The sequence below is a fragment of the Varroa destructor genome, unplaced genomic scaffold (assembly GCF_002443255.2).
Source record: "Varroa destructor unplaced genomic scaffold, Vdes_3.0 BEIS01000001.1, whole genome shotgun sequence".
Taxonomy (NCBI): domain Eukaryota; kingdom Metazoa; phylum Arthropoda; class Arachnida; order Mesostigmata; family Varroidae; genus Varroa; species Varroa destructor.
Genome location: NW_019211454.1, coordinates 44,146,908 through 44,261,767, shown reverse-complemented (window position 1 = coordinate 44,261,767; position 114,860 = coordinate 44,146,908). Strand labels below are relative to the sequence as shown.

The window sequence follows — 114,860 nt, the reverse complement described above, 5'->3', positions numbered from 1 at the left end:
GTACTATGTTGACTATGAACAACTCCGTAGGGACGGATGCAATCTCTCTCATATAAGCCAAAGAATACTCGCCATTCGTGTCCGTTTTTTCCGAGCTCTGTGAGCTTCTACATCACGGCAAGATTGGATATTGGATTACGTTGAACTTAGTGAGAGTTTGTTAAGACCGTTCGTGGCCGGCCGCTACTATAGGAACTATAGGAGTCCTGACATCAAGCTTGCACTCTATCTATTGCAGAGGTGAATTTTATATCAAATATTATCACTAAAATAGTCTAGTTAATAAAAGCAAACAATGAAGTTACTATAGTTAACTGAGCATGCAATAGATCTCGTGAGAGCTGCGCACACAGAATTTCTGGAAGAATTATTAAGATGTGCACGTCAGAGTTTAATCAAGATGTAATAAACGTGTTGTCACCTATTGAGAATTAAAATTCGGAGCCAGTCAGGACCGTCAACTGTAGCATTCAACCCAGGCCAAGACTCTATTGCCACATTGGCGACTGATGCAGATCTGGAATGTTTTGCCGGTGATAAATTATACTGAACGAGGTTCTAACATTGACCTCATAATAAGAAATCGAAAATTGATATGCAATGATATGGCCTTGGTCCTACCGAAATTGTCTCTGCCGGTAAGATACAAGCTCGACTATTTACAAGTTGAACACCTTTTAGCCTGACTGAAATTTATCAGTGATATTGCCATGAGAGCTCCCTGTCAACACGGCAAACACTATATCCCGTACTAATCCGGTTGATCCTAAGGCTACCTTTACTTAGAATAATCAGGTTAAGGCTAAGCTCGCGTGGCTTTCGTACCGTGTAACTATATATACGCTCGCTTAACTTTATACATCAAACAGAATCGCAACGATAAACTAATTGATAGATTCTATCCATTATCGATAGATATTACAGTACCTTTTGACCACACTGCAGCTAGTTTTATTATAGATACAGACAGCGAAATTATAATTCTTTTTACATACAGTATAGTACCTATATAGTAAAAACACGCTAGAAATGCAACTACGAACACCCGCAATGCATTTCCTATGGAATATGCTTCTATTCAGTCAATTGTAGGGCAAAGATGGGGCATCTTTCGAAAGTGTCCGTTTTCGACTCAATCTTCCCCTCGGTGAGAGACTGACTGAGTTGTTTCCCTCTTGTCGATAGGCCAGCTGCGTTGACCTATTATGCCTTCCGGTGGGGATCAGCTCATTCCGTTTATTCATTGATTATGACTGATGCAGAAGGAAATGCGAGAAGATATATGGTAAATGTAATGTAAAAATCAAATCAATACTTTAAGCAACTAGAACGCTTCGCTTTTTTGACATCGTGTGATACAGAGAGATGACGCCTACCTATAAATCGTACTCCTACATATTTATTTACACTGGTTTAAGTGTTTAATTTTTTATACAATAAAGCACCCCAGTCCGAAAAATCTATTATTATATAGTCTGGTTTCGCATTTGCTGAACATACACAACAAAATTCCAAATTTCAACTCGACCTCAAAACATGTATGCTAACCTGACAAAATGAAAATTGTTTGTTTGTCGTGAGAATGATTGTTTTACCGTCATTATTAGGAAAATCACTTCACTGAGTGACAGCTTACAAGGTCACTTAAAATTTAAAAAAAAAATAATAGATTTAAATCGTAGCTATCCTTTATTAACATAGCATATAAGAAGCTGTCTGTTTCTTGGTGCGGATGTTTGCTGATCTGATCTAAGGACATCGTAAAGTTCGTCTTCTCTGCTGTTTAGATCTGTGGAATCCGTGTATTTTTGCGTGCCTCGGCCTTCTGAAAATCGTCGCTGTGGTGCTAACATAGCCAGACGCCAACGAAGTTTCGCCACGGCCATCGGTCGGCCGGTCGGTCAGGCAGCTAGCTTTTATAACATACTCTGATCATCACCACCATTTTTATTTCCCGTCCGAAAGCACCTCCATATGGGCTTTGCCTTGGCGGCTACGCAATGCATTGACTTTCAGCTTCCCTATGATCTATCTGCTGGTCTAATCACTGCTAAATATAGCGGGTATGACGGCAGATCAGCTTCGGGGGTTCGCTTAATTTTGTCAGCATCGCATCGGCCCCGCAAATGTTCGGATGCTCGATTGCGGTGAGGCTTCCGAAGCCATTTTCCATTTCGTTTGGCGACTTTTTCTCTCCACACGACCCCCGGCGTCGTCGAGCCTTGTATTACTTCTTGTATCCGCAGATTCTGCGGAGATGTAATTTTGCGCGAGTGTGTATCTACCACTAAGCTATTAGAGACCACCTGCACAGTTCGCGGCACTGAGACTGGCGGCGGCAACAATGGCAGATATTTCGAATAGGCTTGGTACAGCTTTATGTCATTGCTTCCATTGGCCGCCTCCGCGACGCTGGCTAGTATCTCTTTGGGCTTTTTGTTCCTGGATGTTTGCAGGGGTTCGTACAAGTGCCTGGTCGAAGTTATTCGAAATTAGTTTATGTATATCGAAGTCTTCTAGTTCCTAAACGAGATTTGGCTAATATCTCACCGGGGTGAACAAGTGGATATGATCAAACGCGCGTAGGATTAATTTATCGAAGGGTTTTGCTTAGCGAGAAGTCGATAAAGGTACACGGATTCCACCCAATCATCCCAAGCTTGACCCAGGACTATGCTTAATAATGATTCCTTTCAAAATCTGCTACTGTTATTGATTTCATGACCAGTGACACCAGCGTGGCTTCCGTTGAGCAGCTGGCTAGTTTATTCGTTTCGTGAAATTTACCGTTCCCATTAAACCTGAGTACGAGATGTAAAAACAGTGCTAATATTATCTAATATATCACCAATTACAAAAACACCCTGACCGAAAATTTCATCGTGCGTTGGTAATTAATAAGCGACAAAAAACCATACTGATGTCGATTTGCAGCTGGAACCTAGCCACTACATTGCACTACCGTTTATGCGTGACAGTCGCTACATACATATAAGCAGCAAACAAACACACACAGACGAACGCAGGAGTAAGAAAGCTAATATCTATCAATAGTTTGAAACAGAAGCGTTCTCAATTAAAGGACGTTGCGGAATGGTTTAGGGGGTATTCGGGGGATCAGCTTCGGAGGTTCGCTTTGCTCTTTGGTCTGCCGAATGACGATGCGGTTTATTCGATCAGATTGACCCAGCCACGAAAGCTTTCTTGACTTTTTTTTTTTGTTGAAGTCGTTTTAGCATTGGACACTGAATCTGCTCTATGACGTTGACACTTGGTCCTTTAAAACGCGAATTAGACCGGCGACATCGGACTATTCAATCCTAGCCTTCTGATCGTTCTTCTTCAGATGTCTATTTCCCGAGGATGTTTGTCTCGCGTAACAACATAATCATAGCTATCCAGACGAGGTTTATTCGAGGAGTATCTCCCATAGCTTGTTTCTGTTTTGCTTTTCTATTAGTATGTTGTTTTTAGCCGACTTTATTACTGACGCTTATATAAGGATCTTATTATCCCTTTGCCTGTTCTTCGGGAAGGCATTCTCCTTTTTCTGAAATTTTCATCACTATGCTATACTACTTACTCATCTTATAAAATCAATTCAGTCTTTTGCTGATCAAAACTCATTAAAGGCTTGGACCTACCTGAAATTAGCGATACACTCAGACGGAAGAACAAGACAGAGTCGAAATCGTCAGTTTCCAACTTCAACATTTGGTACTGATTCGTCAACCTTGTTAATCACGAGAGAACTGTAACGTGCGGGACAAATAATCCGCAACGCTATCAATAAAGTGATGCTAAGTCTAGAATATTAGGTGCTAACAGGTAGTATAGAGCGTAGATAATTCATTCGCTGAAAAAGCAGTTTTTGCTTAACGGCGCATATAAGTCCTGATCATTTTAATGAACAGCCGAGCAACATGAATCGGTCTCAATTGTCATAGATGCACTGAAAATGATACTACAACTTATGTATGTTGCCAAGTAAGTACTACATGCCAATATTCATACTACTGGTTCAACTTTTTCCTAACTCGGTTTTCCCTCTCGTACGAAGTACTGGACGTCGCGTATGCATAAGTACGTAAAAGTCTGAATATAGGGTTATGCAAAGTTATGGCCGATGACTTTGATGCTACAGGTGGATCAGTGCAGACCTCTCTATCTACGCGATAGATAGGCGTCTAGCGTATGGGTACACGTGCATTGGTCGTCCTACCGAACAGTTGGATTTCCATTGACATTCCCATGGGTAAGACAACCGCCGTACCCCCGTTTTCGGAACAACAGATTAACGAGGAGCAGAAGATGCGCTGCTACTGCTGAGTCCGCTACAGCCTTCGTGCCTACTACAGACGCTCTGCTGGTAAACCCGCCTCACCTGTCACACGGAGACTATATGCGTCCTCTCTTCTACTCTGTTGCTCACCTACCACGTTAGGCTGGCGTTTGTTTGTCGCGTTTTGTCAGGTGAGCCAGGCGAGACAGCAGTGCCGCGCCTGACGCTTCGGTAACAAAATCGTTCTATATGGTATGTCCTACTTGTTATTTTGTTGTCACTCGATTGCGATATCGATGTTACTTTATGGGAATATTATCTGCTGTAGTTAACTGGGCAGCTGACGAGATCCATATCGTGTACGTGAAAAAAGAATAACTGCAGACGTAGATGTTGGCTGGAAAACGACGAATATCGGCCCGACATGAAAACTCTGTAGCAATGCAGTCGTAGTCATTTGCCAATTTTCAGTATCTACCACACTGCGGACATGTAATAGAAGTGAAGGAATCTTAGACCTGACGGCTGTGCTCCACCATATTGGTGATAGCCGCACGATGCGACGCTATACAATTATGTTGATTGACGGCTTGACAACGGGAGCTCACTCCTCTGCACACTCCTTCACTCTATCCTGCATTGTTGTCCTACTATTGACATTGAGATTTACCTACTTCTAGGTAGGGTAATCTCGTCTGTTTGGTCAACTTGGTATTGCATCACATAGTACAGCAAGCTGGGCAGTAAAGGTTCAAGCGTCCGATGGCTACCGGCCGCGTCGACTACGACACAAGACTTATTTTCATTTACCGACGCTTTGGTAGGCCCGGTTCCCTTTTAGAGCGTCTTTAGGCTTTATGGAAGCATACGATAAGGTAGGGGGGAGGGGATGACGACGCCGACGGCGGCACCGGCGGTGACGATACAGGCGACCTGATGAAGGCTATCGTAGGCGTCTGCTGCTACTGTTGGTAAGGGCGGAGAGGGCAGAAAGCGACTGACGTCGAAGGAACCCACTGCGCTAGGCTGACAAGTTGTTCAAAAAATGTAGCACGCGTCGTGCGCACATGGCTCGTTCAGCCAGTATACACGGAACATGCGTAACAATGAAGGCCCATCAGAGGCTGCAGTAGCTGTTTACGAACGTGCAAGTCATTGTAGCACTAAGCGGAACGATCAGGTTAGGGCCGGTTAGCGGCGAGTACAAAGCCTATTCGTCTAGGGTTGCATCTTTCTACGTGTTTGTTGTGCACCGCTGCCAAAGCAGATGCCTCTATTTCTACAGAACAACGAACGCTGAATGCTCGTCTCTTTGAAGACTACGGTGTCTGTAGCTTCTCTAGCGATTGCCTGCGGACACGGCGAGCAGGCGGGTCTTGGCTTGATCGGCCTCGTGTTCCTTCAGGCATGTTCGCCGTAGATGGGTATCTTCGAGCATATCTGAACGCTGCCTAGTGTCTTTTCGTTTCAGCGAGTCGCCGATTTTCGATCTTGCCTGATTTTCATGGTCAGGCTGGTTTCATTCATTCATTCATTCCTGAAGACATGTTGTCTACTTGCCAACCGCTTAAGGACTAACCAGTCAAGTTGGACAAACGGCTTAGCTCGACTTCTCTAGCAGGTGCTGTCCTATTCTGAGTGGTACTGGCATTAGAGAAGCGCCGTTTGGGGAAGCGCAGCTGAAACAGGCAAATCTTCCTCTAAACATGTCCCATTTGCTGCCTGTCGGGTGGACGAAGGTAATGTATCGCTACCTCTGAGTGAGTCATCTTCACACACGCACGCAGCACATAAATCTAGCACAGGCTCTTAATGTGGTAGTCGTTAAATCTGCTGCCAATAAGCAAAAAATAAACAAAACGTGGTGTTAAGAAACGGCACGACTACAATGGTCAAATAGGCTCAGAGGGCCTGTTTCGCATCGCCTTTGTAAAAGCTCTTCTGCGCCTTCCTTACAGCAGGACATGCTAATCTGTAGTAGTTAATGTAACGTGTTTTTTTTGGGTAATCACGCACAGTTAGCCAGTAAACTGATATGGTAGATGAAAGCGTTACGGTTGATGTACATTTATGTGGCCGCACGGTCGCTTCATTGTGTTACTACATATCAAGCAACAATTATAAATTACACCGAGTGAAAATGACAAAGAGCCGAAGGTTTGACATAGATTGATGTTATCAATGAGTTGAATAATGGTAAGGAAGTCTTCGATGAACACGACTACTAACACTTTTTTTGGAATACATCCCAGTAAGCAGAGAATTAAAGTTACAGTTAGAAGTACAAATAGGAACAGAAAAATAGAACGGTTTCAGCTCACTTATAGCGGTACTGACATGGAAAAAGGATTGCATAAAAGACGCAGCTATTGATTTTTTGCTTATGAAGATACTTCCCTCGAGTGTTGGAATAATAACGACCCGTATACTTGATGCAATAGTTACATTGGGGCATGTACGATGCGCAAAAGCGGAAGTCTTCTTATAGTTTTCTATCTATCTGATATCCTTGAGTGCGCTTTAGCTGGTTCTACGGAAAACAAGTTACATACGTCGGCTGAACACAACATACTTGGCCTTTTTGTACACTAGATAGGGAAATTAAAAAAGGTCTTTTTTTCTTTATAAAAATAGGCCAATTATCAATAAAACAAAAAAACCAATAATCGGAACGGTCGAACATGCACTTACACAGCCGAGGCATAATTCGCAAAATTCTAATATTAATGTGGTTCACCCAGCTTTCGTAGCTCCTTTTCATGAAAATGTTTAATTCGTTACTTAATATCAGTGTTCCACCAACAGCTCCCAAAGCCACATTAATTTCAATTTTCTAGTCTAGCAATCCACCTATCTAAGAATCAGATCTTTATAATAACTTCATTTAAATATAGTAAATATCCGGTCCAGCGTATAATTACGGAGGCTATGGGGCAGGAGTAAGTGAAACACAAACGTTAGGTAACACCAAGTCGTCTATTCCATACTAGACGTTCATGCATTTTTGAGCTGTTATGGTTGGTAAATGTAAATTTGCCTGAATACACCCGAGTAGTTTGTTCTTACCTGTATGGCTGGTGTTGCTAACACATTTTTATTCTACCATAACTAATTCGATCCGACAAACAGCTCATACTATGTCGCGCCCGTATCCTGCACGCTTTGCAGTTTGTGAGCGGAAAAGCTTACTAGCGAAACGAGTCGGCCTTGTCCTCAGCACTTACTTTCCCTCGTTTGTTGATTCATGTAAAGGGTTGGCCTTGCTGCAGATTCTCGAATGACGTTCGATAGTTAAACACCGGGTCAATAGACCCGATTATCTTTGCTATAGCTACATGGCCACGTAGCCGTTTCCCTGTGCTGTTTTTTTTCGCAGTAACAAGCAGATGATGGAAACAGCAGACAGTTGATTGAGGGACGAAGCGTGCCTAGAGCAAAACCACTGCTGTTGGGTTTGGAAGAGGGAAATTATTTCTACAGCGCTTTTTCTAGCAAGGCACAGAATTTTCCAGCGGCTACCGTTTGCTATAACCGTTTCGCTATCGATTACGATATTTATTACTTATCGATTACTCTATTTCTATTAGCTAATTGATGATGTTGTCGTTGGCAGCTGTTGTGCCCCCCGTAAGCTACCGGTGATGTTTACTATTATATATATATATATATAACTAGGTGACCATCTCGGAGGGAACCTCCGGTCTGATGGCGTTCCCGGCATTCTAACTAGATTCAGCTACGCGTTAGTGTAAGCAGATAAACAATACGAGATTTACATCAATATCTGAATGCAGATACATTATTAAAGGTGCATATACAGACATATCTACTTTTGAATAATACATATATTGCCATAGGAATCGAGTAAACACGTAATGCTATCCTTGCCATTAAGTATAATACACGGACAGTCAGGCAAAGACGGTCGTAGGGAACGATGGCGTTCAAGTGGACGTCACGGCAATGGAAAGGTGATTCCTATGTCTGCATGTGGACGTTACATTCATTTCTTTACGTTTTGCGCTGCATGTACGTAAACTTACAGAAGCGTATTGCAAAAGTTCGTCTATCTTTCTTTATGCCGGTAACATGTATTGACAAAAAGACAACCTGTTCACTATGCCAATCCGTCGAAGAACTTAACTTTCAGCTCCTCTAAAATTTCGTTTTCTCTGTCCATTTCTGTTGTCTCTTAAAGGTTTATAGGGCTACTATAAAGAAAAAGGTCGAACAGTTTTTTTCTACGCTATGCCTGAGGCGCTCCTTGGTTTTTCAACGATGGCAATTGGGCAACGAATAACATCCAATTATATGGGCGGCGTCAAGCGCCATCTCGCCCTTCTTTTTTGACAATTGTCACGGCTATCCACGCATGTTTAGTTGGCGTTAATAGAGTTTTTCTGCCGTGCTCCTATGTTATCTATAAGGTAAATTATGAAATTACAACTTCGGATACCTTCCGCAGTTTTCTTATAGCTGAGGTATTTTCTTTTCGACTTGTTCCTTGCTACATGTGAAATAGAGCACTGTAACCTTTCTCCACAAAAATAAGGTCCCGATCCTTGTTTATCAATATAACCACAAGAGTAGCAGTTTCATTTAAACAGCTCGTCATCTCCTCTTACTGTCCCTAGGTAACTTTTAACAACTTCTAGGTCCAGGTAATTGTTCCGTTCCTAACCGAGCCTCCATTTCTATTTCAATTTCTCCTGACACGCGAGTGATCTTCTCTATTCCAAGTTTTTTGCTTTTCCCCTTCGAATTCAAATGTTTATCTATTAATCGATTTTTGCTCGTCCCTTTCATATTCTTCTGTGCAGGGATTCGGAGACGGGCTATGGCTTCAACATGAAGCAACACTAAGTTTTGTGACTGTGATCTGTGTATCCATAGACATTAACTGCTGGTCTCTGCGAATATATATAGTTTTTGAAGGGCACGGAACTGGTTTATCTATGTGAACTTATCTATGCGATTATTGTACACCTTCTATAATTGTTTCATCTGAACGTGCAAATGTCTAGCCACATGTAGAGGAATTATTCCAATTCTGTTTCTCTTCGCAGAACACAGGACCCGCTACAAAAAATAATGAAGAGATGCGCAAAGCCTCAGGCGTCCTTTTCATGTACACAGAACAGATGTAGCTCTTTATAGATTTAAATAGCTATATAGTGTGGTCTAAAACATTCGAAGATGGTCATGTTTTGCTGTTGTTATCTGCCGTACTCTGAGGCACATTAAAGTTGGTGGTGACGGATCCTAGCCTGCATCCAGTGCTTTCACCATCACATTGCTACATAAATCGCGCAGTCATCTTTGTCGCTTTCGCATCTGTTTGTGTTCAGTACTTAGGGAGTGTAGTACTGTTGTAAGGCTATATAGACACTCTGTACATTTTACATACATGCATGCACATCCCGACGATACGGGCAGTAGCACGCAGCACGATAATCCACAGGGGTGGCTTGGCCGTTGTTGCGTCGGTTGTCATGGCGTAGATCGTAATGCACATAGGTAGACGGCCACAGTAGCGTTAGCCCCAGCATGTATCTGTCAGACCAACAGCTCCGCCTTACGTTCACAGCAGCCATATCAGCAACACTCTTATTCCGCTTATGCGTTACGGCTTGGACACATTCCGTTTGCTCGACTCATCTGTAAACTTGGAGAAGCGGCTGCTGCCGCTGCTGTCCTTACTGCTGCGGATGATGATGGCGGCGACAACCGTGACGTTGACGTTGCCGGTGTGGTAACGTAGATAGTGCCGCCACCTTTTCATCTTCGGATAGTGCTGATGCGGTAACAGCGAGGTTTATTTGAATTGGCAACAATCATTTTGCTGGAACGCGCAGTCAATAGAGGTCGTCGTGGTATGACCTTAGCGTTTGACATCGTTGACTACCTGGTTTGTATGATGTCCAGCTGTAAGATAGCTATCTCTTCGTGAGCTTGATCGCCGTGAAGAGATAAACGATGTGATACCTGCAAAGAGCAACTTCCGTATGCGAGCCACCTGTCTTAACTGCTGAAACCCCCGACCTGCCAAACCGGCCGGGGTGACAGGTAAAAAAAAGCTACGTATCACTTAGCTACTTTTGACTTACGGATCCAACTGATAGCTTTCTGATGAGCTGTTCGTTAAGCATCATCAAAAATAGGAATCACTTAACATAATTGATTTTATGAATAGTGAAACGTAAAAATGATAAATGGGCATGATGTAAAATTAATATATGTTGTGTTTCGTCGCTTTCGTTTAGAATACTGCCTTTCAATGAAAGATCTCTTTATAAAAACCACGCATTTACAATGTTCAGGCCGTTAAACAGACAATGGTGAAGAGAGTCCCGAGGGACAGCAGATCGTCGTGGTTTCAAAAATCTATACGTCTCGTACCAGGAGTGTCTTATTTTTTATTATTTGAAAGCGACACTGTATAAGCTTCATCAAATGATCGTAAAATAGATCTGGACGTTTTGGATAATGTTAGCTTCCGGGTTCAGTAACATATAAAAAAAATCCACGGCTTTTCAGTGAGCGACCGGGGGCCGGAAGCGGGGGGAGGGGTGACTGGTCGGATTCTGAAAAAGATGTTTCCATAGCTATACCGCCGCGGGAACGATGTTTCCGCAGCCAACATTCAGCTGTCAGATCAATCGGTAAGCATTGCACTAGTAAGCAGGACAGAAGTGCGGCGATATAACGTTTGAAGATGGGGCTCCTAATTAAATATCCAAACGAAAATCGAGCTCTCATAGACAGAAGCTCAGGACATCTCCGATTGCATGGCCTTCAAGATCAGCGCTGAACAAAGGCCTTGATCACGGCTTCTATTATATATACGTATGACAAATGTATTTTCGCTTCCTAAACGTTCCTCAACGAAGTGCCTTTTCTGGCTGTTGTTACATTTATGTACGACTGTTGCTAATCTAGTTGCTGTTCTATTGCTATTAAACTCCTATTACTTTTTTATTTATGTGACTAACTTGTAATTTAACATGTTGGAGTTAAGCCACTTTCGGTATTTATTTTGTAGCGTAATATTATTTGTAACGTATTCATTTTCTAAATTATTTGGTGACCGCTTTCGACACCACTTGCGCCGGTCAATCGACGTTTCCATCAACCGCCAAAAGGATTTTTTCGTCTTAAGTCTAAAACGTATTAAAGTAAAATAAATTAAACGTAAAATAACGTACGTATTATGCCAGTAAATAATAAAAAATAGATATCAATGATGAGCTCGGAAAGATGATTCTACAATGGGAAAGTACGTCCGCTAGCGTAGTTAGATTTTGATCTAGGTGGAAGTAAAATGTATACTTATCGATATTCGGTGGGCTATACTTCTACATAAAATATAAATAAAAGTAGATACATTGGCGGAGAATATGAAATCATATCACATTAAAATCCTATATAATACATACGAATCGCTTAAAGCTTTTAGCTTTGTCAATAGTTATCGTTCGTAGCGAACTTAACACCATCTGTAAGCTCTTGATACTTAAACAATAAACACTATATATACATATATATCCTAAGAATTGACGACCGACCTAAACCATTAACTATAAGCTCTGGGCGCTTCAGCTTAGCCCTCAGTTTCTTTTATGACTGTACACTCTTACGGCTCTGTTCACGCTTACGGGCGTTTAACAACTCCTTTAAGTACTATAAACACCTAACATAGTTAAGACAAGGCCCAGGAGGCAGTGACCAGAAATTTTACCAGAATTCTCGCAGCAGTCGCGCGCCTAACGCGTGTTGCTAAATACTGGCGAGTTCTGCCAGGCATGTAGTTGACTAGCCCAAATAAAACAATATTTTCAGCCCTTTGTAATCGATAACCGCTTGGCCGACGGATGTCTTCATTTGCCTTCTCGTAACTAATTACTGTTTGCCCCAATCACACCAATGTCTGTCACACCTGTCAGCTTGACCTGTTTTATTCGAGCTTGTTGTTCGTTACAATATCGAGCTCTCTCTATATCCATACCTACGTCCATACACACACACACACATGTAGATATACCAATTTATCTACCACTGCTGCCAGTAAATCTAGAACAGTTTGTGTGAAAACTTCAGAAAGCGTGGTGGGTGCCAAATCTGATATTCCTCCTCATTCGCGGTCTCTGTCCCTTTGCAACTTTAGTGATCTGATTCCTTTACTATATCTTACTAGTCTCACAAAGCTACTTGATCGCCTTCTCTACGCTTGCTGTTCATGTCATTCACTTTGCAACCATTAAACTAGTGGCTACTGGCAGAGCAGCACGAATGGTAGTAGGCAAACGCGCCTTTTTTGGGTGTTGATACAGCGATGACTCCTAGAGCTTTTTAGACCTGCGGGCCTACTATATAGACAACGGGGAGAGAACGCAGGAAGAAGTGTGGTCGTCAGCACGCAACGTGATGTGAACTTGCAAGGCCAAGAAGGGGTCCCGTCGCTGCATCTGGGTCTAAAATGGGCCCGGTTATGTTTTTTTTTTAGTTTTACTTGTACCTGTTCGGCAGGAGCAGCAACGGTGGTTCAGCGTTGGTCAATGGCAGCAGTCGCTTCTATGAACACGGCGACGCTCTAAATAGACAATGGCCAAGCACCATCTTCCTGGCGACGGACAATTGCAGTTTCCAGAGCTCGATTTTGCTCTGTCACAAGCAAATAATGCCAATTGCTGACATCTATCTACCTAAGTGTAACAATTCGCTACAAATGTTACGGGGTATTTGTAGTGGTGTCTTGCTTGACGGGGCTTCATCGAAGTTGTTGTTTCTGTTGGCGCTATAAGAACTTCGCCCTTGCCATTCCTATGGGCGTTGTTTCGAAATACCGCGACGGCAGCCTCATATAGTAAACTGTGTTAATATAAGCCTCTATAGTAATTAGTTACTATCTGGTTGGACTTGTATTAGTAACTATGTGTCCTTAATTTCAGCTTACGATGTAGAACATAACAGGCCGCGAGCCGTGACAGCTTCGTGGGTGGTTAACCCTAGGAACACATTGTGATCTTCGAACCGGGGCGTAAACAGACTTCGTATCGTGCTGGGAGCCAGTCGTCATCTGATAAAATGTCCAACGGCGACACTAGACGCAAAACCCAAGGACATTTCAATAGGAGGAAGGAATTATTATTGCGACCTGATAATGGCATTAAATCGTAACGGTGACCGTAGCAGAGTTACAAGCTTAATTGGATATCGACAATTACCATGGTAGAATATTGTATTGAACTAACAGGAATCGATGAGATAATGTGATCAGTATGGCGCGGCTGTAATTCTGACATTGAGCTGTGACACCGAATAAACTCTAGAGGTGGTCAGGGTTGCCATACGAGACGATGATACAGATAGCGCCTAATGCAGGCCTACAGGGTAGTAGACCTGCCGCCGCTATAACTGGTTGATTTAATATAATTTCATTTACATTATTATAATCTCTCTTTCACACAGCTCATATGCCTCAATTTACGTTATAATCTATTATTGTTATTTTGCGAAAAAGATGATCAACATACAAAAGTAGCGACATATGTCGAAGTGTAGGCGATATTATTAACTCTTCAATTTTGAGCAGTCTAATTAAGATATTAGCTATCGTGAACTTTATGGCATACACATCTCACTTGTACAGTCGAACGAACGGGGCCAGAATATTCGATGAAAATCTGGTTAACCCAGCCCGTGGTAAACTTGTTCCGATCCCAGATTTGGATTGCGTTTGGAAGCCATCAACCGTCTGAGGATGTTACAGCGGATGATCTCGTGTGTACTCACAGAAATCGACAGATCCCGTGAGATGAGGCTACTCTGGGGCCTCTTGCCGAACAATAGAGATATTTTTGATATTGATAAATAACTCATATGTGTGGGATATTTCCGTTATTCGACCTACAGTATATCATGGTTCTTAACCATTGACTATTGACTCTTATGCAAAAACAAGTTTGTGAATCTATGTTCGATCCACGATAACGATGCCATGTTTTTGTAACCCACAAATGCTGTGTAGAAAAGGCAGGCATAGGTGCTTGACCCACAGTTAGACTTGAGCGCCTCACAGTGTTTGAGAAACGTTGGTCAATTAAGGAACAAAGCAATGCTTCCCTTTCATGTAGAAAAAAAAACAATTCTAACAAATAATGAAATAGAGAAATTATTTTTAAAAAATGCACACATTGCGGCACAGGTCTAATATTGCAGCGTGTTCCAAACTGTAAAGATAATCAAGCTAGATTAACGCCGGTTTACGGATTTGACACGTACAACCGCGTTTCCAGGGCTAATTTAGTGCCGTCTATGCCATATGTTTAACGGGCTCAATGTCGATCGAAAGTTCCCCTTTAGTTCCCAAAGTTTATTAATTTGGGTGTTGACAATTCCTATCAAATACGACCTATAGAAAAGACACTCCAACGTAGCGAGTAATGCACTCTCTTTATAGAGGCCATCTTTTTAACTAACTGCTTAGTTACTTGAAAAACCATTCCAGCTATTAGAAAAATGTATCGTATGGAATTTAAGTTTTGCGTGGCAATATAGGAACTTTTGTTCTCTCGATTCAAAATTAAAAGAGTAGCCAATTGTAAGAATGGCGGGCCTGTATTAAAATCTGTAAGTCTAAATTGTTTGAAAGTTTCTGTGTCGCAGGGGCTTTCCTTGTCTTCTTTCGCAGTCTGTCGTAAATTTACCCTGTATTGTCTCATTCTTTCTGTATGTCGTTTTCCTTTCCAGCAGAGGAGGCTCCTTCTCGGCTTAACCTACTCACGCAGCGGTGATACTCTGTATCCTCTCGATGTCATTTCATAGGCGTTCGCATACACACACACACATATATAAAGATTTTTTACAAGAAAAGCTGCTATCGCTATAGCTTGGCCAAGAAACTTGCCTAAAAAAGGAAATAATGTTATAAAGATATTGCTCAGACTATGCTACATGCCCCCGTATTTTGTTCACTGCGTCTGATGATGATGTCGCTGACCGTAATACTGATAGCGCACTAGAAGAAGTGGGAACGTCACTACAAAATGACCGTTTCGGTATCACTATTTTGATAGGTTGTCATGAGAAAGAGGGAGACAAAAAGAGTAAAACATTGGCAGCGAAGACGGTTCCAGTATGGCGTAGGCGCGGTTCACTTTCTTCAAAAGAATCTATCGGGTACATATACAAGGAGCGTTTGTCGACCCACAAAGAGAATAATCGCAAAGATACATTGAAAGCAAGGTTGAGCTGGAATTGCATTATAGAGAGAAGAACGGAACAACCACGAACGCCTGATAAGGTTGCAAGCAAGAAGAACACAAAGAAAATTATTAAAAAACTTAACAAAGTTAAAATACGTTGTGTGAAAGTGTCGTATAAAAAGTTTTCTGCACTCGTATATAATTCATATCATTGGGGATATATATCGTTTCTTCCGAGCATGTATCCAAATAAAATCATATAATTCGTTTAATTAACTTTGTTCCGATATTTTAGAGATCTCATCTCTGACAATCGTGTTTAGCTAACATGGTCATCATTCGTCACGGTTACGGCTTCATTTTGGGACCCAAACTACCTAGAGGTCAGTTTCAAAGTACTCTTTCTTTAATCCGTAATTGCACACAAGGCTATCTTGTGTACATGAACTGGGTGCGACCCTAAACCAAGATAGATTCGAAAAGTTCTCACGGAAATTTTCGGATCCATCGTCGATTTTCGGAAGGCTGATAGTTGGTCAAACATCTCTATAAGCCGAAAAGACAAACAGGGAAGCTTTTTGAATGACATAATCGGCAATAAATGCCTATCTCCTCTCTAAAACGCTAATTTGTATCGTAAATATTTTGGTGAGGTTTTGAGTGATTTGAACCTAAACCCGTTATCGAGAGGCTTTTAGAAAAGGAAGTTTTTGTCCATCGCGGAAAGGTTAACTAGTAGCTGATCGCTCCTCAAATAATCAAAATGACGTACTATTTTTCGCCATGAAGTTTGTTGCCTCGTCTCAGAATGATCTGGCTTTCGTCTGGTCTAGGAATAGCGCATGCGCACATATTCATTATGGCAACTAGCCCGCGAAATCTTTTCCCAATTTAAACGTACCGTCCTGAACATATATCATATCAGATGGTACGATTGTTTTAGTGCAATAGAATCTGAAATAAATATACGACGACCTATATTTTTTTATGGTCTGCAAAACCTACCTATCTTGAAAAACGGTTGCGGTAATGTGCGCGCCGTCAGGCCGCATTTTACAGATGACAGACCTAATTTTATTAAGTTGGTCGAAAGATTAGAATGTTCATCTTTTCCATTACTTTTTCATTTTCTGCTGTTCGTTTAGAGGCGTAGAGGTAGAGGCCATTCGAAAGCACTCTATCGTTTTCATGAACACCAGCTGTGGTTTCGGTACATAGTAAACCTTCTAGTTCAGGATCCAAAGATGGATGTTGCAGATAAAAAAAAACAGCGGATTTTTGACATCTATTTTTTATCGTCTTTTTTCAAGCTACCGAACCAACGTGCCGTTGTTGTGCACGATATCGATCGCGTATATGAAAGAACTATTCAAATGTAATTAGCTAAAATTCAATAATCGGGTCGGTCTCAGATCTGAGAGGTGCATCTCACTTTGGTCGGCCATACAAGATTGATACCAGATCACAAATGGAAGGACTTTTGAAGCTGCTTCTGAAAAGTTTGAATTGAAGAGTGAAAATCATAGCAGAAATATATTTGACAATGGAAAAGCTTTCGAAACTGGCTAGCTAAAATTCTCAATACCAAACCTAAAAACTTATGGTGAATTTGAATTAATAAACACCTTGCAAGATCATTTATTTTTAGCTTTCGAGAAACTTTTTTGCAAACTAATATAAAAAAAACTAGCGTATGCTCTGATCAACTACCGGTGTCAACCATGTTTTTCAATAGCATCTTGAAAAAATACCTAAATATAAAGTTGATATTCGAACGTTAGTATAGAGCTATCGTGACCTCCCAAATTGTCGCTTTAACATACGAGGTAAAACGATGATTTTCCTGCATTATTAAAGCGAGCATATTCGAAATAATTAACCGAAATTCTAAAACCTGATTAATTACCTGTGCAGTACGGTAGGTAGGTAGGTAGGTAGGTAGCTAGGTAGATCGTTAGATGGATAATTTTCGCAAATGAAAAACATTTTGTAAATCTACCGGCTATTTTAACCCTATTGCTTGTATATACAGTTTGAGGAATATAATGATTCCCTCTGAAATTGTTAAGGTTTTCTTAGAGTTTTTCCGCTGATTATGCTGCTACCATTTTTAGATCCTTTGCATAAATCCATGGTAAAACGATACCAGTCGTTTTTGAGGCAACTCTTTCTCGTTCCATTGTTCCATTTCGAAGTCATTCGAAGTCTTTTGAGGTCTACGTAACTGTACAACTTTTATTTATTCGACTCGAACACATATAAACAACGATAATGTACAATATAATAGAGCATAGTTACGTTTCTGAAATACCGTTAGGTTGTTCAAGTTCCGAAATCACTCAGGGGCTAGCAACGAAAACGCCGAGCTAGCAAAAAAAGCACAAAATTAACCTTAAGCTATCGGACGTTGAGCTTTAGGAAAGGTCACACCTTGTCACCTTGCATTGCATATTCTCTATTCTCTATTCAACCCGACAAGGCAGCAGGTTCGTTTCTCCCAAAGCATCTTCCTAGCGTTCACGCTACAAGTCATTCACTGCAGCTATCTAGTTGATGACCTGCTATCGCGCAACCAAGCAGAAAAGGCCCGCAGGGTTGTTGCAGGCCAGGCTAACTGAGCTCGCGCACTGATCCGATGGAAAAATTACGATAATCAAGATGTCTAATCAGTAACAGAGAGTACCCATGCTCACTGCGATTCGGATTCTGTCAAATGGAAAATCATAGAGGTTCGCTAGGCGACCATACCGCGTTCATCTTTCGTGATCAAAATTTTTCAGTATATATTGTAGTTAGTTTAAAAATATTGACACGTATGGGTATTAATATTTACACTAGACACTGTCAAAGAGAACGATCATTCGGTTCGAATGGTCTACGTCCTGATGGCTACGCTGATTGATATGTTTCCACCGAATGCGCCACCTTCGAGCTTCCGTATTGCTCGGAGGACATGAGGGATAAGCTGTTTCGACTCATCTCTATGGCCTCGGCCGCAGAAGTCGCGAAAAAGAAATTTACAATTGATCATGCCGATCGCAAACGGACAATTTGTAGTAGTAATTTAGCGCCTTAAATCTGCTGTATGTCAAAAAACGCAGGCAGAAATTGGCCATTTTGTATGCCTAATTTCAGTGTTACATGCAAAAAATGTACTACCGAAGTTCGACAAATGAGCCTTAGCTAGAAAATTGAGTCGAAATCTTTCGAAAGACTTTGTACATAGGGTTTATTGACTATGCAATTTCTATAGATGGAACGGCATCAGTAAAAAATATATGAAGCTAAATTTTATTTTGGCACACACTTTGTGCTTTAGTTAGAACGGCCAACGGTTATCTCGTACTCTAAATTTTAGCCATATGAATTAGATCATTATTTCCTGGTTGAGAGAGAGGGATCATATGTACCAAGACAGATGTTTACATTGATCTTCATTCAAATAAAACATGTAATTGAATTGCGCCTCATTTGCGGCCCTTAAAATTCTCCCGTAATTTTCTTCATCTAGAACAAAATTTTGCACTTAAAACTGTTCTGGAATCCATGGAAATGTGCGCTAGTACCCAACAATATCACGGGACACCTAAATCAACACTTCGGTTTCTTATACCGCTTAAGTTAATTAATGGACTACCGTTGTTTTTCCAAGTAGGTAATGCTCTAAGCATTCTACTCGTTGTTCGCATGTTACTAAAAGGTGGTATACGGAAACGTGGTATAACATACTGCACCCGGATGTCGTCGATGCAGCTTTGGCCTAACTGGGAGAAATAATATCTTTATAAGCTATTTTTTCTGGAAATTACGTCTTTATGAATCGGATTTAATTGTGCTACCGCTAGCTGGTATTATCAACAGCAATTATAATTGTGACCAAGTATAAAAACTAAAAAGAGATTCTGAAAGTTGATTCCTGCGCGTCTGATTACTTTGTCAACCAGCATAACAAAACGTGTCTCAGTAGACTTACGACGAACCGAAGTTCTGATCCCCTACTCTCCCGGAATTATATTCAGTTAAAATAATCAATCCTTGCTCGAATCAGGATGGGACGTCGTTAAGCTTCTAGGCGTTACAATAGAAACTTTGAATCAAGAAATGTACGAATATCTCTTTTTCTAACCCCATCAGGCATCGCCCCAGATCGCTCGAAGGTCGAGATTAGTTAGAAAGGCATACACAAGTACAAAAGTGTGACATATTAATTGATGTCTGGGGATCGATGTGAACTCTTGGTCATCCTTAGAGGCTGCTTGTTACGATGCAGCATCCCCGTTATCTTTCGGAACGGGTTTTTCAGCGGAGTACTAATGAACCTTTAGCTTTGCAGCGTGAGGATAAACAAGCAGCTCTCTATGCCTTCGCGTTGCAAGTACAAAATTACTGATAATGGAAATAGCGTACAAAAATAGATCTAGTCTTTTATATTCTGCTCACAAAAACTTACACATATCTTAAGATTTTTCACACTGAGGTTACAAGTTACAGTCGACAAGCTTAACTTCTGTATCGCACATGTTCTCAAATGGCCAGAGAATTCGTTCCTACTCGATTGAGCTTCTTCAGCAGAACATTCTTGCTTTCTGGTCCACTGCCCGCTTAACCTTTAAGGCGGACTTTCATCTCACAAAAGCTTCTAGTAACTTACTGGGCATAACGTATATGTTAAAATGGCGTATCCATACAGCTGACCATAATCGTCGCACGCTAATAATATTTACGACGAATGTATCCAGTCATTGTCTTATGAAGTAAATTAATTATATGACCCTCAGGGAATAGGAATTATCTGTATTATTATGGTGACTAAGTTAACCTGCAGAAGTTCTAAATGAAGAAAAGGTCGGGCGAAATCCTAGTCGGGCCAGGACCTAAAAATGAACAAAATGTTCGCTACAGCCTCTAACCTTGAATGCTGCAGTTGGTTCCCCAGCACCAAGGATCTTCAAAACAAAATGATCACGGATTTGTTTCGTGTAACTACAGTTTGTTTTGTAACATTAAAATCACTTGCCTTTATATTTATAGTATAAATATATGGCGATTGTGAGCGATTTGTCTCGAAAAATATTCATTTCCTTGTCGGCTAGTATCTTTAATGAATGCAGCTTTGCTACAATTACTAATATGGTAGCAAGTTGTGTTTTCGGTCGCCCAGTTATTGGAAGTGTTAAAACGCCTCTATGGGAAGATAACGTACGACGAGAAAGCTCATACTAGGGAGGGCCGAAGATATCCGTCCATACGGAGGTCCTAATAGGCTAACAAGTGGGGGCTTACAACCAAAACGAATGCTGGTCTTCTACCTTTACTCCATCTGTAATATGCAATGCTTGATACAACCGTGCAATTGATTCGCTGCAAATCATATTGGCTCTAGATATAGATAGACAGACTTTTGTAGAGCGGATGCCCGAGCGCAAATTTATCATTTTCCTTTAACTCTGTCCAATCTATAATCTCATATGACCTCAGTAAACTGGAAAAGTACCAGCATCATCAGTGGATTTACTTACGGGTAAAATAATAACTTTCTAAAATAGTTCTAGTTCTATCTTTGCGACCATTTTATAATGTCTAGACATTCGCTTCCCGTAAGCTTTTACGTGTTCTATTCAATTTCATTGGGTACGGTGTCACCGTATATGGGCATTTTTATTTGTTTCCTAAGCTAATCTAGGAAACCTATGGGAATATAGGGTTCTATAAACGTTTGAAAATAAACAGAGACACATTGGTTTTTAATTTTTTTTTTTAATTTTAGTATGAATAAATTTCAGATGCTTACGGACTAGAGATCTAGTGCAACTCGCATAATCCGACTTCTTTTAACCACGCTTCAAAAGGTGAAGCTATATGGAATAGCTAATTTTCTCTTCCATCTTATCGAAACATTGTTAAAAAATCGACCGACGAGGTTTCACTGCTGGAGTTTCGTCTGTACTAAAGTTACGTTTGCAGAGGCAAACTAAAAACAAGTTACTTTTTATAGGAATCATTGCACTGAGCTATATAACATGACCACCAGGAGGGCTGGCTATATAGGCCAGCGGGTTTGGGTACAAATGACGCTGGGTGCTGTCGACACGAACTATGAACGGGGAAATCAAAATATTTAAGTGGCTTAGGAGCACAGCAGAGGTTAGTAGGAATGCGTATATGTGTGTACGACCACAAATCATTCAGCAAAAATTAGCGTGTCGCATATAGTTGCTTTTGAAGGAAACTTTGAGGACTTCAATGGCATCACGCGTATTATCACGGACAAAATAGCGTTGTCGATAGATACTGCGGATAGTCACGATCACAAATGGGAAATGATCATGGATAATTAACTATACGCGAATCGTGCACCGCTACGGTAGTCGTACAGACTTCAGTGCAGTAAAGTTGATTTTGGAGGACGGCGTACGCACTATTACCGGTTCTTCTTTTTTCTCGAACAAAGTGCGACTCGTAAAAAACTTCTTGGACCGTTTAAAGGCCGACTTCACACAGCGCCGTAAAACTTTATGGAGGACTATAGTGAACGAATCATCGTCTTTGAGCTGCTCAACTTAACAGCAAACGATTATAAAGCATCGGCTTTTTTAGCCCTAATCGCAATCCTTTCCAGGAAAAAAAACGGATTACGTTAAGCGAAGCAACGCACAACAACACTATAATCGATAATATATTTATATACGTAGCAGGCTTGATGTTAATAACTAACGTCCATTTCGGAGATATGTTAAGGATAAAAGACGCGTATAAGTAATCTTTAAAGGTCGTTTGTGTAGATTCCCACGCTATGGTTTTAAACAGGTCCATAGATAAGAGGTGGCTTACGTGCTTCATTTAAGCGGATCTTCGCGTCCTTGTTACGCATGTGGTGCTTCAAGCCATCTTGTATTAGCTTAACTTTCGCTAGGGAAAAACTTATATCTTAAAATTTAATCTTTTGGGCCTGTGCGAGTCCTGATAGTCAGAACAAAACGCTTCAAATGGAGTGTTGAAAAGTTGCACAGGAAAAGGTTATATATATATGTGAAAGCTATTTTCAAGCTTGTTAGCAAAAAAAAAATTCCCCATGGTAAAAAACGAGTCGTGCGGCAGCATCAAAAACATCTATTAACAACAGCGCTGACGTGGGGCAGGTACGTATACCCACTTAATAGCAGTAGACTTGTAAATGGTCGTGGATAACTTCGCTGTGGGCTTACGAAAAATAGATTTTCATCGCATTTGTAGCACAGCTGTTATGCATTGCCAAGTATCTGTTCCTTGTCTACGTCCCAATGCTGATGGGTAACAACGTCGACATTGACAGGAACAATGACAACGCACTACGTCAGTATAACAATCTGTACGTATATGGAGGTACGACTGTCGCTGTCGGGCGTGCGGTAGGACGCTCAACAATAGTCTAGTCTAGCTTTCGAAAGATTCACCAGTAGCCGTGTCCTGAAACAAACACGGGAGTAATTACAACTCCACACTCTGCGTGAGCAACGATGTGAATTTAATTGTGCATATTTGTCCGTAATCCTTTATAAGGCGCACGCGCCGGTCACTCGCGAGCTCAGCCCAACGTTAACGCCCCGGTCGACACAGGGGCACAATAGATGTCGTCCCCAGAAATAGAGAAAATGATAAAGTTGGGAAATTAAGTAGTAATCGATACATAGTAGCAGGTATAAATGTTTTGTACAAGGCAAGCTAACTTCAAGCCTGCTCTCACGATTCATTAAGAACTGTATTTGTACAGCATTCTTCATTGAACGAGGATACACCCCACAAAGCTTCTTCTAGTGTATTCTATACGGTGGCACGGGAGATATTCGTGCTACTTTGCAAGCATAATTGAGGTTTTCAGTTAGATAGCCGATTTGTATTTCTCAAACATTTGATTGCCATGGCAGAGCTAAGGGTCAACTTTCTCTATTTGAGAACATCAATTCTTAGCTTCATTACATAGATAGCATGATATTTAATGTGCGCCGTGTAGCAGCGTCGCCATATCTTAATGAACTCATTCTTCAGGGTTAAGTCTAGATGTCCTATCCTCGAGGACCTGCTCAATACGCGCGTTAGTAAGGACAATGATATCAATTCAATTCGAAATCTCTGCTATACGTACCGCATCCTATTGCCTTCCTAGTAAGTCAATGCTATGCGACGCTTTTCGCTAATCCGTCTTTAAAAGAGCGCGATAGAGATGTTGGCCATGAGATCGCAGATCGCTTACTTTAAGTATCTCAAAGCAATTCGACTCCTTCTCGCCATTACGAGCCATGAAAGTTGAGCCTTCCCAGAGCTTCTGGCTAGTACCCTTTGCACTTTGAGACGGTATACCTAAGCAAAAAACCAGACGTCCAGAAACTGAAAGCAGTAAGATCATAAAAAGCCAGGGTTTCGTGAGTTAGCGAATAAGTACATTATTCAGTTTAAAAAATATTTCCACACTATATTTTTTCCAACGAAGGGGTTTATGCGGAGCTGACAACACAAATCTCATTGACTACTTGTCTCGGTAAGTTTCAAAGATAACTTCATTTCTCGGCAAATATTTATCTATTGTTGGACACGAGGCAGTAGACAGTCGAATCTATGTCTCCATTGCCTTTTTTGTACTTCCAATCCATTCGATCTTGAGTCGTCTGACACTAATATATTTGTGTGTTTCAAATCTCCTGCAATGACTTTTTTTTTATTTCACCTCGCGTCTTCTGTTTGTCGTCACAATACGATGCTTTTTTCTTTTTCTTTTGTTTATTTAGAATATGATAATTTTTGCATACTAAGGGTATTATGGAGCCAGAGGAGGATTCCAGCTGTCCGAGGTACGTACGTGTATGCATTATGCCTTTCGCTATTATTATCGTGATTAGTCCTGCGTTGCAGCATACTAAACGATCATCGGGTAATCTAGATCATTTTGTCTGCATCGTATCGATTACGACAATTAGATCGATCAGTATGTCGGATTTACTGATTTTAAGTGATTTTTTCAACCTCTCTTCTCTGAAGACACATGCTATGTAATAATACCACGAGAGCGGGGATTATGAATATCGGTACGAGAACAAACGACTCGTTTATTGGTTTTGTCATCAGTGCTATGAGGCGAGCCGTCATAGAATGATCGAGGTGATAACTAATGCGTATTAGCAGAAATCGTAAATTTTCGTACGTCGCTGTAGTTGGTGTTTTTGCTCTGTTGCAAACCCCACAGTATCTCAGCAATTCACTATGTTAATCTCTGGGTATTTATTAGTCTATCTATTTATTTTCGCTCTTATCTATTTCTGATGTTCGCTTACGCATCTTGCGTCATATTATCGGGCGTAACACCCCACAATACAACTGCAAGCAAACGGAGTTTCGTTTGCTTTCGGGGTCCGCCCCACACAACCGGGGCAACAAGCAAGACAACCGGGAGCCGCAGCAACAAAGGGGGTCGATTTTTCACTTCTAATTGAAATATTGGGGAGTTTATGATCATTGCCAGAACTGAATGAGCTGTGACAATAAAAAAAAAAAAATGAATATATTATACTAAGCGTCTTAGGAATTGAAGAATTAAAAACTATGTCACTTGACTTCTTTCCAATACTAGGCTTTATGGGTGATTAACAATTTGATCTTCACTAAGTAGTAAACAACAAATCATGATCAGCCTAGAGTCTCTGACAGTCTTCGAAATAAAGACAATGACTCTATAAAATAGAAGAAAAATATTGTACAAGATAGCATTCCAACATTTTTGTTTTCCAAGAGTAAGTTTTTTACCAACATGAGTGAAAGGTAGAAACATTGTCATACGAATACCAGGCCTACGATCAGGCCGTATGGACAGAATCAACAGCTAAAGTTGCATGCTATATGTAAGAGCATTCTCGCTGATGCCGAACGAGACGTATTTATCAGCGTTTATCTGCAACACGCCGTGAACAAATCTAATTACGTGTTGTTTTCCTTTGCTTCGGGGTTTAACAAAACCACATCAGTGAGCGTCACGTCTTATTTGCACAGGTCTTTTTTACATTATTCTTAGTACAGTAAACCATTGGACATTACCTGCCAACTAGCATAACTCTGTGCTGGCAACATGCGACGTAGTCCCAACGTCATCCCTTGTCAATTCAATGACGGAAGCCAAGCTAATAGGACATGTCCTAATTAGTCTATAAGAATCTCGATGGCTTAGCTTATTGAGCATTAGACGCGTTCATTATTGGCGCCGTGCCGGCAAAAGGTTTAACCGTAACAAAATGATTTCATTAAAGACCTACCAAGAGTAAAAGCGTGTCGTACATACGCACCATTATGCGTTAATGCTTTTTTGGAGACCTCGACACATAGGGTCATAGAGCTAACTGCTCCGTTGTGGAATAACGCTTTCTTTGGAGACGATTAGTTGACTCAGCTATCGCGTTTGGCGTTGGCGGTTTTATCATAGCGAAAGTAAAATTTGTCCTCCTCAATTCTGTCTGTTTTTTCCTCCAGTTACCATCGATCGGTTAAGGGTCACTGGTGCGGGTGCAACGACGGGCTCTGTAATGTATGCTTGCCCTTGTCCGCTGGCAGAGGAAATTTTCTGTCGTTCAATATCTAACTTACAATAACGGGAAAAGGTAAAACGTATGCTAGCCAGTGGTAAGAACTGGACTATAGCTAATTCAATGACATAATCATTCGTCGAAATCTTGTCAAAAATATGTAAATTTTCTGCATGGCAGTATTAAAATTTGATCGGGAGCGTGGTACACCTATATTCCCGGGGACGGAGACGCGGAAGCACGGCCTAAGTCGGGCAGTACATAGGTCGTACAGGTACAAAAATATAGGCCTCTTCTAAACAAATAAGTTAGTACAGGTGCTGCTGCTGCTGCTTCGGTTGTTAGCCTAACTTCGAATCCACTTTCCCTATGCACAGACTCCTATTAGACTATCCATTTTTGATCGGTTATGTGTTGTGTCTTGACAGATGAATTGAACACCCTAAGTGATCATTTCAGCGCTCCTCCGTTACAGGGCCTTCAGCCTGGTCGTCACCGAAGTGCTTCGCTCCGAATATTTACCACGATAAGGAGCAGTGTGTTATCGTCGTCCCGTCGTGCACTTCCTTCAACTAAATCCCAGGGAAAAACCTGCTGAGGTGCCCTATCATTATTAACAGCGACTGGCATTGCGGAACGTGCTTGAACACTAGTCGCGAGGCTACAGTGTCTTGGATTGCGTACGAACAGCGCAGCACTCGTGATGATTCGGACAGAAGAAGGCACCAACCGCCTTCGATGCCTTCACTTGAACAAGTTTGGGAAACTGGGCAGGGGAAGTGACAGATCGTATTCAGCCTGTAGCCCAGGAAGACTAAAGCTTTTTTCTGCCTTTTCTCAGCATAAAATTTCAATAATCCGATCAATATTAATTTCACTTCATTACTTTGGCTATTTCGATTGCCCTGTCGCCTCTTCTGGCGCTGACTGGCTTCGTGCTTGATGACCTCACCAAAGCGTTGTTGCTACGTTTCAAATTGTTTGTCTGTTGGTGGGACCATAGCTGACCCTACCAACAGACGCGCATAAAGAACGCTGCGAAATATTACAGATTCATTACGAAATTACCACTCATGGGCATCTGCGTTGGAACAGTTATAGAGAACTGTTAGTTTAACTAATGTCGCCTGATCTGCTTGTGACCGTGACGTAAAGTAAGTAGAGCTTCTCATTGAGACTTTTAAATATACTTTCCTATAGTAATGCATTTAGCTTGAGCGAATTTCAAATAGAGTTAACGTTTTTAACTCGCGCATGCACGATAGTTACAAATGGTTAGGACGGACGGTATACACAAATATGTTTGCCACAAATAGAACGCTACGAAAAAATAAGATCGTCTAACTAATACATTACGTTTACGATTTATATGTTATATTTTCCCCTTAGAACTGTACTTAGCGTATGCGTACTGGCTCCTCAATCTGCGCCTACTTGTTTTTTTGCTTCCAAAATTGGTCCTTTTCGAACCATTCAGTTTGGCCATTTGCGCCCTGGCCTTTAATATGATTACAGGAGCTGCTTGATGGCGTTCGTTGGTTCTTTAAGAAAGATTCGGTTTGACACATCATTAAGAAGATTTGAAAAATGATTGCAGGCAGACGCGACGCTTGCAAACCCCTGGCTTACTAAAGTTTTTCCAATGTGCTAAGTTAACTTCCGTTCACCACATTAGTCAATGCATTAAAAAGTATGCTATGAACGTACTAGAGTAATTATTGCTATATCTTTTTTTCCAAAAGCACACACTGTTACAGTTAACGTTCAAGAGTTAGATATAGCCAATAAAAGTGTCTTTGGATTGCTTGTAAAACGTTGTTGTACTTTTTTTTTTTTTTAATCTTCCTTATACTTCCTTCGCTTGGTGGCTCTGTACGGCTTTCTATCGGCGAGATTAGACAGGTTTATACGTCCAGTGCCGCCGTATAAATTAATTTTCATTTTATACTACTCGAAATTAGTAAACAAGAACCATTTTCGTATCAATGACGACGCAGTTCTATTTCTAGATATCGATACATACAGATAGCTTGTGCTCGTAGTTAAAAATCTCATTGTACCTTTACGGTATAGGGTGAAACGTTTTTCGCGTTTCGGTTAGTTACACACGTGAGTTGTTCTCAGTTTAGCTATTTTGGTTTACCAGCGCCAGGCGGCAACGTTCACTTAGTTCTAGTCCCTGGGTAGCCACTCCGTGTTTGCCATCCGTCTCTTCTGCTACTGCTGTAATGGCGTCTTTTTTTTAGTTTGATATTTGTACCTCTGCGACGACAGCTGCCCTGTAAATGCTATCTACAACGCGCTAGCGGATAACACGCAATTTTTCTACCAACAGCCAAAAATATATCATCGTTTGATCTTTTGGTCGACCTTTGTTGTCAACTTGTTCCGAAAGCCGCCGAGCACCTCTCTACCCAGATGACCTTTACTACTTACCGATAGGCTCTTCCGTGCGGCATCGGCTCTTAACTACCTGTATCCGTTCCTATTCAGTTTTCGTGTCAGGTCTACTATAAAAACGAGCTTGTCTTTCTATGGCTGTGTTTATAAGATTTAGGGTTGACCTAAAACTTCGATGTATGCCTTGCTCATTTTGGCGAACCATTGTTAAGTTTTTTCGGTTCCTGCCTTTTTTTTCTTAAGCCTCCACATAATAACGATAGTGTAGGCTCCAAGCGCGAGATGAATCCTAGACTAGGCATACTTTTTTTTAATTAAAAGACCAATTTCAAATGGAAGACACAAAATTTCTGTGGAATCTAAAGTTGCTTTTACCTCGCCTCGTGTTAGCATTTTCTTACCCATCAACGACATTTCGTATTAGCTATTTGAATGTTTTACAAAGCAAAAGCTTCATAAGTCGACGATCCCCGTGCGCACATAGGACATCCAGTTCTAAATGATTTCATCAGCAGAGGAATTCAGAGGTGTACATACCCTTCGTACATCGGTGCATCAATGTTCTCATAGTGCTACTATATTTCCTCGTGTTCGAGGTCGCTACATTCACACATAAGTCAGATAAGCGTTTCTTGCAAAAACCAACCATGTTACTAAGCTTAATTATACATTAGTAATTAGTTCACTTTCGCTGCCATTGCACGACGTTGATCATTTCCTTGTACGCTGCCATCGCTAGCAGTTGCGTCAGAACTAGGACTGCATTAGAGGCCGAAATCGAACTTCTGTAACTTATCGTCCAATGCAACTTGGGAACTTTGGATTTGTTGTAGAGGTTGGCCTACCGCTCCAGTCTGTCGTTATCGTTTATTGATCACTCGCATTTTTTAGTAGGTTTTTCTCGTCCAATAGTAGCACGGTCTGCCTGTTGCCTTACTGATAACGTTGGCAGGCAGGCAGGCAGGCAGCGTACTACTGATTCTGTTCCTCTCGTCTGGATTCCTTGGACTATTTCTCTTCCTCGAGAAAAAATGATGCAAGCGCTCGTTGCTGCGACGGTTCGATCGACCAACGAAGTCAACCTACAAGTCGACGGCCCAGCAACACAGTTGATTGCATGGCTTGAAAATTCACGACTATATACGCTGGCGTCTTTCTCGTTTTTTCTGTGGCTGATCCAAAACTCCATCTATTTTTCGAAGGCCCAGATAAATATTTCACAAGCCGTGTATTCGTAAGCAGCGAATGTGTGTTCACATGTTGCGCGCCTATCTGTATGCGCAAGACAGAACGTGGCCGTCTTCTCCAGGTTGCCGCACCATAGAAAAGAAGAGAAAGGAGGGAGTGGGCGAACAAAAAAACAGAATCCCTACCGGGTGTTTTTTGCACACGTACCCGAACAAGGAAAAAAGCTATTCTAAAAAATGTAGGCACCAGCCCACAGCCAGCATGTGACCGACAGCGAGAAAAGGCCTTCCGTCGTGATCTCGGCTTACAACGTGAGCCGGTAAAGGTCCTCTTCAGGCTGTTGATTAATGTTTTTTGAGAGACTTGCCAGTTCAAAGTTTAGCGGGAATTCACCAACACAGGTTGCATTGGCAACAACAACAAAAATAGGTTGGTCTAGTGCTTTGGTACTCTACTAGCTAGGGAGATAAAGAGGGACATTTTGACTCATGAGCGTAGTTAGCTGTAGTTACGTAGCGTAATTTCGATGCTTTTCTATGATTAAGTAGCAAAAGTTTCGCCACCTAATACGTAGTAATGTATTGAGCAGCATACAGAGCAGTTATGGATTAAATTTTTCGCATTTATTAACGAAACAAGGTGTAAAAGTATAATTTATAAACTAATGCAAGGCGTATCCAGCTATAGAGTTAGATTTCTCTCCTGTTTTGGGCTATGTATCTTACTCATGGTCTATCCCGCTGCATGATTCGTCTCACCTGATAGATTTCTTACCGCTGGTAGTAAACGCTTCGACATCTTTTTTGCTTCAATGAATGATATTGTTTGTTATTTAATTTTAAGTATTTTGGTATCATAGCCAGTAGTCTCGTCTAGATATATCCAGCGTACAATTGGGATTACATAAGCTGTTCCCTTGAGTAGGTTATTTTGGGGCCTTGTACGTACGTGCTGCATAATTCATACAAGTTCTATTTTTTGCTTTTTTTGCTTCTGTTGTGATTTTAGAGGTATTTAGGTATTTGTACTAGGTAGATGGTAAATGTGCACGCTTCCGGAACGACAGCAAAGACGCCCACGAGTTAGAAGTAATACCTCGCGATTTGTACCCGGCATGTACGACTGAACAGCAATAGAAGATCGTATATAAACAATGGGTTCCAAAATTTTACTGCCAAACAAAAAAAATTGATCCATTGTACAAGAGGATTGTTGAAAATGATATTCGTGTAATTGAAGTGTGTAACATAATGTTAATATTACCGATAGCTATACGGTTTCAAGCATCGTTTTTTCTGTGTTTACTCGATTCAAGCCGGTGAGTACCACCATATAATTTGTTATTATGTGCTGTTTCTAAAAAATTGCAAAGCGGTAGAGTTTGACAATTCCGATCAGAAGAACGCCTTGTCCTATTTTACAGGAAAACAGTACTGGCAACGTTGAACTCGAAATAGCTAAAGGTGACAATGAAGAAGGCATTGTCCTAAATATAAAGTTACCTTTTCGAAAAAAAATGTTTTTAATTCTATCCTAACTATCTTATAATTTTGACCAATGTGATAGCCGATGACAATATGACGATTCGAAAGGCACTAACGCGCTAAGAGTTTCCCATGCCCTTTATTCGAAGCAAACATGTCAGCGCTTAGAGGATTTAGGCCAGACAATGCAGCTTTAGATCTGGTCTGCCCCAGACTCTCGAGATGGAACTACCGTGGAGGAGTTTGTTCCGAGCAGTCGCATTTCATTATTACGAGCAACGCCCAAATAGAGTGGGTAATTCATTAATAAATATTACTTCTACCGACTGCCGCTTTGTGTAGTAGGTTTTCTGGAGACCCTATAACGCGTCTGGCGCTACTGCTCGGCCAAGTCTTTTCGCCGTTCAACTATTACCAGCAACAAAGACCTTGGCTAAACATAATTACTTCCACAGCCCCGATCTACTTTAAGATAGGTTGAAGCTTTCGATCCGCAACTGCACTCGTGATGGATTACTAGTACAATGAAGACAGGTGATCCAGAAAAAATAGCGTTTAAAAGAGGTTTCCTGCAAGGGATCTACGTGGGAACATAAATGAAACGTTTCCAGGCGTAAAACATTTAGAGAGACAATTTAGCACAGTTGTGACGTAGGTAGCATTCGCTTTCGGCTTTTTTTTTTTTGGCATCCATGTACTACAGAAGAGACGGGTGTTTCTGCCCCAGCGTTGACCACTAACGTTGTTCGCATAACTGTACAACGCGATACATTGCAAGCGTCGATGAATAGCAACTCCTGCTGAAACAAGCTGGCTACATGGCAAGGCGCAATGTTTTGTCTAAGGCTTCACAGTGGCTAAAGGTGCAACAGCGTTCGTTGCAGGACAAGCCGTCCATATTTAGGCCGTACGTTACGATGTGATTATAATTACTCGGGCTAGCCGTAAACATTGATACTGGTTGAAAGAACAATTAGTCTCGTCTTCGAACCAGCAGCTGCAATAACCCTATTCAGCCGAAGCCATAAAAGTGCGTTGGTTCAACTATATAGTTGAATATCGTTATCTTCTACATAGATAGTTACGAACGGACAGCATTGTGCTATGCTATCAGCCAGGACCAATAGTAAACCATTCATTCTAACAAAATGCTATTTTTAATCTGCGCAGCCTTTTGCAGAACGTGTTGAATTTGCCTTGTACTCAATAGGTGGCCTGGTGTGATTCGCAAATGGTCCTGATACTTTTAGCTACGGTAACTGTTACCGCATCGCTTGCCGACGACTTTCTACGCTGTTGTGCCTTCTTGACGACAAGCTATTTTGACTAGCTTTCTGCATGAAATCAATACGATGTCTGCTGTGGCCACTCTGTGTTCTAGTATGTGGGATCGGTCGCTTTCATCTACTTTCGAACTAAATGGTTGTTAGAAAACCGGCAAGAAGCCGTTACAAAGATACTGTACTTGGAGTGTTGTCGAGAGTGAGCGACCCTTTTTTTGATCAACAGCGGCAACATTTAAGAACCTTTTGACACACTTGCAGGTCTAGAATCGCATATACCTTAAAATACTCAAACTTTGAACTTACTTTGTAGTTTTGACTCATGTTTAAGCACACTTTTCCCTGAGATATAGAACATCGTTTGCCTATTCCCAAATATGCTTTCTTTTATAAATCTCGAAAACGCTTACTGCTAGTCGGATATGCATAAAAATTACTTCAGCTTGAAGTAGGATTACGGTAACATGTGTGTAAGGCATATATGATATGTTGTGGACCGAGAAAGCCTGACCAACGACTGTCTGTTGCTATATTTGCACTAGTAAATTATGTACGACAGGTACGATTAAACAAAAGAAATGCCAAAGACAAACAAAAGAAAGGCCAATCCACCTCAGCTTATGTCATGAGTAAGCTAATAAACAGCAAACACGTACCTTATCGGATAAGCAGAAATACCCGCAAAACCGTTTGCTTTGCTGAATCATAATTTAGGAGACGGGGGTCTAGCTTCTTGTTTCGTTGCTCGATCACATGGAAAGTTTAAATGTAGATCGATATTGGATTGGATCATTGGCTTTTTAAGGTAAGACTCAAACTCTCCAATGTATTTTCTATCGATTTTTCTTACTGACACCATCTAAACTCCTACATAATATGTCTAACCTTCAGCACCTGATAATTCATTCCATATGTACGTGTTTATATGTGGAAGCCCCAGTTCTGTTCTGGCTGGCATGGATTTGCCTCCATTGATGTATATCGCGCGCGAATATAAACTTGTCACTTAGGCACATGACGACTTAAGATTGGCTAATGCGTTGCTGATAGGTCATATCTTCCGCCGAATAGCTCCATTCGAAAACATAATTTGGGATTCATTTCATGGGCAAAGGCAACTTCGTCGTCGCTGTTGTCGTCGGATAAAGGCAGATGTTGATACTCAGAGAACATTTTGATCCGTAAATACGATATACCTGGCATACGACTACCTCGGCAGCTAATCTAAACACTCCACAGTTCCCAGTTAAGAGCTATTCTTTGCTAGCACTTTGGTCCTGATCGATAACATAGTGTTTACCTGATTTCCTATACATTAATGGAAGTCCGCATTTGCCAGGCAACAAGTTTGATATGGTTATTTGCCTATAGTGTACGAACGTCCCAACAAATTTCCCAAGTAGCTAATAAATAAGCTACTTCTTCTACACGCACTAAATTCCTTCATCTGTCGCATTCTCTTCCTCCGCAACTCGAATAGTACCTAGGCAGAGTGACATATTGGCCTGCGTCAGAATCATCACCAACAGCGCAGGGCATAAGACTCAAAACAGTACGGAATCGTCCAGGGCTAACGTCCTAACACGCTTTTTGAAATAGTAATCGTGCCATAACTTGTGGCAGCTGGCCTTTGTGCATAGCGTACATATTGTTTATGTGTAGTCAGCGCTCCGCCGATCTTTTTCTTTTGTAAGTGAAAATAATCCGCTGTTTAAATAATCTCTTATCAATGGGACAGCAGGTCGGTATTGTCGTATAAACTATAACTTCTGTATTTCTACCCCCATCTATTGTGCCATTGGCTGGATTACTCCCTGCTTTGCCCTAACGCTGTGGTCGATATGAGCGTAAATGAGACGGAGGTACAGAGACCTGACCGGCAATTTGGTGCGCATCGTGCGTAGCGTACTTGTTAAATAAATACGTTTTTATGTTGTATATATACATTGCTGGATACCTCACCATGTCAGTTCCGGCATCCGCAACAAACTCAGTCTGGTCAAACCACGCTGGTATAGCTTCGGTGGCCAATTTAAATCGAGTAAACGTACGCTCTAAATGCCACACGAACCGACGCTAATCCCCCTGTTCGTCTATCATTTAGTTTTAGTAGCAATATCACGCACGATATTTTTTCACGCACATAACCAGCCGGTATCTTGCCGCAGACCAAAAGCTACATCATGCGACTATCACTATGTGTGGGCCACTCCCAGGCGTTTGATTAAGTATTTGGTACGCAAGCTACTGCCATTAAGCACGCTGGTACGATACGAACAACGTGGACACGCTTCTCGTAACAAACAGCTGAAACCTGTTTAGACATCGCCAACGTTTTGTCGTCCAATGAAAAAGTTTGCTCACGTGACTATAATGCGGAACAGCTACGTCTACTCAGATCCAAATCACTCGGCTGATAGACGGAATCGTAAGGTGTGCTTGTGGTCACCGACACGCCTTTACCCGCCGGCGGAAATTACTACTGAGAGCCTATTACCATCGAATGGCAGCAGCTCGTGGGTGACAAGAGAGTGTCACTCAACGCATTCGGAACTATTCTAAATTGGGCATTGTGTGCCAAATGAAACATTCGTTTGCGTGGCGCGCTGTTGGCCAGCGTGAAAAAGGCCATCTGATAAGCAGACGATATAGATTGAAAGATTTGCTAAGATCATAGCCCAAAACGAGATCCTGAAATGGACTGCGGTTACGCTATCGTCTGAGCATCACCAGTGACAGTAGCAGTTTGTGTGGCGGGGGCGGACGATCCGTCGGTTAGCTGAATGGCTAGTTAGTTGGCCATAGCGGGCTGGGAAGCCGAAACAAACGAAATGCTACAAAATGTCTAAAACTGCGACTCCGACCGCTCCACTGGTCAGTGGATGCTTGAACGACAAAGGAGGCGACTATTCATACAGAGCTTTATATATATATATAGTAGATATAAACATTATACCAGAATATGAACTGAGATATGCGCGACGCTGGTAATCTCCCTCACGCGGAGTAGTATTAGAAGGCAGCAGAACGAGCAGCAAGTTAAATAGTGGTATCGTTGCGCTGTAGTAGTCTTTGTAAAGATTTGTGAAATACAAGGTCGCCGACCGGTTGTCTTTCCAAGCCCCCATTGAGAATCGGCTCACAAGAGACACCATGTGGATTCGCTTCATATGCAGACGGCACAACTGAGCCTGCCCTATATGAGTCAATGAAATGTCCAGGAAATCTTCGCCGTGCTCAATGAAAACTGTTTCATATATTGAAACAAAGGCGGCGCGTATAATACTCATTCATATATTTGGGTGCGCCTGGTTTCGTTCTGTCCTTTTATGCGCCACGGACGATTGCTTGATTATCACATAGGGAAACTCTTAGCAATTCAGTCATGAGGTAACACTTTCAATTTAAGCCATTGTGATTTCCTCAACATAACAACATACAAAATGCATGAATCTACGTTTTACCTTCCGTTCGCTTTCCTCACTAATGTAACCTTAAATACAAAACGAACATTTTAGGCACAATTTTAAGTACAGCCAAGGCCCTTAGACGCTAAATGACACGTCTGCAGGTGTCAGTTTGAGGAATGATGAAGGCGTGCAGCGTGTTCTACACTGGCTGAACTGTTCTATTACGTCAGTTTTAAACGGACGTTCAATTTACCACCTAGGTCAACCTATTCCGGACTGACCTAATTGTACTCATACAGTGAGGGTAGGCCGCCGGATGCGCTTATACGGGCAAAGATCAGTGAAGGCAGCAAACGGCCTTCGATCACGTGGTTGTGTGTGCAGGTCGTCCACTATTGTTTAATTTGAGCTGCGTAATCAGGCCTTCGTCCCTCGGTTTAACCCTTTGCTTTTACACGTTACGGTACGTTCCACAAGCAATGTATTTTATAGATTCTATTTTATTCAAATAAAACTGATGATACTGTTACTATCATAACATTCATTAATTTCACCAGGTTATATAATCAATAAGGGTCCAAAATTTACAATTTATGCCTACGTAGTAGGTAACCGTTGTTCAAACAAAGGTTGATAAAAGCATTGGATCTAACTAAGTTTCTGTACTGTCGTTATCGTATTTGCAATGGGTACGGCTGTTGTTGAATTAGCTGAAGCCGATTTCAGCGGTTACTCGTAACAGAGATGCCATACGCACAGAGACGTACACCGCGCCTGCAGTTGGTCGCTACGTCTGCTTACCACATCTTTAAACATTCATATCGAGACGTGGGCTATACATTCAGGTTGAAACGAGTCTACCGCGCTGAACCGCTGTCGGCGGACGTTATGTGTCCAGATAGAGTGACCAGGGAAGACGACTCTCGCGACGGCGACACCAATGCCCACGTCAGACCATCCAAGCCAATGATTATTGTTTCAACTCAACGACTATATATAAACAAGGATCCCAGCCGCTTGAGCGCCTCCCATCCATTCTGTCTGTCCCTCGCGTAGCCGCGGTAGTCTCACTCTTTTTTCTGCTTTAGCATAACTTAGATGCGACTTTGTTTGATTTCCGCGTTTTCATCCATCGCATCGACCAATCCACGGTCAAACATCAACATTGTTCGAAGCTATTCTGCTTACCCTATTAGCATAAACGCCATCCTCATCAGCGGCAGAAAACACAAAAAAAAAGTTCACATGTCGACGCGTTACAACGCTGATTCGTTGTGATTCTGGAAGCCAGCAATAACATACTATTGACATTTGCTGTCCTGATTGGTCGTGTGACGCAAACACAAACTCCTATCGCACCACAACACGTTACAACAACAACAACAACAACAATGTCCGCAGCAACAAGAACAACAGCGGCAAGCTAACCAGAAAAGGGAGAGGGACAAATAAGCTTTCGTGAGAACGATAGCGAGACGAATTGGGAAGCATCAAAAATGAACAAGTTCAAAACCTTACGACCAGAAATGGCGTCAGACGTAGGCGGCGTTGTTTTACACACGCAAGAGGAACTGCTAAATATTTAAGGCAGGACATTATATCGTCGAATGAACGAATAACAAAAGTTATTATAGTTTAGTAGTTGGATATTTCGAGTTCGAGACGTTATTTCGAAGAATGGATCGGTCCAGAAACGAAACAAACCGTACACCGAGTTTCTTCAGGCCGAGGCCACTTCAACCGCCCTAAGGTTTAGTAAACAAACACGTTACTACTACTACTACTACTACTACTACTACTATTATTATCTGCTTCACTACTGACGCTGCTCGCATTGCTACCTTCTCTGCCTTCGTCGTTTGGCACTTCATTTTCTTCATGGCTGTAGTCGCCATCGTCGTTATTCCTGGTCACTTCCTGTTGCCTATGGTCGTTGATTATTTGAAATTCCAATCATTTCTATTGCCGCTGCTGTTTCACTTCTGCTTAATGTTTGTTTGTGCTTTTGCCCCCTTTTCTTGTTCGCTCTTTTTTGCATGGCTTCTTCCTTCCATCGCGTGATTATTGCTTCTCCGCTGTTGTTGTACCAGCGTTGCCACTTACCTGTTTCTTACCAGCTGCGAGCGTCGTAAGCACCAGCTTTGTCAGCCGAGCAGTTGTTCCTCCACGACCACAGTTAGCAGCGGCCATATCATTGCTTCAGGGCATTGGTAGCTTTATAAAATACTACGAAGAATAACTATCAGCTTCTCAACTATCATGAAATCACTAGCCTCTCTCGCTAGAAGGGGCAGCATGGGTAACAACAGCAGCATCAGCACACGGAGGACGTCGCGCGCTCGGCTGGTTATCAGTTCGAGCGCCTTTATGTATATACACAGAGCAAGAAACGTATTTTGATGCAAAGGCACGTTTTTTTTTCTGTGGGCTCTAGCCGCTATCATTGCTTCTGTTAAGTCCATGACATATTTGTCGTTTCAACGCTCCTCGTTCGTCCTCGTCTTGACCAGTTTCACTGCCATAATTATCATCACCATAAGAAGACAGCCTCGCTCAACAAAAATCGAATGTGGCGTTTGACGGCGACAATCAGTGACAACCACACGTAACAAAGCAACAGTTGACGGCGCTGCAGTAATGTGGCCTGCGCAGGATGCGACCACGCAGACGTGATGGCAGCTCGTCGCAGTGAAGTCGTTCGGGTCCTGTAATATGTGTGTATTAGAAACAAACAAAAACTAACAGATCTGGCGATTTGTTGGCGTAAGGGACACACGGATCTGATAAGTGGACGTGTGTATTATTCAACTAATGTCAGCTCGGTTAGCATAATATAAACCGGATCGATGACAACAGCAACAACTACAGAAACAACAAGAGACCAACCTTGTTCAAACTGTGACAGGTGATGACAACTCGATAACGAGCCTAACACAGCGGACAATTGGTTTTTATTAGTCGACGGAAAACTTATGATATCGCATGAAACTGCAGTTAGAGAGTTAAGCATGTTTGGGTGGACGACGGGTCGACGTCTATACACATGGGGAAGGTGATGAAATGTCCGTTCCTAGAAGAAGCACCATATATAGCATTAAATACTTCACACAGCGACATCACTATATAATACAATAAATACATATATGGTCGTAGTAGACCGCTCCACGGCCATCATATGACCGCATGATAGTACAGCAGAAACGTGATTGCGTGCCAAACATAGAGACGTAAGATAGGATGGTCTAGGTGCGAAACTGGACGTCGACACACTTCATTTCGGTGCGGACAGGGGTTAAGCATTTGAAATAATGTTCAGCAGCCTTATCACATGTACTTCAAACATTCATTTTTATACCGCCAATATTTGGCTTGTAACCAAATTTTAGGGGACGTCAAATGTTTCCCCTGAAAAATTGAGAGCTGCCTCCGCCTTCTGCATCTTCTATTTGTCCTAAATCTAAGGCTAGGTGAGATAAATCGGAGTATTCATTCATTTGCAATAATAATATCAAATAAATGTAGTAATTTCAATTCTATTCTACGCGCAGCACAGCCTTGACAATGAATCTCCATTAAGTTAAATTTTCTACAAGAAGCATGCGAGGCCCTTACGAAACACCAAACAACACAACAGGCCAGAGAGCGAAGTTGGTCACTTTAATTATACTCGAATAGTTTCAAAAGTATACGTTAATTCCAATTCAACGACAAGGTGCAGTCTGTTTTTAGCGCAATGAATACATCATATCGGAACTTGGAAGAATTAAGCTACAGTACAAAAGAAAGGACGACCAATCACGCGGTCTTCCTCGCCGACAATATGGAAAGGCTCCATTTCTGAACTGTCGAAAATAATCATAGGTTCCTACTATCGATATAGACAGAACTTGAAAAGTAAAAGTGCTACTCGGTAGATTACATGTGTGTAGCATTAACGTTTGAGATGTTAACGCCTCCAAGTTACTCTGAGTGCATTTTACTTTTCCATATGCGAACAACTTTGGCGTAATTCTTCTACATCTTCTACATCCAATGAAATCAAATGTAGTAACTGTCAATTGCGCGGGAAGTTGTTGACATACTCTGTAGGTAACAACCTGAACATTACCTGTTTGGTAGAATGCAACGCTTAGTCAGCATCGTTTCAATTCGAAGCAGTCGCGAAACGTACCCTAGAGTGTCGTATGGTAGTCTCTGAGAGCGCCCTCGCGTCTGCCTGATGTTCTCAATACGAAACCTTCCATTTGCCAAATTTCTTCAAAATATCCTGCGGCCGTGTGCGGCAGTCGATTTTGTTGCTCTTCCACAAGTTGGTGCCTAGTTCTACGTTGGCCTTATTTTCGGCAAGCTCTTGTAGCACCCGCGCAAGCGATAGAAAAACTTCTGCGGTAAGCCGCTGAAATCACAGTGTCACGCATTGCGTCATAACACTTTCAGAACCTTTTGGCCTATTTAAATGTACCGCCCCCGGGAAAGATTATTGCAACAAGGCACGCATATATAACATAGACCCATTAATTTTCGCTGCTAAGCGTGATAGACCATCACCGACGACGAAACAGACATTGAACGTGGTCGGCTACCGAAAACGATTTCGTAACGATGTACGACTGGTATTTATTCATCTTAGAAGTAACTGAAATATAATTCGACAAAACATTACTGTAGATACCTAATTACATCAGCTGGGCACCTTAAACGATGGCCAAATAATAACGATAACGTACGAACTAAGACGATCGACAACGATTCCGGATACGATTTAAGAGAGAGCGGACTTTGGTGTCTAGTAAGTGCAGACGTAAACGACTCGTAATAGGTTCATTTATGTGATACAGATAATTACGGTTATCGAGCATGAATTGTCTCCCGTTATATTTTTTGTAGAGTTAGCTCGCTTCATTCTCCCTGCGTGTGACTTAATCAAATGACTCTATTTAGGGGGCTAATGCCTGGTCGACTTTGCTCCGTCGCTAACCGCTCGGTGTTACTTCGCGTGAGGGATATGATATTGGCATACGGATAAGCTTACCTAAGGACCTAGACAGGCCGACTTGTAAACTACCTAGATTAGAAGTTACTTTTATTGTATTGCATTTTTTTTTTCTTTCATACCTATGCTAACGAACAGGACTCATTAACTATTTCATGTAGTCATCCGTGCCCCGGCTTACAAGATTTTTAGGACTAAATACAGATTCGAGCCTTTGAGACATCTTTCGTTGGAACGCGTTGCAATCCCCCACATATTCAATCGCAAGCAGTCGAGGAGATAAAAAGGTCAGAGAGTGACGCTGCCTTTAAGCCCTTACTTCTAGGTCATCGTTGAATTTACTAGGGGTTTAGGACATGCTATCCACAAAGTACGTACCATCTCGCGTTTTCGCTTCTTCGCCTTTCAGGACAATCTAAGATCCATAGAAAAATCTATATAAATAATGTAAGATAATCACATGGAAGTATTCCATACGCATAACGTTCCGATCGCAAAAATTACTTACATCAAACCACATGGAGAGACTTTAATATAAAAGAACATATGTGCAATAATGAAAAAGGATGTACGTTTGCAACTTACAATATGTGGAAATATTTTCCTTAAATTAATGCCACTTTGTCTATCTCAAGCAAATGGCGTTAATAACAACTGCAATCCCGGAGAAGCTCTTCTTCGTTATACGAAGTACTGGAGTGTCGAGGAGCGGCAAGGTCACCCCTAACGCCTGCGTCGGACCAATAATTTTCTGCTGCGTTAGCTATTTAGAATGAGTAATTATTTTAACAAGAATATCAATGAAAGATTCTATTGATTCTGCTGAATGGGACAACAAGCTTCAGAATCTTTAACACCCGTAAAATATAATATGTGCGGTTTTCTCTCGAAAAATCTGGATCTTCAGTAGGTGGGCTCATTGAGGTGTTAGCATTTATCATGTACGAGAAAGTTTCGATCAACGGGATACTGCATAGGACTTATGATTTTAATATGCCTATGGGGCCTATATGGCACTAAGGGCCACTGGCCAAATCTAGTTAACGAAAATTTCACAAGCAGACTATTGATTTAGTGCTATGCGAACGCTAGACTTGTGGTTAATCGATGACGGGAGAAGAGTGCTCTGCTCGGAGGCAGGAGGTCCTCTTGAAGTAGTAATGCACATCTACATTCAGGAAATGCTCCTTTTCATGTGGGACTCATCCCGTTCCGTCCATTTGAAGCCGTTCCCTCTGTTGCTTGGCTAATCGAATATTTGCCTTGTGCGGTGTGTGAGCTACTGCTGCTGATTGTCAGATACGATTTTTCCATCAATCCGTCTTCGGGTGGAAGTGCGTCTATATTTTAGCCTGAAAGAGTTATGTTACATCGACCTGGGACAGACCTGCTCAACGGGAGCACTAGAGGCATATAGATATTGATGTTGGGTAGAAGGATCGGTAAAAGCCGGACAATGTTTAAAATACACGAGGCATTGTATTTTCTGTGGATAGGTTTCTTATGCGAAGGTACCTACTTAACGGTGAATTACGGTACGCTAAGATGATACAAGATCAAGGGTAATGGAGCACAGAGCTCAGGTCACTAACCTTAACTAAGTTGCTAATGGACGCAGGGTGACTCGAAGTAGTGAAGCCGATCGACGCAAGGGTGACATCAATGTAGCTCGTTACATACATCAACCGAACGCCATGCATTTAGAAAGCGTCACATTGTTCACCATTGTTACAACTTGTTTGACGATTGTGTCTTTATTTAGAGACGGAAGTTGGAATCTGTTGGCGCGCGACGGATTCGGGCGTCCGAAACGACTATGACGTTGACCGTCAGTGAATTTCGATACATGTTACATTTCTAATATGGTTATTCATTTTTATTCAAAAAAATAGTCATCTCCTGATCTTTGTAGGATACTCCCGCGTGTATCAGATATTTTATAAACAACATTATTGCTTCACAGTTCTTCCGTTCCCGTTCACACTTGACTTTCTCTTCGCTGTACCAGTTGGCGAGGCGAATACATTCCCGGAAGGCAACATCCTCAAGCTCCAGGCCAAGTTCACTAGGCTTTTCTAGGCTGAGTCTTTTTTTGTCATAGTTAAGGTCAAAGGAAGCCCGTAGACCGAACGGAATGGCAGTAATTTGTAGGCTATAAACTCCAACTGACAACCCTTTATCACTACATTGCGACTTTATAAATGAGCTGCACATTGCTGCCAGCAGTATAGCCATAGGACAATTGAAATAAACAACAAACACTTTTGGTTTAAAAATTTAATAACACTGAGGATTACACTGGAAATAGCTGTTTAAAAGGAGTTAAAAACATAGTTTTATGAAGTAAATCACCTTCCTATAAACCGAGCGTTATACAGTAGCGTTCGAGACATAACAACGACGGCCTACCGTCGTTGTGTTAACTTTTGTCTACTTATAACAATAATGCCTAGAAATAACAAAACCGTTCTTACAAACATTTGCACGACTTTTTCAATGAATTTGAAAATGTTTTAGAGATTTGTGCCGATCTAGCCATATTTCGTCGCACCATGGTATGCCCTGTTGGGGCACTCGGATCGATGATATCGATACCGGTTTGCTCTGGCACGCGAACTCAAGCAATGTAAGTTCTACGTCTAATTACGACTTAAACTGATCAACCATCTTACCTGTTCCTTTCATTTGACCGCCTTGAGAAAGCTCTGGCACAACGATAGGATATCGTACGTTCGCGGTTTCGCTTGTTACCTGTTTGAATGCGTAACACCGCTCATACTAAATGTCTCTCATCTTGTCCTTCACCTAAAGCTGAAAAGCACAGCCTCTCAATGTAGAATCTGTGTAGGACAGCTAAAGGCGTTTATGATGCTTACTTACCGGTATTGACTGAGTCTGCTGGCTGGCGATCGGAACCGTTTCCGTCACGACTGGTGAAGGCAAGCCTTTCTGTGCCGTGACGTGCTGGATAAGCCCATACTTATGCGCATACACGGGATGCACAAGCAAAATGTAGGTGGCAGCGGGTCGCTTTTATAGGCCCAATACGCCAGAAAGGCCCGCGGTTTCCGTTCTGTTCAAAGACCCTTACTATAGACGCTAACGTAAACAGTATCACTCGAAGGAATAAGCAACGACTATCCACCGTTTTAAGCATGTTCATCATTAGTTGACCATCCCAATGAATTTATCGCGTCGATAGAGAAAATTCAAAACACGACACATACAAAACACAAACACACATGTATGTATGTATGTATGTATGTGTGTGTGTGTGTGTGTATATACGGGGACAGCATTTCTAAGTCATATATTTTCCCTTGCGCCGACCGACCATTTTCCCTTAGCTGGTCTTTCTCATGCTAAGGAAGCTTGATTCAGAACAGGTTGTACATTTGTCTGAGTTATGATAATGGTAACGCAATATCTTCAGAACAGATATCCGATTAGACGTGTGAGCCCTCTGTAACGTGCAACGCATACTACAACCCTTGTCTTTTCCTTGTTGCGGATAACGAATACCCAACATCGCCGAGTTAATTCCCTGTAGAAGCGGTTGCATTTTATTGTATACCGCTGTGCCTCTCGAATGGCGCTGCCATCAGCGATAAGTGAATCACCTTGACGGTTGTAAGACGGACCGCTGACTACGGTGATAATGATGATCAGTAAGAGAGGTAAATTTATAACTTTAAAGCCACAGCTTTTAGATAGTGCAGTGGAAATGTATTTGCCTATCATATTTAAGGGTGCGCCGTAGTCTTGGTTTGGATACGAGCGTAGATACACTTCGTTTCGTGCCGCAAGACACCAGCCGTCTGAAGCGACGCATAGTGGCGTAAATAGGCGACGCCGAACTCGAAAACATATATTTCAACCGAGCAAATCTGCAATAATTTGCTCCGAAAATGTTCCGAGGAACTCTTCAATTAAACGAAAAGAAAAAGTTTTGCTGCATCTCATGAGTCCTTACGACAGAAGGGCAATTATTCTGATCGAATTCCCGACAGTATCATCTGCGTACCCAAATTATCTTGCATATCTTCTCGTTGACGTGTTCGGACCGCTCAAGCTATTACAAGCTCAAATCATCTATAATTAACATGTAGCCATTTTAATACTTCAACTAATGTGCCAGGGTAACGTGATCTAGGCTTCAATGACCAATTTCGTACCTGCCTTTTGTCTACAATATGCCGGCTTCCACTAAACATACATTTCGGCAAACAGATGAGGTTTTTTCATCCATGAGTTGATCGAAACAACTTTACGCGTACGAACGGAACGTATCCAGTGTATGTTGGATGCTTCAGCAAATTTTTTCAAAAAATCTGTATCTGTGATTAATATTTGTGTGTTATACACAGAAAACTAAACGGTCGCCCAGCTGCCTTCAAGCCGAGTCGCTAAGTGGACAGTACACTATCAACTGTTCCCGCATGTTCTCAATGATGTACTTGGCAGAAAATTATGTTGCATCAGTGAATAAATACACTTTGCTGCAATATATAAGGAGCCGAGTGGGGATTTCATGATGTAGAAATTTTAAGTCCATGTTGGGAGGGGGCAGTCTTTAACTGGTTGAACATTTTTATACGAAGAGAAACTACCGGTTGCTGTGTGAATTCAGCTTTCTAGGTTAACCATCTTCAGGTCAGCTGTTCTAAAATGATCGATGCTACTGATACTGGACGATCAGCCTTCAGCCACCGAAGTACCTTAAATTTTGGTTCGTACGTCCCATTCGTCAATATATATTTTAATCGGATTACATACTGAGTAGATCTACAAAAACTTGATGACAAATGATCGAAACGTGACAGCGATACGCCGTAGTACAACTAGGGCACCTCAGATCGAAAAAAATAACCTCTCCTAGGCGATCCTGTGTAGCATATGGAACGATGAGTCAATGTAATGTTTTTGTCCTCATTAGACAACTACTTAACGAGATTTTATCTCCTATCGACCTGCCACTAGATACACTGTGAATCACTCACATAGCCATACACCGCATGCCCTGCCCTTAGTATCTACAGTTTATTTGCGTCTGTTCAGGTATTTTAACCGATATATAGCCAAGACTCGCCAAGTATCAAATGACTTTTGCCCCACCCTATATATATGCCAATTGTTTTACTTACTTCACTGTTTTGGCCTGACAAGTTTGTGTTCCTCTGCTGGTGGCGCTAGGACAGCGAGACTGGGCGGCCACACAGCTGAAAGAATGAGTGGTCGGCGGCGCTCGTAAGGCTGCCTGAGCCGCAGTGGCGATACTAACAAACAGAAAAGCGCAATGTGTTTCCATGATGGCGGCGGCCGCGGCAATGGTTACCAAGGAGGAGAGTGAAAGCTTTAAAGAAAAGCAAGTGTTCTCATTCGCTTATCGGGTCTCCTGTCTACGATCCCCTTTTGACGCCTCTGCTTGGCATCGTCGTCAGTCCCTCGGCCCTCTCTGATTTTGACACAATTCAATACAAAGATTACATAACATGCGTTTCGCCAAAAAGCGGCCCTGGTTCTTTCATATAGTTTTGCTGCGATTTCAAAAGTAGCCTGTCTTTGGTCTAAAGCCGAATGTCTGTTGAGAACACCTCTTATTGCTCTGCCCGCTTTACTTAATTTTGAAATGATTATATAATATATGCAGTGTACATTGAAATGAATGAGTGGAAGTATGTGTAACCGCGTCCTGGATGTGAGCACTGACTCCGATTATGATTAGTAGAAAATTGGTTGGTAAACAGAGGTGTGCGTGTCCTATTAATGGTAGCCACAAGACGATTTTTGGCCTTTGCAATAAAAAAGGAAACGATGCTATTCATGGAGTCCTTGTGACGAATGCGTGTGCCAAGCTATGCTCCATGCTGTATAGGTTAGATGGCCTTTTAGCCCATTCTTGACTTACTTATCGTTGTTGTTCTTAATTAAATTTTGCCAGAAGTGAGTAAACAAACCAAACTGCTGTCGAAAGGCATGTCGAATTGAGAAGGCTTTTCTGGCATACCCTTTTACAATGATGGTCTTCCTAGACTAACTTTTGTACTTGCTAGTAATAATAAAGCTACTAAAAAATTAATTCATCTTAGTCGTTATTGGTATTAGTATCGTCTAACTGTTAAATTAAAGCCTCATGCGATTTAACTTAGCTGAAAATGGCCGTTGACTCCGACTAGGAATGAACATCCCTAAGACTGTATTTGAGATACGCACCCGTAGTATCGTAGATAGATACTGTATTATCATGCGCTATTGTTTCATTATTCTTGATAGTGACACAGTTATAATCGCCGTTGTTGCTGGTGCTCTAGGGGTGTTAGCTACGTTGTAGCAATTAAGCCCAGCATCGTTATCTACCCTAACCGACCCAAAATAAAAATAGCGGGTAGCCAGGTTTAGCCAGGTGGCAACAAGTATGACGTGTTGCCGATTCTCCACGAACTCGAAACCGCTAACATCCGGCGAGTCTCCATCAAATACAAGCCATTCCGCTTCAAAGTTCTCTCCTCCAATGAACGTCTCCTAGTATTTTATTAAAGCTATTCATTCGAACCTTCTCTCTTACTTATTTACATCCAGACACTCTGCCACCGTGTCAATGGCTGGTTGTCGCCGTTGTAATCGCTTTCGAACCGAAGAAAATTGTCTGTCGGCCTCTGCTGGCTTTTGAATCCTTACGGTTTGTTCTGTTGTTACTGCTTTCCTGTGATTGCATTGCCTAAGTTTGAATTGCCGATATCGCTGTTACTGTTGCTATGGCACATACACATAAGTCTACCTAGTGGTTCTCTGTTGGTCTTGGTTCGTCTGTCTACTCGACCTACCAGACCTGTCTCTGTCGGTTAATGGTGCCTGGCTTGGTAACTGACTCATGTTTACCCGTTTGCTAACAACGACCATAGCTACGTTCTGCAATGGAACTAGCAGTGATAATGAGCGCAAGCGACTCTGGCGGCAGCAACAGCGTCACCAGCGGCGAGACTGTGCGGACCGTTGTTGTCGTCGTGGCCGTCAGCTACGCTAATGTTAAACCTACGGTGGTAAAATAAGGCGACCGGCGGCGGTTTTATTACTGATGATGATTGGGGCAATGGTAGCTACTACCACTGCTACTGCGGCTGGCGCCGCGGCGGCGCCGCCGCCGCGGCGGCGACGACGGCCCGGTAATGGTGGCGCTGCGATCGCTCGGGCCCTTTCCCGCGGCGGGCTCACAGTCGAGTCAGTCTTCAGTCAGTCGGTCGTGTTTACGCTGGCCACGCTGGTACTACTCACGCCTTTCTCGCACGGCACGCAAAACTCATGCGCACACACTCTCAAACTCTTACACAAACTACGACAACGACGTCGACGACGACGACGACGACGACGACGACAACTACTACTACTACTACTACTACTAGTTCTCAGCTACTTACTACCTGGCCAGTTGTATACATGCACAGAAAAAGAAGTCGGGTCGCTGGCCGGCAGCGGCAGTTCAAGCTGAAGCTATACAGCTAAGGAGCCAGTCTATGTAAAGAAACGAGCACCCATTGGCGGCTTTCGTTGTCTTTCCGTTTTCCTGCCTGCGTCGCTAACCCGGCCAACCATCGAGTAGATAACCAAGAAACGCAAGCGACGCCGATTACGCTGTAGTAGCTACGAGGAATAGAAGGCAGGAGGTGTTCGAGCGGATCAACGAACAAATTGTGCCTAGTCCCATGTTGCCCCGCTGTCCGTGCGTACGTTAAAAGGCGACAGCGGTAACGGTAACAACAGCCGATGAACGAAAAGCCGAGCGAGCGTCGACGAAGGCAGCTGCAGCGGCGACTGCAGCGACGCTGGGATTTTCAAGTAGTTGTTGTAGTACTTCTGCTTCTACCAGGCGATCGAGAGGTGACTGAGTGAGCGAGCGAGCGAGCGAGCGAGCGAGTGATGCTACGCAGGCTATGTAACAAAACAAAAGTTATACGAGATGTGCCCACGTAGCCCGAAGAGGTAACTGCCACTGAAGTGAGTTGAGAGAAGCAGTCTGAGGACCTTTTAGGACGACCACGCTCAGTGATACGATATCGTGCCTGTGCCTCGCATACACATCCAGATACAGACACGCACACATTGATAGAATAGAGGTCGAGGTATACACATATCTTTGTTACGAGTCCACGATCGTGGCGGGAGCAGCGAGTGGTGCTTATGCCGCTATTCGATCCCTTCGATAGTTTCTATTAACGTGAAGTTGATAGACGAACACATACCCAACAAAGTTGACTGGCCCATGTGTGAAACAGCAGCGACAAGAACAACAGCAACAGTGTTTGAGAATATGTCGTAACCGGGAAAGGCGCTCTTGCGCTAAGTAAGACCGGTCTTATTCGACATTTATTGCCTTCTTCGCCGACTGTTTCACTGCTCAGTCCCATCTGCTCGAAGCAACAAACGGCACCAGTTAATTATCATGTTCAGTTAATTGTTTTACTTAAACTTTTTCGGTGTTTAGATCGCCATTGCTTTATTGGTGACAATGTGATTCCAGCCATGGTAGTGATTGGGTGCGGATGTGAGGGTTACGCGAGTCTCGTCCTTAGTCACTTTTAGTGTGGGTAGCTGATGCAAGTTGCGAAATGGGCGGTTAAGTCTCAATCGGTTGGCGACTGTTCGGGGGTGGTGTCGTGCCGATACGACAGCGTAGCGTAGGCTACTCACGATAGAGGAGTCTGGGATAGGAAGGAAGAGGAGTATTTCGAGGTCGAGCTGAGTAGCGTCGCGTACAACAGCAACAAGTTATTATCGAAGTGCAACAGGTTAAGCAAACAAATGAAGGATCGTGTCGTGTGCGATTCGGAGTAGTGACCAAATGAGTCCACCTCTGCGGGATACATTAGGCTATTCTAACGATCATTATACGACGATCAAATTCATATCTTCGCCAATATTAATGCTACCGTTATGCAAGATTGTACTGGGCTGGCTATGCCTTTCCTCTTCAGTAGCCATTCGCTTGTCACTGGCTTACCACATCATGTCCTTTATTAATCCGTTCTACTGCTGCCGCCGCCATTGATGATTTTTGTGATAATGGCAATGGTAGCGACAAGATACATTGCGGCCGTCGCATAGTGTATCGTGTCACTGGTACAGAACCACTGCTGTTCTTGGCGCGTGCTGCTCACTGCCTTTGACACTGCTGTGGTCTTTGGCCGTTTCTTGTTCGCTCGTTCTATGCAGCACGACGACGACGACGACGATAAGGCCACGCACGCAGCAGCAGCAGCAGCTGCAGCCAACAATGGGCAGCGATGAGCATTAGTATGTGCTGCCGTGAACTCGGCGGAGGCGAAAACCAAGAACTATCGTTATCGCTACCGCCATCCCCGCAACGCTAGCGGCAGACGGGCAGGCAAAAGCTACGGCCGCTCTACTTGCCTTGGCTGGCTGGCTGGCTGGCTGGCTGGCTGGCCGACCGACTCCCTGGCTCTCTGATTAGTCGAAAGCGAAGCTTTTTTTGGTGGTCTTTAGTGCTACCACTAGTATACGTATAATCTGTATTTACGTGGTAGCTCTACCAACGCTATGATCGTTCTAGTGTTACTTCATTCAGTTAAAGTTTAGCTTAGCTTGATCGGACGGTCCGCTAGTCTATGCTGTTGCTGGTTTCGCCCATTTATAATACGATATCGATTAGCTCTGTATAATAGCAATGACAGCAAGATATAGAACAGCGAGCGAAACACAAATAACAAAAAGAAGAAGAAGCTACAGACCGATGCTGCTGTTTCATTTCAGTGTGAAAACTATTCGAATCCTACGTACGGTAAGTGACGTTGTTAAGCATTACTCAAGACGACTGATGGGCCTTTTTGTATCGAAACGTAATGTTCCTATATGCGCCTAGCCTATTCCACGCGTCCCTAAGGACTTCGTCGCCAGACGCGGCCGGTGCTGTAATTTTAAACTGAAATACTGTAGTTATCGATGCTGCTGACATTGATGTCGCTGCCGCCTCGAACACCAAGAACCTCCGGCGGTAATAGTGGGGCTTTTCTTTGAGGGGCTTAACCTTCAGCGGGTTAACTAAGTGATGGACTGCCGACTCGCGTCTGAGAAGCACGATCACCGTTGCCAGTGTTCCATTGCCTGAACCGTCAGCTCGAGCCACCATCGACAACTCGCGCATGCTGGCGAGCTCTTATTTCAGTGCGGCTGCTGACTGGGATCGTGTCCACGAACGTTAGCCGTAACCACGCTACATGCGTACACACACAGAAACACAATTGCAGCAAACGAGTTTGCGGCCGAGGCCGTTGTCTGCGTGTGGGAACAGTGAGCAGCGCCACCAGATACGCGCGTCCGCTCCACCCATATGGCTTCCAACCTCCTACAGGGCTTAACTCGTAATGGGCCGGGTCGCTAGCAGGCGCCTATAGGCAGGGTGAACGAACAGCCACAACACGCGGGCGTCCCTAGCAAACCACGGTTCAGGCGAGGTGTCGACTGTCAAGACGCCAGGGATTCGGGTAGCGTTCTTAACCGATATCTGCAGCAGCAGTAGACACTATCAGATACTATGGGCCTAGCACACCACACGACGTAAGCCGTGGTTAACGGCCAAACGCTACCTGCTCTAATTGCTTATAGTATAGCTGGCGTTGCGGCACGCGTGTTCTGTACGAATATATCCCGTTCGCGTCGGGCAGACAAAGGGCGTACAAACATAGAAAAATAGACACAGCCACAGACAGACCAATGGGTAAAGGTGAGTGACTTAATTTCATATTGTTCACTTTGCAATGTCGCTATATTTCAGCATAGCGAGTAGTGCACTCGACAACTGTTAGAAGCAGCTCGACGTCACCATCAATTATTTGCGCTCAATGGTCTTTGGTGGCTGACGCAACTATATCGGCCACCCGAGATCGACTTGGCACCATTAAATCATCATTCAAGTGGCCGCAGTTGACATTGTGCGACAAAGTAATACCTATAGCTGATTGGCTGGCGGGCTGGCTGGCCATCTTTTAAAAGTAATTAGTGTGATTGTGACAAGGCTGAGCGGTGCTGGTAAACGCCTCTATCTAATGAACTTCCTGCTCTATCGGCCTGCGTACCGCACGCAGTATGCACGCAGTTTGCACGCATTTCCTTTCATCTAGACGTCTCAAATATTCGTTAGGGTCCGCGCGGGTATCTCCTGAAAGATTAATACCAATAGAATCATAGATTCTGTTACTGCTGCAACGATCACTGGAACAAACGAGGATTGCACTACTGTTAATGGGCAGGACCAACAGTTGAGCCAACGACGTTCACTCACGCTTTCTACTATTCCGGTGTATGCGTGTTGCGCGTCAAAGATTTGAAAATCATTATCAGTCACAGTGATCCGAAGGAGAAGAACGGCGAATAGAGGGTCATCAGTCGATGTGTTTGGCAATGTCCTGCTATCAACGGTTAAATTAGAATTGTTACTCAATTCAAAAGAGTGAGATCGATTAAAATTCGACCTGAGTTGCTATGCCATTAGTAATCGTTCAGTGTGGACATTGCGGAAGTGGCTGGAGAAAAATGTTCTAGATGAAAGTCCAACGACTGAACTCTGCAAGGTGGGCTGAGCGCGTGCAAGAAGCGACATACGAAAAACCCGCTCAGTATAAAAAGAAAAGCCATGCACTCCACTGATGCTGGCTGAATGAATTGAGTAACACAGTTCGGGAAAATATCGCGGGAAATGGGAGCTGGTTAACTGAAAGGTGTCATCAAGGGGGCGATGTCCAATAACAGCGCACAAGTTCATCATCCGAGTCGAGATACACTACAGAGGAGTGAGATAATGTGACTAAATATTTCCCTTGTCTTCTTCTAGCAACTTTGACAATCGTGTTGATATAATTGCGTAGTGATATGATCACAAACCGAAGCGCCAACTGGATCTCAGTGGCCACACTTGTTGAGTATCGTCAGCGAAACAAGGATCAGCTGCAGGTTCAAGACGTTTGTCTGCATCGATCATCACTTCTGTTGGTGTCATTTGTTTTCATACCGTCTTTGCCATTACCATTTTCTTCATTTAGCCCATATGAAACAGACAGAAACCGGCAGTGTGACCAATCAACACGCACAAACAATAGGCGTTCGCGTTTTGTGGATGGCATCGTCATCGACAACCCGATTCTAACAACTATCGGACATTTATCCCTGGGCTACTCTCTTCGACGTATACCGATCCGGCGCAATCATACTGTAAGCACTAGTGCCCGGCATGTCCAACCCAGCTCCGGAGCGCCCGGAGTCCACCATCAACGTTGTGGACGACGACGACAGGCCGGAGACCTCTTCAGCCAGTAACGGAACCGGAGCTAATTATCTAGGCGCATTTCATACCGCTGCTGCAATGAGTCCACCAATCGCACCGGCTCTCCAGCATAAATTGGGCTGGCCGCTTACGTTCCCCGGGCCATACGGAAATGCACCGGCCAGTCTCAAGCCAACCAATGACATTGCAAACCGTTTTCAACTGCTCAATCGAGCCTTTCCTCCGAACTTGGTCGACAATCAACAAGCTCTGTTTCGAGCGATGGCCCACGCGCAAGGCCAGATAGGATATGGGTCCGTTCCTTTCGTGCAACACACTGAGCCGTTAGCAAAAGCTTTCGACGTACCCTTTAGGGCACCTGTTTTCGACGCCACTGCCGCTGCCGTCGGACGCCAGTTCGTCGACAGTCTTGGTCAGGCGAGACCTTTGGTGGTTGATCGAACAGTACCTGTATCTTCAATCGAACCTGCCACCTTGAACCAGAGCTCACAACCACAGGCAACTGCCGCCGAAAAGGATCAAGGTTCTAGTGTAGGCTCCACGCGTAAACCGAACTGCGCGCGCTGCCGAAACCATGATGTAAAGGTGGCAGTAAGGGGACACAAACGTCATTGTCCCTACAGAGATTGCGAGTGTGACAAGTGTATATTGATTAAGGAACGACAGGTGATTATGAAAAAGCAAGTAGCATTGCGGCGCCAGCAAGAGCAGGACGAGCAAATGGGTTATACTGTGGTACGCACCTTGCCTACAGTTGGCGCCAGCGTATCGGACTCGCCGCCGGCACCTCTAACGCCGACAACGCCCACTGCCGCCTCAACTCCTACGTCAGGTCCTTCGCCATCGCCTGCGGTACCAACATCAAGTCCTGTTGAGGTAGCCTCCGTCGGCGACGTACTTTTAGGCGGGTCGTCCGCTTGTCCAGCACCAAGTAATCTCGGCCTCTCTAACTCAAGCTTCGTTGGACCTCTTCAAAATCTTCAAAGCGTCCGTGATATACCCTCTGCGCCCAGCTCGTATCTAGCATTTTCTGGAGACTTACGACCTATGACTATTCCAGAATTGATTCGGCGCTCCGAAATTTCTGAGCGGGTAAGTCCGTCCTCTCCGTCGATGGCTGATAAGATCCCTGACACCAACTTGAGGCGATCTAGCCTATCGGAAGATGCTGATGCTTCACGAAGTCCACGTTCGAGAAATTCCAGTCCCCCAAGTGGGGGTCCGCCTGGAATTCTACCTATGGCTGGGTTAAGCGAGTTGCGCGACGGGGCTCATCATGGGCCTTCTAACGTGACATATCGGCTACCTCCGGTGGCGAGCACCTCTAATCAACGAGCGATCAACGTGGCAGACAATATTCTCACGCGTATGACAGACATGCCGCTAGCAGGCGCTGCCGTAGCTATGACAGGTTCTCCTGTGCAAAGCCAAGATCCACGACGACCTTATCTGTCTGGATCACCACCAAACAGCCGTCCTTCGTCGCACAATGACAGTCGAAGGAACTCGTTCGAGGGAGTTGGCGACAGGGCGAACGTCAACGCGCTTTCGGGTCAGCCCAAGATACCAGTCCAAGAAGACCTTCAACGAGGAAACCCTTTGTGCGTCTCACAGCTAGCTGATACTTCTATTCAGCAACAGGGAGTAAGCGGACATATACCTAAAGATTTCCTTCGTGCGCCAGTAACAACTCATGAGGGTACTTCACACCCGCGTGAACCCCATATTACACGTGACTCTAACCAATCGGATCTGCCCCCCATAAAGCGGCGTCGTCTGCAGGCAAGTCCCACGTCGGCCTTCTCTACACTCGGTAAGTTCATGTTTTACTACGGGATGGATAAAGTGGATTAAGAATTATTCAGGCCAGTGTGAAGGAATTCCTAACTGTACTAGACGTCGTTGAAATCTAGGCATTGGCTGTGGGTAGCGTACAAATATGGTGACTATTAAAAACTATGCCCACAAATTAGATTCTCTTGCATCACGACGTGGTTATTGTACATTCTTTTTGCGACGTCCAGTTTTAGCGGATCGAAGGGTCTAGTTCCGCTCGTTTATTCGCCTTATTCATCACTTGCTGTTGGCTATGACAAAATGCAGCTAGCAAGCGTTTGCTTCATTTCAAGTCACATTAGAATTACAGATAGACAGTTATTTAGTACTGATTACAATATATAGGAATATTTGTGCGAATTTTTTAATTATCGAGTGGAGGGCTCAGAAAAGAGGCATACCTTTGGGAGCCTCCTACCTTATCCCCCGCCGTTGTGGCCAGTAAATAATAATGTTGGCTGAGTGCGTTCGCTAGTAGCTATAGGTAGACAGAGGAAGACACAGATCATTTATCATACGTCCCGCCTGAGAGTTCATGCTCTGGTTAGCCAAATACACTCTCTGTGCGGTGTTGCGGGGGGGGGGGGGGGGATGTTTGTTTTCCCGCTTGAGCAGTCTGTAGAGTGGCAGCTCGCTCCCCTTTTCACCTGCACTGCAGACAATCGTCCAGCTCCAACGAAACATCAGGCCGCCGAACCGCTCACCGTCTGCCGAACCATAGAAGGCCCCGGCAACAGTCAATAGAGAAATGCTAGTTCGCTGCTTGTCTTGCTTGCCACACCGCCGGTTGTCCCGCTGGGTTGGTGGGGTAGTAGAGAAGAGTGAGGTAAGGGGCGCGACGGCAGGAACTAGGACACGGCCGTTAAGAAGGAGGTGGGAGGGTGCGAGGTTTAGATGATGGGACCTCATGAAAGAACATGTCTGAGGACCTCCTCAAGGAGAGAAGGTGGGGAGGCCAACACTGCCATACCAACGAGATGCGGCAGCAGCAATAACATGGGAAGGGTGTAGGAAACAAGGGAGGGAGGGAAGGCGTCAGGACTACGCAACGCAATTGCTTCCCAGTTGTGTGCCGCGTCCAGCTCCCATCCGGCCGCTATTGGCATGGCACCGAAGTCACCCAGACCACCGTGACCACCCCGGCCTCAAACGCAAACCCAGACTCACCCTTATGATGACGACGACGAAGACCACCGCGATCACAACCGATGCCTGACCGCTAAATCCTCTGCCTTGATATTCCTCCTTGTGTGTCATCTACGTCGTTTCGAGCGCCTGCGCTCCTTGTTACCTTCCGTCCCAGTTCATTCGCACCCTTTTTGATTCCCTACCACTAGAATATAATATGTAGACTGACGCCAACGTTAGCCAGTATAGTTACCTAGCAAGAGACGCCAAACTAGATTCATCGACCGGTAGTGGCAGCTATAGCTAAACTAGGGCGGAGAGAGGAAATTGGGTGTTAGGGAATTGGAGGTGGGCCTGGGTGGCGGACGGGGATAGGGCGATAGTTGTACTGGGAAGCTTGTGCGATAGTCTGTAGGGATAGCCCCCAGGCTGCCTGTGCAGTAGAACATACAACATCAGATGAAGAGTCGGGGCTGTGGAGTAGAGGAAACGTACAGCTTGGGTGCGCTGGCCCGGCATGAGCGGTTGAGGGCGAAGAACGTTGAGAAGGGTGGGGAGTTGCGACAGACAACTGTGGATGGCTGAGTGCTGGCCTGGCAGAATGCTAGTCGGATGGCTTCAGACAGGCTCAAGCTACTATTTGGCCAGCTCCTCTTTGAAGCTGTGTAGCTTCATCGGACGATAGCTGATGGTGGTGGTGGTAGTTTGGCAATCTACCGTTTTGGTGGCGGCGGCGGTAACCAGTAGGGCAGAGGGCGTTCGGGTGAGGGCACGTGGTTGTTGCACACTTATTGCCAACGTGGCGACAGCGGCAGCAGCAGCGGCGGCTGCAACGGCAGCAGCCGCGACGCCTATGAGTTCTTTAGCGCCTGCCGCTGCGGGACTGTGAGACATCCAGCCAAAGTTTATAGCCGTGCGCTGGCTGAGCCTAGGACAGGCGCCGCATCGCGCCTGCTTGCGGGCGCCGCTCCAAGACCGCCCTCTCCCCTCCCCATCTATCTAGCTAAAGCAATCCTACCTTCGTTGGCGAATCTGAAGGCGGGCTTCTACTCGGGCCCATCGTGAGGCCAGAGAGGTCGCAGGTCGGCGTACGTTCTGGGTATTGCGGTGCCTGCCCACATTCAAGTAGACTGCACAAGAAAGGCCTTTACGATAGTTAACTGTATGTTTGTTAGTTTCGTTAAGTTGCGAAGCGGGTATGTGTATGAGTGTCGAAAATGGGGGCCGAGTCTGTGTGTCCCTAAGTTCGCATGCGGGCTTAGTGAGCAACACACGGCAAATAAAGGACGTGGTCATGATGCACGAGGTATGTATGAAAATATGCTAGCTCTTCTCGAAAGGAAGGTTAGTAAAAACATTAGTCATTGCACTAAACCCAGCCCACATGTATTGCGATAGATGTATATTTTACATGGCTGGAGTTTGCGCAAACGGCAAAATAGCGAGGCCGCATTGAGACCGTGGTTTCATGGTCGAAACGCTGGTATAGTTACGCTAATATTAGGATACCTATGCGAGCAAGACCTGCCAACCGCGTATAAGGTTGAAGCTTGTACGACAGTTGATTATGTCCGTCAAATTATTCGACTTAACCAGTAGTAAAATGAGATAATCCGTCAGTACTACCTATCGCAGTATGCAGAAGCGCACATCTTCCCGTTCCGTTATGGCGGCTAATATATTGTTTCGCTCGTAGCCGTAAAAGTAACAGGTAACAACTGAGAACCATATTGCCGGCACAGCGGACATTTTGTGTGAGTCTGTCCTCTCTAAGTGAAACGCCGATTACTATCGTAGAGTAGTGGCTCCCCGTCGGCTTGTCTTTTTCTTGTTTTCGTTGTAACAATGTCTTGTTTTAGACAAAATGATACAGTTGGTGATTGTTATTATGATTACTAGAAAGACCATTTCAGCTGCACTGCAAGAGTTCTGTTCACTCATATCTGGCCACCGGCAAAAAACGAAAGGTCCGCGTGATCTACACCAGCTAACCAATAGAAAACAGCTATTATAGTTACGAGTCCTATACCAAAGTTACCAACGGCGTGGGTAGTAAAGAAACGGTATTTATCTTAATAAGAATCACATAGCGTATACAGTCGTCAGTAGCTCTATCTTTACCGAAAAATGTGACTAAATCGGTTACGCAATCATCACATTTGTTCGGGTCGAATTTGTGTGGTGTTTATTAACTTAACGGGATGCAAAAAAATAAAAAGATAGAATATATTGGAAAGAATTTCGAGGGTCAGTGACATTATGAGATATAGAACGCTTACGCGCTATGCTGATGTAGCAATAACGAAAGGAGCCAATCGCGTTGAAATGCTAGCCTTTGGGGCTCAACTCCGAACAAATATAATACTTGTCTCTGAATAATGTGCATGTGAATGTGAAGGTATAGGTGTGTGCGTCAGAAGCAATCGAGGGTTTACTAATGTCTGCTTTGACATCTCTTTATATACAATGAATACGCAAAGCCTTATTTGCAGCTGGTGTCTGGTCCGTGTGATTGACACACGGGTCATTGCGGAACTCCCTCTCATGAGCCAATCCTGTACCTATTTTGTGACATAGGGCCGCTCTAGTTCCACTCGCAAATAACGGTCCTGGCTGGTTTCTTCACTCCGTTGCTTCTATTGCAGTTGCCAATGCAGAGAAGAAACGAGAGAACCATTTAAACGTGAACGGCGGCCCCTGTATCGCTTCTATATGTTTATCATATTAAACTATTCCGTATCAAAAGTAACATAGCAAATTATAGCTCTCGAACTTTTTTACAGACGTTGTTCCCTTACTTGCATGCGAAATATGCACCGTTATTATCTATTACCTTCTGCCATTTGGATAATAACTTCATTGTTCCGTCGCTGTAGAAGTCCGAACTACGGAAGTTTAGGAGCCAATTTTGAAATGTTAGTATCTGAACTATTCTCCTATGAAGAGGCCGTTTAAATTTTTAAAAAATAGTAATATGTGGGGACGACCTTTGGTGTGAATAGAACATATGACAGAGGTTCCGAGTGTCATTACTATATTTTTGCCGTCGTGATTCTTGCGGTACGAAGTCGAGCGTTGTCCTGCACTAAAAGCTCTACTTCGTTGACTAACATTAGTAGAGTTCGTATGCTTTGAAATGCGCGGGTGTTAGTATTCAGGTCTGATGCTCTGGCTTCCGCCTTCGCAAGAGATCTTCTACGAGATTCAAATAAATTCAAAATTTTCTTGCCGGGTTTTTGACAGAATGATTTTTCTAGTAGTAGAATCTTCACCACATACAGTTCCATGCAGCGAACTGTCTCAGCGAAAAAAATACCTCAAGGTAAAGATAGCTCATAAACCGCTGAGTTCACTATACCTCCTTCGCTAAAAGCCCGAGCGGCCTTTAGGTGAATAAGTGACTTCACAGTTTTAGGAGGAACACAGTGTACAAATGGATTTTGAGTCGAATCATCGAAAAAATTGTGTTACCGTCGAATATAACATTAATGGTTGTCGCATCTCATCTGCATTATCTATATAATACTGACATTACGAGTGTCAGGCTTCGTTAAACTTCATATGTGTTCAAGATCTTAATGCATGATCTATGGCAGGCGTCTCTTCACACCTCGCTTAGTGTCGTTTCCACTTTTCAAAGATACTGGATCGTTCCGTGAACGACGTCCTCCCCAATCAACTTGGCCTTTTGGTGGATTTGTTATTTATTTTCAGTTTAGCTAAACAACGACGACAACGATGCACAAGCGTCTCAGCGCTTAGTTTTTGAGTCTCTCTGTTTGCCTTGCCTTGCCATGCCATGCCATGCGAGGATAACATGCAATGCTGAGCGGAGCAGGCGACAGGCCCAACCACAGCGCAAACTGTGGCCTCGACGTGGTCAGCGCTGAATGCTACTGAACAGATGGTGGCGGGCCCGTAGCAGATGCTTATGGAGGACTGGGAGGGCACTTAATTATTGCAAAACAGGATACACTTTACGAGAGCATCAGCCACCCCACCGCCATCTGCATTGCTTCACCCCATAGTTCGTAAACCCTCGCACCCGGCCCACGGGCCACTCCAGCGGTCCATTGCCTCTACAGTTCGGCTTCTCGTCAACCGATACAGGTCCATCAGCCTGTGGGGATTGGAAATCCGCCACGACTATCAGCGACTCCCTGGGGGCTTAAGTTGAGCCGGAGCGGCGGCTGCTGCTGCTGCTGCTGTTATGACTTGAACGGGAGGGTGGATAAAAGGGACTGCTAGGCCGCCTCTCTAAAGCTTTCCACTACAACTGAGACGCTGCTGAGCGCGCTGTACACGTTATGTCTGGGCTCATACTGCTACCATCGGCACAGCTCCTCGGTTGGATTGACGCCACTCGATGGCATTGAACTAAAGGAGAGAGCGGAAACAGCGAAAAGCCGATTGTTAAGCGGAGGAAAATGGGAGTTGCATTTTAGGCGGTAGCAATGGGGTTGATTAAGGGGTACGATGAATAGGTTCTAAGGAATGACCGGCGGTTGCCATTACGTCAGCTAGTCGTAGTAGGAGTTTCGTAGGAGAACCAAATAAGCAGAAGAAGGTCGCCAGCAGCAGTGCTGCTTGTGGATAATAGGGTGGATTAAACTGAGACGATGCTAGCGTTACAAGCAGGTCGAACCCCCCTGTAGAGTGCGAGATAGCTAAAACTTGTACATTTTACACACATACGTCTTAAATTTGACTGCAAAACCTCTCCTCTAATGGGAAACCTAATTTGAGCGCTTTTAAAAATTCGAGCTGTTGATTTGCATAATTGGTTTGTCTTCCATATTTGCGGAAATACAACCACGAAGGCTTTAAGAGAGATTTTTTGTAATTATGAACGCCGTGTCAACCGCTAGATCTGACAACATTGATGATCTATTGTTATTGTACACATTCTATCTTCAGCTGATAACTTTTTTAACAATTTTATTATCGCCACAGAGGTATTTTGTAGGGCAACGCTGATGTAAAAAATCTAGCAAAAGCTAGGGTGCCTTGGGGCAGCTATCGTGATCGAGTGATTCATTTGAGATTTAGCTTCGTTCCAACGTACGCGTTGAATACATAATCAACTTGCGTTGACAATGAAGTGAAGAAACACAGAAAATTAGACACTTACAAATAATTATTATGTAGTTCTACAGTGTCAGCATTTCCCACATTGACACAATCGCATCTACTAATTGTTGTTCAGGGCTATTTTTTTCATTCACTCGAGAGATTTTTCTTTCTACGCGGTACCCGTTTGCCAGCCCAGTAGCGCTAAAATATAAGCCGGTCGATTGTGTTACACGTTCGGACTGTCTGATCGGCTCACGGTACTTAGCGCGGGTAGCTGCCATAAGTCTTTGGCCAGCTTAAATGCTAGAAGGGTTCGCAACGTTGTGTCCTGCCCGGGTCTGCCAGCTTTGCTACCTTTTTGCTTGACGTATGACATTTGAGAAAAAGGTTGAAGAAGGGATGAATGTGGGGCCAGCAGGCCAACTGCGGCAACCGATATGGTTGATGAACTTACTGCTTGAATTCTCTGCGAGCCGTTTACTATTCAGAAGACGGAGCAGATTATTGATCTGCGAGGCAAAAAGTCACTGATTTATATCGAACCTGGTTGCCGTTAACGCCAGTACTGACCGCTGCTTACGCTGAATTTATTTGTATTTGATCAAACCATCCTGTCATTTGAACCGAGCATTTGCATTGGTACTCTGTCTGCGGCTTTCTGTTTTGTTTTTTTTTTGCTAACTTTTCCTCAAAGCTATATACGGTCGATTAATAATCTTCTCCAATCGGCCTCACATCCGATCTATTCAATAGTTGATTGTAAGCTCAATAGACGCTATAAAAAGGCACGCACTCTTCACATGGTACACGAGAAGACTGTATGATATACTGATTAGCCATCCAGAATGCGTCGTATACGTGTTTGACTTTGTGGTCTGGTACACGAGTTTCTTTTTAAATTAGTTCGGGCATTGTCCTCTTCTCTCATCGTGATAATTACTTTTTCCATCACTATTACTCTTTGTATTATTGGATTCTTTTAAAAAGCGGACCTTGTAGTGGATGACATCTGCTTACAAGATGTGTCCGTATTTATTGATGCTACTGCTGCCGCTGTAATTGAGGTAGTGTTATTTGACAGAGATGGACGAACGAGCCAATCGTCAGTTACACGGAGCTTCTGATCCTTGTCGTCAAATGCGTACACGTAACGCGTTGCTTCGCGACACGCAAGCTGAATGTAATGGTAGTAAGAAGAAAATAATTGAAAAGGCTCATAGGGCGAATTTGAGAACCGCTGAAAACCATGCTGGGCTTGAAGAGAATGAACTAGAAGGGAAATTAAGCCAGACGATATCTCATTTCAGATTCGGCTATATTTGATCGGCCGGGCTGGACGAACGCCACATGGTGTCCTTCGTGTTGTCGTAATGGCGCCGCTCTGGCAAATTGTGCCCTTACAAGCACCACTTGCTTCCTCGATATCGCGAACATCAAACAGTAAACTCGACGCTATCTTTTTCTGTGCTAAACGAATGCCTTATGTCACGTCCCGCACGAGAATATATATATATATATATGTATACTCGTATATCCGTATTATTATTTCTGAAGCAACTATTGCTTATTTACGTGTGGTGGTATCTTCTTTCTTGCTGCGCCAATAGTCGCACGGTGCGCTAGTGGTGTTCGGCGGAAGAACTTTAACTAAGGACCTGTGTCGGCAGCGGCGAGAGAGTATAGAGGCCACGCCTTGTAGTATTGTTGTGATGATGATTCTTTTGGTGGTCGCAGGAGTCGGCATGGCTTCGCTGCAGGAGGCCTACTGATAACCTGACTGCACCGGATACCGACGGCGTCTGCAACGATGCTACCACTAACGCCTCCGCTGTCGCCACCGTGGCCGCTGTTCAATCACAAACTGCATCAAAGAGCATTTGACTTTTTCGAAGTACTGCTACTGCTGATGCTATCGTTGCTGTTCGACTTCGTCTGCCACTAACGGCACTAGCAGCGAGTCAGTGGCTAGCCAGCTATTTGTCTACCCCATCCACCAGGTCACTAGCCCGCAGCCAGTCAATTAGTCAGTCGAAACCGGTGGTGAATGAGCCAGCATGGCGTTCAGCCGACCGTGAGTCGTAGCTGTAACGGCGGCTGCAGCTGCCCAGAACAGTATAAGGGACTGTCACATAGTATTTGTTAGTTGCTTTCATAGCCGATGCCGCTTCCGCTGCTACGGAGTGCTGAGGGCCTCGAACAATGGTGGTGACGACGGCGGCGGCGGCGGCGCCAGCAAGCAAGCAAACGAAGAGAAACGTACAAAACTCTACAAACAGCTTCGAAAGACAACAGTGACAGCGTTAAGGCCTTCTGCGATCATCGCAATCGCCTCATAGAAGAAACACCAAACGGACAAGAGATTTCTTCTATCGACCAGGGCAGACGTCGTTGTTCCTAGGACATGCAAGTGAGGCATGGGCTTCCGAGGGTTTTATGCGCTGCTGTCGGTCCTATTGATAGAAATGGCGCTCCGAATCTTCATCTTAATCTAGGTTAATCCACACAAGCTAGCTCTTGTATCCTTATCTTTTATAACTTTTGTAACGGGCGTCAAATGCCACTTCGCTATCACATCCCTGTCGCAGAACAAGCAGCCGCAGCGCAGTTGCCGAGTGAAAACATATTAATTAGTACCCTAGTATACTTTTCTAGTAGATGTTAGACAGACACGACGAGAGGAATCGCGAATTAAAGGACGAAAAGCCGGTTTCTTTTGTATTTCTGCCACTTACTGATTCATATCCTATGAAGCACTTCTGACTTTTTCCTTTTGTGAGGGAGTTTAACCCTTGTGGTCTGAATATATTTCAACGGATGTTCATATCTATGGCTCTAGTTAACCACGTTTGGTAGCTTGAATCCAGAATCTTTACAATGCGATGTATGTATAGTAGATTTAATAGAATTTTATTTACTATCCCAATGCGAATTGCTGCCCAATGGTCACTTTTGTGCACCGAGTAGAAAAATCAATTAATCCATAATAGGTGTAGAAATCAATGGAGTAATAAAAAAATTTAAATAGCGCTTTGACACCTGTAAACAAAGAAGTATTTTTAATCAATTTACCCGCCTCCTTTTTGCCAACCTTCTCATTTCTGTAAAATAATCGGTATCATCAAAGTACGACACTTGCACAAAACAACGTTTTGGCACACATTTGCCCCAACTCGCAATGTCTAAGTGTATATTATGTTTATCCATAAAATTCAATCGTTGCTATGCCAGTTATTTAAGTAAAAATATAATATATAGATAAAAATTTATGATTTTAAAGCGCTTCACTGAAAGGGATATGCTATCCTATCTAAATACACAGGCTGCAATGATGTACGTTCGACGCAAGAAGCACTCACGTATGTAACAATGAATGAAACAATTTACAGTGGCAACGTAAAGCGGTGGCACCTTCTCAAGTATAAAGAGTAATCTAGTATCGACGGACCCTTTTCCAGTTGGTAACGTAACTGACCTAGTGAGTATAAATCCTGTTTATTTGGACGGTCAAAATTACCAAAAACCAAGTAACGTCACTTTGTGTCCAGCTTCGATGCTACTGCAAGCCTAAGTACCGAGGTGTTTTGTCTCCATTTCAATATCCCAAACGATATATAGTCAGTATCTGTAAGCGAAGTCTTAGTTTTTCAACATGCGTTCAACTGGTGCTGCAAAAAATAACCGTAATATGGTCCTATTATGTTGTGTTTACAACAGTTCTATGGGACAACTCGAGCCATTATTGTTATTATTACTGTTATTGCACTTATAATGAAAATCAAATGTTCGACTTCACGAAATCTTACGAGGAAACGGGTTATATACGTTACGCAAATCTATTGCGTTAACGCAAACGTCTGCTTGAGTATACTAGCAATATATCAATCTGTCAATTTTTCACTTTGATGTTCCATAAACATTTTCAGCGTGCCGCCTCCAGTTATTTGGTCACGACGTCATTTGTGGCACCTCTTCCGTTAGTTACGTACATTAACTGTGTAATGTTATAAATCAGAACCACGAAGCCATGTAACACCTTTACACAAACAGAAAACAGCGGTCGGTACCGAATATATACTTATTTCCCTATACGGAACGTACTAGACAGTTAAACTACTTCATAAGCACGTAAATCAAGGATTTATTTTATTATTTAGCTATTTTTTTGGCAAGAACCAGCTGGCTAACTTTCGACTGGATTCCGGGTTCTTACTGTCTACTTTGAACACGTTCGATGGCCGTCCTTAAGAAGGAGTTGAATATTCTATTCTATTTTTTTAGTTTTTTGGAAAACCTGACGTCTATTTGCTTGAACGCATTTTTTAGGCTCTACTATTTTTTTACTACTACTGAATTTTTGGCTTTTTTTTTTGCTTTACATCTGCTTACCCAGGATCAACACCTCTGACATCTCTGCTCATATGACTACGTCGTATTTACTATTAATTGATCGTTTTACCCCATTTCTATATTATCGTTATGATTATTATTATTACTACAATGACTATGTACTACTTCGACGGCACGAAGGGCTTTCTCATGCCGGCTATGGAAGACAGACTGTCGTTTCTAATAATATCACATAATCTTCGTCGCTCGAACTATCGAAGTACACAATTTCTAACCAAAATATTGCAACTGCAACTATCTCGCCGGTACCGTCGTTGATCTTGCCTTCTGTTAGCGGCGCACTTCTTGCGTCAGCGATATCCTTTATCTCGCTGGTTCTGAGCATCGCCGTTGACTTCTTTTGGTTCTTCCACTAAAGCTGCGCGCACAACTCGCGCGTTTATGTCGTGTGTGTCTCTGCCTGAGTTCCTTTGTGAGCGTGGAGTGCCCCGTGATGTAATCGAAGCGCTTCACAGTCCTTGATTGTCGCTCATCGCTTTGGAGGAGGCATTGCCCTCTGCCCGTCAATCACTGACTAGTCGAGCGAGCGCCAACGCTCTCTGGGCTATCTCTCGTTCTTTTGAGTGAGACTTTGAAAGGCGCCTGCATTACCACAATCAACTCCAAACGCAGCCAGCAGCAGCGCTGTCATCATCATCGTCCCATAGACGGCAGTAGTGGTCGCAACTGCGACGCTACGCGACTTTACTCAGCGTGTCAGTAATGCTGGTTACGCTGTTGCTGTTGGCGATGACTGTAGCCGTCGTGGTAGTCGGTTCTATTGTGGCTGCAGCTGCTTCGTGCGTCAATCGGCCGCGAGCGAACTGGGGGAACTCAACTGAAAGGAGGGAATAGGGAGGGGAGCGTGGGGGAGGTTGGGGGCTGCAGCGGGAGCAAGAATCAACGAACGATTCGGATCGGTTGGTGGATGATTGCTAATTTGGTTCGCTCAGTTTGACGCTGACTTCGCTGCTGCTTGGCTCTACGGTTCGCTTCTACTGGCTCTCACAGCAGAACACGGCCTTCAGCCGTCAAGGCGCCAAGGCCCAGAAAGGGAGCGATGTCGGAGACGACGGCTACGGCCGACTAATGGCTAGCGTAGACACAACTAGCCAGTCAATCAAACGAATGGCTAGCCGGTCGTCAGTTAGATTTATAATAAATTGTACTATATACCACTATGATTACTATTTTGCTTGCGTATTCTTATTGTCCTTATCATATCATCGATGGTGGTGGTGGTGGTGATGGTGGTGCTGCTGCTGCTGCTGCTAGTGATGGCCGCTGTCATAATCATCATCATCCGCAGCAGCAGCAGCAACAGAAACAACATTTTCGTCATTGCCAGCAGAAGCAGCAGCGGTGACATGAGAGGACCCGATCGATCCTGGCCAGTACCGTGACGAAGCTGCTAGACGGTCGCGTCAACGCACCACGTAGAGATTATTATTACACTACGACTGTGATTGTAAAGTATCACAAATAATAGCTATTCGTACATGCGGCGTGACGACGGTGTGAAGATGGTCAGCAAGCAGAAAAAAATAAGTGAGCTAGCTAGAGTAACAGCAACACGGAACCAGTGCAGATCAGAGGCGCATGGCTGACTCGAGTATGGCAACCTGGCAAAGGGTTGCTGCCCAAACATAACGAAACCGATCAAATCAACTATTGCAACAACGACAACAAACGTTGGCGTCCACCACATCGGTAACAAACCGATGCTTAACGCGGGGGATAGCGAATGAAACGAGACCACGAAGGAATGCAATGCCCAAAAAAAATGGCTGCCAAGTTTGAAAAAACGCGCGCGCAAAACGCAAGGAGAGTAAAAAACACAATGGGATGGAATTGAAATCATAAATGAAACGAATCTACACAAATAGCAGACACTGGAAGGGCGTCTTGTGGTAAGACAGGCAGTTGGTTGAGCTTTTGCAGAGAACGACAGCCGAGAATCCAAAAGAACCGAAGAGACGACGAAAACTAGGAAAAGCTACCATTTTCAGGGAACAGAAATTGACACTCGACGTGTTCTGAGCGGCGGCAGCAGAAGCAGCAGCACCGCCTAATGCGACCCAGCTAATGCAGTGCAATATAATACTGATTGCGATCAAAGTCTTATTGTAACATGGAATAATATATGATTCTGATAACTAACCGATCTGCTACCGATGACTCATCAATATTATTATAACTAACCTTAACGCGCTAGTTTTTGGCGAGAACGGGTAAGAGAGCAAGCCTTAACAGCTAACTTGGAATACAGTTTCGAGGTGAGCGCAGTAGAGTTATAACAAAATAGATAAATTGCCACCGTCTTCATGGACAGGCATCGACGGTCAACGTTCTTTTTCATCTGTTACCGCTGCTGTTGTTATTCAATAATGTTTTTATATAGATAATGATACTTTAACAACAATAATGTTTGGGCGCGAACATGCACTGCCAATTGGTCGTGCCGGTGCTGCCGCCCGTGCGATCAGTAGCCATACGACGACGGCTGCAGAACAGTTTTTTTGTCCGCCTGCCATCATCGATTTCGGTGAAGTGCAGCGATGAGTCAGAGAGTAAGTGGGGTAAAGAGAGTGAGCGCAAGTGCATCGGAACGGGCATCCTCAGTTACTGGAAGTGTCGAACGGATACCAACAAAGCTTGCGGTCTGTCAAGTATAGTGATGGCCGTCCACACAGATATTCGGCGTGTGTCACCGTCGCAGTAGCACGGTCGTAAGACTAGTCACATGGAGTATACTTTTCTGGCTATAAAGGAAGAGTTGTCACGATGGTCAGTCACGAAATGTCACGAAGTAATTGACTCCTCCGTACCACCAACATTATCGGCGTTGTTGCGACCACCTCTTACAACATAACCGTATTCTAGCAGGCTGTTCTCATGACAGGCGCTTATCAGGACATAAGCCAACGGAGCGGTTCAAGAAAGCCACGGCAAACGTAACCATACTATAAGCCTGTGCTAAAAGTACTAAATGATATAGCCGGTTTTTTTTCGGTTCACCGCTCCGTTTTCAGCTTTTGCTGTGCCGTGCCACGCCACTTCTTGCCAAAAAATGCCTTCTTATTTGATTCGTACGCTTGCTATATGTCACGGTTTTAGTTAGTTTACTTGGCACAACGATCTCGCAAACACGAATGCGACGGCCGAAGAGGACGCCTCTAGGGAAGCGCTTACATACTCAACGGCCAGTATCTCGTCAGTAGTCTCATCTTGAGAGCGGCCATACCTGTGTCTGTCTATTTGTATAGGTTAGTTAAAGAAAATATTGTAACCGTGAAATGTTCGTTCTAACCACGTCTTCATAGAAGCCGGCTGCGGTATTGTTCAGTTATGTCATTGATACAAATCTGTGTCGTTTAATTTTATCCTGTCACACGCGTATCGACAAATATTCAAAAAAAAAAAACATTAAGAGAAGCAGTACTCCGAATATGTCGATACAATAGAGCAACGATAAGCTGATGCCAGAGGGGCAAACTGAAAAACGCATCTTTGGGTATCTAAATTTTGTTGTCTGACATGATAGTGTTTTTTTTAAATGATTTTGCCTTTAGTGACTATGTATTTACCAGAGGTAAGCATAATTCTGCGTTACCTTGGCGAAGAAGCGTTTGGCATCGATCTTGCCTCGTAGCGTCAACAGGACGTCATACTACTGACACTGATTGTATCTGCTACGTCAACAATAATGTTAAACGAAGGCAAGTTTGTGCACTTCCTATTCTTGAGGTTTGTTGGAACGTTGTAATATTGAAATAATGAGTAAATGTATTGTCTCACATAGGCTTAATATCACCGTCTGTTCTAAATGCAATGTTCCTGTTATAAACATCGTATTTCGAACAGCTGGTGGAATTACTCATTTTGTACCAGAACAAAAGAGCGACTGAGGTTACAACGGCAAATATCATTTAATACTATGATTGATAAATATTGCGAAATAAAAAAACGCCGATTTGACTCGGTGTCGTTCACGTTCATCCAGAAATACCCCTAAACCTGATTTTCTTATTACGGTATCCTTGACATACCTTGCACGCTCTGAACTTTGCGGTTTAGTGCATAAACGGTAGTTTATAAAGGCTAGCATCGGTTTGCTGCACTGTCGCAGATATTTCTGCGTGTGGCATGTCTATATATATATATATATATATATATATATATATATATATATAGTTAGCGACTGAACAGAAGCGGCGTACTCTCGGTTGAAGATTACGTACCTTTGCGCGTCCACGAACGCGCGTCCTTGTTCTGCGTCACGTTATTCCGTTGTTGCCAGCTGTCGTGGGACGAATTCTCAGAAGATCACTTATAACTGTTGGTTTTTCCCTCGTTGCGCCGTTGCCGCATTTTCTATGTTTGCCGTTGTCGGCAAACCACATCCCGTCGCAGACGTACAGATGCGGGCGAGTATCGAGCGGCTTGGGTATGGTAAAAGGGAAGATACGAGCGAAAACCTGCAGTGGTCTTCATTTTCTGACCGTCCGTTTGTTTGTACGGACTGTGTTGAAGAATCTGATACGGTACGATAAACGATTTAACGGACAACATTTAACAGCAATAACCCCCAGCGAAAGCACCCAGCAGGAAAAAAAAGCCAGCACAGTTCGGGACCTGCTTCGTTTGTTACGGCAGCAACGGCTATATATGTGGTTCTGCTTTTCGCCGACGTGAGCTGACAACCCTCTTCTACTAGGGGATAAGGGCAGGGCCGTCGGCATTCTCGATTTTGTGCCATAAATAGAGCACTTCCACGGGTGTCGCAGCGGCGACCACAGAAAACTTAACTTGTACGTAAAATAGATACAAACGCCACATAGCAACGGAAATAGAAGAGAAGAAGGCGAACCGGGAAAAAAGACGTAGTTATAGACGCTAAACAGAAGACATGAAGAGCACAGAAATAAGTACGCCTAAAGAAAAGTGTACGTGCTGGTCATTTACTAGCACAGATTATTAGTAGCTCTTCCATATGTTGAATCGAGGCCTCGTTAACAACTAACGTTTGTAACACTAGCTATAATTGTTACGGCGATTGCAATATATATGCATATGCAGATTTCCTTTCAAATAGAACTCACTCTTTTAGCCGCCGTCCACCAACAACAACAACAACAACAACAACATCGGCAACACAGGAGCTGCACAACGTCTTCTACTCTAATCAGCAGCGACTGCCGGCCGAATATGGTGGTAAAATTTAATAGACTATTATTATTATGGCAAAGACGACGGTACATAAGCGTACAGACGAGAAATGGTTACATCTGCAAATTTTACTACTACTGTTATCAACACCGAACGCGACTGTTTTGGACACCAAATATCAATGTTCATACTAAATCGTCGATAGCTGAGAGGCTAACGCAGTGGAATAGCGCGAACGTAAACGTGCACATACGCACGACGAGTAAGAACGACGACAGAGAACTAGTCCGGATCGTTCGGCCAACCAGGCAAACGGCAGCTTCGTCAATAGAGACAGCTAAAGTCGCCGTTCCGTTTGGTATGCCAGAAGTCGAAAGTCGACTTTTTCGTACCGATCAGCCAGCAGCAGCACTACCGCCGCCATTACGCCGGTAGCATTACTCAAACGGTTGCTACAGAAGACGCGTAATATCAACGACGTTTCTGTTTTTAAAAGAAAAGTCGATGCAGAAACTGAGAAAAACCAAGGCAGAGAAAAATGAGATAAAGATCGGGCAACAAGGGCGAAAAACGAGGTCGCTAGCTGACTGGCTGATTTTTATGCTCGGCCTAAACCATGCCGTGGAGCGCGGCGGTGGCCGCGACCACTGCGCGATTTTTGTTGCAATCTGTAAACTACTTGAATCTGAGGGAGATATGGGAAACCAAGGGAGAGTTATAGGGGAAGACAGGGTTGCAGAAACAAGTCGCTGCTGGCGATAGCCGAAGTGTTGATATAATGGTTTCTCTTATCGAAGTGAATTATTGGACTGCGTTATTAGCCCACTATGACTGGCTCAGGCTGGCTATAACGGCGGCGAGGCCAACGACGATAATGACTTTAGCTACGCGAAAATGGAGATGTTAGAGGGAAACGCTTCAGGATGGCGCCTGCTTGATATCGGTGTACGTCTATGTTCATTTCATCGCTCTTCAGTGATAGATCCTCGATAGCCGATCGAAATTTTGGACGAAACAATTGTTACCGTGATAAAATAACAAGCACCAGAGGCATAATCGTCATGGCTCGATTGTGCTCGTTTACCGTCACCCTGATTGATTTTCGGTCATTGATCCCCGGAGTGTGTTAAACCTTCAACGTATTTTATTTCATGAATCATCATGGCAATATAGGGAACCTTTTTCAGCCCTTCCTTACTTTCCCTATAAACAACTGTGCAAAAAACCAACAACTCATCGCTTATCCCAACGCAGTCAAAAGCGACACTTCGACCATCAATATTACGGTTCGATTGCCCCCAGAAAAGGTCAGATGAAAATCAACCTGGTCGTACGTTGTAACCATAGGCAGCTATACTGCTATGTTGACGTGCCACTAATCGATGGTAGAATACGCTTTGACAAAGCTTTGGTATTACAAGATTTCAGCCTTGGTGGAATGCAAGAATTTTGTTGCGCGTACACCTGACCATATGATTCTCGTTTCCATTCATTAACTATAACATTAGAGCGTACATTTACTACATAGTTAATGTTTTTTGGAGTATCTGGGAATAATTTCATTATTTCTAAATAGTTCCTACAAGCTAAAACCTCGTTAGCAGCATTATGGCGAGGACCAGCCATAAATATTTTGGGTGAATTGCATAAACAAGATGGCAACAAACAATGACCCGTGCTGATTCATGTATGTCCTAACATACCAGATCTTATGACCCAGCAGTCATACAAGCTGTGGTACCATTAACTGTGTGTTCCGATTGCTGGGCCTTATAAATCCTACTAGTAGGTTACGTGTTTTTATTATGATATTACTATTCTTATTCATTCTTAATAAAGATTAACAGCTCTCTGAATACCGAGTGTTGTTTTATGTTTTCGCCTTCTGTAATAACATTTTGTAATAGTCAAGTAGCAGACCGTAGTAGCGAAATTTTCTTCGACGCGTTTCCTAGGATAGAATTCCACAAAAAGTCGGAAGTTTTATAATTTATGCGTAGAGCACGACCTGAAGCCGACATAAAATGTTTAAAAAAAGAAAGCTTGCAACGTCGTAGCTTTCGATATCAGTGAGTGTTCGACGAGCCGAAACAACTTTGTCCTCCATCCGATTGACCATTACTTAATAATAACCTGTTCAGGATCAGCTGTCTCTAAGTTCGCTGGATTGACGCGCAGAAATTGATTCGGACGAGGGGTCACTGCACGAAACCAAACGAAAATGTACAAATTACAATGAGGTTGTTCAATGCGTCAAAACGTCTGATACCGTACCATTCCTGGTTACAAGCTACCCGGGCTATGCGACTGTGTACGAGTACGGCCTGAGGTGCGACCGACTACCATGGCGCTGTCGCCGACATTGAGATTATCACCACGCCACGAGGCAGACATCTACCGGCAGCTTTCTAACACTATTCAGCCCAACGTTATTAGCTGCACATGTCTACAGCGTTTTTGTTGGCCAACATGGTTAGGTGCGCATGCGCCATCCTTTCGGACGATGCGTTTTTCTACGCGATTACCATTCGTCTATGCCTTCGTTTGTTTGTTTGTCTATGGATCCGTTGCTTACTCATAGCCGCTTATTATTTGGGCTCGCTACCCTGGCAAAAGCGTGCATCGTGGGTACACACAAACGCGGTTGGGTACATAATCCATACAATATGTTGCTTCTTAGGCGTCGGACGATTCTGTTACTGCTCCATTTGCATTGCTGCTGGCGTTTTTATTGCGACGATGCTTGTAACGTAAACGCTTGTTCGGTAAGCTATATGAGTACGCTGTTATTGCTATCACGCTGCCGATATTACTGCTGGTCTCTGCTCATAGTCAAGACTGTTTGTTTATAACACTGTATCAAACATGAAAAGTGGAATGATGGCCCTGACCCACAGCAATGGGCCCTTCCAGCTAGCGACCGGCCGCTAGCTGGTCGGCTGACAAGACAAGTGGGTGCGAAGCTGTGCAACAAGTGTCGCTACAGATATTCAGACGCAACGGCAATCGCAGCACGACCGTGGCCTTCATCAGCATAAATGAGCGGAGATGCCATGGTGTCTACCTCCTGCAACTGGTGATACGACAGCAGCTGCTAATAGTGCTCTGTGATGCTGTCTCTGTATCTGCGTCGACTGGATAAATGATTTGTGTATAGGGCCACTTAAGCACAACATCTGGTCATGTCGGCTGGTTGCTTCCCGCTGCCGGTTATAACGTTGGCCACCACACCATCACTATAATCGCCGGCATGTTTTTTATTGTTATTGCTACTACAATTACCACGGTGTTGTCCCATTAATTTACTTGCTAGTATGTTATAGACGATGCTGATGAGAAACGCTTCTGCTGGCGAGCGCTTGATGGGGTTAACAGCCCGGTCCGAGAACCCGATGCTTTAGCCGTCTTGAAGTTCAACGTTAGACGATGTTTTACATTGAACTTTAGAGCTGGTGGTTCGACGGCGCTTGTGGTGGTCCTACGTCATCCAGCTTCTGCTCTTAAGCGTACCTTTGCGGCATTGCATAGGAGCACCTCTGAAATAGCTCTTGAGGTTGGCAAAAATTACGCCGACAACGACATTAACCGATTATGCGTGTGACTAAATCGGTTCTGCTATTTCGTGTTAGTATTATTGCTTAAACTGGACAGGCGCTTTTCGACGCTTCTAACTCGATAATAACAATGATTGATGGTAATGAAAGTGTCTAGATGGCTGTTACAGCGTGACCATTCTTTGTAAATATCTCTTCGCTGCTAATGATACTGTGCCTAACTGACTTTCTGTTCTGGTACTAATTATCGTGACTTCTGTAGCTGTTGCTACTCGCGATAATGCACCGGTCGGCTGTTTGCCAACGTGCGGCCGCATGGGGCCGAAACGCAGCTTGGGTCTAAGGTATTGGCAACGAAAACGAGGCCGCTCCCCCTGTGTTGGTCGACTACTTGTTTGATGGCTTGACCCAATGCTGTTGGCAGGACGAGAGTTCATACGAGCTAGTTGTTGGTACATATATGTATATATCGATGCCTTCATACGTGCTTGCTGTTTCAATGGCCTGCACCTAATCAGGGGGTAGTGCATGCATTTGAACGACGAAAAAAAAAGAGTGTACCGCACGTAAGGAGGTTTTCATTAGTTCATACGTCGTGCCAATCAGTTTGGAAGATGCACTTGCAACATTCAAAGGCTGACGAACAAGGTCACGGGGGCCATCGACGCTGTTAGGCAACAGTTGAGAACTAAGAAATAAACCTTTTAGTGCATTTCGGCCACAAGATCGCGGGCCACGTAATCCTTCCACAACCCGAAAGAGGTTCGGATGGTGCGAATCCTTTTATTTTAGTCGAGGAGTTGGCAACTTTGCTGAGTCTTTCCTCCTACTACTGGCTATTCAAATAGGATTTTAGGCAAACTGTGACTTTGCCTTATATTTAAGACATCGTGAGTATATCGTTTGGAGCTTTAATTGTGGGTTGGTCCACTGATTCTTGAAGTAGGGCTTGGCGACGAGAATACAGACATATGTTAATGGAAACGAATTCAGGACAGTAGTACTGCAGGCCGAGGGAAGACGGAAACAGGTTTTCGATTGCCCACAATTTCTCTTTCGGCAGTGGAAGCCCGTGTCGCAGAGTACATATCTACGAAGGGCTTGATATACGGGGTTGAGGGAGAAAGAACACTGCTTCCGGTTCACAATTCTCAAGCGGCGTAGGCCATCGCTCTGCTTTGCGGGCGGTGTTAAGGATACTAATCCATTTAGAAAAAGCTCCAGTGCATGATTAGGACTCGACGGGCTCGTTTCGTCTATAACGTGCATGGACTCGGAAGTGACATCTAGTACTTTGTGGGTTTGATACCAGAAATCCGCCGTGCTTCTTTTGAGAGATCGGCGGCATTGTCGCATCGCAAGAGGTGATGAACTCTTCGACGATAGGGCACATACAAAAAAGAATAGTGTGGTTGAGCATACGGTCCAGGTAGTACTTGGCTAGCATAACGCATCCAGGACGATTTGTCTAGAGGAGTACTGACAGTTACAAGCATCGGAACAATTAAACAGTAAATAACATTGTGACGATTGGAAAAATGGCCAGAATAAAAGCTGCTCACAATAAATGCCTACCGCTCTAATATACATGTACTCTGTGCTATTTGCCGTTCTGTAGCTCGCTCATATAATAACAGTACACAATCATATTATAACGTAAAGCCTTTTTTTTAGTGAAATACCATTGGCGGTCAGAAAGCGGCAGATATTCCATCACCTGCAAGTCTTTGTCTATATGTTTGTGAAAGTTTCGGTCTGTATTTAGCGATTTAGCGGTCTCGCGAATAAAGGGACATCAATAAGTGTCGTCTAGCAATGGTTACTTCCTAACGGTATTGGTTTGATGTCAGCTGATTTGAGAAGCTGTGAAAAAAACAGCCGATAACTACAGACTTATGAGATTACATTGGTGTGGTTTACTTGTGGCCAACAGAATTACTACTTGATAAGTTGTACGGCGAATGAATGTCAGAGAAAAATGATCACTTGGAAAAGGAAGAGTGCTGTTTCATATGAACTAATAATAAAGCTGTTTTGTCCTGATTATTTACTTATTCGATCATGTTAAGTCGTATTTGAGGGATTAGTCTCAATGTCTGAAGGAATAGCTTGCGTTATTTCCAAACCTTTATAGGTCGGCTTGCGTTGTACGCTTTGCGTCCCAAGTTGCCGCTACGTTAGACCTGCAGCTACATCTGATCGCTAGCCGAAATTACTTCCAGTATCCCTGAATTTGGTGGGAAAACATGTTACTACTGAAAGAGTCAGGGAAAACTTTTCCAGCCTAACCATTATAACTATTAATTTCAGCTATAGGATCATACGTGTATTTCATCGAAAAAGCCGTGAGATTATAGCTTGCGTTTGATGTGACACACGCATTAAAGCCATACTTCAACCATAAACTCACTATATGGTTCGCTGTTCAGTGTTTTGTCTAACTTGAATCATTATGGTTAAGTACGCCATCATACTCTTCCCTATCGGGTAAGGCGATAAGTATAAACAGATTCGAAGATAAATGGACTGTCTACCAACACTAAGCAGGTAAACAGTAATACCTTACCTTACGCACAGGTTGCACACACGGCCTGGTTGTGAAATGGTTTTTCAATTTGTGAGTCGTAGATCGTTCATTCTTTCGTCCGTCTGTAACGCATAGGCCAAATCAAACGAAAACTAGAAGAACATCGCGTGAAAAATCACCAAAAACATATATAGGGCTTTCAGGGAAACCGAGTCCTAGTTGCGCCTGTTCCTTTATTCCTTGTCTTTGCCCTCATCATTATCTCTCACCTCGTGGGCTTTTGTTGCTAGCACTCCTAGTTTTCTATCGGCTGGTCCTTGTGGTAGTGCAATGGCAAGGCGGTGTAGCTTTGAGGCCGCGTGCAAGTGCACTCGAGACCAATCGTCTGATGTATTGCTAAACAACGGTACCGAACGTAAAATCCGAAACATATATTCAGACTGCTCTTTTTAATCGATGAATACGTCGCTTTCTACTGCCAGAGACAAACGGCGGTCATCAATGAAATATCATTAGTCCCCTCCCATTTGAGGACGCGGCTTAGCTTTCGCGTGTTTTTAATCAAAATGCCCAAACATATCTTTCCCAACTTTATCTGGTGTATCCCTGGTGTGTATGACTCGCGAGCGGTATTTGATGGCTAGTGAACGCTGGTCTCCCTTTCGAAAAATACCCTTAGAATGTCTGTATAAGGCTTTTGTGAACAGCAGAACAATCTTTACCATTGCTTTGCCAAAGCCTACAATAGCCAATGGGCAAAAGCAGGGGCCGCGGCAGTAACTGTGCTGTAGGGCATCAATGACGATTGGACGAATTCTGGTGACGGCGGTGGTCGCTTATTGTGCCACCGGAGTAAACGCCTAAATACATTTTACTGCTATAGAATATTTGCGTTGTTGAAGTGGCTAGCTTGTTCGATAGCAATGTACAAAGGCGAATCAACCGATCTGCTGATTTGAGTCGGCAGGTAATTTCAATTTTTGGATGTTTGTGTGCGATCTTGGTGAGAGATCAAGTGTATTCTAAAATTAGGATTTCTCTCCTATCCCATATTTATCGTTCTGCATTTATCTGACCCGTCTATCTTAGATTAGGGAACTCCGTCGCGTTACTGAATAGCCCTCATTTACCTCATAGACGGGTAGAGGGCATCCTGTTTAACGCGTAGGTAGATACGAAGCATTAATGTCTACTTTCCTTTTTGGCGGAATATGTCAAGGACGTTCTCGTCCCGGTCTGCGCCGGTGTCTTCTCGCCTAGCGGTCGAGACAAGTCAATTGATGCCGGCTCTTATAAGCCACTGTAACAGCTGTGACGGGTACAAAACCATACTGAATCTAATAGGGACTCTCTCAAATGAACGAACAAACGAGACACCCACCTTAATTGGGTGCTCTGCTCCGTCAGCAACGCTAACAGAGAACAATGTTGGCTCGCCGGCCTGCAAAGGGATTGCGGTTAATGGCTTCCAGCGGTTCGCTACGGCTCATTTTTAGCCACGTGCGACAAACTATTGAACAAAAACTGCCAACGTGTATGAACTATATATCATTGAACTTTGCAAATGAACGTTGACTGCACCCGGAAAACCATTTTGGCGTGAGCGATCGTGACCAACGTCCGCAACATACTAAGACTGCTGCAATAACAAAAAGACGACTTGACGATACAAGAAATAAAGATCACACCATTTTGTGATCTTTGCTTTTTGTGAGGTACGTTCCTTTAGACAGGGAGCTGCCGTTCCTACTTTGTTTGCCTGTCGTTCAAAACAACAAATCGCCGGTCTGGCGTCGCTTTGCCTATCTGGCACACTCCTTATGGCCTATTCGTCATTTTTAAACTATCTTTACTATGGATGCAGTCACAGATGATGCTGTTTAAAAGTGGAAGCAAGGTAAAGGTACATATTTTTATACAGAGTGGGCAAAAGTGTTTTAGCAATATAAAAAGGGTCATTTTACAGCAACGTATTACATAGATTATATATATATCTATATATATATAAATATATATATTTTTTTGGACAGGTGAAAACTAAACATTTTATTGAAGTGGCTTTTTCTTAAACTGTCAAAAAAACTTCTGATTATATATGTATATATGGTAGATATATACAAATGAGCAAACACCCATATATAAATGTACATACATATTGAAACTAGGCGAAACACATCGCACCGCTAGCAGATAATACGATTGCCTATGTCGATCTGTCGTGTTAACAGGCAGGCAAAGAGCTTTAGCATCCGACTAGAGCCGCAACGCGGGTCAGCGGCTGGTAAGCACTCTTTGGGGGAAAAGTTGCTTCGGCTGGAGGCGGTTAATGCTGGCGAAAATTATTGTTGCGTGGCCGAGTTCGTCGTGTCGGTGACCGCGATGCTGGAAGCCGGGTCGACCAGCTCGTTCGGCTGCACACTTCAGCTATCGCAATGGAAGAGTCAGTCAGTGGCAGCCGCAGTGCCTGTAGTAGGGACGGTAAGCAACGGCTGCTCGCCTTGCTGTTAGTGCCCGAAAGCTGCGGGAGGGCCTGGTGCAACAGTAGGTTTACGGGTGTTAGGGGTTCTAGCAAAAGTCTATTGCTGCTGCTGCTGCTGTTGCTGCCACCGCGACTGACAGCAAAACCAGTCGTCCGTTGATTAAGCGCGGAGTAATTTTACCAAGAGCCTTTTTGTTTTTTGGAAGGCATCTATGTGAGACAGACGGGAGAATGAATAGGGGTAAGGCACTTAAGCCTTGCTTGCTCATGAAGCATGGCTTGGCGCCACTGTGGCCGTCGCAGAGCAGACGTGCTCGTCTATATTAACTATTACAATAACAGACCCATCGATTGCGGATACGGTCATTGGGATTGCTGTTTATACTGTCGTTCTCTTGCTCTGGTCAATTCAAGCAGCCTTCTTAGGTTCGTGTTGCTCGTTCCGCCCTGTCCGTTAGCAGCCCGATCCCCCATTCGGCGCTAAAAAAACGGTGGATAAAGAGGAAGCCTAAACTATGTGCTAACCTACCTACCTATCATAGATCTCCCGATGCAACTCGTAAATAGCCCCGAATCGAGCCCAAATCAATGAAAAGAACGCGGAGAGCACCCCTCTACCAGAAAGGCTGTTGCAGAGGACAAAAACTGACGTATTCTGCAGCCCGTTAGGTATAGCATGCCCTCCTGCCATATCTTTTCATAGCATAGTCTTTCTTGCGTGATGATTCCGAACATTTAACCTCTTGATAAGCTGAAATGGTTACAGTCGCTGTTACTACCTGTTACAGACACGGCATAATGAGAAAGAGGCGACAAGAGAGCCAAGTGAGCAATCATCACTCTGTCACCAATCGCTGACTGTCGTTTGTTTATTGTCGCTTGAAATACCTTTTGGCAGCTCATTTCAATACTAGCCACGTCTCTAAACAACCTTCCTCTAATATAGGGTTATATAGGTAAATGGGTTACCTCACTAGAAACAAGTAGATTTACAATAGCTTAAAATTCAGGTATGTTAGATGTCTGTATGACTTCGATAAGAACGTTTTTTTTTTTTGACAACTTTTGACCAGATCCAGGCCCACTTTGATGGATTCTCCCTTGCTGTATCACACCAAGCTTATCGAATACCTTTACGCGATATCCTATTGCCTTTATGAAGACTACCATCCTGGTGCGTGACGGTTGTTGGATTGATCTGGCTGTTTCACAGGTGTAGATGTTCATTGGCTGTGAAAGTTGACCCAGTTTCTGTAAGGGGTCTTTATATTCGCCCAGGAAATTGTTCAATTTGTCAGTAACTACATTTGCTGCCTTTACTCCACCTGAGACTTGGATGAGTTTCAGTTTGAGACAAATGTTCGCGGACAGCAACATCTCCAGCGGCTTGTGATTAAGTTGGAGCGTTACTTCTCTTCTTTCGCCGTGCGCGTTCACGATGACCCCCTTTCATCGCATAGACACCGATCGTGACCGGCCATAAATATAATTGTTCTGTTATTATAACTGATGCACCTTTAGCTAGCTTTTTGTAATTTTATAGGCGTGTAGGCTCATGATATTACACAACGGCGCGTGTGTCGACAAATGCGCAGAGTTCTGTTGCATCACCGAGTAGTGCTGCAAGTATCCTGCATTTTTTACGTTCGGTTAGTGGCTTATTGTCTCGGCCTGCGACAAATCGTCGATATCATTATCTTCAGGCCCTTTTTCATTCTGGACTATCCTGATTCCGTGATTTAATTGTTATTTAAACCTGCATAGATGGGCGAAGTGATTTTTTGCCATATATCTTGTATGTTTAGTTTATAATTGAACGTTCGCTTGGATGCGAAACTTCCATATTTTTAGTACACCGTTTCAGTTAATGAGTGTCCATCGATGTCTTGTGTGTCACGCTCCTTGTAGTCATTCCCATGCCACGTTAGACTCTACGTTGCCAACTGTAGGTTGTTCCGTAGCGTTGTGTAGTGATTTTTCCCTATGATTTGTAAGGCTCGTTCACTATCTTCTTATGTTTCTAGGGTTCGAATCACTAATTTGCTTATTATAAGCCTTTTGTGATTCGCTTCTCATAAAAGTGATTCCTTCGCTAGTGCGAGACACGTCCCAACTGGTCTCTTAGAATCCCATCGTTTTTGTATACGCATTGTTTCACCTACTGACCAATTCGTTCCCTAAGCTCTTTTATTGTCGCAGTATCCTTTTGTGTCACTTGCTGAAACGTGTATCTTCAAAATACGATATTTCGGTAACATCGTAACGCTAGCGCCAAAGCGTTGGATCGTCCTTTTTTTTGATCCGTTCTAATCACTTTTTGGCGAGGTACCACGGACTGACTTATCCTTCGACCAGGCCTCCCTTTTCCTTTTTTCATGGACTATCACTTCCTGGTCTCTTAATTCCATTACAATTAGACTCCATCTTACTTTCTGATAGTTATCTAACAGTGGCGAGAGAGTTAAGTGATCACCGACGACCAACCGTCATAGGTTTAATGCGCATTAACCACAGTCGGTGCGCTAAAATGGTTTCGTGCTTTTTGGCGGGACATTTGAATACTAATTACGTTTCCAAATGACTGCGATATCATATAAGGTAAATAGAATCGATAAAAGAAACCATTATTGGTGATGAGCAGACGTTGCGACTGCCAATTCATCAGTTAAATAAGCTGACATATGTTCGCCGGTGTTAATTATATTTTCCTGTTGTTTACGATAAATTTCGGAAAGCCGCCAATGGAACACGTTTTTATGTGCTGTCTGTAGCATAAATACAAACTGAATTAGGCCTAATTATAGAGTAGAAATGGAGATTTGGTTATTTTTGCGGTTCCGGCGCTTGATAACGGTTGAAGAGCAATGCTCGGCCCAGCTAATTCGAGTCGCTCATTTTAGCCGGATAAGTTTAGTTTGACTCATGATGACGCCTTACCTTGCTAGCAGTCATTTTAATAAAGCAAAAAAAAAAAGTACCTATTACGAGTTACGGGTATCCATCAGCCCTGCGATAAGATGCGGTGCGTAAACGCACGCGTATTAATTCATGAGGATTTTGCTCTCTGCACGTCGTCGATTTTTTCTATAGAAGTCAACAGTAATATAGGCCATTCGGCAGTCGTTCAATAAGGATTACCGAACACGACGGATTGCACACTAAAGAAAAATGAAAGAGTGCCAACGCTATGATTTCGGAGAAGAAATAGTCTCATCACCTCTGCTCAGGCTACAGGAACAAATCCATATATTTTATAATTGTACCTGTAAGTCGTCATGCCTGTCGTAAGTAGTATATTAAATATTTCAATAAATAACTCTTCGCCCTTGTTCATACCGTAGATTTCTTGCGAGGACGACAGTACGTAGAAATAATTCGTAGCCGAAATGTATCGTTGATGCCATTAGCAGCGCTGTAAAGGTAAAAAATCCTGTTGTAAGCCTGCCCGATCGTACGTGCCCATTCTTTAGGCAAATGGATATTGCCCATGTACAAAGCCTCGGAAATGTCCACATAGTTGCTTTATATAGCGTTATCGCTTTCTTTAGAGATCCTGTATCATATTTATAGGTTTGTCACTAGCCAAAAGCGACCAACGGCAGTGGTAAGAGACAAGTGGGTTTTACATAGAAACTAGATCGTAACGTAATGAATCAACATAATTAATAGATAATTAGCTGTTGGTTACATTATCGTTCGTGATATGCTTTTGCCTTCGGTTTCCGGTAGAACAAGATGACGTCTGTTGCGGTCTTCTAACAGTAAACAGAACACTCGAACTACGCAACTGCCTAAGCAGGATACAAGTGATATTTCCAGTGGTGAAGATCGCTTGAGACGGTCTATTAAAGTGGAATTATCAGTCGGCGTTGAGGCCAGCTGATGCAGTAACGCTTAGTCTTTACCTTAGAAGATTAGCTGGTTGCATTGGCGAGTCTTCAGAGAGCTTCAACGGCTCTATACTAATCGTTGCACGTGATAGGTCGGCTTTCTAAACAATCGATAATGTAAGAAGATCGTCCCTCCACTCGATGAACGTACGATACCGCCGTATGCATGTACGCAGACACTATGTTTAGAAAACAATGTCAGAGAACCCAATGTGTGCAAGGCCACTTTGCGTTGAAGGGACCTTCGTCCCCTACGATTTGCAGCAGAATTGCCAATCTACTATAATTATGAATCGAACAATATGCAAATACCTGATAAATAGATATATGGCAAATAACTTAAAATTATCGATGGAATGAAGCGGACCACTTAGATACTGCAATAATAACAACAGTGATCGGAGCTGTAAATCAGATCTCAGAAGACTGCTAGAGGACATATTTTCAATTTTATTTTCCTCACCCCGAACTCCTCTCACCCGCCTACCCCATTTCGCCCATCTCGAACACTGCTTTACAACCGTCGCACACTAAGCACCAGTGGGCGTCATCGCTATGGTCGGGAATTATCCGCTCGAACCCATAATTTGTCAACGCCTATAGAAACTGTACAGCGACTGACAGAATAGAAACGTATTTTAGAGACACCAGAAGTGTGCAGAATTCTCATTTTATTTATTTATTTATTTTTTATTATGTGAAGGTTCACCTGAGTGAAGTGAAGTGAACTCATAGATGTACACACGCACATATGTGGTGAGGTCTGCTCGTTCAAGAGGCGGGCATAATATATGCATGTTTCGGTTTTTTGTTCACGCTCATGCCTTTGGCTGGGTATCGTTGATACTGTCGTTGTCGCCCGCTATGTTGTTGACGTCGCGGCCGCCACCGCCGCTATTATCGCTCGATCTAACAAAAAGAAGTAGAGAAAATGCCACGCAGACTCTCCACAGAAAATCGATTGGCATTTGTAGAAATCAGAGGCAGAAAGGGCGATCAGTAAGTGCCAAGAGGCAGAGGTAGCATACCGAGCGGATGGACGTGTCGTGGTCCCTATGCGGATACACATAGCAGAAAGACGCAACATTACAGATGAAGCGACGCAGACGAAGGTTAAGATCAACAGGAGTGAGCAGTCAAACAAATCAGCAGCATGGTGGATCCCTAGTTCAAAGTATAGCTGAATATATCGATTACAAACAAGGAAAAAAGAGATATTTCCATCTCGCACTCCAGCAGTCCTGTTCTCTCTCCTCAGTCGCACAAGTATCGGCAGAATTAGCAACAATAGATATCGCGTCAAAAATGACGCGGAAAGGGTTTCATAAGGGCTAGACTGAAGGGAGGCCGTTGTCACACACGGCTCGCAATCGGATCAGCTTGGACACCGGTTTCGGCCATGCTAATAAAGCGGTTCGGGCACAAGGGCAAGCATCGCTGAGAATCGCGACGAATCGACTAGACCCCTGTGTACGATCTCGCTTCGTTGGGGCAACTAGAAAGAACGAATTATGTGTTACGGGCAAAAAATTCGCTCAATAAAAGGTCTGCTCCGATTTGCCGTCGTATTATAGTAATTTTCTGTTAACTACACGGATCAGATATGATGATACGGTATGATCGCGTATGGGGTCATGGTATGAAGGGACGACAGGAAAAATCACAGACAGGGTGAAGGATAACGGATTCCCTTTTTTTCTCGATCTATATACATAAATGTTGCCGAGAAAACATCGTCATATGATATGGCATTTGTTGTTGGACAGCTGTATGTGCTGGGGTTAACTTACTGCTAGTCAATACATAATGAGTTTATCTAAAAACAAAGCTGTTGATACCAGAGGAATGGACCATTAACTATTGTGGGCTTAATTGATAGCAAGTTTGCAAAAAGAGTTTGCTGAGCAAGTTCTTGCCCCCCTTACGAGGATCAAAAAGACGAAATAAATTATTCTAGAAATGGCCTGCCATATAATGAACATCGAATTATTATAATTAACAAACTATGCCTTTTATATTGTTGTCAATATATCAATATTGCTACATATATATATATATATATATATATATATATATAAATCAATGGATTTATATCTGTAGCAATTGCATCAGTGATCTATCTTTATTATTATTCAACATATACTCACAACTTTTTTTAAAAATGAGATATCCTCTATGCCATTTACTTAATCGAACCAGTCACCATTTTAGTTCGGAAGTATCAGCAGTCGGTATTACGACCATAGCGGTACATTTGCCCTGTCCTCCCTATGAATCATATGGAAAAAAAATTATCTCACAAGTAAGCGAACTATCGAAAGTGATATTAGAGGCATACAATAAACCTGTGGTACAGGTGCACCGAAATTAATTGTTAATATAATTATGGCCTGCGTGCGTACATATTGATGGTTTTTTTCCTTTTAGACTTCCGGACCTTTATGCGCATTGCGCAGTAGACCAAATCGCTATACGGTGTTAGCACGAATGCACCATTACTACGTAGAGATTAAAACAGGTTTAATAACAGAATTATAAACATTAATGAAATCTGAATTAGCAATATTTTTTCGGCTCTGCTGATTTTTTTCTGCGTTCGTGCTACAATACACAATCCTAAAGTGTTGACTTTGGATCTTTCAGTGGGTAATATCATTAATTTTATTATACTTAGCCTGCTCGTGTAGCATGTTATTTCCTAGAAAATGTAAAGAAGCAGAAGTGCTCCAATTGAATCAACGCTTCACAACTATCTACTGTTTCCCTAGTTAAATTACGAAGAGCAATAAAAAAAACGCTTTAATAGAAATCGATTTTAGATTTTTGTGAGTACTTTCTCAGATCGTACGGAAGCAAACCCCACTTGTCTAGAAAGTGCGTCCCGGGCAATAGTCTTCAGCAGATGCATACGTTATGCGGGCTGGTCTCGGTTCACCGGAAAGTGGCGCAGTACTAGGAAATTTCGGTGTTGGCCGTGTTAATTAATCGAATAACATTGGCTAGACGGCACGATATGGAAACACTTTCATAATACTCCTGGATCCGAGGATCCGTTTGTTTAGTAGGATTCTTTATCGTGGCCAACGTCGTTGTATGCCTCTTTTGTGATTTTGCCGAAGTTCCGTTGGCAGTTCTCGGAGGCGTCAGTAATTTCACCGTTGTCGTACAGTTATATTAACTCACATACTACTGTTTACTTTTAGATATCGAAATAAGATAGATACGTTTTTGCTTTGCTTCGAGCCTTTATCGGCAATCCATTACGGCTATCTGTTTAAAATTCACGTAGCACTCTGTGCGTGTTTCATTGACAACTCGACCTTTTGCCTTCAGACGAACGCGGTATCATACGCACCTAATGTAAATTTACATATATACCTATTTGCATACTTTTGCGTTTCGGGTAACTAACGTTCGTATTAAATTTACTAGCGTCAGTGAATATTCAAATGCTGAGGTAGCTGGCGATAGCTTCAATCGGTGCGAAAGACACCTGTGGCCGGGGGAATAATCTGTTTCGTCCAAACCGCGGCTCCTCTATCCACCATTCATTACTAGATCTACTCTGCTGTCTGAAGAGAGCGGTCGCAGTCATGAGACTTACGTGTCTCCAACGTCACCTTCGGAGGGCGGACGATAATTGAAGAGTCTATTCACAGCGGTGCTTAGAGAGGCTAAAAATTGAGATATACTTCGATTACAAATCGCAGCGCGTACGACGCACGCTAGCTAGTCTAACCTCGAACCGAGGCCGGTTCCATAAGACCGCCATCTTAATGAAGCTAGGTTTAGGAGAAACACATTTTTCATACTTGAGAATATGGTCAGTGAGCGTTCGAGTAACGAAAATGTACTCTTTACTGTTCTGGGTATAAATGACTAGCAAATGGGTAGTAAATCAGCTATCGGTAGATTGCATCGGTTAGCTATACCTATGTGGCACGCAAAAAAAGTACTCCGCAGCAATACGTTCTCGTTCACGCGGGTTCTCAGAGTCTAGCTTCTCCATTAAGCTGACTCGTCCCTCGTCATCAGGGATTTTGGCCCCCCTAGTAATCGTGCATTCGATATGGTTATGGAAGTGTGCGAAAACAAATGTCTACATTTCAAATACGTATCAATTAGCTGAAAAAAAATAGCATGAAATTCTATTCTTCTTGAGTCACATTGTTGAGAGAATGGATTGATCAGCTGGCGCTGATCAATCCATTCTCTCAACTAATCCTTCGATAACTAAGTTAGTAATAGCCGCGGAGTCTGTCCAAGTTTGCTCACGACAAAACCAGTGCGTGTATGGCATGGGGCTTCGTTTGAGTATCCATATTCCTTCTTCTTTCGTTTGTACGACTTTATTTGCAAGTGTTGCCTTCTATTTCTCGTTTCAATGAGGCGTGTGTAATCTCCGCAGCTTCATTTTCCAACTTGCGTTGTGTCCGCATAGACTCCTATCCCTGAACTGGCACTATTAAGCAAGAAACGTTTATGTTGGCTTGTTTTTGGCCATAATGCGCTATGTTGTCTGATTTAGATGTATTGGCAAAAGGTTGATTAAACCAGATATGAGGGAACCTGTCTGAACTGAATGGTCTCTTTTTCCCTCTGTGGAGGTCGACTGTGTACATACACTCTGCTGACGACTATTCTGCGGTTCAGCTAAAACGGAAGCCTGGTCTGAGGGAAACGTACAAAGCCAACAAAAGCAAAAGACCGGGTTCGAGCGGCAGGAGCGGCGTCCACCCTCGATGGCATACCTGTCATTTGTAGGAGCGTAAACTGTATTTACAAGAGGAGGCGACAATATGGGATGAGCATCGCAATGAGGGATACTTAAGGTACGCTCATAGGGATTAGCACACAATAGTCAGAATAGGCAGGTGGAATCGGCTTATCATGGCGGCGTGTCGTCTGCTTTGCGCTAAACATATAGATAAAATGACGAATAAGATATTCAACAGCTAAATGGGACACGTAGTTTTTATTTTTCGACATGTATTTCGTAGCTCTCTATAGGGCAACTGATCACTATACGTCTAGATGGGTTATTTTTCAGGCTTCCCCAGTTTAAAACTTGATCTTTCGATAGAACTAGGCTGGAAAAGCCATAGTTGTGCCATACGTAAGTTCATGGTGCTGCTGTGCCTTCATGGGCCAAATCTGAGACCTAGCGAAGGATACACATATATCATTGAAACAACCGAAAAAAACTTAACCCGTCTTTAAGAAATACATCAACGAGAATTAAGCTGCAGAGTTGTAGTATTTACACGGCATTGTAACGAAAAGCTTCTAGATTCCATTTTTGAGTAATAGCGCGAGTGTTGCTATTTCGTACGTTTCACTAGGTCAAAAAAGTATCAGCGAAGCGTTCGACTTTTGACGGATAGGAGTCGACCGATAACCGTTCTACACTTGTCTGCCTGTCTGTACGCTAAATTTGGCTAGGATTTGTAGAATAGAAGTGTGCTAATTTAGTACAAAGTAAAGTTCTCGATACTTTTTTTGACAGAGTAGCGTATTTAGAACGTATGATATTTTTATTGACCAGCTCCTCACGAACTTGCCAATACGTAAAGTGTTGACTTTTCGAAGATCGTTTTATTTGAATGGTACATAATTGACTCGCTTCGTGAGCAGTCTTCTTGTTGTGGATCTACTTGCCGACTGAACGCTGGTATTTCACTTCCTTTGAACAGTGAATGGGAAGCTAAGGGGATCGCCAAGGACGTGGTAATCGATGCTAGAAGGTTTGACCATGATGGCTGATTCGGAAAATTTGAGAATCCAGTATGTGACCGATGTTAATGCCAGCACTAGCATCCGTGGCAAATACTACCGCAACAACAATATAGTTATGCCTCCGCGCCCATCTCCGTAAACACTCGTGCACAGCGCACTCTTCGCGCCTACATCCCTCTATCGAACTTAACCTACCATAATCAGATGCAGATCGCCTCTGATCTGTTTACGCCACAGCCAAGTTGATGGCAAGACCGGAAATAGCTAGAACAGCGCACCGCCATTTCATTGTCACCACCAGTAATAACAGTAATCGCGACCACAACGATTTTTTTTAGCTTTCTTTCTAAATGTCTTCACCGTTGTTGTTGTTGGAGCCGTCGATGTCATCGTCGCCGACAAGAACCCCTTGCGTCGTTTGCGCCCCAGTCCGAGCAACGTCTGTACTCACACGTTGTTACATTGGTTTTCTGCAGTCAGTGCGTCGTCGTCAGCGAGCTGGTCTGTGTGCCCGCTTGGTCGTCTGTCCAGAGAGGCAACGACAGTCTCTTGGCTGCCGCGGGTGTGCTGGTCACAGCATAGCAATGGTCCGGTTTGAACGTTATTGTTGCGTCGTTGTTGTATTTTTGTGATTGGTGACTAGGTCGTTGTTCGGTGCCCGGTTCGTTTTCCTCACCGGCCGATTCTTGGACGGGCGTTTGGTTTTCTGCTGCTACTGGTGTATTAAGCACTGATCGAGCGGATTCAGAGTCAGGCAGGCAATCTCCCTATAGCACAGTCGCGGCAGCCACAACAACAACAACAACAGCAGCAGCGACATCAACCCGGCCACACCGATAACAGGAACCTTTTTTTTGCGCTATTGTTACTTGACATCTATCGAACGTCCCGAGACGTGTCTAACAATGTTCGCGGTAGCGGCTCATGCCACAGCGCGTAAGCAGTAACTGCGCTTTGAAGTAGGCGGACGGCTACATTTTCGTCGGGTTGCTTTGTTGGTTGGGGGGGACGATAAAGGCGCGATGCCCATGGCGAAGGCAGCGGGGACAATGGCGGTCGGACGCGCCGATCGCGTCAGCGAGCAGCGGTGGCGGCGGCGGCGGCGGCGGCGGCGGCGGCGGCATACGACATCATCTTGTGGCGTATTGACGAAGCCGTTTGCTGCGCAATATCATGATAGTAGCCTAGTATTGACTTGTCTATGGGGCTAGTTATTTTGTCGAGGAAACTGAAAATTGTCGCTGTTCACCCGGCAGTCGTCCCGCCGCCAACATAAACGCTAGAGAAACAACAATCAATGAAATTTTGCCGAACTGACCAAAGCCGACCCAATGAACCCAAGTTATGAATATGGCGAGATGAGGCGAAAGTCGAAGAGGTCAGTCCAAGAGCACAAATTTTTCTTACCCTACGTCTCTGTCTGTGGAAACTTACGTCTGTCATTCGTCGATCAACCCGAGACGGAGTAAATGGCGTGTGCTGATAAATTTGCATGTTCTGTTTTTATTGATGCTGCATACACCTGCGGAAAGAACCAACACTTGCGATGCCATACTTCGTGCTCAAACAAAGAAAATTAAATTTTGTGCTTTTTAGCCGGCCCTGCAGTAGGTTTTTATAGGTAGAAATACTTGCTTGACATGGTGATAACTAGCAATAGAGTAGGCTAGGATACAACAAGACGCATATTGCAGAAACTTTGCAATGATTTGTTCGAAAACTCACTAGACACGGCATACTATGGCAGACATTGAATTCTACAAGGCAAGAGTCGATTGATCTGCAGACGTCTTATTGACAGCTGTGCCGATAACGCCGTAGCAGTTTGATAAAAATGTTTACGATTTTTAGAGGAAATACTGATTAAGCCTCCGCGGCTTTCATAATGGCTTTGCTCTTATTTAGCTGTTTGGCGAGCTCGCAAATGGCGCTACTTAATAAAGAAAGGACGTTAATGTGTCGCAATGTTTCTAGAAACGCTAGTCGCACGACGAATCCGATAAACAATTCAATTATGTGTCCAATTTACCAACCAAATTACAATAAGAACAAATAAACAGGATAGTGTTGTTTGACCGTCGCTCGAGCCGAACAACGCATAGTAGCCAGAAGTTTAATGGGCTCGAGGTTTTTTAGGGCGCTAGACGCTGACTGCCGCAGATAGGGACGCATACGAATGAAGAAGTCCCGCCAACTAACCCCCAAAAGCTGTTAGCCATGGAGTAGCCGTGAGAACGCCGACAGAAGGTTGCGGCATGACCATGAAAGGCACTCTATTCAATGTGTTATCTCTCTCGTCGTGGGCGCTTCGCTCCATGGCGCCCCCTGTGCTCTTTTTCCTCTCTCTCTCCCATTCCCTCTCCCACTCCCGCTTGCGCTTCCCTTCTCTCTCGTCCTATCTGAGTGCTTGTAAATTGGGGGTCAACGGCCCTCATTGGTATCCCTCGTTAGAGGGAAAAGTGGCAAATAAAACAAACCTAAATCGAAGCATGAAAATGCAAGAACCGAAAAGCAGGCACGGAGCAAATACTAGCGAAGAAGTTGGTCGGGTGAGGTTGACCGGAACGGCTGGCGATGGGAAACAACGCAAGGGGGTGACTGGCCGCTCGACTGCAGTGGCTGACGGTACCATCATACGAGCTACACAAGACGAACGTAAAAAGGCATGAGCAGCTAAGTGACGTAGCGGTGACGTTGTGTGAAGGCAGACACAACAGAATGGAGTTACGCATTTTCCAATTAGTGATTTCTCGAACTTTATTTCGGAAAGTATATATCTGTCGTTTTATTTCTCCTATACGCTCTCTTCAGTCGTCTCTTTTTTGTTGTTTACATTCTGTTTAGCAAGAAAAGCGACAAGTAAAGTCAGAAACACGAAATCGAAATAGCAAATAGCGCTTGTCAATCTTACACCATTCTATCGGTGCGTTTGAGATAGCGGCCGATAGCCTGTGGTCGGTAGTTCCGGTGTCTGTTGGTCCACGGAGGAGCGTTTCAGTGTTCAAAACTAAAAAGCTCAATTCAGCGGATAACGCTAATACAAGGCTAGGGACTGAAGATCGTGGAAAAAAAGAACAAGCACTAATAATATACTAAAATAAATGAAAAATGTGAAGCTTCATAGACAATCACTGCATCTGTAATTGGCTGAGCTACTACGCTTTTATTTATTTATTAAAACTATCAAATCTATGGCGAACTAGTAAACTAAGCATGAACTGCTCAGTACGTAAGCCCGCCCACTATGGTACCCCTTTCACACGGTGTACTGGCGTCGATGGTGCACGCACGTTTCCCGTGCCACCCGCTGGACAACGCACGCTCTTTGTTTGGCGTACAGGTGGTGTGTCTCGCAAGCGCCGAACCTGATTGTGTCTGTTCGCGAGCGTCGTCCCATGCGACGCGTTCGTGTATCGCTCTGGGTGTTGTGTTTGCAATGGTCGAAAAAAGCATCTGTGGACGAAAAAGAGAAATATACAGTTGGCCCAAAAGAGACAGTGACGTTGCGGTTCGTCGTTTTCTGTGTAAGTACGGACACCACGCCAGTCACAAAGATCAACAATAGCGACATCAGCAGTAATCTACACACACACCGCCAGGTCCACCAGCTTTTCTCAGACCTTTTCAATAACCTACCTCTGCTGCCACTAACAGACAAACGGCAACTCTACAGGAATAAAAAGGCTCAGAAAACTAGTGAGACCTAGGGGTCGCATGGAGCGCCTTCCGTTTCAGGATGACTTTTCTCATATCTTTATCACCAATATTAGCAACAGGTACAAACCTGCAGAGAAGAATAACAGCGAAAGATACACATATATATAGAAAATTAAATATGCGTAGACTTACCAATACTCGCTTACGGCTAGGTCAATAAATGAATAAGAAGTCTACAATGTCGTCTACTGCTACGTAGCTTGTGGAACTGCTGGTCTCTTACAAGGCGTCACCAAGTCCCAACATCGGTAAAATCGTACTCCTTCGACTGCTATGTAACGTCGGTTGTCTAATGCATTGTCGTATATCTTCTGCGAAGTTTAACTGTCTATCCGGTTTGCAACTGTTTAGTGAGCATACGTGCCTGTCTGTCGCGCATTTGGACGACAGTGATATGGGCAAAAGGCAATATCGAACCGAGAAAACACGACTAAGGGGCTGGTTTACGTATATTTCTCATCATCTTTCCTGTCTATCTAGGCATCTGCGCCCCGTATGTTAGTGAGTACACTTCTGGCTATTTACAGCGATAGTTGAAGACTCGAAATTGAAGCCATAGGCTAGTGTTAACTCGCAACCGGTGACGCCACTACTGACCAGGGTGTGATATGGGAAAGCTATCGAAGAATAGACGTGCACCAGTGAATAGCTTCATACAAGATGGAGGGCTAGACGCACATAACAGAAACAAGCAAATCGAAAAGAGATCAGTTGCTCGACAGACAGGGAGGAAGGACATTATGCTAAAATTGCTGAGGAACCTACTCGTTGCCGAACTCACTACTAAAGCTGGGACCACGTCTGAAGCCGTCTGGCGTGACTGGTCTAAGAAAACAGTCGGTAATTATAGAATAATCAATTGTAGCTATAGTGAGAGCTGCAGCTAACGTCGATTCCATTGATCGCAATACTGGTGGCCTGATATCGGTGGATAATTTTGCCATAATATTGGTTGCTCAAGTTTAGCAGCAGCGAAAGCAGAAGTAGCATAGCTGATTATGTAACAGTACTGTTTTTCAGCTAAAATGACCGACTCGATTTTACATGAGGAAATGCAGAAAAAAAAAGAAAAAACTATTATTGGTATTTTGTTGAAAAATGGAACGGCCTATTAATCAGACCGTCGAAGCGGGTCGCGCTGCGCGTCAATAAACTGCTGCACTTATCGTTGCCGTGTACGCTAACGTTGTCGCTTCATCTTCGGCGTTGCTACTGCGATACCCTTGTCCTGCTCGGTCTTCATCAATTTTTTTGCGTGGAGCTCCTCGTTCGTTCACTGGCCACTCGTGTCACTGCTTCAAAACGCAGCTTGCTTACCTGTTACAAATAGATGAGTTGTCGCATCGTAGCTATGCCATCTGATTGTATCAACGGGGGGATAGCGCTCAGTCATAGATTCATCGGTCTAGACCAACACGTCTGTCGTTCATGGCGCCGTCGTCGAGAGATATATTTAAAACAGCTTTGGGTACACATACAATTACCATAATCAAGTGATGCCGATTAAGAAACGTAGAAAATTTCGAGGGCGATGTCAGCGTCCGAGAGGCTGGCCGCTAGCTGCGACAGTACTTGCGTGACCTACGAGGTGTCTGTTCCTTTTCTCGTTTGGGTTCGTTAATTCTTTCGTTGCTTAATTCACTCGTTATTTGGCGCATCTGTTCGAATTTGCGACCGGCTTGCAGAGAAAGTCGATATTTAGTTAATGCGCCGCCACGAATAAGTCATCCTTCGTTCAACTGCTAGTGCTGATATTGCGAAAGGTCTGCAGCGGAGAGAGAAAAAGAGATTTTATATAGATGTATGTGCATTTTTTCAGGTGTTAAAAAGCAGACGATACAATACGAAACCTCAACGGCAGGCCTCATATGAAACCAATTTGAAGAAGTAAACAGGTGAGAGATTTGGAAAAAAATGACCAACTCACCAAAACTATGCTATGTAAACCGATTTTACGAGGAACTGGTTGATGTAAGTGTTTTGCTGCGTACGCTACAGCTGTCTAAGCTCAACTAGTTTTAGCGGGTTACCAACACTGACAACAAGAGCTGCGATTTGTGAAATCTTCTCCAAGCCTGATTTATGTTATCCCGCCGACAACGAACTCTGGTTGGACTTCAGTGTTTCAGATGTTGTCGCCACCACTACGGTTACAATTGTATATGCTGCTACTTGGCAGGGCTACTCTGCCAGCGACGGCGACCGCTACTTCTGCGACTCCATTGATTACTTCCATTTTCCTGAGAACCGACGAATGCGAAATTTGAGACAAGGTATCAGTCAAACGATTTTTGCCTTTGCTGCCACGGGTCCGTCGGGCGAATGTCGTTCCATAGATCCGCACATGTAGTGTATATAAATGTTTATAAGTTATATTCGTGCCTATGCGCCCATCTGTGACTGTGTTTCTGTTCATCCGCATCCTTCGTCGCTCATCAAAGCAACGACGGTAAAAAGTCATGTCGCAAATCGCTAACAGAAACTAGAAAAGGCATGGTCATAGACGTCCTGAAAACAGCAGCGCCAAATCCAGTAACAAAAGGAATAACATTAATAACAACCCAACGCTGTCACCGACAGCAACAACTTTACCCGGACTGGCTGTTGACAACCACAGCCGGAATTCCTATCATTACCCTGCGTGAATAAAGGTGTGATATAATTCTAATAGCAATTATAAAACTATAGAGCTCGGCAATTACAACCGTTGATAATAAGAAGTGGACATCTATATACGATTCACCCACTCAGCCTGCTATTATAGTGCATAACAGGTACTTCGGGCCAGTTCCCTACTCCTGACCAGGGCGCCTCTTCCCTTCCCTCTTTCCTCGCCGCTCCCGTCCCTATTTCTCTTGTTATGGGTGAGTCTGCAACACTCAATCAGCGAGATTCTGCTGTGGTGAGGTGCGTTACCCCCCGGCGCCGTTGCATCATCTGCGTCCGCAGCAATCGGCCCCAGGGGCCGCACTCGTTCAGTCTGGTTTGAGCAGCACAGTTGGAGAGCGGATTAATGCAGCAGTCTATCAGCGGTCTGGCGATAACTCCTTCTATCGCGCGAGCGAACTAGCGAGGAGTGGCACCAGCAGGTTAGAGTGAACGTCGAACGTGAAGGCCAATGCCCGGTTGTTTGTCCGTTCAGTTGCCCATCCGGCAGACGGACAGGCAGGCAGGCAGGCACTCAGCGGATGAGGACAGGACGTCCAGCTTTATGATAATACGTGTAGTCATATAATGTCTCATACGAAGTGGAACAGAAACGAGATGGGATGGATGGGACGATTGTCCATCAGCGTTCATATTGGCCATGGCTTGTCAATTGCTTGTCGTTACAAGTAGGCTCAATGTCAAGGGGACAGAGAACACGTGGCGGCTGTCGAGCCATGCGGCGGAAGCAGCGAGACGGCCAATCAAAAGCAATCTTGCGACGATTTTTTTGGTTGACAGCTACGGAGAGACGGAAATTTGCCCGTTGCTGCTGGCTGTCAAATACCCTATGCGACTGATAATCAATATATAGCAACGGATATGCGGAGGTACTATTGGGGCTGCTATTCCAATTCGTAGGCTACTGGTGTGTTCATGTTGAATACGCACACGAATACATCTGTATCTAACAGTGTCCCTAGCTATGAAGGGTCTTTGGTCCTCTTCCGGCTAGCGAACGCGATGGTACTCTTGCATCGTGCCAACAGTGGCCACAGGTTACTGCCGCCACGGCCAGCCAAGTAAAAAGCAATACCCATCTTCGTTTGAGCATTACTTCTCGTTAGAGCCTTGCTATCCGTGGGGATCGTCCTGAACTTCTCGGCGGGGGACTAGGGCTCGTACCTCGATGAGTAGATATCGGGTTCAGAGGTGACCAGTCGCGTTCTGTTTGGCTACCATCTATCTAACCTCGACCGCAGGCGTCGTGCTTATCGATTGTCATTAGGAGGGTTCCCGCAAAACGAGCGCTGGTCCATGTCATGTTACGACGTGCTAACTTGATTGTACTGGTCGTTTTCACGCAGATCTTCTTCTTGCTAGCTCCTCCTTAGCCAGTTATTACAGCCAACGTTACATACAGAGTCGTCGTTTGGACGCAGAACGCTCGTTGGAAGTAGGAAAAATGATGCAAGCGATCGCTTACGGTAGAAATAAATAATAGTTGTTGGCTTACGTTCGAAGCAGTCCTCTAATTGTTGAGCCGTTTGATTTATATGAATTGCCATGCTTAGACGTCTAGCGACGCAGAGTTTGGCAGAAGTTAACGGGAAGTAAGTGACGCGACTGCTCGAATAAGGAGAGTGCGTTTTGTAACGTTGATGTAACGATGCCATTAGTTACAGTACAGCTTCACGTGGCGTATACAGCTTCAAGCTACAAGCTTCAGCGGGAAGTATCAGCCACGACGAATGTATGACTTCACTGCTCGGACCCATGCACAAATGTCTCGGGACACATAAAAACATTCATTAGCTACATTTCAATCTATGTAATGCTACATTAGCCGTCAATCTCTTCGACTGGCCGGCTAAAACGATATTTCGTTTATGGCGATAGGATTTGTTCTAATTGGAGCTGATAATTTGCATCCACAATGTGCCCACACATGTAGCTCGTTCAAAATATCGATGAAACCGGAGACAAACATATATATATATACATATATATATGCTATCGAAACAGAGTGCCGTTTCCTTTGCGCGCGAACTGTCCATAGGATCTTAGGGTGAAATGGTGTTTAATACTTTATGCATCGCTATGCTGAGGAAGGGCTATAGGGAGTTGGGTCGTTATAGCGCGGTATGATTTTTTCCAGCAGCACCGCTATAAACAAATCGACTGACATAAGAGAATATCTATTCAAAAATAAGCACTAAATATGGTAAACGTATTTTAAAGCCGCTGTTCGAACGGACATTGTTTAGCTGTAGGCCGCTGTCAGCAAAAAAGAATTACTTCTATCTGTGAACAGATCAATCAAGACAGACCCATTAATAACAGGATGACAGGGTAATCTCAACACGGGTTTTCTAATAACACGGGTAAAAATTTCGTTAGTTTGATGATTGACATATCGTCCACAACGTATTATATCTCTATATGAGTTTCCGATTGAATAATTTAGCTCATTTTAAGTGTTTGGCTTAACTCGACAGCGGGCTCTCTAGCTAGAGACGACAGGTTAGAGCTAGAAGAATATTAGCTGATACATTTTTGACAGCGTTAATTTTCGCTCAACAAATTGGCTTCACCGCCCGACGCTATTTAGCGGATATCAATCTTTTCAACGATGGCGCTTATCTGGTTTATTTTAGCTAAGATTATCAAAAGTGGAAGAAGACATCGGTAACGTGTTTAGCAGCGTTACCACTGGACGTGACATTCACTTTCGGACAAAGTTCTTTGTCAGTCTTCCCGCTGCCGCCTATGGCTGGTCACGTTGTCGGTAGACGAGGTTGGCTGAGCTGTTCGCGTTGAAGCTGTCCGCGTCAAAGTCTTCGATGCTCGTCGGATCCCTTGCTGAACCGCATATAGGTATATATACGCCACTTCGCGCGGCTCGGCGAAACATTTGACTGTACCCCATTTTCCCAGCCGCCACTCAATATTGAAATATGTTCCAAATATCGGGCTGAGAGAAGGAGAGCTATTAGCGGCTGTGAACCGCTGAGTCCGCAGTTGTTCGTTGGCTTGGATCGAACAAGTGTTCATTTTTTGCCGAATCTTGCCAGTCATCGGCCAAAGGCCATGGACCTTATACAGTAGGGTCTCACTGGTCAGTAGACAATAATGCAGTGAAGTTAATGCGATGCAGAAATTGACTGGCACCAGCCGTCAACAGTCGCTTTCCAGAAGTGTTGCTCACTGGGTAGTCAGTCTCCTTTATCTAGACTTTCTCCATAGCTTCCAGTGAACTACAGGAAGCCGTCGTGTGAGCGAAGAGCGCCTCGGAGCTTGTGTATCCGCACCCATCGCGTCTGGTCTGAGAGTTGCAAACTGCCGGAGAAACTGGAAATTTTCAACGCATTGAGCGGCTAACTGTTCCGAGGAGTGTTGAGGAAAACAGACGCGGCGGCCACAGCAGCTTAGTGGAAGCTATCGGCTTGCGGTGCCACATGGGCGCCGCTGTCTAGAAGTGCACAGTGTCCTGGGCAAAGGCAAAGAGCTTCTCAAAAGCCGTTAAGGAAGAAAATGAGGATCGAATAGCTGACGACTTTCCGTTTGCTCGGCGGACGAATGGTCAGCGATCAGCCAGAAACCACCAGCCGACGGAGATCGCTCTTTCTATTTTTGCGGTAAGTTTTTCCCTGTTTTTAGCGCAGACATCGCGAACAACCGGTCCAGTGACTACCCCATTATGTGCAGCCGAATGCGGGTTAGTTTGCCGAACTGACCCACTTTGAATGAACGATTTTTGTATCGTTTAACCGAGAAGGCCCGATCAAAGGGCGCCATTGAACGAGCAGAAAGCACAGGGTCCCGGAGGAGTCTTCGGTGAATATCCGGGGTCGTTATTGCCTACGTTTTTGCTGCCGTTGCAAGATAACGCAGGAACAGCTGCAGGGCTAGCGCTGCGCAACGAGCTGAAGAAAAACCTAGTGCCCGTCTGCTTTTTACCAACGGACTAACATGAAATAAACAGCTGTGTTAGTTTCTTAGATTGTTCTGCATAGATCTGTGGACCTGAAGAGGCGGCCTAAAGAAGCGGGCCTAGGAGTCGGCGTCCGGCTGGACCGACGATCAATCCAAACAGTGCCGATCGCCGACGGGCTTTTCGCAAATGGGGAATATAAAGAGGCAAACTTTTATTTTGACTCTATCGCTACAACGGTCGCCGTCTTCGCTGTTGTCGGTGCTGTTCAACATGTCTTCCCCCAAAAGAGGCTGCTTCCACGGATGAACCCTAGATTGAAGACGACGACTACAATATACAGCAAATTAGAGTATTTTAAAATAGTACTATCAAAGCTCGTTCGGTTCTGCTAGCGGATTGTTAAAAATTTGCTAATAGGAGACCGTCAAAAACTCTATCTAGCCACTGTTAAGTTGTTGGCTAATACTGGAAATACCTATTTTTATGGTGAAAGAAGATGTAGTCTACATGTTATAATGTCGATGCCGAATAACTTTAAAATGTTGTGGTCGTTACCTTCGTGACGCTTACACGATGCCGGCGGAATCTTCATAGACGGATTAATAAAAGCAGTCGAATCTATCATCCGAGAAGAAACCAAAGCCTAAGCTAAGGTACAATGCTTGACCAGGTCTTCTGTGTACTGTTTGATTTTAACTAATATTCGCCACAGGTTGTTTATGCTGGTACATTACTACCATGTTAATACGCTGCATGGTTGTTTGTGTTTTGCGCTAGGAGCCAGCCGTCAGCAGTAATGCGTAATGGTTAACGTACCGGGCGTGCGACATGAAAGCGTACGTTACACCCAAGCGATAAGGCACGTGTTTATGAGATTACCTGTTCTACTACGTAGGATCGTTATGATGAGTCGTTATGGTAACGAAAGACGGTCAAACATGATGATATTTAACATTAGAAGTTTTTTACTGACATTAAATACAAGGTGAATAGGTATTTAATTTTCAATAAGTACAACAAGCAGGTTCGACACTGTCGTTCGGATACTGCAAAAATCAGACGATATCTCCTCTGATTTACTGCGGCTTATAGGCGTAAGCGAGGTGCTCTTATATAATTAATGAGTATAACCCAGCTTAATGGAGACAAAGCGCGGTCTCTAACGGTGCGTCAACCATGAAAAATACAGACATCCCATAGATCAGATATACAAACCGCTGCTGCCACAGTCTGACTGACCGGCTTACCTATAATTCTTCTTAAAGTATCTGTATGAGCTTTGTGTCATAGCAACGATGAACCGCCTACGAATTGAGCTCAGCAGACCATTCCTATTAAAATAGATTGAAATATTTTACAGCACTCTCGATATTCCATGCGATTTTATTTACCTCAGTGACTGGTGGTTTAGACAGCTGGAGGACATGGTTTAAGATTTATCGGACGAAAACTTTCCGTATATCCACATATGCCATCGAAACTTGCTTGAACATTTCCAGGGGGCCCTTTTTATTGACACTATGATAGCAGTGACGGCTGGAACTGATCTAAAATGAAATGCCAAATTCTCAAGCCGCCATGGATAATACCGCGCTTTGATTTCATCGGCGGACGACTGTCGGATCCCACGCTTGAAGCCTCCACCGATAAGTGATCATTCGTTTTGATGGGGCGCCTACTTTTAATACTCTGTTACGAATAAAGTCCAGCGAAGAACGTTTCGTATAAAAAAACATGGAACATGCCTAGCAATAATGTACGCACAACGAAGATCTAATCGGCTTTAGCGTTCCACGGCGGATATGGAGCTTTTAGCTGACTATTTCCAGATAGGGCCTTAATTTGTAGCGGGCATTTTTCGACAGTTTCAGTAGAGTGAACCTAAATTAAATATAAATTTCAACGTCAAAACAATGTCACCCTGGCCCGAGCAAGAATAAGATCGCAGATCAGACCAGCAAACAACGGCACCAGATAGTGACTACTCAGCGTGGCGCTTCTATTGATTATGTATTTGTACCTTCACGAACGGCAAATGAATGACGAGGGTTCGTTAAACTGAGCTCAAGAAACGGCTTGAAATGACTGAGGGGTTGACAAGAAGAATTTTATAGAACTGCCATTGCCGCTTTTTCCCTGTTAGCAGTGATTTAATATCCACCTCGTCCTGCATTCACCTAAAATTATCGAATGACCCAAGGCCTAAGTGTTCCCAAACTATCTGTGGCGCCTTATACACCAGAGAACTCTGTACGTCGTTAAAAGATTATACTTTTCTTGTGGAGAGCTAAACACTTGGGCCGCCTTCTATGTGCGTTGCGTTATGAGAAGTACGCAATCTATTCTAGCGATGCTTATCGTTGTTAATAAAGTAGTTCCGGGCGTTTGTCGCTTTATTATTTCTTTTTTCTATGATCGCGTTCTATAGAAAAAAGGCCGAGTTATATATATAATTTATGGCGCTCTCGCGATGAGTGCCATATACCAAGCGGCTATTTGCAGAAAACGATGACGTCAGAGTACTTGTCAGCTACAACAGATCTAACTTGAGACTTGGGAAACAAACAAGCAATATGACGTGAAGGTTTCCTTGATGAATCGTACATGATGGTGTTTGGCGCCAGACATGTTGGGAAGATCATCGCGTTTTCAGTCGATGGTTAAAATATCAATCTCTGCACCGCCCTGAGGGTAGCTATAGCATGTCTCGGTAGGGCATATACAGTTTTCGCAGCAAAAGACAAATTTCCAGTATGTTCACAACATATCACATTTTCATTTACTACGGTCGCGTATCTTTTAGCCTCCAGTATCAATACTATATGTCGATGCCGAGAAAGCTTAAACTTATCATACTTTGGCCCTTCCGATGACTAACACGTGTCTTTATCGACGGATGCACATAGCGATGATGGGGAACTTTGTCCTGGCGTTTGGCCATCTTCAGATATCTCGTATATACCGTAGGGTCAACCAGCTCGATGATCGGACCGCACCAACATGCTCATTCGCTATTTGCCTGTTTTTGTAACCTAATATCTGTTTGTCGCAGTTCGCTACGAATAAGGAAATCAATTTCGTATGTAAATCCGTATTAAACGCGCTAGGAGTGGAACGATCAGAAAGGATGCTAGCTAGAATTCCGATAATATCCAGTCGGCCACCCACAATGGACTGCTTTTGTGAGGTAGTCGGATTAGATCAGCAGGCTACCACCACGAAGAGGTGTGCAACCTGCCCCTCATCGGAGATACCCAGTTATAATGTTGTAGTCGACCATCGAAAGGCGACTAGACTAAATTAAGGAGATTGAAAGGCAGCCATAGAAGACTAATAGAACTATTAGAAACTATGGAAAACGTTCCGTGCGGGACGGGGCGCTAACCGGCCAAGAATATCCGAGTGTAACATATGCGTGATTGTACAAAACGAGCGAGTGAAGCGGCGCGTTCTCCGAAGCGTTTGTTTTTACTTATATTCATTCGAGATCCATGGACAGGGCGGTAACGGTCAGTTTTTTCTATATTCATATACTGAAGCTGTCGTTAACAGTAATAGCGCATGCCAGATGTAACTCATTGGGACATACGAGCAAGTCTCTGGCCTAGCACATTGTCGCCATTGCGTCCAATAGCGTGGGAAACTCTAGCCGTACACACGCTGACTCCGCGCAAAAGTCTGCTTTTTAGCGCAGTACAACGACCGAATGCTTCGCTAGATCGCTATGCGACGCTTGTTTTTGCTATGATATACTTGAACATTCATTGTAGACGATGACGAGAACGATTACGTTATCCAGCTCTTTTTTTTTTTTCTAGTTTATTCCTTCTGTATTATTTTTCCTTCTGAATTATCTTCGAGACATATTAAATGTTAGGTAAGTGGTTAAACAGCCACTGAGAGGCAAAGGGTAAGAGAAGACGCGAGAGACCTAATGAGTCACAACGAAGAAAAATTACGCAACAGCCAAGGTTTGCCAGCTTGACCAATCGGATTTACGCTCTAAACGACGTAATTCTATAATAATAACAACATAGTTGTAGTAAGCGGGCGCGTTCTCTTCTTTACTATTCTGCATTTCAGAGTGGTTTTTTACTCCTTACCTGCTCATTGGCTTTGGATAGCATCGGATTGATCGTTGTATCATTGCCTTGTCTTTTCCTCTTCTTTTTTTGGACAAAGGCAGCTCGGCATTAGGCGGCGATGCCCTTGCACCTTTTTCGCCACACGAAATGACGAGAGATGCACCCCTGGGCCATTTACCTCAGAAGCACTGCCACTGCCTTTTTTCAGAACAAAAAAAGGCTGAAGGGGAGCGGGTGGTTTGCTCCACCCTGTGCCGCCCGCTAGTTTTTGTTTTGTCCCCGTTAATTCTTGTTGTTCACGTCGAATGTGCGCTTACTCTAATGGCCGGTTGTCCAAAGAAGAGGGGAACAGTCGGTTAGCAAGGCTGACGAAGATCAATAGGTAAATGACAGATGACAATAAACGAAGGGGCGAATGACGAACAACAGGAACCCGGAAAGGGGTAGCGAAGGAAGCCGTATATCGCTCTTTTTTACCGCTACCCCTATTGATGATGGACAACCAGCGGCGCCACCACCACACGAAACAAGCGCTACTTACTGTTTACAGCCGCAGAGAACCTAGGCGGGCGCCGGACGATATCTAGGTCGATCAAGTGTCGAAACTTATTAGCGTGTGCAAAGTCATTTCTACAGTGGCCGCTGTACCTACTACAACATCCTCGACAAGCTAGAAGACAATAACAATTTCGTCTCTCACAACTGGTAACGTAACCCTTGTTGGAGCTTTTGTTGTTTACTGCTTTGCGAGCGTAGGCAACAGGAATACGGCGACGGCAAGCAAGCGCGCACTTCACGACACCAACGCAAGGTGATAATGGCTTTTAGTGTTTCAGGAGTGATAGAGAGTATCTGTAAAGAACGAACGTGGCCAGGTAATGGCAGAAAAATTCAAGAGGCAAAAAGGTAATCGGCAACTTACCACTCGAAAACCACACGAAATTGGTCAGCCCGAAATGCAGCGTTTTTCTTTTTTTATTTTCGCCATCACTCTTGCTATTATTGGTGGTGCAATCGAGGAAAGAGTTTACCGTAAACAGCATAAAGGGTAATATTGTCTTAAGCCAGTAGTAGATGGCTTAGAGCAGGCGGTCAGATTGACGCTACAGAATACGTTAAGGTTTACAGAATTGAAATGTTTTCCCACCTATCAGGCTGCTAGCATGTTTCAAATCACGGGACGAACATTTGATTTATCCTGCAAAAACACTGCAAGTGCTCGTTTATGAAAAATATGGTAAGCCCAACCTTACTTGACTTCACTGGGAACAGTTGTTGTCACGGGTGAAACAGATTTACAGTAGGTGCAACAGGGACTCCTCTATTGTGTAGCTTAAAGGTGGATCCGTTGCCGCGATTTATTAATTTTTGAAAAGCTTCAAGTAAGTTATATTTTTGACTGAATAGCCATACAATGGTGTCATACGGATCATAGGTGTGGGATCATATGAACCACTAATGATTTTGCAGAAAGAAGTCGATCATTCAACTATTCTGAGGGGGTTGTTATGTAGTTTGGAACCATGGAGAACAAGTCCAATATGATGATTCGTTGACTGGACCTTCTTCTCGGATTTTATCGTGGTCCTCTATATTCCAACAAATGTTCAACAAATCCCTAGCTTGCTGCCATAGTCCCAACTTTCAAAATTTGCCTAGGAAAAACCGATAGCTTGAAACGCATTGTATTTCTAACCATCGTACATTTTAAAGATGCTCCATTTACGACTATTGCATTTTATCGTCGAACCTTTTTCGTTAGAAAGAAATTCAAATAGTCCATTTCCTATCGGTCGATGAAGGGTCTTTCATAAGCGAGACCGAATTAATTAAAAATAAGTTGTAAATTGATAGTAAACGCAAGATCTTCTATTGCAAAATATCTTTTATGTCTCGCTCCTTAAGAAGTGTAGACGCTACTGGCACGCGTTAACATGTGAGTGTATAGTTTCTCATCACCTATCTTACTGTTAGTCGCTGCGAAGCTCGCAAAAGCTGATAAATAATTGTACTCGATGGCGAGGGCGCAATAGGCTGCCAAGAGACAACAGAAAGCCGAACGGCTTTTTTGTTTTATGATCGTATTTGTATAACCATGCTCTTGATCCCCTACAGACTGGCAAATGGGCAAAAATCGAAGAAACGGAAGCGAGACGATTTAGGGATAGACTCCTGCCAAATGAGATGTGAAGATACCCACAAAAGAAAACGTTGTCCTCCTTTGCCTTCAAGCGCCTGAGTTTCAAGGTTTCATCTGAGTTCAAGGAGCATCTGGGCAGCAAGTTTTGCTTCCCTATTCAATGCGCTACTAACGGAGCCCACCTGCTCGCTCTGGGGCTTCAGGATCGCTCATGCGATGATCCAACTACAGCAACGAAAAACCACTAGGCAGGGCTGCAGCTTAATCTCTTTTCCACTCTCGGCTTGCCTGCACAGGGAGAGAAGTGCTTGTTTCTTTATCAGGGCCTTTTGGTGAGCAGGTGCCGGGGAGTAAGAGGTCAAGGCCGAATTGTCTCAGAGCCTCTCATCAAATTTGACACGTTTTTTTCGACTTATTAAAAAAGAAAGATATACGAGAGTCCACTACACACAGATACACGCGTATACAAGAGGTACCAGTGGTGCATGCGCCGATAATATAAGTGAACTGATTGAACACTAAACAAAAGTATTCGTGCCCGCTAGGTTCTTAAATCGCAATGCCCATTAATTTATGCTGCAAAGATCAGGTAGATCTGATGAAGGGTGGGCTTCGTAAATCTGCTCTAGTCTAAAGAGGTTTGTGAGATGTATGCGCATGTTTGAAGTAACAGTACACCTAACAATAAACGTGATATCCTCTTGAAAGGCGCAATTTCGTCAAGAGGGACTTGAGATGGGCATGAATTATCCGAGAGGTTTTTGTTGATGATTTAAAGCTTCATCTTTATATGCTACGATTACGATCACAGCTAACTTCTCGAAATAACAGCGCCATATATTGGGGGTTGTTAAGATCCGCCATGGTATTTTAGCGAATGTTGGCCAACGTGAATTTTTACTTAGTTTCCCCATTACAGCCGGCCAGTGGATGCAGAGAACCACAAAGTAGCATTTGGGGCTTCATTAGCAATGTTCTTGATCATTTATTACCTCAATTATTAATCTTATGGAGAGATAAATTGTTTAAAAACTCTTTGTTGGCCAAACTTCGCTAGAACGCGCAACTGTTCGAAACAGAATTGTCCAAATACCTCTGCTACGAACATAGCATTAAAACAGCATTTTAAGATGTTATTCAGTCCCCTTGGTAGAATTATTATTAGGCCTGCCTATACTATATTTATTATTAGGTTTCATCGATGTGCACATTCGCGTTGTACCGTTAATTTCTAGTCTTGTGTGTTTGACTTTGTTTCTGCGTTTGTATGACACCGTACTTGCAGGTACAGCATCCAGTGTAGCAGGCACAGGACCACAACTCTCGCAAAACTCGTCATCACACATTGCAAGCTCAGGAGTCATTCCACAGGACCTCTCCGCTGGCCAAATCACGACCATGATGTCGACTTCAACCGTGACGTCCTCACCTACAATCTTAGCAAACATTAACAACCCGCAGTAGCACTAGTAGGTGATCTTATGGCTTTACGACACCATATCCCTTGCTAGCGATGTACTCGCGCACGTACTTCGACGAGGCCCAAAACCACAATTGGACATCGAACCGTATGCCTGGCAGCGCAATTCTCGAGGCCAAGATAGTAGAAGCCACTACAGTTCTATTGAAATAACACGCACAAGCAATACAACAGAATCCTGAACAGGAACTTATAGTGTCTAGAGGCAACAGGATCGTGCTCGATTGATTCACGCACAATATTCACTCTGTTATACAGGAAAACTGTTTCGCTAACGGTTCAACAGTGATATACTCTGTTGCTATGATGAAGATGATAATTAGTATGTCTACTGTGACGACGGTGGCCTAAAGCATTGTTTTCGCAGAACAAAAGAGAGAAAGAGCTATTTAATTTCCCTATAATATATAACGTATGTTTATATATCTATAGACAAAATAATCATGCAATTATATATATATATATATACGCACATTATTTGTTTCAACTCTAACATTGCTGTCGCTATATAGCGGAATTATATATATAATATATAGGAATGATATATACACATATTTATTTTTCTATAGAAGAGGTTAAGTATTCTAGAATCTCAAGTTTACCCTACTAGCTAGGGGAATTTTTCAGTTGTTGGCCGGGATAACAGGAATGAAAAAATTATGGTGCTATCCATGGAGATGTTAAAGCTAGAAATATATGCGTGCCATTTAGGCCATCTAGAATGACAAAGATCTTAAAATTGATTAAAAAAAAAAAAAAAGTGAACGCAATGAAGCCCAGAAAGCAGTATTTAACATAAGCGCACAATTGTTTGTACGTCCAGACAATAGAGAAAACAGATGAAATTGTCTGTACCCGTGGATCTGAACTGTCCAAATCTAAATGCAGGTTCTTTGTGAAGAGTGATTAGGATGTTAGCACCTAAATGGAACACGTGTAGAACTTCTACAGGTGATGTATATACACAGAATATTTCGCGAAGAGACGAAACGTGATTGCAATTGTCAAGATTTGTAAAAATGGTTAGAGCTTGCCCTTCATGGCCACCATTTTTAAGTTTAACTAAGCAATTTTGCCTAAATGCTCGCGAGGCCACTTGTTATGCGGCCAAGGTAAAACTTGAAGAAAAATTCCTGCATTACAGGGAAATTAACATACAGTATATACTGGGATGTATCTTGTTAGTGGATTGCGATCCAATTCATGTATATATATATATATATATATAATGAATTGGCTTGTATTCTGATTTGTCTTTGTTTGGGCAGCCTAACAGCATCGAACGTCAAAGGGGCATCATTACAAATTCATCCAATATCGACCTCAACTTGGCTTTTCGTTTGCCTTTTAACTTCCAGTAAAATGAAAAGTGCTAATAGCTATCGTAGATAGGACTATTGTAGTGTAATAGCATGGAACCGCAAAACTAGTAACGAAATAAAATGTAGGAGCCAAGACGGAGAGATTAAACGAGAAAATGGCTGATGCGTCAAGTCGGAAAAAGTATAGGTTCGCTAACGGCTTCAACAGGAAAAATTGGATGCCTGTGATGACGCCGATGAGGATTACGAGAATTCGAATTGGCCGTGTCTAGCGCATATTAACTATGCAGCTGCAATTGAAGAAAGGACCTCATCAAAACGACGGCGACAGAGCGCATGTCTGCTTGTATCAATCCTACTGGCCAACCATGCTACCTCAGTGACAGATGAGCGAGCATACCGTATTCTGGAGTGACTCTAATATGATCGAACAGATAAAAGGTCCAGATGGTAACAAGTGGACGTAAAGAAAGACTTAGCAATGAATAATGGGCGTTTTCCTCTGATGGAAACTGGTAGGCTTGACCGCAGAACAAAGCCGCAACGTTCCATCTGGGCTGAAAATGCAATAGGTTTATTTTGTTTTTACCTTCAACGATAACTATCGTTTGAACAAGTTAAAATAAAGACAAGTCAGTAACAAATTACGAATTGACAATTGGTAGGCCGACGTTGTTAGGCCTGAATAAGCTTGAGGTAATAAACAACATGGAAAGGCAAATTCATATGATCCAATAGAATTACAAGGTCGAGTATACTGAGGGTTGATTAGAAGAGTAAAAGGTAACAGGGTAAAGTTTAAGTCATTACAATTGAAAAAGTTAGCACACATTTAACGTACACTTTTTCCAACAGGCATTCAGGCAGAGTGAGAGTCAGGCCAAAAATATAATGACATATTGAACAAACTCAATAATGAATCATCGAAGAAGACAAGAATTTGGCAAAGCCGAAGTATAGAAATGGGACAAGTAAGCAGGATAAGACTGGGATAAGGTTGCATACATCTCAAACATACACTTAATATATACAGTGTTCATCGCCTGTGAAATGCTCGAATGACAAAATCAATGAACGCTGAAGCACTACGTAATGAAGTTAGAGACGTAACTGGAATTCAGCAGGAGACGTATCAGTGCAGTAAAATGCAGCGTCACAACTTACCACTTCCGCAAACCTTTAAATATTGGGTCAATTCCTTATTACCAGCGATACTTGCCGAATGCCGCGTCAAGCTCTTTCGTATATCAGCTTTGTTGGCGTCTGTGTCAAAGTCTGTGTAGCAATCAGTGAGGATCGAATACTAAGCACCAGTCATCCATTAAGCCCGAGCGTCGAAGCACACACGCTAACTTAAATTCATGCCAGGTAAGGCCCCAGAGGGCCAGGACCCTAGTCTCGTTTTTTCGCTCGCACGCAGATCTTCTCACCGCGTGTTCAGTGCGGTCGACGTCCGGGCGCTGGGAAAAGCTGAGGCCGCTGATAGCAACATCCCCCGGAAGAATGAGTCAACCTTGTTGAGTCGGTCGTCCCCGGCAACCGCGTTGGACAGCTGGATAACTGTATACATATAAATACATATGTATTCGTTTCTACCGCCAGAGGTCATGGTTTTCACCGGGGTTACGTCGGTACGAAGTGCCAAACGCTTCTCGGAGGGGTTCAAATGTGATAAGGAACGATTGGCGAGTGGGGTGAGGAATCCGAGAGAAACGAGAACGATAAAAAGTTAGAGTGCTCCAAGCTCACTCGCCAGTGAATGTATTTTTGTATGAGGCTTATATGTCCCTCACTTTTGAGGGTGTTGTTGACAATGGGGACGGGACTGCGCAGCTCACGAGCAAAGAAAACAGGAACTCGTTTACCAATGTACTTTTACTACTATCATAGCTACGTTATTAATAAACAACACCAACAATCATAAACGTATAAATACAATATCTTTGCGCATTGAGAGCAGCATATTTAGAAATACTATCAAATACAGTTTGATCGATACAGTGATAAATAGACATAGAATGATACGAGTTTATCATTGTGATTTTATTGTTTTTATCTTTGTAACAGCTTGCTGTATATAAAAGCAAAGTATGTATATTAAAATAGAAGACGATGCAATTTCACTGAAGAACATTATCGTTGTCCATTGTCCAAAATCGCTTCTACAAACGAAATATATGGAGCAATATCACGATAAAGGCAAAGAGACTAATTTGCTTCTATGCTCGGTCTCAGAGTAAATGCTTTGCTGCCTATCATTATTATTATTATTACTACTACTTAGTAGGACCATACATGACCGGCTAGTCTAGTCATTCGATTGTTGATCCTAGCGCCGAATATACACCGAGAACGATCTAATGGTGCTGTAAACACGTGCATGAAGCGTGCACGAAACAGTGTCTCGTGCAGCGTTGTTTTGCTTCTCTATTATACGTTACAGCGGCCGTTTACTTGGCGCAGTTGCGCTCCCTGCATAGTATAAAATACAGGAGATATGATACGTAGTGAAACGTATGTTTTTATGTTAATATCACGAGCGGAGCCAAGAACACGAGCTTTGCAAAACGTCCCGTCCCGGACTGTGCGCCATTGTAGAAAGCGAAAAAAAGAAAGCGTGACAAAGAGCAAAAGAGAGTAACGGGAACGTTAGCGTGCGGCCGAGTATCCGAGGTTGTTGTTGTTGAGGCAGAGGTTGTCGCCTTGATTGGATAGGGCATATTCTGCTAAGTCATTTGACGGTAACTTCGCTGACTGCAAACCTGCTTGCCAGGAAGGCGGTTTACTGAGAAGTGATTTACCAGTTGATGGCTATGAGATGCGAATAAGAGTATCGATTGTTGACGAATCGATTGAACCTGGTCGCTGATTTGGCGGCCTACAGAAATCGATGTATTGGTTGATTTTGCCGAGACAAAAAAACAAGAGATAAAAAGTAAGACAGTAAAAAACACTTGGTCTCAGCGTTTAAGATGTTAGAGTGTAGAGGAAATTATGTGCTTGCACGTCAAGCCACACAGGCTATAAACAAACTTATGAGAATAGACTCGACCAAGACGTACTAAAAGTTGTGTGTGTCGGGGGCGTGGGGGTAGCGGCTAAATTGTTAAAATCACATTTGACGAGATCGATTCAGAAAACACGATGCGCCGGAAGAGCTAACGGCGCTACACGGGTAGAAGAGTAGATCACAATCAATGGTCACAGTCTAAACACAGCCGGAGAAGTGGAGTGCGGGAGGAACCATCGTAATGACACATTATAGTAGGCATGCCCAACACTGTTTCATTCTCCATATATAAATATAATAACTAGGTATACATATATATGCGCATATGTATTGGTAAATAGGTAGGCAACGAGACGTAAATCGCACAATTTTCTACTGATAAATAAAAATCAGAAAATAACAGTAACATAAACATATAAACGGATAACCGTGCTGCAGGACATAGCGCCCCAGGTAGATGCGTGTAACTAAAAGACGGGAAGCCGCGAATAGACAAGAGGCTCATCTTATACACACAGACATTCATCATCTAGATACAATGGTCTATGATTTTTGTCATTATTATCATCAACAGTGGCAAACGCTACACGAACAACTAACAACAAGAGCGACATCAGGCAACACCAGAGATAAGTACGCTCCGTGACATCGCCCAATAGTAGGACGGATGAACGTGTTAATAGAATCTGATTTTTCAACGCACAACAATCAATACCGACGTTTTTCTAGGACCAGTAAAAAGGTTAGGTCCAGTTCTTGGAACTTATCTCTCTATACGACGCAATTTTGTTGTTGCGTTAAACGTTAAAAGGTATAATTTACACAAAAAAGGGCGCGAAATTGAATCGTCAACCAGATTGAGCCTGGAACACGCAAAGTTCAAGGCTCTGAAAAAGTCGCAGATCAAGCATAAATGATTATGTCGCTAATGGATACAACTGTGAAAATAATAACTGGTAGATTTATAATTAAGACAAACATGTTTTTTTCTATAGAGAAAAAAGAACGAAAGTAAGGATTATGGTGGTCATTTTTGATCACTTAACACGACGACGTAAAAATAACAACAAAATCAGTGGCGATACCCCATACGAAAAAATAGGGTAACGACGACCGAATTGCACCCCAAAGTTCTCCTGACCCTCAGCGTGTCTATCCTATATAGCATCTCCGATAGGCTACGCGAAAAAGTTTAACAATAGGGAGCATTTCTAAATTCGGCCCTAAACAATTCATGAGCGAAACGAAGGATCGTCAGTTTATTGCCGACCACATACTCAGTTAATAAGAGCAAGTGAAATGATTGTTTAACTTCAACTTAAATCATAAGAGGCAAGGGAAATGTAGTAAATAAATGTCGGGGTTGTTGATAAAATCTAGAAAATGGAGCTTCGTTATAGCGTGCTGACGGCCCGTGGTTAAGTGTTACGGAAGCTTTCAATTCGGTCCTGATTCTGTTCGCTATTAGCTCTGCCCTCAAGCAAATGATCACGACGACAGTTACTCTGGGACATCGCTATCTAAACCCAGTTCAGGCATTGGCGGTCCAATAGCATCTAAATCTCAAACTGTCAAATCAAAAAGCCTCGGTCTGTATAGTACAAAACGCATGGGCTTACGTAGGAAGCTATCCGTACACCGGCATTGTTTCTTCTTGCTTGTGGTTGTCTTGCCTTTTCTTCTGTCCGTCACTGGACGATTTTATACCATTGTCTTTTCTATGATAAATAGAACAAATCACCGACAAATCATAACTATATAAACAAAGAAAATCGAAAGGTAAGTAAGGCAGTGATGAGGATGACGGTGAGGTGACGCTACCATGCGTCTCCTTATGGTGGTATGAGCAGTACAGAATTAGGTGACTTAAACAGAAAAGGGGGAACGAAGAAGACGATTTCAACGAGCAGACGAACATTTTTGAAATGGTTAACGATAATGACGAAGATGTCATTATTTAAGGCACAATTGCGTCGACGATGATGATGATGATGATGATGATGCTGCATCATTAAATTTAATCTGACCATTTAATTTAACTGTTTGTTATTATTATCACTACTACTATTATGATTATGTAACGGATAGTGGAACAAGAGAAATAAAAAACGATGGGAATTATGATAATGATAGTATCGAGCAGACGATGATTTGATGATAACAACAACAACAACAACAACAACAATAATAATTTGGATTAGATAAAAACGTGTAATAATTCGATGGCGATGATGGTAATGCTGAGAAAAATAAAATCGTAATGAGAATGATCATATGCTTAATATTCTGTTTGTTAGTTAGATACGTCTTGGAAGGAATCTTGAGGTTGTATTAAAAAAAACCATACACGCATAGAGAGAGAGAGAGAGAGAGAGAGAGACAGCCACCGTCATTTTCATTTTATGATTTTTAATTTTTCTTACTAATGTTAATACGGCCTAGAATAAGGACACGAATTATAACCTGGACGCTTGGCTTATCCTTGTTGATATGAATGGTGTTCGTACGGTTGGTAAATGATTTTTCCAGTTACCAAGTTAGAGTACACTTACCGTTTACGATACAGTGGTGATGGATTATCTATTTTCGGAGGGTCAGAAAGTAGCTTCTTATTGCACGGTAAGCATTTTCATCGTAGATTTTGTAGCTGCTAATTATTTTCTATTTACTACATTGAAACACAATCTAATAAAGAAAGACAGAAAAAATATAATTTACCAGTATATAACGACTTTGCATTTTTCATTTCAGCTTTCGAAGTGTTTCTCTACCATAATAGTTGTCAATCTCTTTATTTTCGTTTTTTCTGAATAGTCAAAAGTTATTACATTATCTATTATCTGTAATGCCAGCCTAGATCTGCAGAGATATTATCAAATAGTGACGCCATCAAGAGAACTATATTTATTAAGATTTTTCAAAAGGCATATCTCACTTTAGCTGCGCCCGAAATCTGCCTTATTCAAAGTCATTCCATGTCCGCTAAGCTAAGCTAACGACATCTCTCTTTTGACTTTTGAGAAATCCATGTTTACGTTCTAAAATAACCCCAATTGCGGAAACAGATATCTGCAACGGCACTCCAAGCGACTTATCTCATATTTCCAACATTGTGCTCAAAAGTTAATTGAAGCTTGCAGTTAGTTCTAATTTAGCATGATTAGTAACTTGTTGAAGCCATCAGAAACGTTATAGGTTTGTGGTGATTCGCTATAAAGCATCTCTGTACGCAGTGAGAAGCGTTAAGTAGTAACGATTTACTTCCAATGATATTTTCCCGTCACAAACAGTCATGATAGCTCCGTGACGAACCTCGGCCGGTGAGTAACCGTTTGCCGAACGTCGGCCATGCCATTGCTGGTCAAATTCGCTTCTCATATGTGAGGTTCTTGTTTACCGTCTCAATCATATCTTCCAATTCTGCTAATATCTACCGGTTTGGTTAGTTCTGAGTGTTTAGAAGTTTACAGTTTAGAAGTAAACAGAACTAAATTGTTTCCGTCAACTGTAACGTTTGGTTCTTTAAAGGAGGTATTTCCAAGATGACCCCATAGGTCCATTGCTTTAAAAGATCGTTAGGTAACCGCAAAAAAAGCCCAAGTAGATTCAAAAGTAAAAAGCTGGTGAGTGGCGAAACTGAAGACCTTTTTGCAAAGCTTCATCTT

At 43.4% G+C, this 114,860-nt stretch overlaps 1 protein-coding gene and 3 long non-coding RNA genes across 11 annotated transcripts; 3 read left to right on the top strand and 1 right to left on the bottom strand.

Annotated features, from left to right (window-relative positions):
• The first annotated feature begins 284 nt into the window (after window positions 1–284).
• LOC111252738 (uncharacterized) lies at window positions 285–15,718 on the top strand. Of its 2 annotated transcripts, none has more exons than XR_002674331.2 (3): window positions 285–638; window positions 13,231–13,510; window positions 15,035–15,718. It is a non-coding gene; the product is annotated as an uncharacterized LOC111252738 (long non-coding RNA). The 2 variants fall into 2 exon arrangements; XR_002674329.2 differs by having other exon boundaries at window positions 15,032–15,718.
• On the bottom strand, window positions 7,890–43,819 carry LOC111243217 (uncharacterized). Of its 3 annotated transcripts, none has more exons than XR_015319365.1 (5): window positions 42,381–43,806; window positions 39,967–40,191; window positions 38,682–38,865; window positions 37,899–38,500; window positions 7,890–10,267 (listed from the first exon to the last, which is right to left on the bottom strand). It is a non-coding gene; the product is annotated as an uncharacterized LOC111243217 (long non-coding RNA). The 3 variants fall into 3 exon arrangements; XR_015319366.1 differs by lacking the exon at window positions 7,890–10,267 and adding an exon at window positions 17,694–22,932 and having other exon boundaries at window positions 23,609–38,500; window positions 43,669–43,819; XR_015319363.1 differs by lacking the exon at window positions 7,890–10,267 and having other exon boundaries at window positions 30,217–38,500.
• On the top strand, window positions 23,867–27,685 carry LOC111243216 (uncharacterized). The gene is made up of 5 exons (XR_002670371.2): window positions 23,867–24,001; window positions 24,249–24,311; window positions 25,978–26,105; window positions 26,506–27,184; window positions 27,546–27,685. It is a non-coding gene; the product is annotated as an uncharacterized LOC111243216 (long non-coding RNA).
• A 4,204-nt stretch (window positions 43,820–48,023) lies between the features above and the next one.
• LOC147758689 (uncharacterized) lies at window positions 48,024–113,477 on the top strand. Of its 5 annotated transcripts, none has more exons than XR_015330493.1 (3): window positions 48,024–54,893; window positions 105,359–105,715; window positions 106,669–106,754. XR_015330493.1 is itself a non-coding variant. In XM_086993351.1 (3 exons), exons 1-3 carry the CDS (start codon window positions 53,027–53,029, stop codon window positions 106,832–106,834), a joined length of 2,166 nt encoding a protein of 721 aa, XP_086849477.1. In that variant the 5' UTR covers window positions 48,024–53,026; the 3' UTR covers window positions 106,835–113,477. The 5 variants fall into 5 exon arrangements, 4 of the variants coding, with proteins under 4 accessions (XP_086849477.1, XP_086849484.1, XP_022672987.1 ...); XM_086993351.1 differs by lacking the exon at window positions 105,359–105,715 and adding an exon at window positions 62,425–62,557 and having other exon boundaries at window positions 106,669–113,477; XM_086993358.1 differs by lacking the exon at window positions 105,359–105,715 and adding an exon at window positions 94,395–94,470 and having other exon boundaries at window positions 106,669–106,804.
• Window positions 113,478–114,860: the final 1,383 nt, after the last annotated feature.

Coding starts and splice junctions, on each gene's coding strand:
- LOC147758689 (XM_086993351.1), top strand. CDS start 53,027: ATGTCCAACCCAGCTCCGGAGCGCCCGGAGTCCACCATCAACGTTGTG. Junction 54,894..62,424: donor GTCGGCCTTCTCTACACTCG/GTAAGTTCATGT, acceptor ATCTCATTTCAG/ATTCGGCTATATTTGATCGG. Junction 62,558..106,668: donor GATATCGCGAACATCAAACA/GTAAACTCGACG, acceptor CCGTACTTGCAG/GTACAGCATCCAGTGTAGCA.